The 144,179-nt window shown below is 39.5% G+C and overlaps 1 protein-coding gene across 2 annotated transcripts; it reads left to right on the top strand.

Moving 5' to 3' along the window:
* Positions 1-32,017: 32,017 nt before the first annotated feature.
* Positions 32,018-121,455, top strand: LOC146681667 (E3 ubiquitin-protein ligase Midline-1-like). Of its 2 annotated transcripts, none has more exons than XM_085448248.1 (10): positions 32,018-32,238; positions 78,413-79,206; positions 94,727-94,822; positions 103,349-103,456; positions 110,719-110,867; positions 111,788-111,915; positions 114,239-114,382; positions 118,654-118,815; positions 119,108-119,315; positions 119,932-121,455. In XM_085448248.1, exons 2-10 carry the CDS (start codon positions 78,481-78,483, stop codon positions 120,278-120,280), a joined length of 2,070 nt encoding a protein of 689 aa, XP_085304374.1. In that variant the 5' UTR covers positions 32,018-32,238; positions 78,413-78,480; the 3' UTR covers positions 120,281-121,455. The 2 variants fall into 2 exon arrangements, with proteins under 2 accessions (XP_085304374.1, XP_085304373.1); XM_085448247.1 differs by lacking the exon at positions 32,018-32,238 and adding an exon at positions 60,265-60,530.
* The last annotated feature ends 22,724 nt before the right edge of the window (positions 121,456-144,179 follow it).

The raw sequence follows: 144,179 nt of genomic DNA, 5'->3' as shown, positions 1-144,179 counted from the left end.
AACAGGTTCAAAAAATTATTACTTTTTAAAAATGTCAGTCTTTATGAATGTAGGGCTACAGGACTGTTGAAGCAGTTTACATTAACTTTAGCTAAGTGTATGTATGTGTCATGGTTTGTGGAGACAGACCGTGCGGAGATGTGTGTGGTGGACCCAGGTGCGAACACAAGTGAGGATACGGAATGAACTTAAACAAAAGCGAGCCTTTTATTGTGGCTGATGATCACGAAAGAAACAAACGAGAATGAGGGCAGCAGAAGAGTAATAACTAAACAGAAACCTAAACTGAACAAACTATGAAAGCTAACTATGGCAATGGCTGTGACTCTGCCCATGGCGAGAAAAACAGACGACCTGACGACGAACAAAGGAAGACTGAGGACTTAAATACACACATGAGGTGATCAGGGGAAGTGGAGACACATGAGAACACAGCTGACTAGAATGAAACATAATGACAATACAGGGGAGAGTAACACTAACTACAATGAACAAAGAACACCAGACTCTTCCAAAATAAAACAGGAAACATGTGAAGAAGACATGACAATACAAACTTGATAACATAAGACATGCAGTCAAAACAGCCTGGGAGGGTGAGGGAAACGTAAATACAGGGGAAGAAAATACAAGAGGAATCGAAATAGACAAATGAGCTTAGGTAATCTAATGAACTTGAAAATAAACCATAAACATCAAACATTACCTAAAACTTAAAACGCTGGGTCAAAGACCCAGGATCGTGACAGTATGTGTATGTGCAGAATTTGCCAAAAATTAAGAGGTATACAAAGACTGGACAAGGGTTGCTTAGGAATACATAAACTTAAAATACCATAAAATATATAAAGCTAAACCTTTGTTTTTTATCCTAATTCCATATGAAAACACTTTTGTCTACCAATTTCTGTATTTTGTATTTGATTTAAAAAAAAAGCACCACTCTCATTTAAACTACAGATGTCCTGGCATGCTGCCCTTTTAGCTTGAATTTATTTCAATATTCGCCTTGCTAGAGCAGTTGTGTGTGACAAAACAGCAGTTCTCATGCAATGCTGTGATGGACTTGCCCCGCTGGGTGAGCTAACAGGCCAGCCTTTCCCACGGGTGAGCACAAATGCAAACGCCTGTGTCTGTCCAGGTCGGGGCACAAAGGAGTAATAAGAAGCGGTATGAAAATGACAGATGACAGGGCGGGAGGAGAGGAAATGCGTGTCTGGAGTGTGGCAGTGATTGCTGAGAGGAAGTGAGAGGTTGGGGGGGGGGGGGGGATAAAACAAGGGATGAGAGGACAGGTGAAGAGAGGAGAAGTGATGGCATGGGCTATAATTACAAGATATAAGAACCTGGCTGTCACTTGTGCTCCTTTTTTATGTGGTGCTACGCTTCTCTGCTACACCGTCTCACTTCCCTTGTCTTCTCTTAAAATGCCTTCCAGTGTCTTCATCAGGCTTTCTACAGCTGCAAATTTTTGCAAATTGTCCACTTTTTTTGGTACTGTTCTCCTACTTTGACACATTCTGTTGTTCTCAGGCCGCACCGTGTTCAGAAATAACCATGTTATAATGCTAGTGAGCATAAAGAGACAGAGGTAACAAAGCCCAGTTAGCCGCACTTGTCAAATAACTGCATGGCTCGTGCTTATCTTAGCTTTGCGCCTCTATTTCTGCTACTTGACACCATCCTCCAGTGTCTTCCTCATTCACAACTGCCAATTCCTCCCACTCGCTGCGCCGAACATATCAAGAAATATCAAGTGCCACAAAACATTAAACATTCTGGCACATGAATGCTAAATTCACTGCTGGTTTCCAGGGGGAGTGCCTGCTTTTGCTTTACTTTGGTGGGGGGGGGGGGGGGGGGGGGGGCATTTTTATTGTCCCGCAGCCAGCCGGCCTAGTGTTTATGAAGTATGAGGAAATTGCACAAAAATGTAAATGCCTGCAGTAAAAAAAACTCCTGTATGTAACTGATTAATACGCAGAGGGAAGCATGGTTCAATTTTTTACGAGAGAAAATGAGTATGACAGAGAAGCGCAGAGTTGCCCGTGCCATTACACAGTGGGCATATTAATGTTTCATTGCCGAGCTGTTTGTCGTCTGTTCCCTGCTTTTTCCATCTTCTCTCCTCCATCTCCTCCGTCCTCCATGTATCCTTTTAATTTTCTTTTTCTTCAAATGCCTTCCCCCCACCACCACTTGCTTACTGAAGAGAAGAAAAGGATTCCTCATGAATTACTTAGCTGTAAAGGCATAGAAGCCAGAAAGGCTCGTAATCTAGTGCAGAGCTTTTTGGTCATGGCCTGTCTAACCATGGGGTTTCCAACTTTGGGATATGATCTCTTATACGATCCGTTTTTGTGTTATTTTGAGTTAAAATGTCCCTAGAACAACAATCTCGCCAGTTAATTAGGAATTGCCTTTTTCAGCTAAGAAACATCTCCAAACTGTGAACTTTGCTATCTAAATCTGAGTTAGAAATGGTTATTCATGCTTTTATTTCACCTCGCTTAGATTATTGTAACGGTGTTTTTCTTTGTTTGAGCAAAAGGAATCTTGACCGTCTCCAGTTAGTCCAGAATGCTGCTGCAGGGCTCTTAACTAAGACACGAAAAAGAGAGCACATTACACCAGTGTTACGTTCATTACACTGGCTTCCAGTACATTTCAGAATTCATTTTAAAATCTTGGTACTGACTTTAAAAACTTTGAATTGTGATGCCCCTGCCTACATTTCTGATCTTTTAGAACCCCACGCTCCCTCTCGCAGCCTGAGATCATCTAATCAAAGGCTGTTGGTAGTCCCACGAACTCGTTTTAAGACCAGAGGAGATAGATCTTTTAGAGCGGTGGCCCCCAGGTTGTGGAATGCTCTCCCTCCATCATTATGTTGCCTTGATTGTATTTATTCTTTTAAAAGCAGCTTAACAGTCATTTATTTAGATTTTTTTTGTTAAATTTGCTGTATGTTTGATTATTAATGTATTTTATGTATTTCTGTTTTTATATTACTGTGAAACACTTTATGGTTTTTATCCTGTGAAAAGTGCTATATAAATAAATTGATTTGATTTGATTTAAAATTGTTGCACAGCTACAGCTGTTCCAGCTACTAGTTTTATCGTCATCATACTTACATGGTATAGATATTCCAGACCTGCAGGATGAACCATAAGCACTTTTGTGGTCCCCGACTTTCTAATTAGAAACTGGATCAAGAATTACAGAAACAAGTGCTTATATTCCGAGCCAAATTAGGTTTATATAGCAAATCAAAAGCAAGACTGTGTAGGTGAGCGTGTCACAAGGTTTACAGCCTGTGACAATTCAGCAGTTAATGTTGGCTTACATGGTAGAAACAGGATGCCTCTGTCTGGCAGAACTTCAATGACTCCAGCATACATAGTCTCAGTAGTGTACAGAAAAGTTTATTGTCAAGCCAAACAGACTTTGAAACTGGGTGAGCGCTAAAAGCTAGAATATGCAGGGAATATTTTGATGTTGTTGCTCTTCTAGTGATGGCAATTTTTTGAAAAAGAGATTTGATTTAGGTCTGTCTTTTGGAGCAACTCTCAGACCAAACATTTTGGGAAGCAGTCTGGAAATATCCTTAACCTCAAAGGAAGAGGGTAAAAGACTAAAAACCGAAAAATCGTACTTTAGAACATGTTTTTGGACCTCAGAGGGTTAACCCAACAAATCATGAAAAATTAGGTTAAACTTTTTGTTCATGTCATTGCAGATTTCTGGCATTTTGTATAAATTAAGCATGTAACAATTAGATTTTTTTCTAACAAAAAAAGTGAAACTTAAGTTACACTTGTGTTTGTAAATGAACAGCCCCATGTTGTGTAGCTTTCTGGATTTTATTCTTATTGGGCTACATACTTATTTATTAGACAGGCTATACAGCACATAACATCAAAATTCACATTTTATGTAACTAAAGTGTTTAATTATGTGGGCTACAGAAAATGATTAAGTTATAGACTATAGTTATATGAAAAACGTGTATACTTACTGCATTTGAATCATTTAAATTATATGTAACCGCCCGCATATGCGATAACTTCAATTCAAATTCTTTAACTCTCACTCTCTTTTGCAACTTTGTACTTTTGTGTTACTCGCAGCAACAACTCCACCTCATTGTTAGTCCATTTAAAAAACTTGGTGCTTTTCCTCGACATTTTGCCGCAACGTCTCAAAGAGCTGGAAAGTAAATAAACGACAGACAGAAATGACACAGGTCGAATCGTCTTGTGTTTCACGCTTGCGCAGTACTGGAACGTAAGCGTTTTCGGCCGTTTCAATGTGGATGCACAACTCTGTGAAAGCGACTGAAAACGCTAGTGTGGACGCAGAGTGTTTTCAGACGCATACGCTGTTTTCAAATCTATCAGGGCTAGTGTGGACGTAGCCTGACACTGAAGAAGCCACTTGGATGATGATGAAACGTTGCTCCCGCTGAAAACGCTACGTCCAGATGAACAGAATCAACTTTTTGGTTTCTAAAACTATGATTGGTTTAGGATGTGGTGAAAATGCAACCTTTGTTAACTCTATGCCTCAGTGGTTAACCTGGTTGATGTCAAGAGGTTCATGCAATTCTTCCTGCACTTCAGAATAAGTCATGTAAGACAAAGTCATTTGGAAAACAGAGAAAGCTTTGCACAAAGATTTTTAGTTGCACTTTTCCCCTAAATATTCTTCTTCAGCACAGGTATTGTGATAGATGTCTCCTATATTTGGCTTAAAGAGAAAGAGCAAGGACAGTAGATGACAAAAGCCTTTGGCAGCAGATTCACAAGGACAAGGTCAGCCAATGTGAATATGAAACTCTGCAGTTACAAATCAGGTTGTTTTTGATCCATGGGCCTGCAGAAAAACTGAATTTGTAAGGAATAAATGAAACCAGCAAATTTCAGTGGTAGAAGACTAATGGTTAGGGTATTGTTTTTTTGACAGCAATGTTACAAAAGTCTCAGAATTAATGGCTTGACAGTAAAGCACTATGCACAGCACCAAATGAATTACAACTTTTGTGGACAGCTCTATTTGTCAGTAAGAAAAAAACAGAGTGAGCAGAAGGAGTTCTCTATATTTCAAGTATAGAAGCAAAATCAATCTACTGTGTATACAGGTATAGGAGTTATGTTGTCATCATCAAACACATCCACTGGCTTGATCGTACCTTTTAGCTTTTAGAGAAGCATCTAGGCTCACACAACTTGTGCTTTCTTTTAAAATGAGAAGCGTCCATCAGGTTTCCATGTGGGTTAGGGTTTAGGTTAGTAAGTTAAACTGGAAAGGCTTTTAACAAGGGAAAACAAGGGGAAGAGGTTTCGGTTTAAAGAACTAAATACCATTAATATCTAAAATAAAGTGCTAACCTCAGATAGGTTAGAGGTTAAAGATAAAATATTACCTGCAAACTAACCTGAACTGTACAGTTTAAGGGGAAATAATTGGATCTTTAAAGCTGATGGAGGGTCACATAGGTTTTATTTCCATGAACTTTCAAAATACTTCTTGCCATATATACGAGGACATTATTCTATAACTTGGATTACGATTGACAGCAATACCAGGGTTGATTTGAACATGTTGTCCTGCTGTTTCATTACCAAGTTTTCTAAAAAGAACCCAAAAGGCTTTAGATGATTTTCTTTTTCCATAAAAAAGTCAATTTTACCCATTTTAATCATCTGTGCTAACGTTTTGTGATTATTGGCCTACTTTCTCAGTTTTGCCTGCAGTAGTCCAGTTAAATTCCTGATGTCCTCAGTGAGTGGAAATATCCAGCATGTGGTTTGTGCAGGGCGTGTCCGCCCACAGCTGTGGCCTTTCACCACGTCAGAAATGACTGCATCAGCATACGGTTCTTTCCATTTCCCTGAGAGGGAGCAACTGCTTCATTGTTTTCACCATGACCATGGTAGTATAGTGCTGTTACTGTGAATATGTCAAGCATTTAGTCTGTCAGTTGCTGATGGAAATCCAAATATATCACTTGGTTGAGGTCTAGAGGCTAAAAAACACCAATTTCAAACTACATCTGTTATCAATTTGTGTCCAACACACGTTTTTTTTTAAAACCAGGACAGTGTGCTGTGTCATTCTCTGTTTAGAGTCAGCACAATGACTCAGAAAGAGTCTTTTGGACTCCACAGAATGTGTATTTTCCTGTAAAATAGCTTCTTTTCTGCATTGTTTCAAGCTTGTACTTAACAAAATGTCACATGCTGGGAAACCCACCCTGGACACAACTACTGTAAATGTTTTCCAGCACAGGGCAAACACATTGTAGACATGGATAGCATATTTTCCTGCATGCTTAATAATATATCACATCTTAATCAGGTGACAGTATGTAAGGGAGTTGAAGTAGGCTGGAACAATCTGGAATGGCGTTCTGACACTTTCAATTAATGAGTTATGAATTCATCAGCTCTTACAGGCAAATTTATACATAATAATAGCATGAACACACTCACTCAACAAATCAGCAAGTAAGGTCATCTGTTGGTCCCATCTGGACATTGCACACGTCACAATAAAGTTGCAGTTGCAGGATTTTTAGCTTTAAGCTATATTGCTATTTTAAAAATTTCACAATGCAGTGCTTCAAACACATAACATGTGCCTGTCACACAATCTTTCTTTGCTACCACAGTTACATTACAACAATACCCAAATTAATTAATTGGTGAATCTAAACAAATCTGTTGTTTGCTCTGCTCACAAAAACATTTTAGTTCTATTAATGATAATCAAAATTCTCAAAAGACTTAAAGGCTCAAGTCTGATAAATTATCATCACGTATGAACAGGATTTTAATTGTATTTGCATTGTTACTAGGCTACGTTTGTATTTGCTAAGAAACACAAACACATACAGTATAACTGAACAGTGTAGGGCTAATTTTAAGGTGAACAGCCATCATACACACAATACTGATAAAAGCAATGTAAAGTAAAAAAATTAAAAAATAAATAAAAAGGAGAAGGATGAAAATATTTTTGTCTTTGGTTGCTTAAAGGAGGACTGTGTGTGACACTTCTCCCAACTTTGTTGTAGAAATGTTAATGATGATTTACCATTAGGTCTTGACCAATCTTGTTTCGTGTTGCAAATACACGATAGTTATGAATAATTAATGCCATCTGTTATCTGGCAGCATGAAACGATTAATCACGCATTTGTCACAAGCAAGAAACATGATAGTTGGTAACCTCGAGGGGAAGAGAGACTCAAATCCTTTGCAGTAAAACTGGAAACGTGAACATTTGCCTTCAAAGTAAAAGTTGGGCCTTACCACAACTTGAGCATTACTTGTAGCTTTTATTTTGTGAACAGACTCTCTTTCTGGTTTATGTTGCACTATTCAAAGTTCCACTAATGCTTGGTCAGTAGTTTGCTAGCAGACAAATCAGCATCATTTTTGCTGCGCTATGAATTCTGGGGTTTGGTGGGTCATGAAGGACACACCCGACCCATCCTTAAAATCTGGGGAATCGGAGGACACATTTGTCAGCTGCATTTGAAGGAGTCTATGAATTAGGACAGCCTTTGTCGCGTTGCTATGACATAATCGGCCTACAAATGCAGCCTATGAATTTGGACATGCCCTCTGACTAGCATCAACAATTGCCAGTAACCAGTCGCAGAACAACTTTTTCCTAGCAACTGGAGGTTACTAGGGAATAGGGATGGGTACCGATAATGGCACCGGTTCTGACATAAACGGTAGTAACCAGACCGAAAAGCAGCGCACATTTCGGTGCTTTGTTTTGTTCCTGAGATGTCATACACTTTGAATTCTAGCCAATCATTTTACCTTTCCAAGGATAGTAGGCGGGCCCAGGTACGTACGTTCTTTTAGAGCAGAGCTACAGATTAAAAATGCCCAAGGCAAAGTGGTCAAAAGTCTGGCTTTACTTCACAGCAAAAGATGCAAACTCAGCAGCCTGCAACAAGTGCTTTAACCCTCTGGGGTCCAGGGTATAATTGGCCGTTTTTGACTACTTTGATTTTACCTCTATATTTCACCTTTAAAAACTGTTTATCTTGCCTTGTTTGGTATCATTATTTTCAGCACAACCTCAAATATCTGAAATTTGGCATACTATATTAGCACAAGTGATCAAAATCCAGACAAAAAATTCAAAATCCCAGTAGAAAAAATTTATATTTTTTACTATAAAACCCACAAACATATTTAACGAAGCATTTTCTTAATTTGAAATGCAAGTAGAAATTGTACATTTCTACAAAAGTTATGTGGTACTATTTACCTAAAAATGAAGCCAAGGCCTCAGGCGTTTTTTATATAGTAATTTAAATCTATTTACAGAACAATCAAGTGTGCTGCATCAAATAAGAAGGCACACAAATTATATTTTATCATAACTCTGGTTTTACATGGCCCATCGACACAATTCAAAAACTCCGCACTTTCGACCCAAGTTGAAATGGAGACTCTGAATCGCTGCATCTTGTAGCTGTGTTATCTTAAATTGGTCATATGATTTTGATGCGCCGGCGCGTCCATCAACCCCAGAGGGTTAAGGTGATACTGTGCAAAGGAGGTAACACCTCGAATCTAATGAAACACCTGGCGACGCATAGCCTTGTTTTTAAAAACCGAGAAATGCACCGTATTTGATAGCTTGCTGCAAGACCTCACACCGAGCACATCTATTGCGGGTGTGGTAAATCTCCATTAGCGAGTTAGCGCGGATCGCCCCGTGCGTGGGGCTGGACGGTGCTTATCATTTTGCAGGAAAAAAAGAGACTGCTAAAAAGCACCGTTTAAGCACCGGCACCGTTTCAAGAGTACCGATTTGGCACTGGTATCGGATAAAACCTAAACGATACCCATCCCTACTAGGGAACCACTTGGTGTCTAGGGAGCTTTAGGAACCAATTTCAGTCGATTAACATTTAATGCTAACTTTAGATTGCAAACACGTTCACAATGACTAGATTTACTTATTTATCTTTAATGGGTACTTCCGCTAGTTCTTAGCACCAAAGTATTTTACTTTATCCTTTTGATTTTGACTGTTCCACATCTCATAGCAGTCCATCCAGCTAGTCCATCCTAGTGTGGCTAAACTAATTTTCAGACAAGCAAACTTTGTGTCCCATGAGGAGCAGGCATGTCTTTTTACATCTTTTTTGTTCTTACTGATAGTCATGCCGACCTGTGTATTTATGGTATCGCAACCAAATTTGCTGTTAAAAATCTTCACTGAAATCATGATGTTTAAGAGTTATATCAGTGATACTGCTGCAAAGAACAGACATGTTAAATTTTGTGAAATTTTTCCTCATGTTTAGGACTCTACATGTACAGACAGAAGATTACTTTTGGAAAGTTGGAGCACACGAGGACCGTTTGGCGTTAGACTTGCCAGAAAGCTGCTTAAGACAGCCACAGGCTCCTGGAAATAGAGTGGAAAAAGTGACTAAGGTGGTGTGTATCTCTGTGTGCGTGTGTTCTTGCCCAAAAGAACCACAGATCTCAATGCCATTTTTGGATCAGCCACAAAAGGATTATATCCTCATGAACATCAGTGTCTGGTCTGATCACTGATAGATGGCTTCACTGAAAGATCTTGCCTTCAAGTCTTTTCATAATTTGTTTGTCATTCGTCTTTCAGAGACTGTTTTTTAACCAAATGGCTTAGTGTTGTGGGTCCACATGCTTAGGAGGAGCAGAGGTACGATACTGTGCTGGGTAATTCAACACATGTTTTGCTTCTTCACAAGGGCATCTGAACACAAGTTCCACGTCAAATAGGCCACCTTTTCTTTGTGGCGTGCACATGAAAACATGTCCTTGTGTTGGTGTTTCCTCTGTATCAGCAATGAAAACAGCTTGTGGTAATGTTGCGTGTTACCAGTAATGTCTGGAGAAACGAGTTCACGGAGCACCATCTGCCAAATACATTTACATATCAGGGACAACAAAATATAAGCTCATTAAATTCAACGCTTTTAGGACAGGCTTGCAAAATTTGCCCCTTGACTGACCTGCCATCCATATTTAAAGAGATGTTTTAGGTATTTTGAAATAAAATTGAATTAAAAAGTTACTAACGTGTTGTGTTAGAACCCCAATTGTCAACCAAAATGTGTGTATATTTGAAACACTCGTAAGATTAGAGCATGTGTTAGCTGTATCAAGCGGAAACAAAGACCAAATTGAGCTTTAAGATAAGATAAGATAAGATAACCTTTATTAGTCCCACACGTGGGAAATTTGTTTTGTCACAAAGCTACACATGTTAATATTTTATAGCAACAATGGACAGGATGGCTGCGTGCAATTTGGAAGTTGACATCCACAGTGACATATCACAAATTTAACATCTGACTGAACATTTTGAGCTCATTTAGGACAGGGCGCTTCTCTTTTTTTTGCAACAATTTCTGCTTTTGCCAGGCTCATTTACAGCTGTACCAACCTGACCAAAGAGCAGAACGATAAAGTTCACAGGTACCAAGAGTGGACCATTTGACAGTTACTAAAGAAAGAAAGCAACACAATTTTAAGTTAAATGGATATTGTTTGCTTTCAAATGTCCTCTGAATGTTTGGACTAGGTCAGAAATTATCATTTCAGCTGCTAAAAGATTAACAGCTCTGCCATTTAAAGACTGTACACAGCAGTGTGAACCACAAAGCATTAAAATAATTACCAGGGTTTTAATAGTTTTGCAATTTTCATTAGTTTTTATTTTTATTTAGTTTTGACTTCAGATTTTCAATTTTATATCAGTTTTAATTAGTTTTTACCAATTGTTTGCTAGTTTAGTTTAGTTTTTATTTTTTTGAAAATCCTTAGTTTCAGTTTAGTTTTGATTAGTTTCAGTTATAGTTTTAGTTGTGTTTGCAATAATTAAGTGTAACAAAATCCCAGTTTCATCATATCAGTCATGCTCTTCTGCTTATCCTTGGGTATGTTGCTATTCCAGCTACCATACTCTGCACCCTGGACAGGTCGCCTGTCTGTCGCAGTGCTAACACGCAGAGACAGACAACTCACATTCCCACCTATGGGTTCTTTAAATAAATAAATAAATAAATAAATAAATAAATAAATAAATAAAGGCAGATGAACAACCATTGATATCAGGCAACTATAAAATGTATATCTTGGCCCCAATGAGACTATTAACTCTTGCAGCACCGGGTGTTCGTAATTTTGGTTCAAGTGAATTGATAAACTTTTTGAAGACAATTGACTCACACAGTTATGTAGATATCCCCGTCCTGTTGGCATCACGCTGCCTTGCCTGGGGTTAGCTTCTGTTTTCTAGGGATGAGGGTTGAGTGTGCTCCCTTACCTTCTCAAGGTAAGCTAGGTTAGCCTTCTTGTGTGAGCTTTTCAAGTGCACTTTAAGGTTGTTGGGATTTTTTTCCCTTTAGAAATGTCCCTCATAATTTGTCTCTTTCCACTACAAGACACTTGCTTTATCCAAAACACAGTCATATTCAAAGTAATCCCAAATTGGAAGAAAATGAAGAATAACCAAAGAATAATTCAAAGCGATACAGAATCATTAACAACTTCACCACATTTTTCTAGTATGTGTTTACTTTTTACTTGTTTTCACATTGAAATACTCGCCAGCTTCATCAAAAGGAATACACACCCACACACACATATGTGTGCATATAGAGGACACATTACTTACATATTATTGTGTGTGTTATATGGTATTGAGAGGAATTTAGTTTTTCTTTCTCTCTGCTCTTACTATAGATTTCCTCCCTGGCTGCAATCCTCAACCACGCTTTATGAAGATGTTGGAGGGAGATAAATCAAAAGGGGAAAAATATGGAAAAAAATCAACTTGATGAATCCACAACATCCCTCATTTGTAAGTTATAATGTTTAAAACCATATGAAGCCACAGAGTAATGCTGTGATCAAACCGACATATAAACTGACTGCGTTAAAAAAAAAGTAATAACGGTAATCATTTTGATTGAGACCAGTGTGTCAGCTTCACGGGCTGGGGTTCTGAAAAACTACAAAGTGGAATCAGGCTGAAGTTTTTCCACCAAGCAACATAATGTCCTCAAGCAGAACTTGAAGAAAATTATTAAATAAGCAAATTAAGTAATATGATTTATGCATCACTGGAAGGAGTCAGGCTAGCATTTTGTGATTACAGTAAGAGTCATGTTTCCCAAAGTGTCACTGACGACATCCTAAAGCCTTCAACCTGCAGCAGATACAGGACGTGCTAATGTCCCTGTGCAGGAAGATGACCTTACTGTTGCTTTACTTGAACAAAATAGATTCAGATGGAGGACTTTCTAGTGTCAGACCTTTTTTTTGTTGGACATGTGTAAACTTTCCTAAAAACCAGACAAACAGATGGATCAGTGATCATGATGGCAAACAGAAGGTGAACCAGTTTGTTTGCATCAAACAAAGTTCTCAATGTTTCCCACAGATTTGGATTCTTTTTGTGAGGTGGGTGGGATGATTATCAATGTTCTTATATAACCAACAGACAGTTGATAGGATAGGTTCTAAAGAGTCGATCCAAGTGCAGGGTAAAATAGTCTCTTTGAAGATGAGCCTGGTACATGAACGGATCCAAAAGGGATCCAGACCGGATGAACTGGGAAGTAACCAGATGTGAATTGTATCTGGTCCTGATGCGTTCCAGATCCATTCCACCATGCAAGTGCATGCTAATCTGAGCCTCTGGTAGATTTGGGATGGGTCCTGTCTGGAGTCACTTTTCTATCTCGGGGAACTGTGTTGGTATGTGGAATTGTAGCCCAGGGTTTATATTGTTAACAAATATTTATGTGATGATGTGTTTCAGATCATTTTGTGGAGTAACAAATGCAATGTAATGTGGAGTGTAATGAATTACTTTCCTTGAAAAGTAACTAAGTAATGTAATTTATTACTTAAAAAAAAAGAACAAGTATTGTGTAATACAATGGTTTTTTGAGAACTGATGCCAACACTGCTAGTTATACACCAATTAGATGAAATACTGTATATGAAGGGACTGACCTGTTTTTTTTAAAAAGAAAAAAAATTATTTGATGTTTTGTTGAAGATGACTTCCCAGTTCATCCGCCCTGGATCCGTTCATGTACCAGGCTCATCTTGTCTTCCAAGAGACGAAGGTTTAGAAGTGTGAAATCCAGAACATCTAGACTCAACAACTCCTTCTTCCCCACTGCTATCAGACTCCTGAACAGCTGACCTACCTCAACTGCAATTTGCACATCAGGACAATCTGCACACTAAGTTCATTTTGCACATTAAGCTCCTTTGAACATCCTTTTACATTGACAACACTATACTTCACTTGTCTTCATTTACTTATTTTGTACTATCCTTATTTTTATCCTTATTTATCTTGTTCCTTCAACCCTACCTAACTTGGCATTTGTGTATGGACAGCAAAGGAAGAATATCATTGCACAGAGAAATGCAATTTTTTTGTACACATGACAATAAACACTTTGAATCCTTGAATGACTCGGTATGTTAGAGTGAGGTGAATAGTCAAAACAGGCAGTTCCGCTTCTTCTTCTTGGAGTTCTTCTCAAACATGACTTAGCTTGGGTACTGAGTTTATCCAGCTTGTATGTAAAGATGTCTTCTTTCTCTTAGATTTCTTGTAGAAACTCCTTGAGAGCCATCAAAATTTCCAGCTCTAAATCCTATTTGTCTTGCTTGACTTCCTTGATGTCTTGCTTTCCTTGCAGAGACTCCTGCAAAGACCCCACAGTTCCTCTGTTTTGTAGTAGATTTACAATGGTGGTACTTTATTCGCTCTGCTCCTGCATGACTTTAAGGTACAAAGCTTTGGCTATTTTCCCCTCTGGATCCAGTTCCTCTACCTTGAAATCATGACGGACCTTGTTGGAGCAGAACTGGGCTATAAACTCATTGATTTCAGAGTAGACTTTCTGTGTTTTGCTGCAGTTGTGACTGAGCTTCAAGGAGCTTCTGCTGGAGCTGCTCGATCTGCTCTTGTTGTTTACTGCATTGGACCTCAAAGTTAGCCTCTTTGTCAGACTTCAGGTCTGTATGAAGCTTCTGTGGCTTGGGTAGAAGACTCCACATGTTGCTCTGAAGTAGGGTGGCTGCTTTGTTCCTGGAGGGTCTTGATCACAACATCCCGTGTGGCAGTTGTTTGATCTTTGTCTGTAACAGTCAACACAGTAAAGTTTTTCTCTGTTTCAGATGTGGGCTTTTTCCACAAGCCTCTTCCATCTTTTTAATTTTGGTTGGTTTCTTGGAACAGACCAATTTACCTAATTTAAATGAAGTCTACCATTTATGTCAAAAAGAGAGGTCAAATATCTAGCCAGAAGCTTGCTGATATTGCTGCAATAGATAGCTGCTACTTGATAAGGTGCACATATACATATGGGGTGTATGTATACTTTTGTCCGCTTAGCACTCTGAAATGTCCTTCTAATGTTGGAGTGCTGGGCAGGAGTTAGGGTAAAGGTACAAACAATCTCGTCTAGTTTTCGCCCACTTTGTCTGTAATATATAATGTGTAATGATATCACAGTGAAATGCTTCTACTTGTGCAGGTTTTACACATTCGTTCAGTCCTCGATATACTTTAAGAAGTGGTTTTAAAAGGAAAAAAAAAGGTGTTTCTCCAGTGCAACAATGTGACAGAGCGCACTACATATTATCATTCATTTACAAAAGCATGCACATTTAGTGGTTTCACGCTCTCAGTGACAAAAACACAACCAAGCTTCTTTCATTCAGCTATTGCTTGTGTTGACACTTCTGGGTTCGGCCCTGTTGACTGTCTCGCAGTTCTCACCTGGTGGGAAAACAAGTCAAACAAACTATAAACAGCAAAGTGCTGTATACCCACTGAGCGAAACCTTTAAGATTGTTCGGTGTTTGAACTGCTCTCCAAATGAAAAGAAAAAAAAGGAAAGGTTTGAAAAGTCTTTAAGATTTCATGTGGCTTTTGAAAGCTTTTCATTCCCTTTCAATGCCTGATTTTTTTCCGATTCATCTGACATACCTTAATGCTTTCTAAGAGCCAGAGGCTGCATTGTTCAGAGGGCGTTTTTGGCAAAAGTAGAAATATAGACTTCTACATATGTAGAAATACAGTACGAGAATCAGAGAACATGAAATATATATAAAGAGAAGTGAGGACTGTGGTTTTGCCTTATTTGAAAAGCTCTCAACATGATCGCATTTGGGAATTTAGAAGCAGATGGTGAATCAAAAAATAGAAATGCTATTTCATTTTATCAGAGAACACAACACCTTTATGGATCTTGGATAGAGGAACAAGGGATCGGCTGTTTAGTGCAGCTCACAAAGCAAAGGAGCTGTTATTTGATATGTCATATTGAAAAGATTTTCTGTTGCTAAAAGGGAGCAGACGGAATAAAAATAACATAAATATTCTGCTTTTTAAAGAAAACGTCAAGAAATTTTAAAAAAGGAACTGAAAAGAAAAAAAGTCAGTGTACATGAGTAACCTCCCCATGTTGCGCTACAACATAACATGTGTGCTGTACGTTAAAATCAAGTAATGAGATTTGTAATTGAGGACACTCAAGACAAACGGAAAACAGATGTCGGTATACTGAGAGGTTTGGAGACCAATGATCCTCTCAACATGTTCCATGGGAAGTCATAAAGCAGAAAAAGCAGGGGGATAGTAAAGAAAAAAACTAGGACCAAACACAAATGAAACACAATTTACATGAACTACCGCCCACACAAATATATGAAAACATCAGTGATATTCTCTTCGCATTTGACCTTAAAACCTTTTCTCTTTGCTGCTGTGGGGAACGTCCTCCAGACACTGACCTTCACACGTTGGCTGCATGACCAGTGTATCCTTGAGCCGCGGATGGACGGTATGTGTGTGGGTGGAGACCTTTAGTTAAATTATGCTGCATAAATGAGCAGCCCAGATTTTTATTAACCCTTGTGGATTTATAAGATTTATCTGACTGTCTAAGGATTTTGATTAGAACTGCAGATTTCCAAGGAAATGTGCATGGATATATAGGATGTACATTTGAGACCTTGAGCTAAACAATTGTCTTTTATTCAACATAAATGGGAAATAATTAAACTACCATAGACTTGTGATGCATAAAGATTAACCTAGTAGCCCAGTTAAGGTTTTACAATTTCTGTCTGGCACTTACTGACTAAAGATGTGCAGTTGCCTTCTTTTTTCAAGTTCTTAAGACAACCTTGACCTGAATGACTGAGAATCCTACACAAATACTTACTGACCCTTCCAATAGCAAGGGCTATCCTAGAGTCTGTTAGTGGTCCTAGGCAAAAATTCATAGGAGGGCCACTCTAAACAGCATTGTTCTTCATTATTGGTTACAAACTGACACCAAAATCAATAGCCTTATAAAGGGTTACCCCAGAAATGGCAAAGACCATGTTTAATAATGCAAAAGACAAAGTTATGACTGTTAATACTGTTAAAGCTAGCTTTTACATTTTTTAGCTTGATAGCAAATGAGTACTACATTTAAGCACTAGATTTGCAGTCTTCTCCAGTGGATGTGATGTCACTTTTATCATTCAGTGCCATTCGTAAGGATGAGAATGGTGAGCTTAACAGGTCCTTTCAAGTCTGACTCCCAGCCACTGATTTTCAGTCATGGTCGGTCAAATCATGGCTAGCAAAGCTCAACACACCAGGCTACTCTTCTTACTAAGTTAGCAAATAGAAAATGTCAAGCAAACAAACAAAAAAGTAAGAAGAAATTACATCATTCAAGTATTTCTGTCACGATCGTGGGTCTTAGGACCCAGTGTTTTGAGTTTTAGTTCATCTTGATGTTTGTAGTATGTTAAGCTCATTAGGCGTCCTATGTTCATTTGCTTATTAGTTTCCCCTTGTGTTTCCAACCCATGTTAAGTCTCCCCTGCTCTTCATGCGTTTCATGTCTGTGTCTTACGTTGTCAAGTCTGTCTCATTATGTTTCCTGTTTTATTGTGAAGAGGTCTGGTGTTCTGTGTTCATCATGTTCAGTTTTAGAAGAAGAAGAAAGTGTGTACATTATTGTACTTTATTGAGCCCCGTGGGGAAATTGCTCTCTGCATTTAACCCATTCACTCAGTGAAGCAGTGGGCAGCCATTGGGCGCCCGGGGAGCAGTGTGTAGGGACGGTACCTTGCTCAGGGGTACCTCAGGGTAGCTGTTAAGGGGAATCGAACCCCCGACCTTCCGATCATGGGGCAACCACTCTACCTACTGAGCTATCCCTGTCCTATTTCACTCTCCCACTGTGACGTCATTATGTTCATGTGTGCCAGCTGTTTCCCCATGTGTTCCCACTTCCCTCATCATCCTGTGTGTATTTAGTCCGTGTGCTTTCAGTCATTTGTTGTCAGGTCGTCTGCTCATCCATGTCTCATCTCCAGGTACCCATGTCAGTTCACTATGGTTAAGGTTTTTCATGTTTTGTTATTAGTTCACCCAGTTTAGGTTATTGTTTAGTTTTCACCGATGCCCGATTATTTTTACCCTCGTTGCTAGCCTCAATAAACGGCTTGTTTTGTTTATCCACACTACGTTTTGGTCTGCGTTTGAGTCCTCCTCTGCAACACATACGGTCTGCCCCAGCCAGATCGTGACAGTTTCTCCCCACAGTTAAGTCTAGACTAGCAGCATTTAGTTATTCATCTTTATATTATGTTGCTTCCCCCCCCCCTTTTCTTTAAGCTAGTCATTAAGCTAGCATATGTATGTTATTAGCCAACCTGAATTTGAGTTAAATAATGTTTAAATATGAAAACAATGAACCATAAAAATGTTATGAATGAACATCTTTTTCATCACGCTTAATTTGATCCACATGTGATCTTAATGACAAGAGGATTAGATTCCCTGCTCTCCCATATGGAAAAGAAATAGTAAAAACTCGCATAAGATGTGGCCTACTTCATATAGTGAATCATATAAGGCTTATATGATTTACTCATGAAAGTGGCCACTTTCTCATTACTCTCATATATTGTTTTAGTAAGTATCCAAAACATACAAGTTTAATTTATATAATTTTTCAAGGGATCTTATATCTGTTTTCACTCTTGTATGCTTTTCATACAAGTTTCACACAAGACAGATACAAACGTTATAAGATTTATATATATATTTTCCATATGGGCTATCTCCTTGCAAATCTGCATCTAAGGTATTTGCTCCAACTTTGTCACACAGTTGGCAGTTTTGGTGGTAGACAGTGATAATACCCCCCAGGCCTGCTGGATTTAATAACTTGTCTGTTGGAAACCAAGCAACAGACTATTCATTTTTGTGTGTATGTGTGTGGTTTTTGGTATTTTGTTTTTTCAAATTGTATAATTGGCTTGCTTCCCTTGCATTTTGAATAGATACAAGTTTTATATGAGGTTTTCTTTATGGTACAACTAAAAAGACACCTCACAAAAATATAAATTCCCTTCAGTAGTGTGTATCCCCCAAGAGGTATTGGCGATGGCCTTGAAATGTCCTTTCTTTTCAAGCCTGTACTTGGAACAGATTGATAAAAGTATACTGTCTGACTTATGGAGTTCTTTGTCTAAAGTCTCCAATTAAAAGGTTCTAAATTACCCACCATTGTTATAATATACATTATAAAAAATTTTCTTTAGTCTAGGTCATGATTCCTGCTAATTAACCTCGTTACACTTTGAACTGTCCTATGGGACCCCGGAGCCATCTTACAAGCCACAGCCAGCCTGCTAATAACCCTCAGCTTTAGAGAGAAATCCCAAAGAGGAGCCAACGTTTTGGAAGCGGCATCATCGATTAAATGCTGACATTTGGAAAGAATAAGTAGACTCCCAATGACACACGAACAAAAAAAAAAAGCCCAAATAACATTGTGATCACAGTGTAGCACGGCGTGCTTTTGCGTGAAAGAGCACCTAGAAATGATTTCTCCTTGTCCGTGAAGCTCCATTATTTTTCTTCTCATGTTAAGACTCTTATGTGGCTTTCACTTATACAAACTTCTGAAAGAGAAGTTTTCTCAGAACTCTGCTCGCTGAGCTCTTTGTGTGCTATTTACCGTGTACCTAAAGTTTATGAATAATTACAGGAGAAAAGCCAGATTTGACTTTTATAAATGCAAATCAAGTTGGGGGGCCGCGAGGGGATTGTGCTGAGCCACTCAAATGAGGCGAGGGGAACAAAGAGCAACAAAGAGCAGAGGAGTCACCCATTTTATTAATTGTGTTGGTTTTAGCAGTTGCCCTTTAGAAAAGTCAGTTGGCTTAATTAAATTACTACGCACGCTTGGAGGAGGAAGCCATAGGAAATAGCCCCTTGTAAAATGGAGTGTTGCAAGCATTCAGTCCCTTATCTAATGAGAATGAGAGCCAAGAGGATGCTCAAAGGTCTTTATGTGTCCTCTGAGTCCTTCACTTACTGCTGTAATATCAGGATTTAGTTGAGAAAAGCAAAGTCTTTGGCGAAACTGCAGCACAGCTCCAATTTTCATGTGAAAGCAAGCGTCTAAGACATGCACACGAGTTTCAAAACAGCAGCTCATGGCAAACAAACACAGCAAGGGCTGATGGGAGCGACATTGCCAATGCTTTCAGCTCTGCCCGGCGCGCTCTCCTATATAGTGGCCTTTAAACCCTCCGGGCCCGTAAGTGTAAAGGCATGCTTTTTCCAGGTCAGCATGCTTGTTTGCTTCTCACAGCTGAGTCTCGTGGCCTGCTGTTAGCACAGCATGTATAGGATAATTAAAGGCGAGCCAAGGGGTCGAGGGAGTCAGCAAGAAGAAGCTGGCATGGAAGATGTTTCGACGAAGACATGCTCACCCCTTCCCCCCGACTGCACATGTTCTAATGCCCCCAGGCATTGCCAGAGGTCATGACGGCTTAGGGAAGCGGCATGTGCATATCCAGTAATATGGCCAGTAGAAAAAGCCACAGAAGACTGGGCACGCAGAGGCAGAATGGAAATGCCAGCTTCTGTTGTGGAGTTGCATTACATTGGTGGGAAGGAAAAATGAGGAGAGAGAGGAGCGATGCCAAAAACAGACAGGACATGGAGAGGTCGGGACACAATATAACCCCTGTTTCCATGCAGCCGAGGATTCCCTCAATCATATCTAGTCCATCTGCTTGGCGTAATTGGCAACAGTCAGTGCAAACTCACACAGTCATGAATCCTGTGAATGACATGGCCAACACATATCGACCAAAGTTAGTTCACAGATTTGGGAAAATACCATGACCACAACACAACCAAGCCAAAGGGTTAGCTTGATTATTTTAGCCAGTTATTTAGGGATTTGGTGCCCATTGTAAACTGGGATAAGTTCCAGTCTTTCATAACCTGAGAAGAGAAAGCGGATGAAAATAAACAGCCTATTGAATGACTCTGTACTTCACCATTTCAATCCACTGAAAGTAGAAGTACACAGCTAATTCTATTTTTAAAGCTTCACCTTCTGCATGTTGGCCATGACCTTAATGTGTTTTTTTAATGTGTTTTTTTATGTGGAAGTGATCAAATTTAGATAGAAGTGTGGAGTGCAAAGTTAGCAGCTAATGCTAGCAAGTGTGTTTAACAAAAGCATTTATTAAATTCTATTATTTCCTTTATATCAGTAGGAGACCATAGTATTAACTTACCCTTGAGCAATGTATTCCAAACAATGCCTACTATATGCGGCAATTAATTTTTTGGCATTTTTAAGAAAATTCTATTGTTGTTGTTTTTACTTTTGGAACCTAACACCATTTTACTGGTAAACTAGCGTCACCACTCTTATTTTAAAAGTTTGTTTACTGCTAACTAACATGGGCTACCTTTGACAGCTGCCAAGATTTCAGAGGGTGTTATTTCCCCCAGTACTGAATGGTAAACAGTTGGAAGTAGAAAAGTGCTTCTTACTACTAATAAGTCTCATTCATTTGATCGCACACACAATCATACAAGTGCAGTTTTCTATATACAAGTGGCTTGTCTAACAGACTGAAGAAGCCATAATGACAGAATGAAACCTGTGACTCCAGCTCTTACTGCGGTTTAATTTTTTTCTGCAGTTCATTTTAGACACATCACTACACAACTAGTTATTGCCATGAACATGTCAATAATTCTAAAAGATATAAAAATGTAATATACAGCAGTGTGCAAAAGTTTCAAATCCCGAATGCCTGGAAAGTGTCTGATTGGGAATTTCTTCATTTTTCAGCATGAGAATGATCCCAAAACCACTGCTTGGATATAGAAACACACAATGTAACACCAGCAGCCCTGGCTTGGCAGTTGTAGAAGCCCTGTTTTTACCTTATATGCTATATTTACATCTATGTTTGTACATGTTTCAATAAATTGCTGCTTATATTGCCCATTTTTCTAACAAAATATACAGAAATAATGGGTGGCTCTAGCCTTTTGCACAGTACTGTGATACAAATATTTTTTAATGTTAAGATTTTATGTAATGCAGTGAGTACTTATACACTAAAGTTACCAAAAATATTCAATTGATTCTGCTTAGAAAAGCCTCCAAATTGTGATGTGATATAAAAAAGGAAATAAAGCTTTCAGCATGGAAAAAAAAAAGAAAGCGTAGCCAGATTGTACTTTTACACGCAAATAGGTCATGAATGTTTTGTACATGGGCTAGAAGCAACCCAGTCTCTTAAATATCATCAAATTTGACTCATTTGTCCTTTAATATGATAATATGCTTACAGTGATTCCTCCCTCCAGACATTGCACTGTCTGCACTTTCTATCTTCCCTCAGCTATCATACCCTTTGACTCCTCTGATTCCTCTGCGTTATATAAGGAAAGTTCTCGTGGGACTGAGCGAGGAAGTGGGTAGTTGTTGTTGATTATGGACCCATCTGCCTGGTAGAGCATATTATGTAAAACATCCCTGTCTTTGTTCTGACAATTCTACAGGAAAAATGTGTTAACAAATATTTAATTTCCACTTAGACTTCCCTTTGTTGAAACGAGCAACCCCCCTCCTGAGTACGATGCTCTGATGGCTCTCCAGTCAGCCATGCTCTCAATCCCCAAATAGGAAAACAAACCTTGTTGTCACTGTTTCAGTCAAGACATTATGTGGAATATTTATGAAATGACTCAGAGAGTACAGTATGGCTTAGAACCCTGCATCTATGTATGCAGCAACAGTAAATAATTGGTATAATTTCATCATGCCCTGAAGGGAAAAAGAGGAATGTATGTCCTGTTTATTTGACTTTGTTATGCTGACAGAATTGTTTGCTTTTGCTGTAAGGAATTATAGAATTGTAGAAAATAAAATCTATTCACATTTTTTGATGCTGTAAGTTTACACTTAATCATCCACAGGTCCAAATAACTGGCAAATTACTCCAAGATTAAGCAGATGAAAAAACAGAAGGTTTTTCCTGGTAAAAGGGAGTTTTTCCTTCCCGCTGTTGCCAAGTGCATGCTCAAAAGGGGTCCTTTGATTGATTGTTTGGGTGTTCTCTCTATTGTTGCCGGGTCTTCATCTTACAATATAAAGAAAAACTGAGTTGAATTGAATCCCAAAACCAGTTTAAAAACAGAACAAACAGGAAATAAAACATCTCAGTGCATGGTGGCCAGCTTGATTCCCCCCCCCCGTAAATGTGAGCAACTTTTTGATGACACCACAAAAGGCTGTCTCACTTCTGAGATAAAGATGGAGCAGTGACCTGTTACCAACACTGTCGCTTTCTAATGCCAGCAATGTACCTTTGTGTGTGTGTGTGCCATTTCTGCTGTACAGATGGGCTAAGTGGGTCAACAGATGGTGCACGTGTGTTAGTGACTCCCTTCTGGTATTGAACTGACCTCCTGGCTGCATAGACTGAGCGGAAGGAAAGCTCCTCACGCCAATTTATAAGCAGCCCTGACCTGTTTGTTTCACATCCAGCCCATATACGGCACACATCTGGATGTACATGTGTCACTGAAACTGAAGTAAATTCCTCACATCAGCTCACTTTGGAACATATTGATCCAATTAATTATCCTCTTTGATGTGCTGTGGAGGTTATAAGCCAAGCTACAGCTGGATGAAGGTGGGCTATTAACTTTAGGCAGCCGAGGACTGAGCTGTAAAACTTGAGTAACTTGAAATTAGCACCTAACACATTATAATTAAACTTCAGTTACATTGCAGGGTCCTTTCAAGCTTCCCCTCACCTCGTAGCTGGCGGCACCCAGTGTGATGATGCTTCTGTTCCAACTGTTTTTATAACTCATTTCCACACTAGGTCAACTAAATCTGGCAACACATATTTTTTCTTCTTCCAGGTGCATATAAAACATTGGGCACAGTTTCTGGCTCATGTGTCCTAATAGGATGCACATAAAGCAGCATTGCAGAACAATATAAAAATAGTTTTATATTGCATAAACATTTTGGAAGGACCAGTGCCACCCGGTGCCCCCCTCCGGACACACCCCTGTATGCTTCCAGCAATGCAATACAGTGAATGCCATTTTGGTACTTTCGTATTTTTCTGGTGTGTGTGTGTGTGTGTGTGTGTGGGGGGGGGTTGTATCATACTGTATCATACTGGTATCAGCAAAGGGAATTATATATCATGTTCTTTCTGTTTCAGCACTAATACTAGCTCACATACATTTATTTGATCAGTACTTTTCACACTGTATGTGTAGGCTCTTTAAGCAGCTCCTCACTAATCTGGTCTCCATTCAGGTTTTTGGTAGGCGCTGCATCCCAGAAACTCCTTTTCTGCTTTTTTTTTATTTCATTAATTTTTTAGAGAGATTTAGCCCTGCAACAGACTGACAACTGGTCCAAGGAGAGGCTCCAACCCTCCCATGACCCTGATTTTGAGCAACGGAAGAAAATAGATCCATGGAGATCGATGGCAAAGATCAAGATGCGATTTAGTGATTGCTGGCATCTTTTGGCTCTAACAGTATTGAATTAAGCTAAACGTGATGCTTGAAGATCCTGAGCTGGTGATATATTATCTATTAAATGGCTTTTTAGAGCCAAATCTATGTTTCTACTTTACGGAATTATTCCAGCTTAATGCATTTCATTTTAATGAGGTGTGTTTAAGTTGTATTTCATCACTTTCACTGAATGCAGAGAGAAGCCTTTGGGGCAGCAGGCTGACCAAATAGAGTGTCTCAGGAGTGAGGGTTAAAACCTTGGAAATGAAGTAACATTTCTGCATTTGCCCCCATCTCAAAATCAAAATTTATTTTATATTAAAATGTTTTTTGGTTAAATCAGTGAAAAAAGTCAAGCTTTGGGTATTTTTGTAACATAAAACAGGCGACTAAAAATCCCCTATTATTTAATCATCAACAATTTTGGTGTTAAGAAGCTGTAAGCCACTTGTATGAGTTTTGAAACTTAAATGCCAGAACTATGGCGCTATTATTAGACTGTAAAAAAATAAATACTACATCATAGTTACAAGATGTTAATAATATTAAACCGTTAGGCTTCCGTGTTCACCATGAAGACATTGAATGCCCGATTTGTCTACTATAGCTAACCTGGTTAAGCAGGCGGTCCATGTACTGAAGATCAGTTTCTTTGTGTTTTTCCCACATTAATGTCTGCTCTTTGCACTGTCTTATAAAATACAGGCTGCATGTATTTCCCCCCTACTACTTCTAACCTTATCTAACTAACAGAGGCTTTAAAGTAGAACTGGGTGGGTCAATCCAAATATTGACAGTATGGATACCATCATTGGTATTGTTATTGGGATGATACTAGCTTGATAGGATCGATATTTTGTTTTAAGTTAGGTTTATAGGCCACTTTGAATTATATATTTTTAGAAAATGTAAAGCTATACCTCAAGCATGTGCTATGAAAAATAACTGAACCTTTTTGTGTTGACTGTCACATTTCTTTTATTTATTTAGAAGTTGACCCAAAGTGCTTTAGAGACAGACACATTTACATTCCAGGTCAGTTTTGTTGTTATTAACTAATTATTATGGCAATTAAAAATCAGTGACTTAGTGGGCATTAAAATGTGTTCAGAATGTGCAAATTGATGATGATTCATCTCACAGTGATCTCCCCAACATAAGCTGCCTTTATAGACTGAAAATATCAGAATCAGCATCGACAATACTGGCCCTGTATTTACCTGATATAGGATTGATACCAGAATTTGCAGTATCACACAGCACTACTAAAAAGTACAACATCTGGCTGTTGAATGGTCGGCTAACATTTTTGTTGAAGTGATGAAAAGTAAGACAAAACAGTTCTTTCATAATTTGTTCCACTGCAGAAAAGAAAGGATGAAAGCACTAAAAAATGTGCCAGAGTGTGGAACATATTATCAATGAACTTTAAGCTCAGGGGAAACATTAATACAGCTGCACCACATCCAAACACAACAGCTAAACAGCTTTGAAATGTATTTGAATCTCACGGGAGCCCTACAGTGTCTATTATTCCCTCAATGATCAGTACTGTAACGTTGTTTAAAGTGCACCAAAATAGCTTTGCAAAGAAATGTGCAGCAAGAGAGTTGTTCTATTAAGACACACACACACACACACACACACACACACACACACACACACACACACACACACACACACACACACACACACACAACAAAACACTGCTGCTCGTATTATGAGTAAGGTAATACACATAAAAATTAAAGAACATCTCTTGGGTGGAAGATTATCCTTCCACTTGCCTCGCAAGATAGAGCATCGCAAAATTATCTCCCTACGTGTCCATGAGACATAAGAGAGAGAAGATACAGACATAAAAATCTGCTTCACGTCCTCTGTAATCTTTATGGAGCATGAAATAGTCACTCAAAAGCATATTATTAATGTTCATGTTAATCTGTTGTTGTTGTTTTTTCATAATACTGAAACAGACGATGATTAGGCAAGTCTGTCATCATCTGCAGGACTTACACTCCCTTGTGGAGCTTGACTTAGCTGCTGATCATGTTATTAAGGGCCACTGGAAGAGCTTAGGTCATTTAAATCCTACCCACTGTCAGATGGGAGAGTTCAAATGACTGTCTTTACTCAATGCATGGGTAAAATTAATCTCTATAATTTCGCCATATGCCATTCCAGAGACATTTTTTTTCTGAGTGTATAATGACTGTAAGAAACTGTGTTTTCTTTCATAATACACCCATACTGAGCCTTCAGCTCGATGTTTAAATCTTACATTTCTTGTCATCACAAACATGTTATTGAGTGTGTGCCAGAAAAGCCAAAGAGTGGAGTGTTTTGAAGTTTTGACAGTTTTTAGCTTCAGATGTGTTGGGGTTTGGATTTGGGTTCATCTGTTGTCACTGCCTTTGCTGTGGCTACCAAAATAATCCAGACACTAAGTGAAGCTGAGGTGGTATAAACAACACAGCTGAGTGTGATAGCCTCAGACACCTGTCAGTCATGCAAACATGGCCAGAAACCCTTTCAGAACAACTGCTATTTTATAATCCGACTCAGGAAACCCCCCCAAAAACAAACATTAAATTTCATTCATTTTCAAAGATGCTTCAAATATTATGGCTTCATTTATTTTGTTGTCTTACTTTGGATAAAGCCTTGGACAAAAACCTACAAAATTACATACAACAAATTGCTGCAAAATGCATGAAATGTTGCACGTGGTATATCGTTCTTTTGAATCCTGTAAATGTTGATGTTGATATGAATGTTAACTAGAAAGATACTGTATTATTTTTCTAGCTAATATTAAGTATTAGCTTAATATTACCTAGATATTACGCCCTTTTACTTGTTTCTTTTTTGCCTATTTGTCACACTTGTTTCAGATCATCAAACAAATGTAAATATTTGACAAAGTTAATATAAGGAAATAAAAAATACAGTTTTAAAATGATGATTTAATTTCTTAATGTAAAAAGTTATCCAAACCTAACTCGCCCTGTGTGCCTGCTACATCTAATTGGTTTTGACACATTTGGCCACAAAAACTGTAATCAAGCATTTGACTATTAATAAGTAGCAAAGAGTCTTTCACACTGCAGTGGAGGAAATTTGGGCCACTCTTCTTTGCAGAATTGTTTTGATTCAGCCACGTTGGAGGCTTTTCGCGTTTGAACAGCCTGTTTAAGGTAATGCATCTTATTTAGATTTAAGTCCAGACTTTAATTTGGCCACTACAAATCCTTCATTTTCTTTGTTTTTTGAGCTGTTTAGAGGTGGTGTGTTTCAGATCATTGTCCTGCTGCATAACCTAAATGTGCTTGAGCTTCAGGAAATGGGTCAATTAATCATGACAAGTTGTCTAGGTCTTGAAGCAGCAAAGCAGTCCCAGAACATAACACTACCACCACCGTGTTTGACTGTTGGTATATATTTTTTAAATGAAATGCTGTGTTAGTTTGACTCAAACCATCCAAAAAGTTTTTTGTCTTTTCAGTCCACAATATTTTCCCAATAGTGTTGTGTAGCAAGATGTTTTTGTCAAATTTAAGATAAGTATTTGTGTTTATTTTGCTTTGTTCCTCGTCAGTTTACATCTCTTTAGTGATTTAGGCAATTTCTTGATTCAGCAGGCTGGGGTGTAGCTAGTAAAATCAAACTTTCTAAAAGTGGGGCTAATCAGGGTGGGCAGTTACCTGTTCAAATAGACCAAAGTAGTTTTAGAAAGGCTTCTCTTAAAAAATTAAATCATAATTTAAAAATGAGATTTTGTATTTACTCAGGTTATCTTTGTCTAATATATAAATTTGATGATCTGAAACATTTAACTGTGAAAATTATACATAAAAAAACCCAAACAAACTAAGAAATCATGATGAAGTAAAGATATACTTTACAGCTTATAATCTATACTAAACAGTACTGTAATATTTTTACAGTTCTCTGTAGGAATTCAATTCAATTCAATTCAATTTTATTTATATAGCGCCAAATCACAACATAAGTCGCCTCAAGGCGCTTCATAGATACAGAGAAAAAAACCCAACAATCATATGACCCCCCTATGAGCAAGCAGTTTGGAAACAGTGGGAAGGAAAAACTCCCTTTTAACAGGAAGAAACCTCCGGCAGAACCAGGCTCAGGGAGGGGCGGCCATCTGCTGCGACCGGTTGGGGTGAGAGAAGGAAGACAGGATAAAAGACATGCTGTGGAAGAGAGACAGAGGTTAATAACAGATATGATTCAATGCAGAGAGGTCTGTTAATACATAGTGAGTGAGAAAGGTGACTGGAAAGGAAAAACTCAATGCATCATGGGAATCCCCCGGCAGCCTATGTCTATTGCAGCATAACTAAGGGAGGATTCAGGGTCACCTGGTCCAGCCCTAACTATATGTTTTAGCAAAAAGGAAAGTTTTAAGCCTAATCTTAAAAGTAGAGATAGTGTCTGTCTCCCGAATCCAAACTGGAAGCTGGTTCCACAGAAGAGGGGCCTGAAAACTGAAGGCTCTCCCTCCCATTCTACTTCTAAATACTCTAGGAACAACAAGTAGGCCTGCAGAGCGAGAGCGAAGTGCTCTAATAGGGTGATATGGTACTACAAGGTCATTAAGATAAGATGGGGCCTGATTATTTAAGACCTTGTATGTGAGGAGCAGGATTTTGAATTCAATTCTGGATTTAACAGGAAGCCAATGAAGGGAAGCCAAAACAGGAGAAATATGCTCTCTCTTTCTAGTCCCTGTCAGTACTTTTGCTGCAGCATTTTGGATTAGCTGAAGGCTTTTCAGTGAGTTTTTTGGACATCCTGATAATAATGAATTACAGTAGTCCAGCCTGGAAGTAATAAATGCATGAACTAGTTTTTCAGCGTCACTCTGAGACAGGATATTTCTAATTTTAGAGATGTTGCGCAAATGGAAGAACGCAGTCTTACATATTTGTTTAATATGTGCATTGAAGGACATATCCTGGTCAAAAATGACTCCAAGGTTCCTCACAGCGTTACTGGAGGCCAAGGTAATGCCATCCAGAGTAAGAATCTGGTTAGATACCATATTTCTAGGCTTTTCAGGGTCGAGTACATTAACCTCAGTTTTATCTGAATTAAGAAGCAGAAAGTTAGCGGCCATCCAGGTCTTTATGTCTTTAAGACATTCCTGCAGTTTAACTAATTGGTGTGTGTTATCTGGCTTCATGGACAGATGGGTGGGTGTCATCTGCATAGCAGTGAAAATGTATGCTATGTCTTCTAATGATACTGCCTAAGGGAAGCATGTATAATGTAAACAGAATTGGTCCTAGCACTGAACCCTGTGGAACTCCATAATTAACCTCAGTGTGTGAAGAGGACTCTCCATTTACATGCACAAACTGGAGTCTATTAGATAGATATGATACAAACCACTGCAGTGCAGTACCTGTAATACCTACAGCATGTTCTAATCGCTCTAATAGGAGATTATGGTCGACAGTATCGAATGCTGCACTAAGGTCTAGCAGGACAAGCACAGAGATGAGTCCACTATCAGAGGCCATAAGAAGATCATTTGTAACCTTCACTAAAGCTGTTTTTGTGCTGTGATGAGCTCTGAAACCTGACTGAAACTCTTCAAATAAACCATTCCTCTGCAGATGATCTGTTAGCTGTTTGACAACTACTCTTTCAAGGATTTTTGATATGAAAGGAAGGTTGGAGATTGGCCTATAATTAGCTAAGACTGCTGGGTCTAGGAACACTGTAAAATAACAGCTTTCTGTTGTTAGATGTCATGGCCACCTTGTTCACCTGATCTGAACCCCATTGAGAACCTGTGGTCCATCATCAAATGTGAGATTTACAAGGAGGGAAAACAGTACACCTCTCTGAACAGTGTCTGGGAGGCTGTGGTTGCTGCTGCACGCAATGTTGATGGTGAACAGATCAAAACACTGACAGAATTCATGGATGGCAGGCTTTTGAGTGTCCTTGCATAGAAAGGTGGCTATATTGGTCACTGATTTGTTTTTGTTTTGTTTTTGAATGTCAGAAATGTATATTTGTGAATGTGGAGATGTTATATTGGTTTCACGGGTAAAAATAAATAATTGAAATGGGTATATATTTGTTTTTTGTTAAGTTGCCTAATAATTATGCACAGTAATAGTCACCTGCACACACAGATATCCCCCTAAAATAGCTAAAACTAAAAACAAACTAAAAACTACTTCCAAAAACATTCAGCTTTGATATTAATGAGTTTTTTGGGTTCATTGAGAACATGGTTGGTGTTCAATAATACAATTATTCCTGAAAAATACAACTTGCCTAATAATTCTGCACTCCCTGTAGTGACATGCAAAGCTAAAAACAAACAAATATGGATAACTTTGTTTGCTAATCTTAACAAAAGTATTACTAACAAAGGTCATTACTATAACATACATACAAGGTACAAACTCCTTGGCTACAAAATGAAGCCAAAGTTGTACACAGGGTTAACTTTAGTTGGGTTTTTTTGGCTACTCATCATTGTAAGTGATTTGATATTACCAGACCTCAACTCAGCCAACAGGACTCCACCCTGAGATTGTTCTCTCCATGGTGTTTGTGACTTTTGGATTCACCTGATAAATATCATGCTTCGTACTTCCACTTTAGTAAGTTAAACTCTTGAATGTTGTCATGGGTCACCTAGCATGAATAACTACATGTGTGCTGCACCCACTGTTAATTCACCTTGCTAACCAAGCTTACTGGCATTAGCTGATAGCTTAGCACTTGCTCATTAAAGTAGGGTCACTTCTGGCATAATGCAAATAGCCAAAATAACAATGTTGAGTTTAAAAAAATGCAAAGTTCAAAATCTGTTTATGAGTTTATGGAGGCTACGCCCTTCCATTATTCAGTCTGTGACAGATTCCAAGACCCAGCGCATTTTTTACTATTTATTTCAACCGTCTTATTTTTTAGTGTATACATGATAATATAATGAAAAATGGCTTACTTTGCATCCAAAATTCCATACTATGCATTATATACTCAATATCCATATACAATTTAACACAGCTTTGACTGAAGATCTGCAGTTAAAAAATGACATGTTACAATCAATGATACAGAGAGTTGTGCTGCCAGTAAGAGGTGTGTTTCCATGGTAACCCAACTTCATTTGAAATGAGCCGAGTGCTGATAAACAAAGTAGAATAAAAGTAGAATATGCCTGCAAATGTAAGTGGAAGCCATTTATTTGAAGGCAATTAGAATGAAACTACTGAAGCTGGATTTAAAAACATATTAATGGATTAGAACAATACCATACCTGGATCCTGTTGTCATGATCCTGTCCTTCCTATTAAAGTTAAATTCATCAAAGACTTTTTTCTCTGACAGGGGTACACATCAAATTTTAAAACTAGCAATCAACCAACTGTTGATATTACTTTTAAAGACTCCAGTGCTCATAGTTTATCTGTATTTTTTCAGTTGCAAAACAACTGCTGATCCTGCTGCGCTCTGCTGTCGTTCCCCCGGGTGGAAACTGTTAAAAGTTAAAAGCAACTCAAAGCTGTAGAAAACTGCAGACAGTTCTAAAAATTGAAGCAGTTTGCATCATCTCTTTAAAGAGGATGAAAAAAAAAGTGCAGTATGATCAGAAACAGAGTTGTAGGGGAAACTGGACACATGCCACTGAAAGAGATTTATCTGCATTTTCCAGAGGACATGCAGGTTTTAAAAAATAAATAAATAAAATCTTATGTTTAGGGCAAGCTTCCAGGAAAGGTGTGATAGAAGGGCCAAGATGCTGGATATCATCTCCTGCCTCTCCATCCATCTGCTGCGGATCAGACCCACAGAAGGCAGCCAGAAAGCTCAATGTTCCACGTAATGGAAGCATGAGTTTCCTAACCGCTGGACAAAGCACTTGCAGCGCTGATTTCCTCAGCTCGCTTCACGCTTGCCTGAGCCTGAACACATGTGGAACCCGAAGGCACGGGTTGGTGGTGGGGGTGGGGGGGCAAAACTGAACGGGAGGAGGAGAGGAGGGGAGATGCAAGAAAAGATCCAAAGTGTTTTGATTTGCGTCTATGCCGCGGTGTGTGGACGCATCAATCTGTCTCCTCTCTTTCTCACATTTCTTTCCCATCTCTCTAACTGACTGTCTCTCCTCCCCCCCACCACTACCAACACCACCCTCACTTTCTCTCCATCTCTCTCTCTTCAAGGTTACTCACTATTGTTGTCTCAGGCTGGAATCACTTCTCTTCTTTACTGTCGGACGACCATGTGAGGCTCTTGAACGTAAGTGCCTCTTTTGTTGCTTAATTCACTTTCTCCAGGACCAATCCTTTAGAGGCAATAGGTTTAGGGTCTTTTTCTTTCTTTCTTTCTTTTTCTTTTTTCTTTTTCTTTTTTTACCTCATAGCACATTCACAATAGGATGTCATACATCAGAGGGGTGGAGTGGGTCAAAATGGGGTGGGGGGCGGAGGTGGGGTGGTGGTGTTGGGGGCTTGATTCCTCCATGTGGTCTAAGCGTGGCAGTTGAATGCACGTGCATGCTGATGTTATTGTTTTAAAGTGGCATTTTTGATTTTTTTGGTTCCACTTTGGTTTGTGCCTGTTTGAGTAGCTTTGTATTGCCTGTGAACTTGACATGCTTTAGTGTAGCACTGATTTACTGCGAGTATTGCACTTATTTAGACAAGAATAAAAGGCAAGTATGAGAACACAAAAAAACCAAACTTAATAAAAATGTACCTGTTACAGAATTATTTGAATAAAAGATAACTGCTAATTAGGGATTTAAGTGGATTATTAACTTGTGTAATCCTATACAACAAAAAAATTTGATGAAAGTTGATAAAGACCATATTTTATTATTAGCTTATTAGCTGTACCCTGCATTTACCCAAAGAGGCCTTTGTTTATGTCATAATATCAGCCAATTTAGTCCCTTTTCTCCATGTATAAGAGCCAGTGGACAAATTGCTTGTTTGGACTCAATTATAATGGAAAACAATGTTCCACATTTGAACTGGATACCCTGTATGTATTATAATGCTAAATCTCCTGCTAGTCATTATAATAGGCTTAGTTTGTAGGCTTCGTTAGTCTCTCTTGGACTCTGGGTATTACAAGTTAAAATGTAGCTTCTGCTTTTGTTAAAAAAAAAAAAGAAGCCCATCAGAGTACATATAGCACCGAATGAATGAAAGTCTTTGCTTTTCAAGGAATTATTTAGATAGACAAGTCAAGCCAATGGGTCTTCTAGGCGCTAAATGTTGCTAATGCTAAATAATGTAAGCCATGATTGCAATGCAAAAGCAGTTATGTGTTCTATTGTGCTTGAACAGTTAGTTCCTTGGAATGCGAACCTTTCTTCAAGCAGATTCTTCTGTAATGCGTTCTCCCACCCCGATGTGCATCACACGTAGTCACCCTTCTGCAAAGATTAAAAAGTACAGTTCAACTTGAAACTGATAAGTAGTTCAGCTTCCCTCAGGTCTACATAAATTTGTGTAGACTTCAGCATTAAACAGCCTCTGATGTGTCACCGCAATGCAATGTGTCTGTAGGAAGGTGCAACAGAAAATTGATAATGAATAATACAAACAGTGCCCATACACAGCTATGAATTATAGACAGCTTTGCTAAGCTGAATGCTAAACACAGAAAACTGTAGTGAATGTGTGTTTACCTATGCTAATCTTTTGGTTGTATTTGTTATTGCCTGGTTTAGGCATTGGGGCTGAGTTGTTGGCACTGGGGTTAGGGTTGGGGTTTGAGGGTATGACTGCCTTTTTTTAAAGACCGGCATACAAACACACAGAGATGTTAACATTAAATAATGATGTAAAATGTATTCAGTTAGTAGGATTTCTCTGTGGGCGATTGAGCAAAGTGTATCTACAGTTTACTACATTGCGAGATAAATGGAATCTGTTTTAACTGTGGTCCAAAAACGACATTAGCAATTCAGTTATATTCTCAAGAATTATGTCTTTTGGGTGTTTTACATAATCTAAACATCTTCTGAGCTATAGTAGTAAACTGAAAGGCTGAAACCTTTCTTATAGACATTCTTTGACAATCACAAACATTAGAATTGCTGAGATGATTCCCCACAAGAGCAGCTATACTCTCTGTTCTTGAAGAATTGCATATTTTATTCAGTCAGAAGGCTCCAATGCTGCTCATCTTCTGTAGATGAGATTTTTGTGAGTTCTGCTAGTGTATTGACCTTTTACTTCAAGAAGGATGAAATGTGTCATTGTTCATTTCTAACTGAGCCAACAGCGTTCTGTGGCTATTACTGCTTTGGTTGTGGAAGTAGTTGTATTTCATAACATTCCTACTATCTCCCTCCCCCATTATAGATGCCATGCACTCAATTCCCTTATCAGTGCTGACATGGGGAGAGGGAGGTGCTGGTGAATGCAGCAGGATGTGACAGTTGCATACCTGGAGCTAGTAGCGCTGAAGTAAAATGAGGTGAAACCGTATGAGTTAAGTTTGGATACGTGACACAAACCTGGAGCAAACGTGTGACTTTCCTGGCTTGTCACAGTGAAGTGTACAAGTATTGGGAGAAAACCCAAGATGGCAAGTGAGTGAATTAAAAAGTAGAGGCATTTGCGTTTTTGCCATAGGTAAAATGAAACCAAAGATGAAAAAGTGCAGTTCTTCATTTGGACACTTCTGGGTAATTCTGAAAGTGTAAGAGGTCTCTCCATATTGCTAATTTCCACCTTCATGACAACTGGACTAGTAGTGAAATTTTTTTATTAGTCACCCATTTCGATTAAGGCTGAAAGTTTAAATTAGTATTGATTGGTGTCTTTGTGTTTTGACTGACAAGTAAATGCCAAAGCTTGTGAATTTAGCTAGTAGCTAATGTTGCACCTCCCCTAATTTGAATCACTGAACTAAACCATGCTTTTGGTATCAATGCCTTTTAGAACATTGTTTATGAAATTATGCAGTAAGGGATATGACTTTCTGTAAAACACAGCTGTGAGTGGTGAGTGGTGAATGAACCCCTAGAATTCTGTTTCTCTAAGACTTTAGTCACACAGACTTAGAGGCCAGCTAGCGAGCATCTAGCAAGAACCAGTGAGAGAATAATGAGAGAATAAAGTGTATTCTTTGACTGGTTGCGAGTGGTTACTACAGATTCTGGCAGCTGCTGTGAAACTGAGCGCTAAAGGCCTGTTCAAACAGTGCTTATAATAATAATAATAATAAATTTTATTTATGAGCGCCTTTCAAGTCACCCAAGGATGCTTTACAATAGGATAAAACACTTAGTAAAACAATAGCAGAATAAGAACAATAAAATAAAAGCACAAGATAAAATTAACAAACAGTGGATTCACAGTGAATATGCAGATTTGAACAGATGAGTTTTGAGTTGGGATTTAAACTGGGGGAGAGAACCAATATTTCTTATTTCGGGGGGCAGAGAGTTCCACAGCCTGGGAGCAGAGCAGCTGAAAGCTCTGCTTCCCATGGTGGTGAGGTGGAAGGAAGGTACAGTAAGCTGGATAGAAGAAGAAGAGGCCTATCAGATACCCATTGGTAAATGCTGGGTAATAGGGAAGAATGTGTTCTGTAGTTGGTTTCTAGAGATTGCTGGCAGTCGCTAGCATGGAATTGATGTCAAAGAGTTATGCAATGCTACACCAAAAGCCTCCATGCAATTGCACTGGTTAAAAATATTGAAATAATTTGGCTGTAGTTTATGTTGCACTCTTTCAAGTTTTGCAAGTGCTTGGAGTGTAAAGTTTGTATTTGCAGATATACAAACTGTGGGCAAGAACAGTAAACTGCTAGCAGCCAATCTCTCTTTGCAACGAATTTCAGTCAGCATCAGCCAGCAACCACTCACAGCCTGTCAGGGAATATACATTTGTGTCCCATGATTTGTCCAGTGCTTGCAATCAAAACCTTATAGCGTTACCAGATAACTTTCCTGGTTGCTAACCTTTCTACACGTTTCATTTTGGGCTGCAAAACACACACACAAAAAATCAATGCAAAAGAACACAAAACAATATGAGACCAGTCATAATGCTAAAGTTGAGGTTTAAAAGCTTGAATCTATGAACCAATGGGTGATATTTAGCTCTTGTATATATGTTTTCTGGAGGTTGTAACAGTCTGTTAATGCTAGCTATTCATTATTGCTATATTCCGCTACAGTTTCTGGTTTTTCTGTCAGAAACAGATTTTTTTTTACTATGAAAATATAAAATAAACAATTGAATATTACTTTAATGTGGCATGAAACTCTCTAAAATATTTCTCCTTTTGAAGTTTAATTTTGACACACTCTTTGCCATATTTGGAACCCAGCAGGGTCTCATGCTAGAAGGCCTTGGCATCAGCGACTGCCAGTGTGTCCAATCTTTTCATGCCCAGCCAAACCCCCCACATTCCAGCTATAAAATCCCATCCATCTTGGCATTCATGTTTCAGCTCCCCAACAGCAGAATACTGGCTCATAGCCACCTCCTTGTCTTACACTAAAGCTCAAGAAGATCAGTTTGAATAAAGAGAGAAGACAGAGGCTTGAGTTTGAGGAGAATTAGGAGGGAGGTTAAATGCAAGTAGAAGCTTTTTATTTGTAGTGGCCCCCTTTATTCACCCTGAGGATACGGGACAGGATGAAAGGATTGGTTTGTTCTATGGGTGACCAAACATGACACTTGAATGTTTATCTGCATAACGACAAAGCTAAGACGAGCCAAAGACACTTAGTAATGAGATGGACTGCGAATTACAGTCAAGTGTCCTGTTCTGTTCCGTCACTGTTTAACAGCTTTTGCTTGCCTGCAGCTTTGGCTGTGTTTGCTATTCTCATGTAATGGCTGGCTCAAATACAAGATGTATTGAGAGAGGATGAATCATAAAGTTTTACTATTGCTAAATAAGCTAGGAACCTTCTATAGATAGCATTATCTCTTTGAGAACATCCACAGAAAGCGACTTTAAACAATTGTTAACCTGGAAACCAGGGTTCGTATCCTGTTTGGGAACTTTATGTTTCACACTGTAATTTGCATTGATTTTTATGTACCATTTAGTTTCAGTTTAACTTGTTGTTTGGTTGGGTTTAGATTTACTGCTTGGTTACATTTACTGAAAAAAGTTGAAAAAAGAGATCTTCACAAAGCATTTGTTGGATCCATCTGCAAAACAGGTAATGCTTAAAAACTGGGGTACTAGCTGTAGTCAACCACTGTCTTCTCTGTTTCACTTCATCCCATTCATGTCACTATACCAGACCTGACCACTGTGGTTCTGCTGTTGTTGTCGCTGTTGTATTTTTAATGTAATTATCAAAAAATACGGCTTGCTGTGAGATCATTTGCAGGCTTGTCTGTATGTTGCACCAGTACAGTTTATGGATGCAACAGGGTGGAAAACATGGCATCAAGTTCACAGTGAGCATATTCGTTCTAATCAGCCAGTCACACGGCAGAAACCCAGTCCATTTAAGAATGTGGACATGGTCAAGCCAACCTGCTGAAGTTCATTCCGAGTACCAGAATCGGTAAAAAGGGCGATCTGAATGACTTTGAACTTTTGGTTCATGCTGCCAAACACACTGGTCGGAGTATTTCTAAAACTACTGGGATTTTCCAGCACAGCTACATCTAGGGTTTACAGATAACAGACCAAAAAAGACAGACACATTCAGTAAAAATGACTTGTTCATGGCAGAGTTCAGAGGAGAATGGTCAGACTACTTTGAGCTAATGCATGGAAGGTAACAGTAACTCAAATAACTATTTTGTGCAACCAAGGTATGCAGAAGAGCATCTCAGGTGCTACAGTAGCAGAAGACCACACCAGGAGCCACTCCTAGCTAAGAAAATGAATTTTTAATCATGTATTTGTATATTTACTTGTGTTCTTGGCCAGTCTCTCAGGCGTAAGCTTTATTGCATAGTTCTGTGCATCACTTTGTGCTTTTTCTGCTAATAAAAACATAACAAACAGGCACCAGGTGAGAATTCAACACATGTACTGCAATATATTGCAGTCAGGCTCTCAGGTATTCTGTATTGCTTTCACATAATTACAATAGTCTTAGCTTTCCTCAAGTAACACTGTCCCTGCACCCATTCTGATATGATTTCTTGTCCATTTTGTTTGTAGTACTTGCCTGCGTCCAGACAAGACAGTCACAGTGGACAGCCTGACAAACAAAAACTCTTTCTAGAAGCAATTCTGGCTTCTTGTCAGTGATTCTGAAACATCACTGCGCATTCCACAACTCCAGTTTTCAGTTCTCCTCAGGTTAAGAGGGGCAGGGATAGCTCAGTAGGTAGAGTGGTGGCCCCATGATCGGAAGGTCGGGGGTTCGACTCCACTGAACGGCTACCCTGAGGTACCCCTGAGCAAGGTACCGTCCCTACACACTGCTCCCCGGGCGCTGCACTGGTGGCTGCCCACTGCTTCACTGAGTGAATGGGTTAAATGCAGAGGGACTAACACGCACACTTTACTTTAAGAGCCTTGGTGTCATCCTAGACAGTTCACTTTCCTATAAATCTCACATCAATAATCTCACCCGTTCTGCCTACTTCCATCTACGTAACATTAACAGATTGCTTCCTTCTCTTTCCACCCAGTCTACGTCCATTCTTGTACATAGTCTTGTTACCTCCCGTATTGACTACTGCAATTCTCTTCTGCATGGTCACCCCCAAAAATCCCTCCATAAGCTTCAACTGGTTCAGAACTCTGCTGCTCGCATTATCACCAGAACCCCCTCCTACCAGCACATCACCCCTGTTCTTCAGGAACTTCAGTGGCTCCCTGTGAAATTCCGGATAATTTTCAAACTTCTTCTGCTCACCTTCAAGGCCATTCATAACCTCGCTCCTTCTTACCTTTCTGACCTGTTAACCACCACTTGTTCTGCCCGTTCACTTCGTTCTTCTTCTTCTATCCAGCTTACTGTACCTTCCTTCCGCCTCACCACCATGGGAAGCAGAGCTTTCAGCTGCTCTGCTCCCAGGCTGTGGAACTCTCTGCCCCCTGAAATAAGAAATATTGGTTCTCTCCCCCAGTTTAAATCCCAACTCAAAACTCATCTGTTCAAATCTGCATATCCACTGTGAATCCACTGTTTGTTCATTTTATCTTGTGCTTTTATTTTATTGTTCTTATTCTGCCATTGTTTTACTAGGTGTTTTATCCTATTGTAAAGTGTCCTTGGGTGACTTGAAAGGCGCTCATAAATAAAATTTATTATTATTATTATTATTATTATTCATCTCGCAATTATGCTGAAGTATTATCAAAATAAACTATAATTTCAATGTTCACCAGGACATGAAAAGTGCATGTACCAAGTCTTTGTGCCTGTGCAGTTTAGTATGCCATTGATTAGCACTGCAACACTGTGCGCATACTGCTGCCAGCATTAATTGGCTCTTTGATCAGCTGAAGCTCGGAGTCGGTGTCTGGACTACAAGTAGAAGGGGGTCGATGTGTCCTCATGGAGAATTCATAAACTTGCAGAGGGGTGCAGAAGTAGCCATTCTCCGAGCCTAAAAAGAGCAGCTGAACATTAAAGAAAAATATGGTCAGAAACAGGCAGTATTATCACTGTATCCTGATATCACATTGTGGATTTTGGTTAAAAGGTCCCCCAACTTTTAGGAGAGCCAGTATTCAACTGTAGAGTTCTGATTTGTAAGTAAAATAGTGAGAGAGCCAGTGTATATATTTCTCAGTGAAAACAAATATTTAAATATATTTAAATATTTATTTAAATTATTCATTACTCATTACTATAAATTCATTACTATGAATGAAGAATAACCCGTGGGTGGATGGAGATTACTGTCACAGTGCAATCTGAACATTGTGGTGTACCCGCCAATTCATTGTCAATACGACAACCAATAATGTAAGAATAACAAAGGATTACACTGTCCAAACACAAAACCCATTCCAGAGACTTGCGACTCAGATTTCATTTTGTTTGGTCTGCATTAGGGGAAAACCAGAATAGGAATGTGACTAGTCAACAGTATCACAGTCATGTAGGAGCCAAGCTATGTTGGAAAAATGCAGCAGAACGAAAGAAAAAGTTTGCTCTAGTTCAACATCCCTTCCCTGCACTGGAAAGGTCTCTCAAATTGTATTGTATTGGCTAATACACTGTACAATACATTAATGCATTTGTGCATCTTTACACCCTTGAAAACAAACACATTTTAACACTGTTTAAACTACCAATGCCCGCAAATTATCAGGATGGTCTTTTTTTATGTGGGGGTGTCTTTCTCTGCTGGATGCTGATGTGGGACCAGTTTGTGACACCAGTGTTCTTTGCTCCAAAAAGGAGCTGTGTCAAGTAGTACTCCCTATGCAGCCTAATTTCGTCTTTACAGGTTCATCCGTGTCACACAGTGCTGAGAATTTCTTGGATATTAATTCACCTTATTATGATTTGCATTCATTAGCATGGCATACATGAATGCAAAAAGAATTATGGTGCATGTTTTCCTGAAATAAATTCAGTGAGGTTTATAAGTAATATTTAGAACTGTATTTTAGTGGGTCCTATCGATATGTAGGGTCTTCACCTTACAATATAAAGCATCTTGAGGGTACCGTTGTTGTGATTTGGTGCCTTGCAAGTGATTAAAAAGATGCCTAGATATCAGCGTAATATTGGTATCTGCTGATATCGACCCTTTTAACTGATATTGTGATTTTGACCTGTTAGTAGGGATGGGTACCGGTGTCCGGTGCCATGATGGCACCGGTTCTGACATAAACGGTAGTAACCAGACCGAAAAGCAGCGCACATTTCGGTGCTTTATTTCGGTGCTTTTTTTTCCTGAGCTGTGATACACTTCTAGCCAATCATTTTACGTTTCCGAGGATAGTAGGCGGGTCCAGGTACGTACGTTCTTTTAGAGCAGAGCTACAGATTAAAATGCCCAAGGCAAAGCGGTCAAAAGTCTGGCTGTACTTCACAGCAAAATATGCAAACTCAGCAGCCTGCAACAAGTGCTTTAAGCTGATACTGTGATACTGTCAAAGGAGGTAACACCTCAAATCCGATGAAACACCTGGCGACGCATAGCGTTTTTTTAAAAAGCCGAGAAATGCGCCGTATTTGATAGCTTGCTGCGAGACCTCACACCGAGCACATCTACTGCGGGTGGGTTGCCTGTTATCGGACCCGGAGTTAGCAACATCCCCCAAAAACCCGAAGAGGAGAGTCCTGGCCCCTAGCCCTGCCAGTGTAGTGATGTAGTGATGACGGATGATGATGGCAGCAGCAGCCGTTCTTCTCTGCGTGAGTAGCTTAATGTTGTTCGGGTGCAATTTACGTTGGGTAGGCTAACCACGTTATTACATTAATGCATGTAAGGTGAACTAGCAAACATCATCATAGCTACATGCGGCTGTCTTCTTGTTTGATGGCAGATACTCCCTTCACCCTGGCCAAAAAGGCTAAAATGACCAAAGAAAAAGAGGGAAACAGCTAAACATGAGAGGTTTTTGGACAAAGTTTGTGTTTTTTCCATTGTTTAAGCACTGCTTCCAGCCAAGAGTGATACCATATATGCCCCACAGCTGAAGAAAAGGCTAACATTGTTATCTTTTTACAAAAAACCAGCTGAACATGAGAGGTTTTTGGACCAATTTTGTGTTCTCCATTCTTTAAGCACCGGTTTGAGCACCGTTTAAGCACCGGCACCGTTTCAAAAGTACCGATTTGGCACCGGTATCGGATAAAACCTAAACGATACCCATCCCTACCTGTTAGCATATAATGTTAAAATAAAGAAAATACTTTTTTTTGTTTTTTTAAGAAAATGACCTCCCTGATTCAAATATCCAAAAAAAAAAAAAAAAAAAAAAAGACAAGACAATAAACAGAACAAAATAACACTTTTTATATCCCCAGAAATTGCCACTGATCTTGTGGAAATACTAGCCCGTATTTAAGCTCGTAATAGACCTTTGAGTGTTGCCTGACAGTAAGAAGGTCTTGGCTGCAACCTTTTCTCTGGGTCCTCCACCTTCCTTCCACAGTCCAGAGACATGCAGTTAGTGATTAATCGAAATTGCCCAAAGGTGTGATTTTGAATGTGAAGGCTTGTTCTGTGTGTTAGCCTCGTGACTGCTTATCCAATATACCTGTCCAAGGTGTAATTGAATATTTTAATGGTTTCCTTTTTCCTGTCCAAAGTGTACCCAGCTCTTCACATAATCTCAGCTGGGATAAGCTACAGACCCCAAACCTAGTTGGACAACAATTAAAGAAAGCAGATTGATATGTAAAGTTCTCACTTTTAAAAAAATCTGTGTGACAATTAGGTGTTTTCTACCAACAATCAAGAGCCACAAACAAAAAAGTTGGCACCACCATGGGATGAAAAATTTGATGGGCCCACTTACATCAGTGGCTACTGGGAGGGGCTACCAGTGATCGCAAGACACAAACCACAACTTTTGTCAACAATCCTACATAATGATCTCCAACCAATAATGGAAACATGTCCTGGTTCTCAGGAACAAGACAATAAACAGGGATGAACAAATTCAGCTTTGAATGACTCCATTCCCCTCACCACCCAACCAATCACAACAGATGGAGCCCCTCCCCGACCCTTGTTCTGAAAGAGGTTTGTTCCTGTTAAAAGTTTTTTTTCTTGCCCCTGTCACCAAGTGCTTGCTCACGGGGATCGTCTGACCGTCGTAGTTTTCTGTATTATTGTCCTTACTTTGCAATATGAACCACCTTGAGATGACTTTTGTTGTGATTTGGTGCTACAAAACTGAATTTAATTTTTGTGAGGTACTCAATCTATAAGTCGATTTGTATTAATGGGAGGTGATGCTTCTTCCAAGCAAGAGTCAAACACTTGAAAAAAACACTTTCTTTTAGCGTCACAGCTGAGAATGGATTTCTTTTGTGCAAACAGATAACATGAACTGAGATATACAAAACTGTGCATTCCAAGGGATGCAGTGCTGCTATTGGCTTATAGATTGGCATGTTTGGGTGAGTTTTTTGGATAGTGGCAACAAAACACACACACACACACACACATAAGTAGTCCCACAGTGTCTCTCTGTAAGCTTTGGAAAAGTGCTGCGGGTGGTTTATTGATTAAACCTCTGAGGTCAGTGTGTATGTGCTGGTGTGAGTTCGTGAGATTGGCCCTGCGTGTCTGTGGCTGGCACTATTTATCTCTGCTGATGTTAGAAGAATAGAGACAAGGTGTTGGCCCAGCCTGAGGGGACAGCTCCAGCACGATAGAGAAACAAGACACGTAGAGAGGGCAGGCAACCATGTTGGAAGCAAATGTCATTCGCTTTAAGAAGCATCGTCCCCTGGGATGCACCTGCATGCGCAAACAAAAACCTCCCGTTTATCTCCCTGTCTGAATAATGCATTCGAAGTGACTTAAATAGGTGGGTCTGTCTCTGTCCAGCTTCCCCATAAACAGCTGAAAAGCAAAGGGACCAAAGTCACGTTCCTATTTTATGTGGACAGGTTTTTGGTTCATTGATTTACTTTTACAATCTAAAAAAATCGAAATATTCCTTATGTGTCTAAGCGAATCCCTCAAACACAGAACTGGAATAGGCTATAGTCTCTGATAATTCTGCAATTCCTTATCCATTAGGCAGATGATCAACTGTGATTCCCCCTTAAAGCAGCAGTAGAAGATTATATATTACTCATTTGCAAGAAAATATGTTTGGTTACTTTCCTTTTGGCAGTAGAAGGTGGGGCATAATGTGCACATATGTGTCTGCATTTCCACGAGTAATAGAGTAAATAAGTACCTGCAGCAGTTTACAATGCCTTGCTATTGCACCAATCATCATTCATCAAAAGACCGAGAGATGAAATGGCAACACAAATAAAGTAAAATCCATCTCTCTTTATTGGAACTCCATATTGTTATTGTTGCACTCTGCTGGAGCAACTTTGGAGAATTAACTGTTCAAAATCTCTCTTATTTATCTTATTCTGGCCCTCGCTGTCAACCATTGGACATGTGAAACAAGCAAACATTAGCTCCTCTCGCTTTAGGGTAACTTTCTGATTGGTTGAGCCTCAAAAAGAAGGTTTGGGGAGCAAGTGGTGTCTTTGCACCAGACAGGGAGTATTTAGAGCAGCCTGAAGGCTGAACTTTAAGCTTTAGGCTCACGAGCATCACCTCATTATTTGAACCCCCCACCATCATGTCAGTTCCACTTTAATACCAATTCAAAATTTATTCACAAGCAAACACGATTAACAAATGTTGTATACTTCTCTTTAAATTTTAAAAGGCAGAACAAACTTGTGTGTTTACATTTTGATCACATATCGTGCCTTGAAGCTGTAAACATTGTCAAAAATATATTTAGGATTTATTAAAGCCCAGACGACTTAATTAATAATTCAGCCCATTAATGATCCAACTGAGAGCATCATTTATTCCATTCATAATTAATCACTGTCTCATACTGCCATGCTGCCATCACATTGTTTAAGGCCCCCCCACCTTCCTTCATACAAAATGCATGCTCTTTGATTAATGTTCCAGCTTTCGATTCCTCTCACTGACTCTATTTCATAGTCATCTGCATCCCCAGCTAGCATCTTGGATTCTTTTTATTGCCATAGAAGATGTGTACTTTTTTATGCGGTATGAGCAAAGCGAGTTGTTCCCGATGTGTGTGCGCGCGCAAATGTGTGCTCTTCCTGTCACAGGCGATGGCAGTCCCATAAATCAGAGTATTTTCTCACTGTTGGGTGGACTATAGTACATTAACTATTGCATTACATTAACTACCACACACACATGAACACACACACACATGTAATCACAGAGCAGCATTGCACTGCAGGGTACAAGAGCAAAGGGAGGTTGGAGAGCCTGACTTTCACTTATAACTTATTCATGCTTCACGCAGTCATTCGGCACACCTGTGAAAAAGTCCATTTTTTTCACAGTGGGAATGCTCAGCTAAAGAAGCCTTTGACTTTAAAATGACAACTTGCTCCTCAATCATCTCCACATAGAATTTCCTATGACCTCTGTTAGGTCTTCAAATGATGGGAGCTGCAATTTTTTATTTCTTTATTTTTAACCCAAAGTAAGGTGTGCACTTCTGTTCTCACAGTCGGTATCAGTGCTCCAGCTGGTGTGATGTCATAGTTGGCTGATTGAATCATTGGCCAGTCTGGAGAGAGTCATCTTACATGATATGCAGTTACACTTTCAATCTGTCCATCATGTTTTTATTATTTTTTTTGCAGTTTTCTTTAACTTTACTCCAAGTAGTTTTTATTCCAGTTGAGGTTTCCTAATTAATGCATCTATGAACTTTGTCTGGGTAGTTTCTGTAAAGTTACAAATGTTTTTATAAAACTTAACAGATGCAGTTTGCAGCATTTAATAACCCTTTACAGCATACTTCATAATTTCCATCCAAGTAATACAATACTTGTTTTAAAGAATTTATAAGTAGACAATAATATACACAGTGGTTCCATCTGAAATCACCAGTCAGTCACATGATCACATGTCATGGAAGTAGTAACCAATCAAAACCATCTGTTAGATTGATAATGTCAAACTCATTTTACATCAGGGGCCACATGCAACCCATCGTAAGTGGGCCAAACCACTGAAACCACCCTTTCTGTCACTGTGAAGATATTTAACTACACTTTTAAATTCCTGAGATATCTTAATATAAGAAAAAAGAAGTGCAGCTTTAACAGCATTTCTGAGTCTTTCCACATATCCAAGAAATGCTGCTGTGGAAAATGAAATAAATCTGTTAGCATGAATAAATAAATGTGTAAAATTACAGAAAAAAAGTTCTGGTAGCGCCCCGGTAATTACTAAACTGAACATTTTTGTTAATTGTTTTTTTATTTATTTTATTTTTTTTACTGTGGACCCAGTGGGAAAATTCACAATGCAGGAACACCAGCAACACTTAAGGGAAGATGAACAACTTTAGTAATTGACCAACGCGTTTCGGCTTCTTTCTTTGACAGATTTCTGTGAAAAGTAGAGCTCCATAATCTTGTGATGCATATTCCTTTTGCAAGATGGAAAAAGGCTATCCTAATAGTTCACAGGTTGTATAATCCAATATATTTAATATTTAGTAAATGTACCTAAAGTAAATATACTCATGAAATGACTCTTTTTTGAATCATATGCATGTTATTCCTGCAGCTGTTGATAGTTTTATTTAATTACATTGCTCAGTGCTTGATCTACAGGGTGGGCCATTTATATGGATACACCGTAATAAAATGGGAGTGGTTGGTGATATTAAAGTCCTGTTTGTGGCACATTAGTATATGTGAGGGTGCAAACTCCTCAAGATAGGTGGTGACCATGGTGGCCATTTAGAAGTCGGCCATCTTGGATACAACTTTTATTTTTTCAATAGGAAGAGGGCCATGTGATACATCAAACTTATTGGTAATGTCACAAGAAAAACAATGGTGTGCTTGGTTTCAACGTAACTTTATTCTTTCATGAGTTATTTACAAGTTTCTGACCACTTATAAAATGTGTTCGGTGTGCTGCCCATTGTGTTGGATTGTCAATGCAACCCTCTTCTCCCACTCTTCACACACTGATAGCAACACTACAGGAGAAATGTCAGCACAGGCATCCAGTATCCGTAGTTTCAGGTGCTGCACATCTTCTAGACGGCAATGGTGGTAAAGCTTAGCCTTGGTTTATTATTTACTTCTTAGTACTACCTCCAGATGTGGTAATTTCTGGCCCCATCTGGATGCCACTGAGATAAATGTGGAGTCCAAAACCGGTAGGTGGTCTGTCTATCTTTTATATACAGTCTATGCTTAAAAGGCAATTAGGGCTGTTTCATCAGTTATGTTGGACCCTGAGTGTTGATCTGAATTGCCAGGGGCTTTTATTGAACAACAGTATTTGACTGTTGAAATCTTTTTCATAAATATCACATTTGATAATCACCAACAAATACAAAATATAGCATATATTAAAATGTACCAGGGTTATAAACATGTAATTGCTACTGTCTCATGTCATCTATGGTAGCATAAAAAATGTATAAAATGTTATCAACACTAGCAATTTACCAGCTGTACTCTCAGTGCTTATGAGGCACTGACATTTGCTGTACTTTATCATCCAAGTTTGTAAAGACCGTCATTTACTGTAGAATGTGCGGTTCATGAATTATACAATGAGGCAAGGACGAATGGTGAGCTGAATGGGTGCGACATGCAAGTAGAGCATTATCGACGGATGTGGTAATGTACTAATTAGAGGGTTACACGGGGGCATAATTAGGATTTTAGTTTGAAAAGCTCCGTGGTATTCAGCTGTGCTTGACAGGACAATAAAGGGAAAACACGCCGACCTTCCTCTCGGCCACAAACGGCAAATATCTTAAACTGGATTTCGTTTGTAGCCTGGGCTGAAAGGAAGGAGGAGTGAAGAGAATTTTTATGCCTCATCACACCCTCATCACACCCTCATTCAAGATGGCAGACACACTCTGCGGTACTCTTGCCCCCGTGTGAGAATTTTAATAGATAATGCAGCGATGCCTGAACAGAGAAACAAACTTGGTTGTGCGTGACAGCGACCGCCCGAGAGCCGGCTAATGCTCACCAAGTGGTGCAGAATATCCAGTGACCTATTATGTGTAGCTGATGCTTTTTCCTCTTTAAACCTTCCCAAGTTGCATCTTGATCTAATAAAACTGGATTGGTATTAGTAATAGGAATATAAAAAAGAAAGGCAGAATGATCTGATCTTTTTTGCTCTTTGCTACTTAAAAAAAAGCAGGATGTTACTGACCCTTAAGCTGATTCATGAATCAATAACAAATGGCTTAAAGATAGCCCCGTTTTATGGAGGTCTTCCACACAGTTTTCAGTGTCTCGGTTTATGAGAGCCTGGTCAAAAAACTGTCCAACTTTATTACGTTTGACAGAGTATTAATGCTGGATTGAGCCTTTAGGCAGGTCAGAGAAATACGCCTTAGCATCAGTGGTGCTGGGTATCATTTAAAATTTACTGATGTGAAAATGATGCTTATATTATGAAGCTCCCTGACTTCTTTTTTTTTTTATACAGGCCTTTATTCTGTGACTAGCATTATAAATTGAAATGACTTCCATTTGCTGATGATACGAGGTGCAGGCGAAAGCTCCGGTAAAGCCGAAGCTTTTTGACTTTGAGCTAAAATGATTTTGTCTTATATGCCAAGACAGATTTTCTTTTTTGCCCAGGCACAATGCATGCAGCACAGCCAGCTGTAACAAATAATGAAGTTGTGGTAGCCTGCTGGTAATAAGCAGCTCTTATTTATTCAAACTGTTGAACTGAAATGCTGAACAAAGACAAGACCGTTGGAGGCTATGAACCAAACCAGTGGTTTCGTTTTTTAGTTTTGTGGCTAAACTCCTAAAACGCTGTCAATCTTTTGTTCAAAATAAACATTTTTGACCTTTATTATTGTTATTATTATTGTTTTAAAGATACAGACATTTCTTGTCTTAGTCTTTTTTTGGTGAAATTATGTGATGTCATAGCGTGCCAGCTGGTACTGCAATGGGTTGAAGGCAAGCATCGGGGACGGGAGTCCTTCAGTGACAGTTTGAGGCCACACTGGGTCCGCTGACAGCTAATGATGATGCTGCCTGACACCCATATGTATGCATGTGTGCGAGTACACTTATGTGCACATGTCTATGTTTATCCCCGTTTGCCCGTGTGCAATACGGGTGCACATTCGTGTGCAGGCTTTTGGGGCATTTATGCTTGCACGCTTCTCTGTGCATAGGGGCATGTTTGCATTAGCCCAGATGATGTTCCAGTGGTGACAGAATGACCTTGAGCTCTAGCTGTTGGGTAATGTGCCAGATTTAGACAATGGATCTAGAAGAGAGGATGTTTAGTACCCCACATGAATAATGTGGAAAAGAACTGCTCTGAGTCTTATTTAACTGTAACCCTGTTTTTAATCACATCCAATGCCATGTCACGCTTGAAAGGAAATGTTCACAACTGCTCATGGTTCAGAGTTTGTTACTCAGCCTGACCTCGGTTGTCTCATTCTTTTTTTGTTCAGAACACACAAACAGCGGGGAATCAAAATATTGTTGTATGTCAGGCTTGAGTTCATCCAGTTCACGTACACAAATAGACGTGAGTGCAGACTCACCTCTGATTCTGTGCTATCTGCTGATTCATGTTGTAAATGTGCAACATTCAGTATTCTTCTTGTTTCTCAAATCGCATATGTCCATATGTACTCTTGCTATTTTGAGTGAATGGGTACATTCATGTACATGCAGTGACATATGGGTATGTAAGTATAGTATGTAGACTGAGCACACATTTTTAGGAAGACCTGTTCAACTGCTTGTCAGCACCAATGTTTAATCAGCAACTGTTTAAGTTCAAACTGACCATCAGAAAGGGAAAGAAAAGCTGGTTTAAGGGACTTTGAAAGTGGAAGGATATTTGGGCCTAGTTGGGCTGGTCTGAGTACAGGGTGGGCCATTTATATGGATACACCGTAATAACAATGGTTGGTGGGAGTGGTTGCTGATATTAAAGCCCTGTTTGTGGCATGTTAGTATATGTGAGGGGGCAAACTCCTCAAGATGGGTGGTGACCATGGTGGCCATTTAGAAGTCGGCCATCTTGGATACAACTTTTGTTTTTTCAATAGGAAGAGGGCCATGTGACACATCAAACTTATTGGTAATGGCACAAGAAAAACAATGGTGTGCTTGGTTTCAACATAACTTTATTCTTTCACGAGTTATTTACAAGTTTCTCTTTGTTCACAGCCATTGACATGTTGAAGAGGTTAACACATGAGGAGCGGATCGAAATTGTGTTGATATCTGGCGGTAACCGGGTCATTGCAGCAGATTTCAATGCAAGACACCCTACGAGACCACCCATCTCCCATGCTACAGTTAGCAAACTGCTTGCTAAGTTTCGTGAAACTGGTTCAGTGTTGGATTTGCCAAAATGTGGACGCAAGAAAAATGTCACTAATGAAGAAACATCAGTGGCTGTCCTAGCTTCATTCAGCAAGAGCCCAAAGCGTAGCACTCGCCACATGTCACTGGAGAGTGGCATTAGTCGAACATCCCTTCTGCGGATATTAGCTACTCACAAATGGCACCCTTACAAAGTAACTATTAAGTCTAATATACCCTAGGTAAGCTATTGTACTTTTTCCATCTGTGCAGTCTGCAATTCTGTTGAAGAAAGATGCTGAATCTATTTAATTATTCTTGAAAAATAATTGAGTTCTGTGCATTTTTTTCCCCACACTGCATCAAATTAAAGTTGATTACGTCGATTAAGCATCATGAGGTGGAGGGTGGGGGGTTCCCTATTTTTAATTTTTTTTTGCTGGGAGTTTTAGAACACTATTAGTTAGGTTGCTTACTCTTTAAAATACCAGAATAGGGAGGATGGTGTAGGTTTAAGTTTATTAGATTGATCAGTATTGCTGAACTATGAAATATTTTTACATACAGGTATAACAGAATAGCTTTAGTGTTTGTTTTTTTGTAACTTGAGTATGAACTTATACAAAAAGCAGCAAGATATTAAAAAAACATTTTTATTGATTAAAAAACACACTATATCGGATTCACATCAGTATCGGCAGATATCCAAATTTATGATATCGGTATCGGACATAAAAAAGTGGTAACGTGCCATCTCTAGTTTGGTGTGGTATATGGGGTACAACGATAGTGGGTCCATTCTTCATCAATGGAAACCTCAAGGCCACTGGATATTTGAAATTGCTACATGATGATGTGTTTCCCTCTTTGTGCACTGAAGCTGGCACGTTCCCTGAGTTTTTCCAGCAAGATGGTGCACCACCACATTATGGGTGCCAGGTCCGAGCATTCTTAAATGAACAGTTTCCTGGAAAGTGGATTGGTCATCGTGGGCCAGTAGAATGCCCCCCAAGGTCTCCCGATCTGACCCCCTTAGACTTTTATCTTTGGGGTCATCTGAAGACAATTGTCTATGGTGTGAAGATACGAGATGTGCAGCACCTGAAACTACACAGCAAAATCTCCAGTGTTAAATTAACACTAGAGAGTGTCTATATGGGTCCACACCTCTGAGTGTTAAATACAACACTGTTGAGTGTTAAATTAACACTTTTGACAGTGTTATATGTTTAAAAGTAACCTAGTCAGTTTTGAAGATTAACAATGGCTGAACAGAGAAACAAACTTGGTTGTGCGTGACAGCGACCGCCCAAGAGCCGGCTAATGCTCACGTTCCCAGTGCTGATTTTCTAACACTGGAAAATAACTCAAAATGTTAGGAATATTCCAGTGTTAGAAAATCAGCACTGCTCAGTGTTAGCCATTGTTAATCTTCAAAACTGACTAGGTTACTTTTAAACATATAACACTCTCAAAAGTGTTAATTTAACACTCAACAGTGTTGTATTTAACACTCAGAAGTGTGGACCCATATAGACACTCTCTACTGTTAATGTAACACTGGAGATTTTGCTGTGTACGGATACTGGATGCCTGTGCTGGCATTTCTCCTGCGGTGCTGCTATCAGTGTGTGAAGAATGGGAGAAGAGGGTTGCATTGACAATCCAACACAATGGGCTGCACATTGAACACATTTTATAAGTGTATTTCAGAAAATGTTGATCTTCTGGACTTTTTCCACACAACCAAAATCTCTAGGGTTTACGGAGAATGGTCTGAAAAAGAGACACTATCCAATGAGCAGCACTTCTCTGGGGAAAATGCCGTCTTGATGCCAAAGGTCAGGGGAGAATGGCCAGACTGCATTGAGGTGATAAGAAGGCAACAGTAACTTGTTACAACCCAGGTATGCAGAAGAGCATCTGTAAATGGTTCACAAGATATCATACCTTTAAGCAGAAGAGCACACCAGGAGCCACATGTCAGTGAAGAACAGAAAAAAGAGGCTACAAGTCACACTGTCTCACTAAATTTGGAATATAGATGGTTAGAACCCTGGTCTGATGACTCTCAGATGGTATGGTCAGAGTCTGGCATGCATAACATGAAAGTGTGGAGCCACCTTATGTCAGTGGTTCAGGCTGGTGGTGGTGATGTCATGGCGTGGAGGATATTTTCTTGGAATAAAACCTTCACCATCTGAACATCCTCTAACACATAGGTGTCAAACTCTGGCCCGTGGGCCAAATTTGGCCCGCAGCCTAATTACATTTGGCCCGTGAAGCCATACCAAATTACTATTAGAGCTGGCCTACTGGTATTATACAGCTAATATATATATTGTTTAGTATTAAGCTTTGCTTGTTCCATATTTTTACAGTTTTTCATACAGTTTTTCAGCAAAACGTGTTTGAGTCCATAAGAAAAGATTCATTCTTATATCTGGAGGAATAAATATATTTCAATAAATATTAACGTTAGCCCGCGACTTTGTTCCAGTTTTGAATTTTTGCCCACTGTGTATTTGAGTTTGACACCCCTGCTCTAACAGGTTACCTGAATAACATTGCTGTTCCAGTAGAAGAGCATAGGATAACAGCAGTTTTAGCTAGCCATTGCATAGCAACCTATCACTGAGTTTGGTCACTAGCTAGCAGCAGCGTTTCATTGAAATACCAGGTGTAGGGTCAAATTAGTTAAAACTAAGACAACTCACTGTCTTCGATTAGAGACAAACTCACATAATATGCAATATAATTTATTTTAAAATAGTGTGCACTACATGGAGTGTACTAACAGAGCAAATTGAGGCCCCACATCTGATTTGTTTGTTATTGGAACTACTCTTTGCTGACACAGAAAGGTTACTCTTGATCTATAGTCATTTTCTGAGAAAAGAGAGACTTTGCACTTAGTGTTTATCATGTTGATTTCTTTATCTCCTGCACTACCCCCCCCCCCCCCCTTCTTTATCTCTTAATCTGTCTGTCTTGCCTCTTGTCCCTTCCTAATGTCTGTTTTTCGAGGCTTTTCTGTGTATTAGTTTTTCGCAGATTAGATCACTTTATTTACTGAGGTCACTTGACAGAGACAGATAGCTTCCAGGCTCCACAAGAGTATCTCCCAAAACACACAAAGGAGCACAACCAAAATGCAACTTCATTCCTACTTTACACCCTCTTAAATCCCAAACTGCACTTCAAAGCAGACAATGTCTCAGCTGGTACCAGCTGTATGTCTTCGACTTCCTGATTAAAACCAGTCCTCTGCTGACCGCATGTGAACTTGCTCTTAAAAAAAGGGCCAAAGGTCAGCTTGAGGGGAAATCTGTTTGGCATTTTCCAAAAGGGCTTTTACTGCAACTACAAAGATGGCCCCGTGTTTTCTTTTGGTCTTATACAAGAAGGTCTGCAATTGAGAGCAAACATAAGAAGGCCTATACAGAATATCTCCCAAGCTTCACATGAGTCATACAGTAAATACTGTTAAAGATAACAATCAGTGAAGAGGGGAGGTTTTAAGATGCTCTCCATCCAAGTCGTAAAAGTGCCTCTGGAAGATAATATGCAGATGGATCTGATGTTTTTTTTAGCACGGATTGGTGGGTTTGAAAGGATTTGCATTGTTGGATACTCTACAGAATTTGTCTTTTTGCATATCGTTCACCCAGGATGTTGACCAGGGTCTATTTAAATACCTTGAAGTGCACACGTGAGGTAAATCCTACAAATCCCAGGCTACCCATGGCGTTGCTGCCCTCTGCAAAGGTCTTGGTCATAACCCTGTCGTCTTTTATCCCTGTAATGGTCCGAGAGAGGAGACAGACCCCTCTGCATTCCGCTCATTCCTGGTAGTTAAAAGTAAAGCCTCTTTAAATTCTGAGCGGAGGCCAACCTTTCCCAAATTGAGAGTCGTCATGGGACACTTGAAAATGAAAAGGCAATATTACAGACCCTATATTTTACCAAAAGATGGAGCAGCCTTCATAAAGCAGACGATAAAAATCAAGCTTGGAAATATTGCTTTGGGTTTCCATAGAAAATCTTTTACCGTCACTAACTTTATTATCTGTCTCATGTTTTCTTACAGCTGATGATAAAAAAAAAAAAAGCTCTCTGGGTACAAACAAAACCGCAGCCTTGAATACAAACAGAGTCAAACTTTCTCGGTCTCTCTGGTTTGTGAATACATCTGTGTTTCTATGTGTGTGTCAAAACATCTCCACGGAAATGACATTTCTGAACAGAATGGAAAATTGTGTGTTTTTACTAAAAAAAAAAAAAGAAGAAAAAAATATTTTTCTTTTATTTCTTGCTTTAAAAGTTATAAAATGAAGCCATTATTATTCTAATACTCAGCACCCTTTTGTCTTTTTCCACAATGACATTTGAAGCACAATCACAATACCACCAGGGGCATCACAGGGATATATAGTTCAAAGTGAAAAACAGTCACGCTGCTTTACAGCACACACACAAAGCTTTAGCTACTGTTTGTGTGCTGAGAGACTTGAATGAAGAGTCCTCGTGTTCATGTTTTAATTCCAAAGAGTGCTGTTGGATAACTTCCAAGGGGGGAAAAAAAGTAACAGACGACCTGTCAATGCAACACAATACAGTATCCATGTCTACAGTGTTGCATCAGTGGAATAAAACATTTTGAGTCTGTGTACGCTCAAAGACAAAACTTTGTTTCAAAGGAAAGCAAACTCTCACTTTAGTGGTACAGAAAACTGAATAAATGGTAAGTTCAAAAGTAGGCAGCAATTTTTAAAGAAATAGGTAAAAGCTGTTCACGCAAAACAATAGAACAAAATATAGTCAGATGGCAAAATAGACTGGTGATTAACATCAATCAAATGAATAATGGCAATTTGAATAGTAGGGATGGTGTTACGGGCTCTGCTGAGACAGCGTCTGTGTGGGATATCCTGGATGGATGGAAGAGAAGTCCCACTGATCTTTTCAGCAATTCTCACCACTCTCTGTAGCGACTTCTTCTCTGGGACCCTGGAGCTGCCAAACCAGATGGAGGTACAGCTGGTCAGCACGATCTCGACAGTGACACGGTAGAAAGTGGAGAGGATGGGAGGGCAAAGGTATGCTCTCCTCATCCAGGAGCAGGAAGTACAGACACTGCTGAGTCCATTTAACTACTGATCCTGTATAAAATGATCAGTCCAGGCTGTCAGTTATCTCTACCCCCAAAAGCTTGATGCTTTTGACTACCTCCACAGCACTTGTTCTCAAGTACAAGTGTGGAATGACTGGGCTGTTTTTTCCTGAAGTCGATGATAATCTCCTTGCTCCTCTTAATGTTCAGTGTTCAGGAACAGACTATTAACACTGCACCATTCCACCAATCGCTTCACCTCCTCTCTATAGGACAGGTCATTGCTGTTCCTAATGAGACCTACCACTGTTGTTTCATCTGCATACTTGATGATGTGATTAGAAGCAGATGCGGCACTGCAGTCATATGTCAGCAGCGTGAACAGCAGTGGGCTCGGAACAGAGCCCTGAGGCGAGCTGATGGAGCTGGAGATGCTGTTTCCCACTCTTACTGACTGAGGTCTGTTGGTGAGGAAGTCCAGCAGCCAGTTACACATGGGGGTCCAGATACCCTTGGGTGTTGGTTTGTTGACCATCTGCTGACCGTATTGAATGCTGAGCTGAAGTCAACAAGAAGCATTCATACATGACTTCTCCTCCACAAGTGCCAAGCTCCGGTGGAAAGCAGAGGAAATGGCATCCCCTGTAGACAGTTGAGCTTGGTTCATTCTGTACTTTTAGTTTTTCATGTACTTCCTGTATCATCCATAGTTTCTCACTGGCCTTAGTGGGGATGTTCTTTATGACACAGAGGTCCTCTGTGCATTTATGGATGTAGGCAGATACAGATGTAGCATACTCCTGCACATTAGTGTGCTGATTATCAGTGGCAGCAGCTCAGAACATGTCTGCGTGGATTCAAAGCAGTTCTGTTAGACTTCCATTAATCCCTCAGACCAAACTTACCTTCCTCACAAAGAGTTTTTCTCTGATCAGTAGGGACCTATATGCAGGTATTAGCATCACAAAGATATGGTCTGATGAATTTACTGCTTGAGAACTGGTCGATGTTCGTAATTCCAACAGGAACTGGCGATCGTACACAAGTTTACTGACGTTATGCTGATTGTGAAAAACTGCAGTTCCTTAAATGACCAATGGGGTCTGACTCTGAAAATATGTCAATCCTCAAATGTTAAAAGGCCCAACTTTAGAGCAGAAACAGAGTTTTGTGTTATTTATGCTTCAGCAGGAAATCTACATCAGGAGCGGAAACTCCTTTTAACCCTACACCGTAACCTTATATGTAACCTGACGTGCACCTCCTGAGAAATGTAACTACACGCTGGGTCGATGCAGCCGGCAGTGACTTGAGTGGCGTGGAAGGTTATGGTGTAGGACTAAAAGGAGTTTCAGGTTACGACGTAAGTTAGGACCCAGATTTTCCATAGAAGTCCCAATCAAGCTTAAACGTCTACTTAAGAATACAGCTTTGGTATGTGTATAGCTAGTTTCCTCAGTGGTACCAGCAGGATACTTTTGTAACTAGCTATCTTAAAATGTATAAGTTCTTATAGTTTTCATTATTAGGTGGGCTTTTTAAGAATTTTGCTACAATTACATCACACTGTAATTGTATCACACTCTATCACACTAAGCAGCACTAACCAGCAGAAAGAAATTCGATTAATGTGTTTGTATGTTACTTAGCATAGCTGACTATGCTTGCCATCTCTGTGAAGCTAATATCTGAGACTTAAAAAAGGCACTCCTGAAACTCCAACCTTTAGCGAGACATATTTTCCAATTTCACCAGTCAACTCATGTTTATTCTTAGTTCTTAGATCGTAGGGTCATATTTTTCCTTTGACATTTCTTTTTCTTTTACTAACTGCATGTGCTTTTACTTTTCCTTCTTCACATAGCGAGGGAACACTTCACATCTTGCCGGCCTGGTAAAGAGTGTTCAGAAAGTGAGTGGTCTTGCTCTCTTGCCGGCAACTGACCCGAGATGGAAACTCTTTCCTTGTCCTTTTCCAAAAGAACATTCTTTAGCAGCAGCCTCACCTCGACTGATCCCACTCCAACCGCCAGAAATACACACCAGAATCCTGCAACTGCAACACACACACACACACACACACACACACACACACACACACACACACACACACACACACACTGAGCATACACATACACTTTAGTCAACTTAGTCTAGGGTTTGGAATATGAAAATGTTCCCTGATGTTTAAAAAATTCACTAAGCATGCCATACTTTCCCACTTTAAGTGTATTTTACCACTTTGGCTCTAAATGACCTTATAAGAACTCCAAAAATACATTATCTAATAGGAATCTGTTAAACGCGCCAGTGAAACGAAATGCCAAGCATTGACAGTTTTAGGCATGCTGTTTGGGACTTAGCAGACCCAAACAAACAGGTTTATCTGGCATATTCAACATATTTTCACGCCAAACCATACAAGCATGCAAGATAGAGTTAAACCGACAATCCACTGCAAGAGCAGGAACCATGTTCTACACTCAAAAACTAGAGGAGTCACTTCTCTAGGGCAAAAATGTTAGGGATTATTTCAGATAAGCTAGCAATGAGCTGCTTGCTATCAAGTTTTTTTTTAAACATAAACTGTAGACTTCTCAAAAATGGTTTTGATTCAGACTTTCTGCCATTTCTCACACATAATCGCTTTCTCAAAATGAACTGTCCACTGCGTTTCAGACAGGTAGGCTTTCCAAGCAGCTGAAGATTCTGGATCAAAGATTGCAGTAATGACAGGCCAACGTGGGCTGCGTGTGCGACTGACTTGCATCTCGGAGATTAATTTAAGCTGCTTTCCTTGTGGGCTGTGTTAAAAAAAAAGGGAAAAAAAAAAGGAGGAGATTGTTTTTATGGGGAGCAGCCAAAACAGCTGAGGTTTCAAGGTGGAGGGAGAGAGGGAGTGACATCGGGACATTGGGGAGGCATTTAAATAAATTACAGAGGGTGAATTTGTGCTGAGGACGTGTCAGGGGTGGACAGATGGAAGGTAATACACAGGTGTCTCATGTGTAGTGGATTTTACTCATCTCCAATACAAAGAGAACTTCATTTGACAAATATTTAACATATTTGTTGAAGTGTTCTTACTTTGAACTGCTGTTGATGGCATTCGCCTTTAGTACAGCTTCCACTATGCTTGTTGTTCTCCTAGTAAATAACAAATCATGGTCACGGCATTTATACTAATCTGTGGTTTTAAGCTCCCTAGCATAAACAATGTTCTTCCTCACTAACTGCTATTAACTGTAGCACAGCTGGTATAAATTAAAGTTAAATGTCAAATTCAACTTGTGTCTTTACCACAACATATTGTCAGTATGTAATATGTAATAAGAGATTTCCTCATCTTCTTGCTGCACTTGTATTTCAAGCAATTCAGTTTTATGTAACTTTTATTCAACAAAAGTCAGACACACATATTATTATTTTGAAGTGAATAATGTAAAACTTGTAGGCCCATACGTCAACACAAATCCCTATCCTGATGAGGACACACATCAGGTCTTTCTTTCAGTACTGGCACCAGCGTAACCGATCAATACAGTGATTCGTCTTTAGAAACATGCACAGTTAGAAAATGGAGCCTTAAATCCTGACAGCTCAACACGTGATTTGTGGAACAGTTTAAGTTCGGGCTCTGGATTCTTGGCTTCCTTCGTGTTAGCATGCTACCTGTGCAGATGCATTTGAAGAACTGACTTTGCATTGCAAATCTCCAAACAAATTAGCTATAATCAGAAATGTAATCTTAGCAATGTTTTTTACAACAGTTTTTATGTCCTCCATTATGCTTAACTACCAAACAATACCTGAAACTATGAAAGGGTTGTGATGCCTTTAAAGCAAAAGTTAATGTTGCAACAGTAAAAAGTGCTATGCAAACTGAAAACTACTTTACTACCACTTTACTAGCAGTTGGCAAGTGTTTGCAGACAAGTAGGCATCTTCAGACAAACTATGGACAACTGTGGCAATCTGAAGTTTGGTTCACCAGGCACTGTAAACAAACAAGCTTAGCAAACAATTTCACCTACCAACCTCCAGCAACCATTTGCCAACTACTTGCGAAATATAGATTTTCTCCAGTGACAAGAGGCTATTGGGCGGTCACTGATGGACTCTAAACCTGGATGACTCAGACTGCAGGGTTCCAGCTGCCTACAGCAAACACTCAGGAAGTTTTTTTTTCTATACCAAATGGTGGTTGGCAGCCAGTTGCCAACTGGGGCGACAATCTCGGCCTGAGTGACTGGGGTGTAAATATAAGCTAGCTCAATTAACAAGCTGCATAATCTGTATGTGCTGGAAGCACTAACTGGTGCAAAGCTATGGGCTAATATGGTGCTGCACTTTAATATACCAAGAATAGACCTGAAAGTTCTTGGACAATCTGTGCCACATAAGCAAGCCATATCTGTCATGATTAAAAGTATTATAGTTATCATCTATGCCAATCAAAACAGCCCTACCTCTAACTTTTAGCCTTAAAAATATCCAACAGGAGAAGTTATGAAAAAAATGTGTCTACTATAAGGCTGTTACGAAAGGGGAAAGTATCCATAAACACCCCAAATGCTTCATGTATCTGTAAGCGTGTATTTTAATGCTATGAAATTGGGCATTTTAACATGAGAGCCTGTGGGGACTTTGTCTTTTCTAGCATTTCAGGCTCAAGTAACCACTCTTGGAGCTGCTGTTACTGGCTTCATTTTTCACTCCCGGAGGTTTGGCCATTTAGAGGGCACTTGAAGTGACTGAGAGATGCAGTAAATATTTGCAAGACGAAAACATAAACCCAGCAAAATAATCTGGAGTCTGGCTTTTTATTTGTTCAATTATTGCATCTGAGACTAAGCAATTATTTGAAAATCCACTCTTGAGAACTACGGGATGTTTTTTTTTGTGCTCATCACACTTGGAATATGAATTTGCATGCAAAACATATTACTGCAAGGATAAGTAGACATGCACACCCAATGTCTGTTTGTATGACTGCAAGGACACTTGCACACACAGCGGGCCCTGACTCCACCCCCCAGCAATTCAGTGATTGGCCTACTTTGAGACAGAGCAGCTCGCTGGCAGATTTGAATACAGGGAAACAGAAAGGGAGGAATGGACAGAGGAGGAGGGGATAAAGAGAGGGGGGCGGTACACTACTTTGTCCCGTCTCTCTCTCTCTCTCTCTTTCTCTGTGCCGGGTCAGGATGGAAAGGCTTACACAGGCAGGGGAGGAAACATGTCATGAGAGGTGATGACACAGCCACGGAGATGCAGCTACATCCTCTCTGAGTCCCAAGTTTGCTGCTTGCTGTTGCTTTTGCCACTGCCGCCGCCGCTGCTGTTTCTGCATCCCACAGAGGAGAGAGAGAGCCAAAGATAGCTGACATTCCCTCCCCCCCACTCCCACTTCTCTCTCTCTTCCTCTCTTTTTCACTTTTGTTTGTGGATGATGGGATTTTAATCATGTGGAAGGTAAGGAACAGGAAGAAGAGAGGGGAGTTTGATTTGTATTTTATTTTTTTTTGTATGTGTGTGTGCTTACTGTAAGGAGGTGTGGGAGGTGTGGGCTGTCTCAGAGGGAGTTCTTCTTAGAGTAGTTTACTTAAGTCTCCCAGTCCCTGGGGGATTCCCGCATGCTTTCACCCTCCATCTCAGATCAGACTGTATTCTCAGTGGAAATAAGGAGTGGAAGCATTCAGTGCCAGCATTGCTGGAATGATAATGACAGAGCGGTGGCTTCAGGACTGAGCCAGCGAGTAGTGTGGAGCCAGCGAGTAGTGTGGAGCCAGTCTGTATGGTGGTTGAAAAGAAACTTGTGAAGAAACAGTTGCTAGACAGACATTTATAGCGAGGAGTTCTGAAGAACTTCAGCTTTTAATTTGGGCTCGTGGTCCTCCCTGAAGTGTGGCAGCTTCCACAGACACGAGCAAATCAGCTGATCCCACTTTAAGAGGTCGACAGGTATTAGCTGTAAAACTTTGGCAGCTTACCAAAAAAGTCTGTGTGTGGGCATTGTTACGTAGCATGTGAGTCTGGCTTTTTGTGACCCAAATTCAAAGAGCCACTGGATATTTTGGTGGTTGCTTGAAGCGCCGGCACACATAAAGGAGACAGGAGACAGTGCCTTGAAGGATGGTTAAAAGTGCACTCGTACTTGAGTACTTGAGTGTGTAAGAGCAGCTTCAGAGGTCCCAAATGTTTTGTCTGCTTTCCACTAAAGTGTGCAGGGAGTTTGACAGCATTAATTTGAAAGTGGAGATGTTTATCTGTACTGTCCTCCCCAATTCCTTCCTCCTCTATTGAAAGTCCTGTATGTGCAGATAGGATAAAACACCTTCGTATACAGGTTAGCTGCACTACATGCTCTACACGTTGTTCACATCCGCACAAGTCGCTCATTCTGTGTTTTTAAGCCTCCCAGAGGTCAAGTTATTGAATTTCTCTGTGCTGAGCCGTGTTAAGTACACATCAGTGCATGTGTGTGAGAGCGTGCATGCATCTTGTGCGTGCTGAATCATGTGGGTGACAGCTGGATAACACGGGCTCAGGTCTGCGAGTGCTTTTTCTCACCTGCGGTGGCTCAGCGAGATCAAGGAAATCCAGGTTTCTATGTTTGATCTGCGAGACAGTGGAGAACTTGAGGAAGGGGAGGTCACTGTAGCCTAACTTGAGGCCTTAAGTAAGCAATCAAATGCATTAAATAGAACTAGGTGCTGCTCACTTTTAGTGATAGTTTATGTTGAAGTTGGAAATGGCTTTAACCTCATGAGGTCTGATGTAAAGTAACCCTAACCCCTAACCATATAGTCTTCATAAAATAGAACTTTTTGGTGGGGAAAAAAGTAAATAGTTTATGATTGCTATGATTTATAAACCCACGTATTTTGATACGTACAGGTCAAAGTTTGGTCACCAGCAGATTACCACAGTTGTCCATAGTTTGTTTGGAAGATGCCAACTTGTCTGAAAACACTTGTAAAATAGTTTTCGGCTTGTGTAGCACTTTTCACAGAGACTGTTCACCATTGTCTATGGAAGTCATATGGAAGTGAAATTATCCAATCCATCCAAATATAGCAGTACTTATGTGCTCACCATAAGTTGCCATATACAAAGTCTGCATTGACATGAATAGACTAGGCAAAACAAAAAGACCCTCTCTGTACTTGGTCCTTAGCTGTCACTTTGCCGACCAATATAGCAACAATAGCATTGTTACGGTTTCTTTTCCTGTTTCCCCCCGACATGTTTCATTGAGACATTGTCAGCCTGGACAGGCTTGACTGAAGCATCTTAGGTTTCAAACCCCCCTTTCTCTCCCGTGAATGAAGACTGAGCGTGGGAACTATGTAGACAAATATAGCAAATGCTGTTTTTTTTTTTTTTCATTTGTTTTCCTTCTTGGAGCACATCTGTCAGTTTATGTAAACTTGACTCAGGGATAAGGTGCACTCTTAAACTTTGAGCGTTGCTGATGTAAAACGGATGGTTTGGTTTCTTTGAAGAAGAGTTGTGTGAGGTATTTATAGACAGTGTAGCCTCTAGTTTTGAGAAGCAGGAAGCATTAATGGACTGCAAGCTAAGCAACGTGCTGCTATTGACAGGGTTGGAAGCCAAATATATTGTAATCCGAGACCCACAGATGAAGAAAATGTAGGGTAAGTTGTGTCACTGTTTTACCTCGCTGTATGGCAGTCCTTTCTGATGAGGTACTGAGGCCAACCTCTTCAGAAACACCCTTGACAAAAAATAACTTACTTTTTCTTCCAGAACACTGGTTGCTGATCAACTACAGCTTTGACTTTAGTATTCTCACAACATACTCTCACTTCCAGCTCAACAGTCATTTTTAATCACAAACCCCATCTCCTCTTAAAATTTTATTGTTGTCTTCTCCTGAGGTAGTTAGGGCCTCAAGTTAGGAAACATGTTTTGTTTTTTTTAAACTATTTTACTTTTGTTTTAGACTTTACCTTTTCTGAAGCTGTTTGGTTACATAATTTTTCCACTCGTAGCCTAACCACTCTGGAGCCCAAAGTCAGTGTTTGACATCAGAGTTCGTCAAAGTTCCTCAAATTTAACATTTTTGGCTGTTTCCATGTTGTTTTCTTTTACTTAGCCTGAAGTTAGCATATTTGGACAAGAGAGTAATGTGCTCAATTATCAACTAATGTTTGCAAGCGTGGTTAGCCAGCTGTATCCATAAACTGTTGAGTGCAATGCACAGACAGATACTGTATCTGGTAATTACTGCAAGTGTCAGACTAATCAATATCACCAAAACTCAAGACCGCTGTACTTTGCATGTGTCTTCACTAGGAGTCGTAACACTAAGTCCATTTGAATCTGTTAAAAAGTCTAACCAATCATGGCACCAGTTGATGAGGATCTCTAAAATCCTTGAATGATCGGAGTCTAAGGTAAAGCACTACAAAAGTACAATTAGGATATTGATTTTGGTGGTTAGGTTGCTGTTATTTTGTTAGTGCTAAAATAGGCTTTGCTAGCAACAGTGTATAAAGCAGCACACTACTTAGTTTCTCCAAAGTGGGGGCATGCTGCAGGTACAGGTACCGATTATGGAAAAGCACTTCATATGACCTAGCTTCAAAGAAAGTGCAATAACGCTTTGATCAGAAGAAAAAATAGTATTCCAGAAAAACTTTGGTGGCTAATGCCGTGACAAGCAGACAGCAGTGCTACTCCCTAAATATTCTGTTATCTCACAAGCATGTAGTATCCATGATAAAACGGGGAGGTAGAACTCCTGAGAGTCTTATCTGCCCGTAATTGGTTAATTTGATCTTCAAAGCGTCAGCAGTTGCCTACTTCAGACGCTCGAGGGGTGAACTGCTAATTGCTATCTAAACACGCTTCAAAAGGGACAAGACATACTGGATTCCTTTCTCTCTCTCTCTCATTCTCGCTCTATTTCCACTCCAGATCAGTTCATTTTATCCACCCCAGTGCGTTCTTTAATCACCCACTGGATAAGATGAGAGTGCAATGTTGCTATGGAAACATCAGAAACGGTGACAATGAGCACAATCGGTTCAGTGAGAGTTGGCAGCTTGTGCAGTCCTGTGGAGAGGATAAGTGGTTCCTCAAACTTTTTATTTTAAAGTTGTCAGGAGCCTCAACAGTGTGCTGCAGTGTGGTATTAGACAAGTTTCAAAATTTTAACTATATAAATATGAAATTGACAATGCTTGTACGACTATCAGGCTATTACACAGTTTGTTCTACTTAATGGAGTCTGAAGTGTAGCCTTTTTGTCTGATCTGCAGTCGAAATAATTCATGTTTATACTAAAAGGTTGAGTGGAGGATTATACCACGGTGCAGTGACCCAGCACTGCAAATAACTTTCCACTAATGTGGCAATATGGTCAGTAAAACCTGTGATACTGAATCTTTCTGAACAGAAACACAGAGAAATGGAAGAAGAAAAATGAAAATAAATAAATAAATAATTGAAGTCGAACTCTTCTTCAACATCTAAATCCTTGTCTCGTTCGCTAAATGTAAATGACAGTTTTGCTTCTCTGACTAAATTAATGAGTGGCCACACATTCTGCATGATGCTTCCCCGCTGAACAAGTAGTTGTTGTATTGCCTGGTGAATTTGGAAATCATAACTAAAAAATATACTGATAAGAGTCTGTAGTATGGAGCAGAGTGATGTTAGTGTGGTCAAATTTATGATAAAAACAGCCTGAAATTTTACGGATAAAATCTAAAGATTTAATCTAGCATCCTTAAACAAATCAGTTCAATTTCTGTAAGTCTCTTTGCACATTGTTAATGGCATTTTTTTTGCTTTTTGGGTCATTTGATTCCACATATTATCAGCTAAGAACCTTTGACTATTTCACCATGAAATAATAAAAACACAAAACCTAAACTAAATCCATAGACTGTAAAAGATGGACATAGCCTGAGAAACATTTTGTCATGTTTCTCAGGTCTTTGTCTGAATTTCTACGAACATTATTGCTAAGGATTGTCTTATTGCATTGGAGTCACACTGGGTTAAATATGTACACTTGGGTTTTAAGGGGTATTTATTATTTTCTTCATTTTTTTGGGTTGTATGGAAGCCCCAAACGCAATTTCATTGTTCTTGACAATGACAATAAATAAATAAATACTAAATACTAAATAGCCATGTGACTACACTCACTGATATTGTCACCTATGGATTTCTAATTATTCCAGCATCATAGTTGTTGCCATCTTGGCTTTCTGGAACCAGAAGTTATCACATTAATAGCGAATGCTAAGCAGTTAGATTAGCAAGCTTTAAAGATAACTACTAATCAGTGCTAAGTAACATATTGAATATGCTACACCAAAATTCAAGCAGACTTTCTGGTTTAGCAACATAGAAAACAATGTAGTTTGTCACATCATTGTATTCAAAATGCTAAGTGTGTTCAGAAGTCCAGTTCAGCGACTTAGGTTAGCAGGAGGTAAAGCTAGCAGGCAGCAATCAGGTACAGTTGCCTTTGTTGGCACACAATGATTTCTGCCATGCATTAAAAATCTGAATGCCCTGAGTTAACCTCTCCCAAGTTCTAAATGCTGCTTTCAGTCTTTGTAAACTTTGTAAACATTTTCTGTTTAAAATTTTTTTCTTAAAATGTCTTTATAATTTTGTCACTTCAACTGGCATCCATCAACTCACTCTTAGGTATGCATTAGAGTCTTGGTAGGTTGGAGTCTTTGTCTTATGTGGGCAGCATGAATTAACTTTTGGAGCCATCCTCAAGTAGGTCATACTTTCTCAGAGTATTAAAAAGAAACAAAAATGAAGATCCCAAAGATCAGCACTGCTTTTAAATTGTTTATGTAACATGACGTTTCAGTTTTACTAATGGAAGGCAAAATCAGTGATCCTCTCAGCATGCTGCCTGAAAAAACACCCCTTCACAGGTGTCAGGTTGGGGTGTTCGGTTCTGAAAAAACATTGCGGACATTTGATACGCATCAAGGGACTTACTCAATCAGCTGCGGCTCGGCAGATGTGTTTGGAATATCCATCATTCTTGAGGTCTTGGATAGGTTGAATACCATCATGCTTTTTGACATTCCTAACCTTCTAGTTCAACATAAACACAGATGACTTGAAGCCTTGTATTAAAAATCTAGTATAATTGTTAGCATATTCCACATCTCTGGTGTCATGACACAAGGTGCCCTGTGGAACAGGGTCATTTAGGCATTTCAGGCAGGTTAAACTGAATTTATATAGAAGTAATCAGCTTTTTCTTGAAGAAGCAGACGTCCAAGGTGACTGCTTGACAACAACTTAACAAATTCTCAACAAGATGAAATCCTAATTTCCAACAAGTTAAAAATCTTCAAACACAAAAGAAAATCTGAGTTTTTCCACAGAGAGATCTGTGCACAACTATAAGATATTCATTGTTTTATGTAGGAAAGCCTTAATAACATGTAAATATAACTCGATAAGAAGGATATTTTGCATCTGTAATCTTAATTGCCCTGAATAGTTCCCGAAAACAAGATCTTTTTGCATGCTACACTGCATGAGTCATGCAAATGCTGCATGAGTGGTGTTTATCCCACTAGTGCTCTGTTCATGCATGCAAACACTCGCTTACCTAATCTTTACCAGCTCTCTGGGGCCATTTTCACATCGAAAACATTTCATTATCCAATCAAAGTTGCTATGATAATTTAGCACTTCAGGGCATAACCACAGTTTAATCACTTTCATCTCCACTAGGGGATCCGAAGCACACATTTTGAGGCAGCATTAAGGCATTATAGAATAATTGTGCTTATGGAAGAAGACATTAACTAAACCTGTAGTGTCTGGAAATGCAGCATATGAGGGTTCAGTGAGTGCTCTCTTTTCTGCAGTCAGTCTTATGTCAAATAGCCAACTGAGGATCTTACTGTACAGTTTGAAAAGTGAACCAGAAGTAACGTTGAAGTGCATCAGCTTTTAAGGATGGGACAGTAAATGGCACTTAACTGAACTGTTGCTGCGGTGAATTCTATTACAGTGTGAATTCAAGCTAGTGTGATGTGTGATTATCAAAAGGTGTCAGAAAAGTGTGACATTTTGTTTCCAGCTAAGTGTAGGGTGTTTTTTTCTACCCCAATTCAAAAAGATGACTATTACACTCTCAGCTCTGTATTTTTGCTCTTGGACTCTACTAAAGTCACATTCCGTGATTCAAAGTTCAAAATGACGCTTGTTCATGTATGATGAGCCTTGGCGCAGTCATCCACTTCATCTCTGAGTGTTTTAGCTGCCTTTCCCTTTCCTTTAAGCCAACTTTCTTCTAATTGGCAGACCACATTAGCGATAACCCCTGTGACATCATTTAGAGTTGAGAGTAGAAAAAATCAAAAACAAAGTGGTTAGAGCTGCTGATTACACATGCTTATTGTTGAACCTTTGGCCACAGAGCCTAAAACAGCGCTAACTGTTTAGGCACACAGTGAGGATTTTGCGATTAATTTTCCATAAAATGTTTTACATTTGTTTATTGCATGAATTTATGGGCAATATGTTGAGATCACCAGGTTTTAAAAGTTATATAGGATATAGAAATCCTTTACTAATAGATGATAAAGGCACCTTTGCATGTTTGCATGCGGTGGGAGAGTACAGATCATTCACCCTGACAAAAACTGTCCTTGACAACAGCAGCTTTTGAGTTGTTAACATAATCTCCGCCCCCCTACCGTCCTCCATTTTCACATGCGCCACTGTACCCAATCTGGGTCACACAAGTGAGATCCCAGACAGACCCTGCCACACACGCACCGGCTCACACACGCACCCACACCACATTCACAAATGTCACCCTTTATTATAATCACTAATAGCCTCTGCATCCCAGACTATCACCAGCCAATCCTGTTAGGTGTGACTGACCGCTTCGAAACATGAAAGGCCGGGATTGGTCACAGCCAGTATTGTAGGAAGCTGGTTAGGGATCAGCATGGCAGGGTATCTGGAATCAGACAAAAGCTTTGAGTATGTGCGTGCGTGTGGCAACTGCTACTGTTGGTAACTTGTTAAATATCCAGTCTCATACTGTAGTGAACATGAAGGAGAAGTTAGGGAGGTAGAAGGAAGGAAGGAAAGGAAATGGGAAAAATATTTTGAGTTCTAATCCTCCCTTGAACACTCAAAAAGCTTTTTTTACATTTAGCGAACTGATTTGTTTGGACTTCGTTAGCTTCAACTCTGGGCATGTTCCTCACCCAACTTTTTTGTCCTCTGTCCTATTTGGACTCATGACAACTACACCTGTGAGCAAGGCTGTTGAATATATAAAATTAATTTCCTTGGACTTCAAGATTTATTACATACAAGACGAGCCAGAAGGCTAATAGTGCAGGAAAACATTGTAGAAAAATGCTGGATGCAGGAAGATACTATGTAACATGATGATGTATCAGCTCAACAATTCTCAGTTAACAGAATTTACATTTTAATTTGTAAGTTTATTATAAAATGCTACTTTTTACAGTTTTGTCATGGTGAAAGTCACGGACACTGCAACATACTTTAGTAACTGAGCACAGTATTGAGGCATGTATTCTGATATAAAGTATGAACATAATGCAACACTTGTAGCACAACTAAATATTTTAGCTAATGTAATAATTTGGACCTGGAATTCCAGAGCTTCCCGGATGTGACCGTTAATTATTGATGGCCAAGTACAATGAAATTGTATATTAAGTAGAACGTTTAAACAAAAAGAGGAAGTTCAAAACATTTACTTAGATTTTACATTTAATAAAAAATCTGTGTAATTTAAAACATTTGGTTGTGCACAGTTAATATTAATCTCCTCTGACCTTAGCAAGGAGAGAAAGCCCCCGAAAAGGCTCCTTGTTCTCAACAACCGCACGAGGTTGAGGGTTAATCTCTCTAGCTCTCCAGCCCTCCTATGAAACCAGATTATAGGATTTGCAATTCAGGGAAAAACATAAACATTTGAGGGATCATTAAAATTCTTTGACATATTGGTGTATGTGAGGTGTCAAATGGTTTAGATGTTGGCAAAAAAGCGAAGCCAAGTAGAGGTTGCACTGAAGAGCTCACAAAAATGTAAATAATTTATTCAGCTTTTTTATAAAAATGTGAATAATTGAGAGCTGCTTCTTTTTCTCTCTCTGTCCCAGTTGCTAAAGTAGGCGATGTTTGTGGGCAGTTTAGGCAAAATGGTACCTGACAATCCAACGCGGACAGGTTCTGGTCACCTTTACCCTGAGCGCATTTTGAATCTATTACAGATTCAATTTCCATTTTGAAGTTTGAGCAGGAAAAGACTTTGCGGCGTGTAAAATGTAACATTAAAAAGGCTGACAGCCAGATATCGTCATGTTTTGGCTCGGCTTCTGATGCTTTGCCCTCTTTCGCTCGGTTCTAACATTTCGCTGTGTGTTTGCTATTTTCTGCCTCTCTGAGTTAAGAGCAAATTGGAACAGCGAGATCATAAAGTGACACACACATGCAGTGTGTATGCTTATTATGTGAGCCAGGTCAATGGGGATGACCTACTTCTCAGTTCTGCTCCATGCGCTGCCACAATCGCACACGTCAAATCACCAAATGGACCCTGCACCCAAATGTGAGGTTTTTTTCATAGCTTTTTTGGGTGCTTATTGCCGAGTAATTTCTTTTATGCAATTTACTCAAAGCTATCTGGTAATGGAATCTCTCTACACTTCCACGTGGAAGTGTCGCTCATTTCAGTTGAGTTTTTCGGGTTTTTGTGCAGTTGAAGAATTCATTGTGCTGAAAAAAAATCTGAAAAAGCAATGCAATCAAATTTCCCTGAAGCAACATTTTAAGAGAACAAATGATCACGAATTAAGTTTTATTACAAAAACATATAAAACATATCAGTGTTTAGACCTGCAGTTAGCAACAATTATCATCTTCATTATGAGTGTCTCAGTACATTATGTAAAAGTGCAGCGCTCAGTCTTTCCCTTTAAATCGAACACAGAATCTCTCTCTCACTCATCTGGGGATTTTTTTTGTCTGCATCATTCTCTTGTTGAATCAGTTTTTAGAAAATGGAGAGAAAAGAAAGAGGTCCTATGAAAATTTTAACAGTTCAAACTACAAGGGGAAAGGAAAGCGGCAACCTTCGTGGACCTGACGTTAATGAAAGATTTAGAAGTCGAATGCAGACTAATGGGGGGAGCCGGGCCCAAATATAAACAGGAAGGGAGATCAAAAGTTAAAATTTGTTATTTTCAGATACATTTGTATGTGGCGTGAGTGAGCATTTGTCTAAATATGAACTCATTTCTAAAAAGTACTTTAACCTCTAACCCAACCCTGTCTGTCTCAACAAACACTCGTTGCTACACACACCAAATCTTTGGTAGTCTCTTTAAATACTTAGGGTTTGGTTTAGGATGAGGGTTAAAGTAGATTAGCTAGAGTACTTAGAAATCACAGGGATAAAAGTTGGGTTTGATTTAACCCTCACTGAATAAGTGAACGCTGAAATAACGGCCAGTTGCAAAAGGTTATGTGTTGGCATTCATGGATCAGAGACCATATGAAAGTTACTTTTCTTTTTCAAAATAAAACAGCAGGCATTTCAGCGAGGCATCGGGGCAATGACATTTGTGCCCGCTCAAAATAGAAATGCAGCATTTTGGGCTTGTGTCATGATGTAACATGAGATGAGTAGAGACAGAAACAGAAACGGAGGAAGACTGAGATAAACAAATGTCAATCTGATCCTTCTGAGCCTATCATATCTATTGAATATTATATTGCCATTTCTGAGGAAAAGGTCACTGAGAGAGTTTCACTGAATGTTATTACAGTTTGTGCTTTCTGACTGAATTTTTCGTGGTTAAAGCAATGAAATTAAACTGCCTCCTTATTTGCCTTGAGATTTGTACACTCTCAAAATCCTCTTCGTGGGAACATTCGTTGATTTTACATGACGAGCCTTTTCACGATGCAGTAAAATTGGTATCATTACATTAGCAATGTATCTGAAAGAGCAGGATCTATTGTTGAAATGCTTCCTTGTTAATGAGTTAAAAAAATCATTTTGCAGGCTCCCCTACATGTAACAGTCAGCAGCTTCAATAACCGCATCCTCTTTGAGGAATGGTTGAAAATACAAAAATGTAAGACAGTAGCTATTTTACAGACAGAAGCAGGGATGCACTGATTGCAAGCACCAACAAACAGCCAGTAAACAGTCAGTAAACAATAGATCTTAATCAATGTTATAACTGCTTAAATAGCAGTTTAAAAAGGTCTTTTAGCTTTTGAGGGTACTAAACATTTGAGCTGAGCTAACACCACGTACAGTACATAGTGTTCACTGGCAGTAGTAATTATTAATTAGTAAGTATTAGTAAGTAGTAGTAAGTAAGTATTGCATAATGGCTGGTTGAGACTACACCTAAACTAGCAAAGTTTCATGACATAATGATGATTATTGCTAGCAATTTTGTTTGCACTAATGCTAAACCTATAATAGCTGTATAGTTTGGTTGAAAACAGTTTCCTATTGAAATATGACTCACCTGTAAACAGGCACCTTTAAAAAGTGAAAACATCATTCAAGCTTATTAAAGACTATATAGTATCATGCTAATAGCTAACACTGTATGACCAAGGCAAACGATTAAAGTATCGTGTAACGTGTACAATGGCATTATTACTCATTACACAGCAGGATAGAGCTGCTAACATAAGCTAAAATTCAAAACATCATGAATCTGGTTTTTTTGCACAACCTTAAATAGTTAAATAATGAATAACAATTGCAGATTGTTCCAAGCAGATAGATGAATATAGACAGAGAAAAACTGATTATTTTAATGAAACGCGACATTTAGAACTTCTTTGAAAGCAGCTGTTACAGAACATTTCGATAAACTAGATAAATATGTTGTGAACATTTTTAGTCTACACACAAAATTGTTAAGCATTTTAATGAAAGATGAAGAACAAAAATATAATGACCCTTCTCCTTTTTTTATACATAGACTTCTATAAATTAGATAGATGTCATTTTGGATGAGGCACTATCCAGCATCCCATAAAAATATAGCTGCAAGTAATGTTAGGGACAACAGTTCCTGTTCAGAATGAAACATTTTCTTCACATGCTGAAGCTGCAGAGAAACAGAGGAGAAATGACTGCGGAGGAGTCTTCCACCGCTCATTCAGCTTTGTATTGCCCCCCACTGAACGCTATTGGTACTGACATTTCAGTGGTTCCAGCACAGCAGACGAGTCTTTCACACATAGTGGCAGCTCTGACAGTCATGGGGCACAAAGTGATGGTGGGAAAAATAAACAACTCTGATTCCATCAAGTTTTTCCTCCACTCTCAATGGCCTTTCTCCCCCCTCTCTCTCTTGCTTTCTCTTCTTTGCCTCCAGTTTTTTGAAAGTACTTCTTTACATCCCCTTTCCACTCGTTCTTCTTCTGTTTTGTGCTCTGTCACCTCAAAACATGGTTCAACAGTGTCACCTATGGTGTGTTGAGAGGCATTTCATCTTGTCTCACCTGCCAATTTGGATTTGTGTAACTATGCATGTCTATATGTAAGCGCAGATTTAGATTTGTGTGTGTTCTTTTGTCAGACTGAGGGTTTTTTTTCTCTTCATCCTTTCGTGCCTCCAGGTTTCCTCCCTCCCCTTTCAAACCTGTCAGAGCTTCGTCAATGTCTAACTTTTTTTTGGCTTTGTCAGGAAGTTATTTTTTCCTGCATCTACCTTCTCTACTTTGTTTGTTAGTTGGCTGACAGCTGTGTGCTGGAATGGAGTGCATAAAAAATAGTCCTTAGACTGGTCCAATTGATATTTAGTTCATTTATGCACTTTTATTACCTTCAAACAGACAACACTCATGCATTAGATTTCTTTTGTTTTAATGGTTATGCTTTGTATTAACCTCATTGTGATAAGTCTAGAGAGTCTGATTAACAAAAGGAAGCATGCTCCAGAAGGAGTGGAACTGTTTTACACTTCAAGAATACCTGAGAATTAAATAGAACTTTTTTTAATGTAATATTGGATGATTGTGGTCTTTTTCAGTGAGCTATTTAATCTAGTTCATCTTTTAATTAACAACAGTCGATCAATAGTCCTCTGCTATCAGTGTGGAACAAGTGGAACATAATGAACCAGTTAGAGGACATCCGATTGGCCGAGCTCACACATTTTTTAATATTAACTTCATCAACGTGGTTGGATTGTCACATTTTTTGACATCTTTTAAAAACAAATGCAAGCCTCAAACTAATTTAAAGGATAAATGTTTGCAAGTTTGCCAGCTAATCTTAGCCAGTTTGTGCCGGCCCTTTTTTCTGTCAGCTTGAGTCACGTTGAGATGTTTGTTACTGATAGAAAAAGGGGAAATTATTAAACATGTGCAGAAAGATTGTACAAACACATTAGCTTTAAATGCCCAGTCGCTTATTATTGAAAACTCATTACAGATATTAATAAATAGGGCAAATATAATTTGCTGCCCTATAGGAATACTTTAAAAAAATCACCTGATACACAATGCTATATGGTTTTATATTTTAGTATCTTATAAACTGATGATTACTAGATTGCATAAAAGTGCACTGAACAGTAAAAAAGCTGATGTTTCAGTAAATAGTTATCATTCACTTTAGCTAATGAGGCTCTACTAGAACCACTTGCATCATTCATTCCCCTCACAACTGCCATGGTTGGTCATTTTGACCCTGTCCTGCAACAATAGCAGAAATCCAAAGAAATCACCTTGAAGGAGGGAAGATGTGTCATCTAATTTTTCTAATTATAAGTAGGATTTAACAAAATATGTTTTTAGGATTAAGTTTTAAGGGTTTCATTAGTTTTATTGAAATAACATATGTAACATATTAGATATTAGAATCCATAGATAAACAAATAAACAAAGGGTATTATAAACATATCTAAATTATTTTATTATTATAGTAGAACATTATAAAAAAAGTTAAAAAAAAGATGTTTGGCTAATGCATCATATCTAATTAAGCTAAAATAAAGAGGATACCAGATTTAACAGGTTACAATGACCTCTTTTCAGTCTTACCAGCAAGTTAAGTTAGCTTAACTTAGCTTAGTCTTCCAACTGTTAGGCTAATGGTGTACAGCTATTCAAGGGCTTGTTTTTTTGGCTTTAAATGACAACATATGCATTTAGTTCAAGTTCTAGAGTTTGTCTAGAAAATTTTCGGCATCTTTAGCCACAAGCTAGTTGCTAACTTAGTATGGCTACTATTGGTTGCATGCCAGGTAAAAGTAGGATTTAAGAAGATTTTTTGTTGTCACAAAAAACTTTACACACCTGACAGGAGTTAAAATACAGAGATTGATGATAACTCTTCCCTACACAAGTCGCAGCCTCTTGTTGTAAAAAATCATAAAAAAAGTTGAAAGATTTGGGTTTGTCCCAATCTTACATTGCTTGCATTTAGGTAGGAGTAAATTTGGAGCTCTTCTGCCATGATCTTACATTTGGAGAAGTCTGTGTGTTAAGTTTGTGTTTACATACATGACCGCAGATGCATACTGTCAAATACTTGGGCTAAATAAGATTACATCTCACCCTACTACATAAACTTTGCTCCCTCATGTTGAAACTGCTCATTTAGTGATTATTTAGCTTCAGAGCTGCTGTAAGCTAACATCCAACGATGCTGTTATGAAAAGGCAATTCGACCAAAAGAATAACAGTATACGCTAACCCTTTCAACCCTCCAAGTTTTATTTGACAGTCGGAAAGCTCGGGTCTCACTGACAGATTAGTTGCCATTATAAGCACCTCAGAGAGGCTCTTAGATGTTTCAGAGTAGGTGTTTTGTGCTAATGAGTATGTATCACTGTGTGTGCACATGCTGCGATGCCAGTGTAGATGAGTGTGTCTCTCTGAGTGTTTGTTTTTAACAGTCCAAGCAAACACATACCCATTCCGTTTCATTTAAAGCATGCGATTGCCAAATCACTCCCATCTCCCACATTCAATTACTTGCATTTTCCTCTGTATATCCTTCCATATTTGCTTGATTCCAGCATTTGGCGTTTCCCTTCTGATATAAATGTAAGAGATCAAGGGCTTGCTTGGTAATACGTCTATGTACACAGTTCCCCCCATCCCATCTCTTTCACCAGCTCATCAGGTCTCACAGTAAATATCTGATCTCAAATATCACAGGTACTAAAAGTGGTGGTTGGACTGTGCTGAGCTCATATGAGGACAGTTTATCTGCAGCACTTGTTTTTTTGTTTTTTTCCCCAGAGGATGAGAGGAAGCCATGCATAAAGATAGATTAGAGAATGAAGAGGAGATATTCAGAGTGCAGCAGTCCACTCACACGAGTTTTAATCTCAGTAAACAGTGACATCTGCTGAAAGGGCCGCACCATGGAGATAAGAGCGGATTTCTTTCCTGCATTTCATTTCATTCCTTGCATTTTTCTTTTGTGTGTGTGTGTGTGTGTCACTGTCGTTATTATGCTTAAAGTGTGTAGAAATTGGAGCATGGTTTATAACATCAATTTACGTACTCATTATAATCAAATGCATTCATACTCAAAATCATTTATTTTTCAAATCTCATTGTTTTCAGAATTATCTGTGTGCTAATCTGACATTTTCTTTCTTTCTTTTTTCTTTTTTTGTGCTGTGACACATTTCCTGAAACTGGCAAAGATCCTTTTAGCCCTAAGGGTTGGTTTCACTTTTATTTCACTTCTAAAATAGGGATTTTTTTTCATTGACATTTTCAGCTACAGTAAAATCCAATTTATCTTCTTAAAATTAACCAAAAGTGTATTAAAAGGCCTAGGGCTATGAGTTCAGAAATGAAGAAAGCATGCACTGTTGAATTTTTAACTTGGAGGCAAAGTCTCAGAGGTAACTTGTCTTTATTAGAACTGACTGGAAACAGAGCCACACTTATTTATTAGCTTACTTGAGCACTTTTAGTTATATTAATTAGCAGGCAGCTCCCCTTTAATGCTTTCCAACATAATCAGGAATTTATAAAACAGTAAATCTTGCTACATTTTGTTGTTTTGTGTTTCTAAATTTGAGTTGAGTTTGAGCCTCTTCTACATTTTCTTCCTGAGTCTCTTGGAGACATGTTGACAGCACGGAGGTTCACGTGGAAATCCAGAGTCAGCGGCTCTGCAGGAGAAATGAATTGGCATGTGTTCTAATTAGCAACTGACTCCAGATGTGGCAGATGGAGCCACAGCTGTAGTCAATGTTAAAACAAGACTCCCATTTCAACTCGAGTGGTAAAGGTGCATCAAAGTTGAATTTATATGATTTGAGCAAAAGTAAGCTTGAAATAGCTTGAAATGAATGTACGGACGCCTCAAAAGACATAAAAACCCATTAAAAATATCATCAAGCTTCATCAAATTTCATTTCATTTCTTTCCTTTCTTTAATGTAAACCAGGTGAGAAGAACAATCTATAGTCATTTCTTTGAAGCATTATTACTTCCGCCAAAGAGGTTATGTCGAGTTTGTGTGCGAGCCTCATTCAGTCTGTGAACACAGTAGTTTCGGATGAGTTCTGAAACTTTCAGTGTAGCTAGTTAAAACATTTGTCGGCTACCCTTATCTGATCTTGCAGTGCTTCTTGCTAGAACATGATGTTCTAGATGACTTGGAACACTAATTATTTTGTCTCACTCAGAGCATGCTGGGAAAATTATACCCCTTCTAGTGCATAGCTAAAAGAAAGATAGTAATGTTACAGAAGGTGCTAGCACAAAATGTACTCTGTGTGTTTATCATGCATCAGGCAATTAAATATTATTTGAGAAAACATGAGTGGGATCAGCCTTCTGTAGCCAAAATGAGTAGAGCACAAACATATATCCCATAATCCCACCCATTTAAGAGCAAGTTGGAAAAAAAAGACGTCTTCAACCTGCTCTTAGACTTTTGTTAAGGCCTTTTCTGTCACTTGTCTTTTCGGGGCTTCCATGCTGTACTATCTGTACAGTGACTTAATGGTAAAGAACGAGGGATAAAGCGAACCTCACTGCCACTATTGCACACTAGTTACATAAAGTATCTGATTAGTGAGAAGTTGCATTACTGGCTTGTGGCTCAGTAGTTTTAAGTCCAGCCTGACAGATGCTTCTTGACGGCAGCAGCTGCTGCTGATGGTGTGTAATCTTGTTAATCCAAGCATAGGGAAACCTATAGCGTACTGCGGTCAACAACAATGAGAATCACAAAAGGGCACAAAGTGGGTCAACAGCACATCTGCAATGTGGCTGCTATAAAGACCATGAGATATTTGTTAGAGCAACTATATGTTTGACTTTCAGCCTACAGAATGGTCTTTACGTTTTCTGTTAGTACAATTGAAATGTATATATAAAGCACCAAATCAGTAATACACAACAGAAAACCCCAACAATCAGGCCATATAAATATGGCCTCATATAAATAAGCACTTGGTGTCAGTGGGAAGGAAAAATCCCATTTTAACAGGAAGAAACCTCCAAACTGACTAGCAACATTCTCCTCAGCTTGTTTTTTGATACTAATGCACCTTTTTCTAACTTAGACTGTCTTGAATCTTGCTAATAGGCTCCCAGCTATTTTCACTTTCAAGATTAAGCTTGAGATTTTTTTTAATTTTTGATAAAGGATATCATTAGGGCTGGGTCAGATGACCCAGAACCATGATGAAGAACCTCCCATCAAGCACTGAGCATCTCTCCTGTAGTTTTGCCTTGTCTTTTATTTGTCGCCTTGCTGTGTTCTTCTTTTCGGTCTTCTTTTTAACCTCATTGCTCCGTAGATGGCTGTCTGTTCCTCATCAAAGTGAGTTCTTCCTTCCCACCATCACCACATTTTTGCTCATAGAGAACTGTCTAATAAATGAGGTTTTCTCTCTAATGTTGAAGGGTATGTAGCTTACAAAATAAAGATCCTTGAGGCCACTGTCGCAGGCAGTATATAAACAATTTGGAATTTATAGACCCCTGTGCCTCCTTTCTACTTAATACTGTGGACAAAAGTAGAAGCTCCACAGCCAAATTATCGTCAGGTGTTGATTTTAAACTTCTAAATGCTTATTGGTGGAACATGCTGAACCATGCTAATTAATCTGTTTGCTTAATCTTATTTTCAGTCTTCAGTCAGACGTAGAAAACCCGGTACTTTAAGTCAACTCAGTGGTCTGCTCCATTGAGATATAAGCCCTCCAAAGAAAGCGCAGAGAAGTAAGCTGTTTCACACCATTTAATCACAAATCCCCCTGCTTTCTTTTCCTTTCTCCCTCTCTCTGCTCGCCTCCATCTATTTCTCTGGCCTCCAGACAGCTGAGTGGCTCTTCTGGATTTCGCTGACACTGCGCCTGGTCCCGCCTGGCCTTTTTTAATCAGGATGGACACTCTGGAGTCAGAGCTAACTTGTCCAATTTGCCTGGAGCTCTTTGAAGACCCACTGCTGCTCCCCTGTGCCCATAGCCTGTGCTTCGGCTGCGCCCACCGCATCCTCGTCTCCCACTGCACCACCAACGAATCAGTTCAGAGTATCGGCGCCTTCCAGTGCCCCACCTGTAGATATGTCATTTCCCTGAGTCCAGAGCGTGGACTAGAAGGACTTAAGAGAAACGTGACCTTGCAGAATATTATTGATAGAGTTCAACGGGCCTCATCTTCAGCCGGGCTCCCCCTGCCACTGTCGTTGCCTGCCCCTCACAGTGGGCCCAACTCTCCCGGCGAGGAAGGTAGCAACCGGTTGGCCCTGGTCCCCCTCAGCGCTGCCATGTCCAGCCCGAGCACACCTCCGGAGCCGGTCCAGTGCCAGTTCTGCGAGCAGGACCCGCCACAGGACGCTGTTAAGACATGCGTAACGTGTGAGGTGTCGTACTGCGACGAATGCCTCAGAGCGACGCACCCCAACAAGAAGCCGTTCACCGGCCACCGGCTCATCGAGCCTATGCCGGACTGCCACCTCAGAGGGCTCCAGTGCCTGGAGCACGAGGAGGAAAAGGTGAACATGTACTGTGTCACTGACGACCAGCTCATCTGCTCACTCTGCAAGTTAGTGGGACGTCACAGGGACCACCAGGTGGCAGCACTGAGCGACCGCTATGAAAAACTCAAGGTAAGCACAGAAATGGATTTTTTTCTCACCCTTCTTATGTTTGCTTAATTGATTTTAATGAAGTTATTTCACATTTGAAATCTTCTAAAAATCCCCATTTTCTAATTAAAACCTGCAAGATCCGTCACATTCTAATGACAGATAAGCTTATACTTTCTTTGTTCTTTATCTTATACCCATATAATGAATATTAAACTTTAATTTTACTCTGCTCAAAAGTGTGAAATTTTCTATTATCCTTATCCAGGTATCTCACTCGATTATCATGTGAGATTATCATGTGCTGACTTATTATCTCTGCTGAATAATTAAGCAATTAGCATAATCACTGCGCCATGCCACTGTGCCAGGAGGGCGTTCAGAAGCAAGCACACAGAGCGAATATGGGGAGTGTCATTAGTGACGAGGCATGGTGTCTTTAATGAGGTTGCAGGTTAACGAGCACCAATTGCCTGCTGGGTGTAGGTGTGCTTAATTGAGCATGGCTATTACAATGTGCTGGTAATGGAGATGGAGGCAGTGTGTGTCTGTGCGTGTGTGTGTCTTACAGCAAAGATCATGCAGAAGTAAATGTTACCTTGGATGTCCACCAGATGGTTTCTTCTATTAATCTGCCTTTGACTAATATAAGCACTTTGCTGGAGAGTGTCTCCAGTGACTTAGGATTACATTTGCATAATGTTGGAGTTTTTTAATGGCTTCTATAAAAGGGAAGGGAGACAAAAAAGGGAAAAAATAGGTCAAAGTAGAAATGGCCAAGGTATAGCGACTTCAGTCCAAAGCCAAGCTTTCATAGTACAAAGCAAAATCCAGAAACTAGGAGTATGCAGTTACCTCCATTTACAAAGCTGAATTAATGAATGCAAGACGCATCACTAGTCTCCACATCACACCCCTGATGATGTAAGTTCACTTTTACCTCACGTTTGTGGTCCTACTAGGCTGCTAGTAATCTGATTTTAGATCAGCACAGAGAAAGTTTTCTCTGGCAAACGGCCTTCTATGTCACACAATGAACACATCACTTCTTCTGTTCAGTTAGAGTAAGCAGGTCAACAGGTCAACAGTTTGCAACAACACTTTCTGTTTTCGAATGCGTCTTTGTCTTCAGTTAAAGTTGAAAATTAGACATTATTTAAGTTATGTAAAACAGTATATAGGCACATACAGATACACTATCACTATTTCAGCTTAGCTTTGTTGAATCATAACCAGTGTTGGAGTCTTTACTCAAAACAAGTAACAGATTACACATTACTCAGTACTTTTCATCTAAGTAAAATGAATGGAAATAAATTGTCTCATACTTACAAGTTAGGAATATCAACCATAGGCTACAGTTCTGCACACAACTCAAATGACTGTCTGAATGAGACACATATACAATCTTTCCTTTAGCATGTACGTATGTAATGTGCCAAGAACACAAAGCAAAGTTGAAAACAAACTCAAAGAGACTTTAAAGGGATCGCCATGGTAATTCTACTTTACAAATAGGGAATGGAGGCTACAACGTCACTGCCTCTGTTACCTGTTGAACTTCAGACTCTGGCTGTTGGGCTGGGGCCAGCATGCGATTAACTTTGTCTTCATTCTGTGCTCTTGACTAGCTTTGTGTTAGCATGTTTTTGTGTAGAGGGTTGCAAAAGAACTGAGATTGTGTTAGCGGTGCTTGTTTCTGTCCTGGACTAATCATGAGCTTGTCCCTTTGTGCTATCAAAGAAAAAAACTGTTTCTATCACCACATTTTCCTCCTCCTGCACATGAACTGAAATTAGCTGATTATAGCACAAATGGGTCTGTGAGATATCCCATTAATAATGTTTTTCCATGATCAACATTGACCAGTCACATTTTTGTGATGTCATAGCTTTGAAATATGGAGGAAAGTGTCTTGGGTTGTATAAAACTCTCTTCCAGAAAAAATTAGTCATGTTAAAAGAAAACAAAAACACTGCTGTATAGTTGTTTAGAAGTCGGAATTAGCTATAGAGCACAGGGCTGTAAACATGTTTTTCTGCTTTAAAGTTGGGCATTTTAAGATGCTAATCTACTGGGACTGACTCGCTTTTGGAGGCAGCCTCAAGCAGCAGCTGGAGGAACTGACTTTTTTGTGCTATTTCTGTGTTCCTCTTGGTATCGACCCCAATCATCATGATCCCTACTGGTGCATCCTAAGTATACCCATTTATGCATCTACTGTAGGTTGCAGCTGTGTCACCTCTAATGTCCAGCACAAGCGCATTCACTTAGGTCAAGCCTGATGATTTGAATAAAGACAACGTTTGAGCTTTTACGCTGATAAGTCCACACAAGCATACGTGCAACAGGGAGAATAGAGATTCCCCACCACCGCACCAAAGCAGCAGGCAGGGAAATACATGTAACTTTTCCAAAGTGTCATTTAACCAGGGGACATTTTTTGGCCACGTACCACCCACACACACACACACACACACACACACACACACACACACACACACACACACACACACACACACACACACACACACACAGATAGTGTTTATTCAGCCTTGCTAAGCACCCCTAAATATAATGTCAAGAGTGAGCGTGGTTCTCCTTTTACAAGGGCTTTGAAATATGTGTTGGTAGTTGGTAATATGTCCTTGGAGAAAGGGCATGCAGTGATATAATCAGAGAAATTGAACCTAACTAAAATCAGTGATTATGATTACATATGTGTGCACCCAATAAAAATGCCTACAAACATTCCCTCCTGCCTTTCTGTTTATCATTGTTTTGTTTTAGAACCAGCTTTGCCTCCAGTGATGGGCTTGATGTTCTTTGTCATTAGATTTAATGTGGGTGCCTCTACCGCCTCATGTTGCCTGTTTCAGCAAATTTAGGCAGAGAAGAAAAATTAGCAGGAAGGCTACAGGTTAGTGCATCATCTAATTATCATGATTTTCTTTCTCCCCGCTCTCCCGCCATTCAACCAGAGAGAAATAGCACAGGTCAGCACACCCTGCAGTTATTATACAAACTAATTATCGCCTATACCACAAAACAAAAACACAACCCCCCCCCCCAAAACAAAACAACTGGATGGCACTCGTGTCTCCTACTTGCGCAGAGGTTTTTAAATACTGCCTGTGTAAGCCAAGAAAGTGTGCAAGACAAATTGTTTAGACCAAGCAAACCATGTCATACTTTGAATCCGCGTGAGCAATACTACTGCAGCTCATGTGCATTCCCAAGTTTCAAGCGTTTCTTAACAGTTATGTGAGAGGATACACGTCTAAAACCAAATGAGGGATTTCTGTCACATGTTCCAACTTTGTTATTCAGTCATTTCCCCCCCAAACGTCTTGACATTTACTTCTGACAGGGCTCGTTGGTTAAATGAAGTTCTTGTTGAAATATATAGTCCTCCTGCTGTTTGACATCACTCAGAGTACCTTGTGAGGACACTGACAACAGATGGGAAAACAAAGCATATGTGACTGCTTCATTAACTTGTGAGCGCGCTCGCTCGATTTTTCTCGCACACTTACACAAAAGGAAACATACACACGAAGGCACTAACGTCTACACACACACGGACACACACAGTTTATACACACAGGCATTTCAACGGGCTCTCCATAATCTACTGAAATATTTAAAAGAAAGGAAAACTTCATAAGAATATTAAAATGCAAATTTAAAACAGAACACTTTAAAAGCCAAAGACGGGGAAAAAAGTAAAAGACAAAGAAAATAACATAATAAAATATGAACCAGTTGAATGAATGAGCAGGTAAGATTAAATCTGAATTTATTAAATAAGTACAAGGTCCATATTAAGTAAAAGCAGTAGAAAAAAGTCATTAGCTTGGCTTTAAACATAGCTCGAGTTGGGGCAGCTCTAGGCCCCAAATGCAGCTGAATCACAACTGTGCACTGGTTTAAAGTCAGTTTGTTGGATTTGGTTTGAACCAGTCCTTGCAGGTCTGAGAGATGTGTCTGCTTTTTGTTTTTTTATTCTGCAATCCAGGTCCTGAAGTTCAGTGCTGTATTACACAAGAAGCCAGAACAAATTGGTTTAATGTGTTCTCTCTTCTTGGTGTGTAGGCAGTATTCTAGTGGCAGCTTTTTAAATGAATTGGGAGGCCAGTAGGAAGGACATTTCTATCCAAGCAAAAACAAAACAAAACATTTTTGCTATCTATAAGTCATAATTTCAGGTAATTTGGTGGTATCTTACATTTTCAACATTGTAAATCACATTTCAGAGAAGATGACATGAAATTTTGAGTTACATATTGTATTTCAAGTTAACCATGTGCTTTGCAACATAACTTTGAAAGTTTATTTTAAAAATCACCAAAGTGCTTGCTCATACGGGGTCATATGACTGTTGGGCTTTTCTCTGTATGTATTATTGTAGGGTCTGCCTTACAATATAAAGCGCCTTGAGGTGACTGTTTTTATGATTTGGAGCTGTAGAAATAAAATTGATTTGAATTGATTATTTTACCATGTTTTGTGTTAGCTGTCATATAGCTAACATTTGCTCTGTGTTAGCAAGCTACTATTATTAGCTATACATAATGTTATAAGCCACCACTGAGCTGATGCCATGTACTTTTGGCTACATCTACTCACTCTTTTATATTTAATGGGGTGTGCCAGTATAATGCAGCTTCATGATATTAGCTTTTTTGTGTTTTGTTTTGTTTTGGTAGCAAGTTGAAATGAACTGTCTTTGCACTTTGTCTCAATGAAATGGTGAAGGGTATGCAATTAAAAAAATGAAAGAACTAATTTCAGTCATCTCTTTTGAGCTGTTGTGAAGAAATTGCATTTTTGCGTGCCTAGATGGTGAGAACATCAAATTTGCAATCACTTTACAAACTGATAAATTGACTGTTTGTTACTGAGGTGAAAATTCCAGGGTTTTTTCTTCAAAAAAGTAGAAAAGAACATTAACACAACAGCATTTCTGATCATTCATAAACACGACTTTAAGTCCAGGATAAAAAAAAAAAGCCCATTGAGCTGAATATTATACATTATCCTTCAAGTTAAAGACGGATTATTGCTAATCACATTAAAAGCCACACTTTATTTTTCAGACCACTGGCTTGTTTTGCTGTCTTCAGTAAGAGTGAGGCTTAAAATATATCTCTGCCTCAGGATAAGTTCTGATTCAAGGCACCACACATGTCACGTCACTTAACTTTAATTCATTTCTGTAAGCTATTACTTTTTCTCTAATCTGTGCATGGCAGCATTTTGTGAAACAATGCATTAAAACCAGACAGCATATAGTCATAAATAAATAAAAGCAATGCTGAGCTATGATTATGCAACACAAGTACATTTAGACACAGACTGTCCTCAGATTTTATGAGCATTGTACAGTATACAGTGAATGTGTTGTGCTTTAAAAAGGCAGGTTGCGTGGTAAACAGAAACAGGGTAGGAAGTAAATTGAGGTCTAACAGAATTACCAAGTAAAGTGCAATGCAATATTAATGGTGAAAAACGCATTTGATATTTAATTTATAAAGACAGAAAACTTTGGGGAGACTTCTTAGACGAGGAGGTCCAGCACGTAGCCTCACTTTGTCAGGTAGTTCCAATAGCTTAAAGCCAAAATGCTCAATCTGTTACAGGTCACCCAATTTTCTTTAGATATGATTTTTCACTTTTTTTTCTTTCATTATAAAGTCTGACAACTTGGAACTGTTTTGGTCATATTTTCTGGAACATTTCATTCATATCACTTTTTGCCCTGATCTGCTGGAGTTTGAGATATCCCCACTCCACAGGGGGTGCGGGGGAGAATATCAGATGATTGGAATAGTTTCCTTTTTTTCCAGTGGCAGTGGTGGTGCTGTGTGTCTGATAAGAGCCATGGAGGTTATTGTGGGAACACCCATCCTTTTTCGGAGATAAAATTACCCCCGTCACAGAGGAGGCAGCTGGGAATAGCTTTTAAAGTCCTTGGCTCTGGGTCTGAGGAGAAAGAACCTTGAGGATAAAAGATGGCAGCTGCTCTTTGTGTGTGTAATTTCAAATCACAGGTTGGTTCTGTTTTGTTGTAATCCACTTTGGTTAGTCAGCTGCCCTTTAGTGTTAAAAAATACGTGGGGCTGTCAAGTACAAACACATTAAAACATGAGCAGACACAAAAGCTTCTGAACCATAACCTTGGTGATAAGCATGACATTTAGCTCCATGTCTTCCAGCCACCTCATTCATCTTTTATATCATTAAAAAAATACTTATTCCCTTACATGCTTTGACAGTCCATCCTATCGTCCTGACCTTTTTTCTTCCTTTTTTTAAATGCAACCTTGACTTTGGCAAACAATCTTTAAAGTGGATCATAAAACAGCAATAAAAAGCTAAATTAAAAATACATATGCTGACAGCCAAAAGCATACAGTGTGTCAGTACAATTTGACATCACACCCTCCACTGGTGCTGCCGCTGGGTGTGATCAAAAGCTCAACAAGCTTGAAACTTTCAAACAGAGAGAGTGAACACTGCTTCTTCCCTCTGACCACACAGCAGTGATGCCAGAGTGTAGAGGACACTCTGCATCACTTTACTGATGCAGCAAGATGAAAAGTAAACCCATTGGCAATGTTTTTTAGGGGGCAACTGGCTATTCTTTAATATGCCAGTCATATTTATCACCTACAATATTATGGTATAGAGTCACTTAAATCTTCAACAGCTGATCTTCTTGGACTTCTTGAGGAAGGATCATGTTTGCAAGTAAGCAAGAGTCAGTTAGTTGGTAAATCATCTTTCTCAGCTACACCCCCCCCCCCCAAACCCCCCCCCCCCCAAAAAAAAACCCCCACAAAAAAAACCACAAAAAAACATCAACAACATCCTGACAAAAAGTGTAAGGAGCATTACCAAAAAAGAATTTCAACAATGTCCTACTTTCTAAACATTCATTCAGTCACATACACACAGCACAGTCACAACATAGTTTGACAAACATAAAATAGTGTTTCTGTCCTAGCAAGGTGATTCTGAAAAAACTATTACCTGCAAACATGGCATATCTGTGTGCAGTGTGTCCTTAAAAAAACAAGGAAATTGAACATGTAGAGGTAAAGAAAGAATCTGTTCCAGATGAACAGTATTTTAATGTCATGTTCTTAAGAAATCAACTAAAAATCCAACAAAGACCTGACTTGGGACCTGAGAGATGCATCTGGCCCTTCAGTTTATGTTCTATTGTTCGTCAAAAATTGTCTAGGTGGAAAAGTGTCTACGAAGAAGGGAAACAAAGAGAAAAGGCTGTAGATATACCAAATTTTGTAAGGAAGTAGACTAAAAATGAAGTGATTAATCCAAATTTGTTTCTTGACTCAAGTCAGGTCAGGTACGACAGTGTCTACAGCCATCTGTAAAGCATGGTTGAGGCTCTGTCATGGTTTGGGGATACATTTCAGCCAGTGATGTTGCGGACTATGTGGATCCAAATTCATGGAAATATGAAACAGAAACGTACCATCAGATTTTGATCCATCATCCAGTACCATCTGGAAGAATCTGATTGGCAACGGCTTCATTTTCCAGCATGACAATGATCCCAAACACTCCACCAATGCAGTAAAAGTGTACCTGGATAGAAAAGCCACTCTTTCAGTCTTGATCTCCCCAGAGCCTGGACCTCGACATTTTGGATATTTGCTGCTCTGGTTCTGGTCATATCAAAGTCTGGTATGTTTGAGGTGAAAGCACGATGTTAGCATTTGTATTGTTGCCCTTGTAAAGTTGAAATAGTGACATTATTATTATACTTTGCTTATTTGTGGTTAGCATAAATAGACTGCTGTGTTTGTGCATTGGGCTCTTTGTCTTCGGAACTGGTTACTAGCATTTCCTGTTGTTTAGTGCTTTTGAGTCATTTTGCCCTCGAAAGATCTGCCTGCTGCTGTTAGATGGAGTATTGATGTAGCTACTTAGAAGATAAAAAGATAAATCCTAAACTAGAGTCTGCATTTCAAACCAAGGATGTTATAAGATGCTTGGTATCCCATGCGCTCATATACAGATATGAGATTCTCTCTTTAACTGTAATAAATAAAAGCCACTCTGTGAAAATTTACAGTGCATTGTGTAGCACTCGCAGACAACTTTTACTTCCTGTACTCAATGTTCTCCTCGCTCTGGGCTTTTTTGTTTCTCTCTCTCTCTCTCTCTCTCACACACACTTTTTCAATTTCTTCTACAACAATGCTCCTTTCATGCTGTGTTTTCTTTTTGCTCTGCTGTGCTTTGCTTCATAATCAGTGCCCTTTTCCTGTAGCAGTCATCTGTGCTTCTCTCAGATTGATAAAAAAAGACAAACAATTTGTTCCCAATTTATAACTTAGCTCACTAGTGGAAACCAACCAATACACAACGCCTACTTCATTGATGATATGAGATAAATACATTATAGATGTGTGTAGGGACAGGTAGACAGACTATAAAGCAGAGCAGTAAACAAGCATGGGCTCTTTTAAAGTTCCCGTTTCCTCTTCCTGCTTCCTCTTTAATGTCTGTCTTGCTGTTTAACTGTCTGCCTTTGTTCTTCCTCATCTTTTCCTCACAGTCTCTCTCCTCATCTGCATGACTGAGGTTTCTCTGATCTCTCTAACTCATGAACCAGGAAGAGAATGGAGATGAATCCTCAGAGCACAATCCTGCTCAATGTCACAGTAAATCTTAGAAAAGACGTAGGTCCTCTGAAGTTTTGACTTCATTTGCTTACCATTTCCTATCTGTGAGTGAGCGAGCATGTGTGATCCGCTCGCATACATTCTTAGCTTATCAGCACTGCTCCAGGTTGATTTGTTTCATTCACAGCATGCATCTACAGCCATTTTTGAACACATGAACAGTGCATACACTGATAACAAGTGTGATGCTTGTTATATAGAGACATGTAACCTTTTTTGAAGCCATCACAAAGATGTTAGGTGATGAAAGAGATGAAAAATTTGCTTCGGTTTCAAAGAGTGGATTCTTTTAGGGCGATTTAAGAAGAACCTAAGAGAAGTTCTGAGCATGCTGCAGCAGAACACCTTCTTACTAATTAAAAACAGATGCCATTGAGTGAATAAGCTTTTCTTTGAAATATAAAAACCTCACAAAAACTGTTTTGAACTCTCATGGCTGTTAGGCTGAAGCACTTGAAACTTCTTGGCTACATTTAGGCACTAAAAGTTTTTTCGTTACTCTTAGGTACTGAAAAGTACTTAGTTCAGTTTATCCATTTAAAACTACTTGGTTAGATTTGGGCATAAGAAAGTTACAGTTAGGTTTAGATACTGAAAACGCCTTGATAGGTTTAGGTACTGAATGTTTCTTGGTTGGGTTTGGGTACTGAAATTTACTTAGTTGGGTTTAGGGACTGACAACTACTTGGTTAGATTCAGGTACTGAAAAGTACTTGTTTAGTTTTAGGCACTGGAAATTTCTTGCTTAGGTGTGGGTACTAAAGAAAAGACCATAGTTTGGCAAAAAAAAAATATTCTTTTTCACAACATTTGAAAAATAATGACTTAAACCCAGCTTACTAACACCGTGAGCCTGTGCATCCGGGCACAGGGGCCAAATATACCTTCATTCCAAAAGCCCCAATCCGGTGATTTTGCCAAAACAGCTTTAATTGAGGCCCTGGGAATGAGAACAGGCTTGAATTATGCGTCTTCTGATGGAACTGCTCTTCATTCACTTCGCCTACTTACTCAGTTTGAGCCAAGTCTCAAGTCTCTACACAAAAGCCTGAATCAAACCGCCTCTACAGAACAGGTTAAGACTGCTCCTCTATCGCTGACCTCTGGATGTTTACATAAATCCTAGGTGGGTTGTGGGAGTAAACTAACAAGCTTTCTGAAAGTGTGGAAACCAAGTGGACTGAGAAGTCCATACCTTGATATTTTTAGGCTGCATGGTGATGCACAATCCATTTCTTGATATTTTCTATGAAAGAAACATGGGAGATGTCACAAAGTACTGGAAATCAACTACAGTTTTACTGGGTAATCTGTTTTCACTCTGTTGGGCATGGCTCATTGGTGTTACAGTGGAGTAGTATCAGTGTCTGATCCACAGTCAGTGTGTTCTCTGCAGCAGATGGCAATGAACAACCAGCTAAAAGAAATCATTATTGGTGTACAACAAGTATTTGTAGCATTTTGTAGCATTTTTATAATTTTACCTCCCATTAAACAGCCATATCAAACAAGGAAGTGAGAAAAAACACTTTGACATGACATTTTTTATATGCAACACATTTTTTGGTACTGCCTCACTCGGTTAGCTCAGTTTTTACCGGCAACTTGTGTTTCAGTGGGACGAAAAACAAAAATTACTCTTTTGTCTGATGGCTTTGTAAAGAACTGTATCTTTCTTAGTGCGTCCTTTCTGCAAATAAATTAACCCGGTCAGCTGTTTCAAATATTCAGTTTTTTTTGGGTTTTTTTTTGCCTGTCCCATTTGGTTCTTTAGCCATCAGAATTGTTGTCTGAAGACCAACAAGGATACCCAATGGATTTATTTTGCCAAATGGATCATCGTGGCATTGCCGTATTGGTCCATTTGATCGACCTTTGTTTTTATTATTTATTATATTTTATTTTCAGATGTTACAGATGGGACAGACATGAGTGAGGGATAGGAAAGGGAGAGAGAAAGAGGAAGGAAAAGAAAAACGGAAGGGGAGAGGGACAGTGAGAAAGGGGGGGAGAAAAAAAAATCTCCTGGATCACCTGTTGAGAGAGAAAGAAGAGAAAACAAGCAAAAAAAACACAAAGCAACATACTAAACACAACACCATCGCATTAATCTAGCTAAGTGTAAACAGCAGTAAATACTAAATATTCAATGTTGTTGTGCAGCACGCAGGACAGACAGCGCACAATGTGCTTTGAAGTACAGTGGGGCAAAAAAGTATTTAGTCAGCCACCGATTGTGCAAGTTCCCCCACCTAAAATGATGACAGAGGTCAGTAATTTGCACCAGAGGTACACTTCAACTGTGAGAGACAGAATGTGAAAAAAAAATCCATGAATCCACATGGTAGGATTTGTAAAGAATTTATTCGTAAATCAGGGTGGAAAATAAGTATTTGGTCAATAACAAAAATACAACTCAATACTTTGTAACATAACCTTTGTTGGCAATAACAGAGGTCAAACGTTTACTATAGGTCTTTACCAGGTTTGCACACACAGTAGCTGGTATTTTGGCCCATTCCTCCATGCAGATCGTCTCGAGAGCAGTGATGTTTTGGGGCTGTCGCCGAGCAACACGGACTTTCAACTCCCGCCACAGATTTTCTATGGGGTTGAGGTCTGGAGACTGGCTAGGCCACTCCAGGACTTTCAAATGCTTCTTACGGAGCCACTCCTTTGTTGCCCGGGCGGTGTGTTTTGGATCATTGTCATGTTGGAAGACCCAGCCTCGTTTCATCTTCAAAGTTCTCACTGATGGAAGGAGGTTTTGGCTCAAAATCTCACGATACATGGCCCCATTCATTCTGTCCTTAACACGGATCAGTCGTCCTGTCCCCTTGGCAGAAAAACAGCCCTATAGCATGATGTTTCCACCCCCATGCTTCACAGTAGGTATGGTGTTCTTGGGATGCAACTCAGTATCCTTCTTCCTCCAAACACGACGAGTTGAGTTTATACCAAAAAGTTCTACTTTGGTTTCATCTGACCACATGACATTCTCCCAATCCTCTGCTGTATCATCCATGTGCTCTCTGGCAAACTTCAGACGGGCCTGGACATGCACTGGCTTCAGCAGCGGAACATGTCTGGCACTGCGGGATTTGATTCCCTGCCGTTGTAGTGTGTTACTGATGGTGACCTTTGTTACTTTGGTCCCAGCTCTCTGCAGGTCATTCACCAGGTCCCCCCGTGTGGTTCTGGGATCTTTGCTCACCGTTCTCATGATCATTTTGACCCCACGGGATGAGATCTTGCGTGGAGCCCCAGATCGAGGGAGATTATCAGTGGTCTTGTATGTCTTCCATTTTCTGATGATCGCTCCCACAGTTGATTTTTTCACACCAAGCTGCTTGCCTATTGTAGATTCACTCTTCCCAGTCTGGTGCAGGTCTACAATACTTTTCCTGGTGTCCTTCGAAAGCTCTTTGGTCTTGGCCATGGCGGCGTTTGGAGTGTGACTGTTTGAGGCTGTGGACAGGTGTCTTTTATACAGATGATGAGTTCAAACAGGTGCCATTCATACAGGTAACGAGTGGGGGACAGAAAAGCTTCTTACAGAAGACGTTACAGGTCTGTGAGAGCCAGAGATTTTCCTTGTTTGAGGTGACCAAATACTTATTTTCCACCCTAATTTACAAATAAATTCTTTACAAATCCTACCATGTGAATTCATGGATTTTTTTTTTCACATTCTGTCTCTCACAGTTGACGTGTACCTCTGGTGCAAATTACTGACCTCTGTCATCATTTTAAGTGGGGGAACTTGCACAATCGGTGGCTGACTAAATACTTTTTTGCCCTACTGTAGCAGCCAAGAAAGGTGTAATTTAAGTCTACGAGCAGTGAACACGCATGTGCATACCTGTGTGGATCAGCGCGCTTGTTTTCAAATGGTTTCCACATGTAATGGTCTGCAAGAGGATGTAGTGAGCCATAGCCCCGTCCCCCAGGGCATGAAGCAGGCATGGAGGAGATCCAGGCCCCAGACATCCAGAGGCCTCAGAGTGCGAGAGCCCAAGGAGGACCACCGGAGGGGCATCCGTGCCACCCTCATGGGAAGGGCTGAGGATCCCCAGACGAGACGTCACCCAGTAGCCACTGAGTAGAAGCTAGAGGGGGCTGCACCGGCGTGCCCACCGGCTCTGCCAGCAGCCAGCTGTGCCAGAGTGAACCGAGCCGCAGGCCCAGAGGCCGGAGACCCGAGGGCCCCCCGCACCCCGGAGGAGGCCTGACCGAGCAACAGGCGCCAAGCCCCGCCAAGTAGCCACCGGGAGTGAGCTGGTACATACCTGAGCGCCCAGCCCCGGACACCAAGAACCACCAATGCGCCGACCCCTGAGGGCATCAGTCACCGGCAGGGAGTGTGGTGAGGGGAGATAGGCCTTGGAGGGCCTGGGAGTTCCCAGAGAGGTGGAGTCTAAGACCCGACCTGACATATAGACACAGACAAACAGGCACATGACACAAACATGCATTCCCACCCTCATGCAAACATATACAAACACTCAGCACTCACCCAACGTAAGGACAAATATTCAGTTTTACTATTAAGTTTTACCTCCAAACTTCAAAATACTGGCACATTTTTAAATAAAGAAATGCTATAATGCAACATAAATCTGTGATAAAATAAAAACAAGTAAAATATCATGATAATAATAAAACTATAGTCACACACTCTGAATTAATAACTAAGTTTTAAATTTTTGTGTCAGTCTTTGTCTTTGTGTCAGGACAAAAACCACTTAGTAAAGGAGGACGGAGAAGGAAAAAGGTAGTCTAAGATCACTGTAGCATTCAAGCAATAAAATTTTTTTAGTACATGTAAGTGTTCCACATTTTTATAAACTGTATATTTCACATCTGCAGTGTCAAATGTGAAAGTATCCATCATTTTTTATTTAATCATTTTGCATCCATGTTAAGATAATCTAAATCCTGCGGCTCGCTATGTATAATAAAACTCAACAAATCAAAAAGGCTTAGCCAAGGTGATTCAGAGCAGATTAATTTCACACAGAGACTTTTCTGTTTTTTTGGAGGGATGCAGGGTAAAAATCTTGCTTGGACCGGCAGCAGAAAAAGAGGACAGGCAGACAAAGAGAAAGAGAGATGGTAGGATAAACCGGCAGGATGACTGACAGGTGACCTGACAGGGCTAGCAATCCCCAGAGATAAACGCCACTTGGCAAAATGGATGCTGTCGATGTGGAGTCCAAATAAAACAGCAAACAAACACTCAAAGGTTATGTTAACATGAACAGGAACGTAGCCATAAACAGAGGCACGGAAAACTTAACATAATTTTCGTTGCTCCTTTTCCCTTTTGTGCGTGTTTGTGTACTTCATGAACTTTACCTTTCCTACATTACACTGGGGTGTGGAAACACATTTCAACTGCATCTGAGGGAGCTGCTGACTTATTGTTGTTTCTCTTGTCCTCATCTCCATCCTTTCAGAGCTCATTTTTTTAGAGGGATAATGATGACAGCGCCATATTTTTGTTCAAAGAGTCCTTTATGCCTTGTTTGGTTTTTGTGTGTCATCGCCGTATTAAGGCCATCCATTTAAGCCGAGTACAGTAGTGTACACATGCTTGCACACGCAAATCTCTATCACTATTTACCGTGGTTGTTTATACAATATTCCCTCTTGGTAGTGCCTTTTTAATCCTTATTGTAGCATCAGAACTGCCTTTGTTTACACTGCAGCTATAAAAAAAATGGGGGGGGGGGGTTAAAGGTCGAGCAAATACAAATGTTGTTTCACAGCAGCTTCACTTGTGAAGGCGAGTAAGTAGCAGCTGTAAAGAAAGCAAAAGATTCACTTCTTGTGCGTTAGGACAAGTGTGCTGCCTGTCACGGCCTTGCTGCTCCAGCGAACTTGCACACCTTTTTTGTTTTTGGAGACATGGAAATCTCAGAGTTCACCAAGTCTGGGGTGAAATTCATCTGGAAAACAGTTTTGAATGGGCAAGAGGAGATGTGGCATCAGAGCAGCTTAAGCACGCTTGGTTTGGCAATAATATGACGGTCTTAGAAGTAGAGACAGCTTGTGCCCAGGCAGATGAAAAGCAACAGAGAGAGGAGGAAAAAAAGGGGGGGAAGGGGAATGGATGGGGGGGGGAGCAGGGAGGAGCATTAAGGGACAGCACTGACGTGCTGTCACCTGTTTGCCGGTTCGTTAGCCGGGAGCGCTGCTGCATGCTCTCATAGGGAAAGCTTTTGATGCCTAATTTGCCGCTTGGCCGGGTTTGCGCATGGCTCGGTGCTCAGTGGAGTGGCTGTCCCAGTCACATCCTCTCGTAGAGTAGGCTTCTCTGTCAGAGGCTCGGACTCGGACGGGGCAGTATGAGGAGGCAGTACAGAGACGAGGGGTATCACCCGCGCTCAGAGGTACATGGTCACCAAACGCACCTGTTTAAAAAGACAGTTGATAACGCCGGAGCTCCTGGGGACGCTTGCGCAGAAGGAGAGATGATAGAAAATCGTTGCTTCTCTTTGCTGTTATTTTGTGGACTTGAACTGAGGAATCAAACTGTTTTTTTTTAAAATTTCTTGTGTTTTCCAGACGCAGCTCTTTTCCACTTGCTTTAGAACTTTTTCTGTTGTTGCCGTTGTTCTGATATTCTTACATCCCCTCTGGCTTCCATGAGAAAACTAAAAGGGAAAGCGGTTCTTTTTGCATTTTTATCTTCCTTGTATTGACAGCTCTTTCTCCACTTTGATTTCTTTACATTCACGTCAGAGACTGTTTTTTTTTTTTTTTTTACTTGTCTCTCAGTTTCTCCGTTGTCTCTTTTGTGTTATTGTTTTCTGCAGCAAGCTCTGGATTCCAACCTGAGTAATCTGATCAAGAGGAACAACGAGCTGGAGTCTCTTATGGGAAAACTGATTCAAACTTGTCAGCATGTAGAGGTGAGTCCCACGTTGCCCTTTATGGTTAGCTGTATGTTGGAATTTATTAAATGAATGGATAATATAATATTTTACTACTTAAGACTTAACTGTAGCATCTCCTGTGTAACCTGTACAGTATAGTTACTCAACATTGTTTATTAACCCTTAGCTTAGCATGTAGCAAGAGTTGACAACAAAACATACAGTAAATGACTGAATATGACTATCATGTTGTAAACCTAATATAATATTTATTTTTTTGTTTTAGTTTTTTTATATTTGTCATTTTTCCTTGATTACTCACTCAAACTGTTGTGCTGTTTTATTTGTGTTTTGTATTTTGTAATGCCACTGCAAAAACCTTTTTTTTCTTTATGTATTCGTGAGACTGTTAATGGATATCATTTTAAAAAGTGAAGATGTAAACATAGCAGACTTTGGCAAAAAAAATTTTATTTACATTGATTTGTTTTTTAAACCTGCTTTTATTCATTCACATTTACTGGTCTAATATATGTTTTTATCTGCCCAGAAACAAGGGAAAAACATGACAAGTGACAGTGTAGATTTATTTACATTAAAAACAAATACGAGTAAAGCAAAGTTTACTCAAGAAAATCAGATTTTTCATTATTCGTCAGGTTATTTTGGAGGCGTCATCGTAGACTCAGGGAGTGTGGCCAGCATATTAGTTTTTTTTTTTTTTACAACATTCAAAGTTTCAGTGATTAATACATTATGAATATTACGCTCCTAAAGTATATATTTTTAATGAAACTGCTTCTAAAATGTATCTAGCATCTACATTAACTGCAGAGCTCTGTTTAATTTCACATAAATATTCTTAATAATAACAGAGAACGTTCGAAAATCTGATCTTACATAGGATGCAGACAAAAATAAACGTACACAAACAAACATAGCGTCTTTAGCATCTTTTAAGGGTTACATATAAATATATAAAAATACAAATATATGTAACATCTGCAACATCTTTCAGCCTCCATGCACTAAAAAAACTGTTTTCGAAATTGAAATGTTGAAATTTCCCAAAAGCTTTGAGTGCAGAAACAGGCAAGTGCAAATCATCAGGTTTCAGTCTAACACGTTTATTTTTGGGATAACAACCAATTGTGCGAATGTCTGCATGCATTTAACTCGAGTGAAGGCAATTCTGTGCTAAGCCTGCCTGTTCATGTTCCACTAGCCCACTAAGAAGCTTTAAATAAAGTGATGCCACAGGCAGTGGTTGAAAGGCAGTGACATCTTAGTTTAGAAATAACGGAGAACAGCCTGCATGCGTGGCAAGGTCTTTGCATGCTGCAAGGAAAGAGGATTATGATTTATTAACATTTAAGCGCTGTATACATTTTTTTTTCGAGCATGTTTTCATGTTTCCCATCACACAGATATGCTTCCTCTGAGCTTTAAGCTCAGGGGGAAACTGTGACGAGGCAAGAATTTCAAACAGGAGAAAGAAAAACTTTGATCCTTTTCTGATGAATAAATGATGAACATGAAAAGGGCAAACAAACCCACTTGACCTATTTCTCCCCAGTGCATTATGACACATGCAGTGGAGTTTCGCAACATAATCTATATAACCTCTGAGGTGTACACTGAGAGCACGTCAGGTCAAGCTGCACAGGGTCGAACTGGACTAGAAAAAGTTCCAAGCAAAAAACCAATAACGATCATGGGCTAAAAAGTACATCAAATACAAATACAACTTACGTGAACTCAGGAAACTGAGCTGTCTGATATGCTTGGCATGAATATGTCAGGGCTTAACCTTCCTCTCGTGTTAGCTTTCTGTTATCATCTCTTATGTTAGCGGGTCGGTTTTGACCCGTGAATTAAATCAGCTATAAAATATACTAAAAACAATAAGTTATCATCCAATTTGTTTCTCATCTCTTGGTTACCTTGTTAGGCTTCCTTATCCATGAAAATGTTGGTTTTAATACTTTTGGCGTGGGCCTCTGGGTCTTTTTTTGTCACTATACCCCTCGATTTCAATTAAAAAAAAATTGTAAAATTAACCTCAAGAGAATCATATTAATAAATAAAAGGTTTCTGTGTTACCTGAGTATTACTGAGGGGTATAGGACACATCTCTTAAATAAATCTGTTTTATTGATTTTTTTCATTTTAAGATTAATAACTAAAATGACATCGATGGTGTTACGGGTCAATTTCGACCCATAGACATTTACATCAAGAAAAGACAAAAAAAGTTTTTTTTTTCAGCAGTAGACCTTTAATATAAACTGAAAAAAAGAAAAAGTCCTCTCCTCCTTTGTTTTGGTTATAGCCGTGGGTAATTGTGGGCTTTTTATCACTTCCCAATGATACAGCTTCACCTCAGTTTCCTTTGTGAAGTTCTTGTCCGAGGTCATATCTGGTAAAAAATAAAATAAAATAAAATATCACAGCTGATATTGTGATCTTGCAGTCCAGTGGTCATATGGAGGACCACACATTTTCATTGTTTCTTCTCAGGGGTGCCACTCGCAGCTTTGACTGTGAAAATCTGTACATTCCAGGCATAGTTGGTTTTTGCATCACAGGCTTCCCAGATTTTTCTGCCGTTTTTCCCTTGCTTACTGGGTATATATTGCCGGAAGGGGCATTTTCCTCAAAAAGTGGACAAGACATTCATCCACTGTCACTGGCCCTGGGATGAACATCAGTGGAAGAAGCTGCACCCATCTCTCCCAGACATCCCTGATGGGAGCAAGCTTGTCAGACCTCGGTCTGGTCTCTCTGTTGTCAAATCTGAGGACTCTTGAATCAAAATGATATCAAATGTGTGAAGTGACATCGTTGCCCAGAAAATGTTTCTGCCTGTCGATGCATCCCATAGACGATCAGTGGCCTCATTGCAGCATCTGTACACTCCAGCAAGAACAATGAAAGCATCCAGGTATTCCTCATCATGTCGCCATGGACTTTTTTTCCTTCAAGGTTTATCATAGTAATGATGATTCTTTCTAGTGACAATGGCATAAATATCTCAAAACATCTCTTGATGTCACTGACTTTGGTCAGAGCAAACCTTGTGATTCCAGGGGTCATTTTGATGACATTTGCAGCAGCTGCCCTGCCATGTACATCATGAGGTACTGAGCTCCAAAAGATCTTACCATTTTTGGACTTGAATCTTTCAGCAGGAGTAGCTTCAGCACCAGCGACCTCCACCTCTGATCAGATGTGTCTGTGTCTTCTGGATGATAGTCCACATTGTCTTCCTCCTTAGAAACCTGCCCATCTGAATCGCTATGCTGCTCTGTGTCCTCTCCTTCATTTTCACCAAAAATATGATCCAGAACTTAGCTCACTGTGAATCTTCTTCTCATTTTTTGTATGCTGCAAATTGTAAATGTGCACTCTGGAAGTCAAATGGCCACTCAAATAGTGAATTCACCTCACATGCCCGTGTTTATTTTGTTTTGTTTTTGTGCAGGTATACTGCAAAAAACATGCAAAATAAGAATCCCCTAAAGCTCATATGATTAGGAGAGGCGCTTGCTGTAAGTGTTTTAGCTGACAGTGCACTTATGATTTCAGTTTTGGCTTTAATTATTGCTTTATACTCATAATATTATACCTGGGTCGAAACCGATCCTAACAACACAAAGGTCATAATTTCAACTAGGGCATTTTATAATTTAGTGAAAATAATTTTTTTTATTTTATTTTGTAGAAATAGAGGTTCCTGACAAAGTCAAAAAGCCTTGATACAATAAACAAATGTATGTGATTTTTTTATGTATTTGAAATTTAAAATGGGTCGGTGCCGACCCTAACACGAGAGGAGGGTTAAAAATAAATAAATAAATAGATAAAAAAAGAGATGGTTACTCAGCTTTGGTTGGCGTGCTGTTGATGGAGCTTTCTGAATTTTTCACATCACATTAAGCCTCTCCCAAAGCCTCACTAAAGATGGCTGCTGAGAATCTCTCAGACACTTAATGTTGGCGAAAGATCAAGCAAATGGCAACCTTCCTTAACGAGTCATGTTTGAAAAAATAAAATAAAAAAATAAAAACAAAGAAGAAAAAATGACTGCACACCCGGTTCCTCTGAGTCACCATCTGCTGTGGTTCAGCTGTGGCCACAGTTTCATTTAACGCTCCCACACCAAATTACGCACGCATTCTTTTTCGGCTGGCATCGTGACACATTTTTTTCTTTTTCAAAGAATCTAGTGCCAAACAACATTTGGACCCTTCTATGCTGGTTTTTTTTCTTTTGCAAAAATGGGGCCCAGTTATAATTTCGTGAAGGTACAATGAGTTTCAATGCAATAAATACTCAAAGAGGGATCGTTTTAGGCAGTTAATTGGTTTGTTTATTTAAATGAAAGGAAGGAAATTATCCCATTAAAAAAAGAAAAAGAACACAAGAAAATGAAAAAGGATTAGCACTTTTGCAGTTTTGTTTTAAAGCCAGAGAGAGAAGGAAAGCATTACCTCTGATGCGTGTCAGGGAATATAGGCCCTTCAAGACCAACTTCACCCCCCCCCCAGAAAGTTTGTTTGATGCACATTTTACAAAGTTTGGATATCCTCCAGGCTTGAATCATTTGTGTGCATGCATGTGTGTTTCTGTGGTTAAATGAATCACTTAATGTCCCTCTCAGGCTATAATCTGTCATACTGATCATATGCTCCAGAGGGTTCTGCCCACAGTCATTAGATGCTTCACATCTTTACACAGCACATCATGTACTTTGGTCACAAATTGTGTGTGGGTGTCTGTGTGGCTGTGTACGTGACAGTGTGTCTGCGCCACTCCCTTGTTACTGCTGTTTATATTATGACATCCATTTACTAACAGGTTAACTATGTTCAAGGGTACAGAAAGTATTCTTTTCCTTACTTGAAAATAAGCTTTCTTTGTCGAACTATGAAAGTGGATTTGAAGCAGGAAACTAGCTGATAAGATATTGTAATTATGCACTGCTTCCTGAGGGATTGGTAACCACTGCTAGAAATGCACTAGAATTGGTAGAGTTGGTTATGGTGCCAGACACCACAGGAAGTCATTAACAGTCGATGTTAAAAAGTAAGACAGTCGACAGCTGTGTTAACCAGTGTGGTTGTGTGGTACACCAACACAGGCCACATACAATCAATCGTTTTTTTAAGATGAGAGCAATCCCTTAAGCTTGCAACGTAAAAGCTAAAAGGTAAAAGCATCAAGTGCTGATGCAAGCACTGCTAACGTTAGCTTACACATAACTCAATAACTAATTTATTGTAAGAAAGTGACACAAAAACAAAGTGGTAGTTGAAGAATGTGAGGAACAATTGACAATACAGATGCTGTGAAACCTCGTCCTTTAGACCATGCTCAACTTTGATTATTTTTTGATGTGGGATTTATGGTTACACGTTGGTGGCTATCTTGGGTAGTGCAGATAGAGCGATTGTGAGTAATCATCTTATACACTAAGGCCAAAAGTCCATGTGGACTACCAGTGCAGAACCATGCTTGTCAGTTATGGGTTACCTTACCTTTAGACTAGCCTTTCAGTCTGATTATTCTGAATGAGCCATAGATAGTTCATAAATACATGTATTTGCACTTATAGAAGTGTAATTACTGGTTTAGTCAATGGTACTGTCTACATAGTGCAGGGGTGGGGGAACTCCAGGCTTCAAGGGCCGGTGTCCTGCAGGTTTTAGATCTCACCCTGGGTCAACACACCTCAATCAAACGATTAGTTCATTACCAGGCCTCTGGAGAGTTCAAGACATGTTGAGGAGGTAATTTAGCAATTTAACTCAGCTGTGTTGGATCAAGGACACATCTAAAACCTGCAGGACACCGGCCCTTGAGGCCTGGATTTCCCCCACCCCTGACATAGAGCATATAGGTGACAGCAAAGGTGACACCCACCTGCTATTGGTTAATACATTGGAACATTAGATGTGCTATCCTCACATGGGCATGTTCAGACAGCACATAGACTAAGTTGAACAGAGAGGGCACAGAGGGCATACTGGCTAGCATCCAGGATGTGTCAGACCTTTGCATTCTCAAATGTCTGTTGTGTAAATCCCGAAAAAGTTCAGGGCTAAAGTGCATCTGTGAAAAGAGCTTAAGATTACTTTTGTGTCTGTGCCATCTTATTGAGAGATAAGCATAGAGGGGTATATCACCTTAAATCCACAGTGACACCTTCAGATGTCACCTTCTACAGTCACGTAATGTCCGAGAAAGCAAGTTAGAGCTTTCTGGTAAACTAAAGAGACAAAGTAATGCCAGAAAATTCTGAGGCTTTTGTTCCAACTTCATTTTAGGCTGTTTCAATCAGTTTTTGGAAGCCATTCCTAAAACATCAAAACATTAATCAGTGCCAGAAGTTAAATAAATGCGGCTAGAGATGAAAAGAGCTGCCTTCCAAGGAACAGATTAGCCTCAGCATGTGCTCTTTTGGTTTATATTAAGAAAGGCTTCAACCCAAAATACCTTATATCTGCATAAGTATACTAAGTGGTGTACAAAATGCCACTCAGAGATAACATATACAGTAAACTGTTAAAAATGTCAGGCTTCACCAGAGCTGTCACAGTGATGTTGATGAAACCAATTAACAGTGTTGAAAAGACAGTTGCAGAGGCATTGCTATAGAGCAGAGCTTAGGCATTCAGCTCGGCATGTCTAACATAAGCACTGAGATGTAATCCAGGTGGAAAATTGTTTCTGTTGGCAAAATGATCCCAGAAAATCACATAAATGCTGTTTAGGAAGGGACGCTGAGGATATTGTGGAAGTCTACTCCAACCTCGTTTGGCTCTGTGGAGGAAAAGCAAATGAGCCCCTATGATGTCATTATTAAAACACCTGTCAGCATTGATGTGTGCTTGTAAGAGTGTATGTTTGCATGAATAACTGTGCAGTCTTTCTTCAGCTCAGTAACGCTCACAGCAGACTTCCCTTTCATTGCTCCCAGTGCTATCGCTCTGCTGCAGCAAGAAAACACTTTACAAGGTGCTGAAAGGGCCGCTAGGAAATGACCACAATGAGAAATTACACATTATGTTTGGACCTGCACTCTCATAATTGGACTTGAACAACTTTTATAGCCTGCTCAGACTATACAGGTTCCAACTGCAAAGTGAATCAATTGCCTCACAGAATGGACCCTCATGGCAGAACCACCTTGAAAGCGGTCAGCTGCACTTTTTCAGACACCTTCCAGCTAGACTAAATCATTTTTATTAAAGTTAACTGCCATCAGTGGGATTTGAGGCACACAGATGTTTCAGTCCATAGACTGAAATTAGGCTGATTATGCTCCTTTTATAATACTGCTGCTCACTTAGGATATTACTAGGCTCTACACTGGAATTCAATATTGTGAATTCCATAATATATACCTACAATGATTGTAGGTATATATGTCTGTAAAAGAATAATTTGACTGTTTAGATGTAATCACCTTTATATTCCATTCCCCTTAAATGCTACATGACAGCATCTGTAAAAATAAAGTTACTGCATATTTTTGTTTGTCATGAATAATAAGTAATCTTGACTAGTTAGCTTCTTTAGCAAGTTAACTAGTCAAGAATAATAAGTATTCTTGACTAGTTAGCTTCTTTAGCAAGCTAACTAACCTAGGTTAGCTACAATAGATAGAACGCCTGTTTAGTAAAATTAGTGGAAGAGCATGGCATATTATTTGTCAGATAATTGCATTAAAAATGATTCAAAAGGCACCAACATCTCAAACACAGTTTGAAGATTTAGATCTTTGATTTGAATTAGCTGAACCGATGATTAGCAAAGAGTTAGCCATCCAGTTTGTAGCTAGCCAACCTGCCTCTAAAAGCTGCCTCACTTCTAATAATGGATAACTAGTTATGAGTTAGGAAGTAGAGTTTTTATGAAGGGGAAAATAAGACCAAAAATACTTTAGTTTATCAGCCTGTGAACATGTTTATCTCTGCTGTGAATTGGGCATTTTGCTATAGATATCTACATGTCCGTGACAGTTCACAAATGCCCTTTGTTGAATTTGAAAAGCAACTTCTGTTATTGAAGTTGCTCAGTGAGTCAGATTTTCCACAAGATCTATTTGTACATCGCTTCACCTTTTTATGTACTTGTTTAATATATAAAACAGCAAAAACATAAACCTACTGTACATTTCTTTCACATTCAGAATTCTCACACTCATATAAAAAGGCAAATATATATACACTGTACCGTGTATAACAGCTCATTTCATTACCCTTGCACAGCATATTGCTGAGAGTCATGTGTGCTTTCTAACAGACATAGTGCTTCCCGCTTACTTTCCTTATCACTCAGCCCTCTAGCCAGCAGGAGGCAAAATAGCTGAATATGCCCTATCTTCGTCAAGTGTTTGCTTCCAGACAGGAGGGCTGGCTGATGGATGAAAATAACACCCTGTCCCTCAGTGGACATGATGTGGAATCACTAAACATACATCCCTCTATATACCCCATCCACACCTTTCATCAGTCGCTTTGTTTGTCTAATACTCGCCATGAATTGGTTTCTCAGGTGAACGCGTCCCGCCAGGAGGGCAAGCTCTTGGAGGAGTGTGACGTCCTGATTGACATTATTCAGCAGAGGAGGCAGATCATCGGGAACAAGATCAAAGAGGGGAAGGTGAGGTGAACGCTATGGGCCGAAATCTGTGCCATCAGAAACTGAATTTGAATAAGTTAAATCTGAATTTGAATTGCTCGGATTGAATCTGAATTGTAACTTGAATAAATGCTTTTAAAAACTGAATATGAATTAGCCTAATTTGAAATTCAATTTATTGGTTTGAAAATGATCATCACTAAACTGAAATTGAATTTTATAGTTTGAAAATGAATTCATTTGCTTTGAAACAGTATTTTATCCATTAAAAATTTAGTTCTCGAATAATTTCGGATTCACTTCTCAACATTCAGTTTCAGTTCTACAATTCAATTTCAGTTCCAAAATTCAGTTTTTTGGGACTTACATCCGGTTCCGGTTCAAGAGTAATCAAGCGCAGATTAAATAGAACTACGTTTTACTAGTGGACCGAAAGTGTTACTGATGGGAATCTACAGCGTCTTGAGCTGAATTAAGACTTCAGAAGTCATTCGTCATGTCGAATGACCAGCGGATAAACTCTCAGGTTGGTAATAAATGTATTACATGTATAAGAACAAGCGTCATGTTAACAAATGATAGCCGTACAGTAACTTTTATGCTTATCGTAGCTGTTAGCTAAAAACACTAATTTAGCGTAGTTTCCCCTGAATTCAGCTTTGACAAACAAATATGATCGACTGTTTCTAGTAGAATTCCAAAGTTGTCATCTTGTACCCTCTCAGAGCCCTGTATGCTTGCAGAGACTCCTACAGTAGGGAAACATGCAAAACGGTGTCCAAACCTTTGTATTTTAGCTTTATTTATGTCTCACACAGCATCCCAACTCTTTAGCTAACTTAATAACGTTAGCTAAAGTGAATAGTTAGTCTAATTCATTAGTGCAGCATTGCTGGATCACATCTGTTTGAAGTGATATAATATGATATACAACTATCACTGAAACAGCAAACTTTGTAAATAAACAAACAACACTTCTCAGTTTCTAAACATTTGGCCAGAGCTGTAGATTACACTATCAGTGCTTGTTCACTCTTGACAAGAATTACATTTCTAAATTTACTTTGTGCATTTACAGGTAAACAATATCTAATATTTTATCTAAATGACTGCTTTGTCTTTGAAAAGGTGAAGAGCCTGAGGCCGGTGACAGTCCAGTTCTACTCCAAGTACACCCTTAAGGTGGCTCACAGGACAAGGCCACATTCCTGTCCTGCCAGAAGAGAAGAGACACTTCAGAGTCTTCATGCAGTTCAACCACACCTGTCATATTTCGTATGACAGGGGTCTCAAACTCCAGTCCTCGAGAGCTGGTGTCATGCAACTTATCCATGTGTCCCTGGTGCAACACACCTGAATACAATTAGTAGGTCATTAGCAAGAGTATAGAACTTGACTGCATGCTGAGGTGGCAACCCCTAACCCTACTCAAGTAAATTTAAGTAAATGTATGTATTTGGAAACATATACTTCTAAAAATACTTTTATTGCACCATGTTCATTCACTCATGAGCTGCTGTAACATGAATCAAATGGCTGAATTGCCAACTCAGCATGCAGTCAAGTTCTATAGTCTTCCTAATGACCTACTAGGTGTGTTGCAACAGGGACACATGGAAAAGTTGCAGGACAGCGTTTGAGACCCCTGCCGTATGGTGTTCATGCAGTTTTCTACCCCACAGTTAAAGCATGTCTGACTGTCTGTTCAGCATATGCAAAAATATATGATGAGTTTAAGCATGTGATGACAAAGGTCTTCCATTATGGTGTTTGTCATCACATGTCACAGACATCTGGATGATCATTTGGAATAAACAAGAAACTAAAAACTTGTTACTTCATCTTTTACCTTTATTGTTATTATTGTTCTTATTTTACATTGTTAGGCATTAGGTTTATTTGTAGTAGTCCTTTCCAACTTCTTTCCCTCTTCCATGTTACTGTGTCAGCATCTATTCGGGGTTGGGAGTGGAACAGAAAGTAAGGAAATCCAAAGTTCCATTAAAACCAGGAGAGGTTCTTATATTTCAGAAGAAGGGATTAATTCAAAAGAAATGACCTCAATGCCATATTTTATTTAGGAACCCTAGAGAGCACTTTGCAAAATAACACATTCTTATAATTTCACCCTCAGATGAGCCTAGCTACGACTGTCAGGGAAGGTGATGTAGGTACAGAGCATGTGAGAGTGGTTAAGTTAATGTCTCTTGTCTAGATGAAGGCACAAGAGGGATCAATGGCAAGGCGTAGAAATTCAGTATCTTCAGTCTTCAGTGGACACTCCATTTCTGGCACAAAACACCTGTACAAGATGGTTGATTTAGGAGGTGATCCGACGACTTCAGCCTGTCAAACATAGCAATGGAGCAGTATGTTTAAAAAAAAAAAAAAACAAACTAATTAAGCATGCACTCAGTACCCTAAGAATTATTATGGTAGTTAAACACAGTGATAGTCACATACAGTGGGGCAAAAAAGTATTTAGTCAGCCACCGATTGTGCAAGTTCCCCCACTTAAAATGATGACAGAGGTCAGTAATTTGCACCAGAGGTACACTTCAACTGTGAGAGACAGAATGTGAAAAAAAAAATCCATGAATTCACATGGTAGGATTTGTAAAGAATTTATTCGTAAATTAGGGTGGAAAATAAGTATTTGGTCACCTCAAACAAGGAAAATCTCTGGCTCTCACAGACCTGTAACGTCTTCTGTAAGAAGCTTTTCTGTCCCCCACTCGTTACCTGTATGAATGGCACCTGTTTGAACTCATCATCTGTATAAAAGACACCTGTCCACAGCCTCAAACAGTCAGACTCCAAACTCCGCCATGGCCAAGACCAAAGAGCTTTCGAAGGACACCAGGAAAAGTATTGTAGACCTGCACCAGACTGGGAAGAGTGAATCTACAATAGGCAAGCAGCTTGGTGTGAAAAAATCAACTGTGGGAGCGATCATCAGAAAATGGAAGACATACAAGACCACTGATAATCTCCCTCGATCTGGGGCTCCATGCAAGATCTCATCCCGTGGGTTCAAAATGATCATGAGAACGGTGAGCAAAGATCCCAGAACCACACGGGGGGACCTGGTGAATGACCTGCAGAGAGCTGGGACCAAAGTAACAAAGGTCACCATCAGTAACACACTACAACGGCAGGGAATCAAATCCCGCAGTGCCAGACGTGTTCCGCTGCTGAAGTCAGTGCATGTCCAGGCCTGTCTGAAGTTTGCCAGAGAGCACATGGATGATACAGCAGAGGATTGGGAGAATGTCATGTGGTCAGATGAAACCAAAGTAGAACTTTTTGGTATAAACTCAACTCGTCGTGTTTGGAGGAAGACGAATACTGAGTTGCATCCCAAGAACACCATACCTACTGTGAAGCATGGGGGTGGAAACATCATGCTATGGGGCTGTTTTTCTGCCAAGGGGACAGGACGACTGATCCGTGTTAAGGACAGAATGAATGGGGCCATGTATCGTGAGATTTTGAGCCAAAACCTCCTTCCATCAGTGAGAACTTTGAAGATGAAACGAGGCTGGGTCTTCCAACATGACAATGATCCAAAACACACCGCCCGGGCAACAAAGGAGTGGCTCCGTAAGAAGCATTTGAAAGTCCTGGAGTGGCCTAGCCAGTCTCCAGACCTCAACCCCATAGAAAATCTGTGGCGGGAGTTGAAAGTCCGTGTTGCTCGGCGACAGCCCCAAAACATCACTGCTCTCGAGACGATCTGCATGGAGGAATGGGCCAAAATACCAGCTACTGTGTGTGCAAACTTGGTAAAGACCTATAGTAAACGTTTGACCTCTGTTATTGCCAACAAAGGTTATGTTACAAAGTATTGAGTTGTATTTTTGTTATTGACCAAATACTTATTTTCCACCCTGATTTACGAATAAATTCTTTACAAATCCTACCATGTGGATTCATGGATTTTTTTTTTTCACATTCTGTCTCTCACAGTTGAAGTGTACCTCTGGTGCAAATTACTGACCTCTGTCATCATTTTAGGTGGGGGAACTTGCACAATCGGTGGCTGACTAAATACTTTTTTGCCCCACTGTATCATATCACTTCAAACAGAGGTGATCCAGTAATGCTGCACTAATGAATTAGACTAACTATTCACTTTAGCGTTTTTAGCTAACAGCTACAATAAGCATAAAAGTTACTGTACGGCTATCATTTGTTAACATGACGCTTGTTCTTATACATGTAATACATTTATTACCAACCTGAGAGTTTATCCGCTGGTCATTCGACATGACGAATGACTTCTGAAGTCTTAATTCAGCTCAAGACGCTGTAGATTCCCATCAGTAACACTTTCGGTCCGCTAGTAAAACGTAGTTCTATTTAATCTGCGCTTGATTACTCTTGAACCGGAACCGGATGTAAGTCCCAAAAAACTGAATTTTGGAACTGAAATTGAATTGTAGAACTGAAACTGAATGGTGATAAGTGAATCCGAAATTATTCGAGAGCTAAATTTTTAAAGGATTAAATACTGTTTCAAAGCAAATGAATTCATTTTCAAACTATAAAATTCAATTTCAGTTTAGTGATGATCATTTTCAAACCAATAAATTGAATTTCAAATTAGGCTAATTCATATTCAGTTTTTAAAAGCATTTATTCAAGTTACAATTCAGATTCAATCCGAGCAATTCAAATTCAGATTTAACTTATTCAAATTCAGTTTCTGATGGCACAGATTTTGGCCCATAGAACGCTCAGAGGGGCGAGGACTGTGACACCATTTGTTTGCTATAAATGCTGTATTTATAACAAGCTTTGCCTACATATTCTCTCAATCTTTCTTACAACTTTCATTTAATATTAAAATGCTGCTTCAGTCCATCTATCAACTGCTCAAGCACACATAATAATCCTCCGAGAGTGAACATTGTCTGCAGCTGTAATAACCTGTGAAACAAATGGATTCCCTCATTCATGCTGTGTGTTTAATATCTACATGACACCTAACTACAATTTAGAGCTTGTGTTTTGCTAGAGTTGATTGACTTATAAGGCCAAGCTTTTATTAATCCCAATTTAAACTCTCTGATATCAATTTAAGATATCATCAGACCTCATTTTCTAATCAACACAATGCGTCATCACAGTTGCTTGACCTGATCCTTACTCTTCCAACAGACGGTAAACCCTTCAACACATATTCAACAGAAGGGAAAAACAGACAGACTGCCCAAAAGCAGATCCCAGAGCATATGGGACGGCACTCTTTCTCGTACTCTAAACACAGATGATTTCTTTAAGCTCCGTCTAATGAGACTTGGAATGCACTAGGGATGTTTTTTTTTTTTTTTTTTACCATGTAATCTAGGCTTTCAGCTGTTAGGATTGTGCAGCAAATAGAGAAATGGATACAGATGGATGGATCATTGTTTATAGACCAACAGAATTCTTACAAATTGATTTTGGGTGTTTGTGTTAGCTCATACTCAAAAACAACTCAACACTGTCTTTTCTGAGACAAAGTTTCTGTAGTAATAATGACTAGCAATTGATTGAAATTTTCAGTGCCCTTAAATCAGGATTACAGTATCTTGGGTTCTTTGCAAGCCAAGCTGCTGATGAAATGTCCTTTGACCTCAATGTAACCACTGACCTAAATCTGTCTCCTGAAATCTTTGCTGACAGGGAAAGAAAATGAAACCGAGGAGCAAACGAGGCCATCTAAAATCCCAGATTTCCATTTAGCAGAATCACTGACAGCTCTGAAAAAGTTAAGATTAGCTGGGGCATGAGAAGATTAGCTGATACTGAAAGAAAACATTTTGCCAAGCACCCTGTGTGCTCTTTATTTACTCTTCTCTTGTTAAGATGGAGCTTCTGAGGACTTCATCTTAACAAGAAAAAATGTTTTGTTTTGTTTTTTTTATATGCAACAATTTATTTTTGATGGTAGCTCTAGTGCGGCAATAAGACCTATACACCCATATCTCCAACCACAGAAAACAAGAGGCATGTTGTTACATTAGTTTGGTGGGTTGCAAAGCATCTTGCAGATGAGCAACAAGGTAGGTAGGGTAAAGTGACTCAAATAATGAACACGATTTCAGATTTCCCTACCAGAATGAATGCCCTTAAAATGATTCATATGAATAATTGAATTCATACATTTTTATTGGCATACACAAGATAAACCATGGACGTAGCTTCCAAGCTGGAAAAATAAAGTCAGTGCAGAAGTGTCTTAAACCAGCGGTCCCCAATCCCCCAGACGGGTACCAGTCCATGAGTCGTTTGGTACCGGGCCGTGAGAGTTGAGGCTTGGGTGTGAAATTCATGGTTCTCAGTAATTTTAGCATTATTTTTTTTATTGTTTTTATCGCTAACTCAGTTTCCCTGGGTCGTTTTCCGTGTGTTATGAATAAATCTTCTTTTTTTTGGTACCTGTACTGGTTTTATTTTGTTGTATTTATCCGCAACACCTTAAAGGCTGGTCCGTGAAAATATTGTAGGACATAAACCCGTCCGTGGTACAAAAAAGGTTGGGGACTGCTGTCTTAAACCACCATTCTATTCGAAGGCCACCAGATAGCCAGTATCTGCTTGCAAAAAGCCTTTCTATAGTCGTTCTATAGAAGTCTATGGGAAAGCAAATGAGCCCCTATGACACCTATAAACGCTATCCTGCTAAGTTGATGGGTCAGTCACTAATTTTATGTCATACTGAATAAAATAAAAAGTCTATTTCAAACGTCTTGTTTTCCTTTTTTCAAAATAGCGGATAAATGTGCTCAATGCCTAATGACTTTTCAATCTCGTTGTCAAGTCTGTTTCATCAAGGCTTCAAAACAGAATTTAAGAAACCAACCAATCATGGGTAGCTATGTCCAAAACATTACCTTGAAGTGTCAGGTGCAAAAAGAATATGGAAAAAGAGACAAGTAAAGTGAAAGTTAAACTAAATGTCCTGTGATTTTATTTATGGATGATGGGTATGTTCATGCCCTTTGTTAACCTTCTGTGATGTTAATACCAGTAGAAGAAAACGTGCAGAATTTGATGACTACCTACATTAGTCAACCGTGGATTTGACCTTTTCATGTATGAGTGACTTCAAAATGTTAACATCCATCTTCTTGCGCCCATAAAAGCCCATATTTCTGGGACGTTTTGTGCCATCAGCTCTGATTATGTTATCAGCCAAAATGATTCACAACACCTTAACTTGCATAAGCACTATTTCATCCATTCCGATTCATCCTGATAGTCTTTTCTGTGACTTTCTCTTTCACACTTTCTAGGCACAGAGGCTTCGGAAGCTCGCCCAACAGATCTCCAACTGCAAGCAATGCATAGAGAGGTCCACAGCCCTCATAACACAGGCCGATCAAACGCTGAAAGAAACCGATCATGCTCGCTTTCTGCAGACAGCAAAGAGCATCAATGAGAGGTCAGACAGCCCACACACTGACCGCATGCCTTAATTATTCAGCTCAGCATGTTAAAATCTAGCTTAAGGGAGAGGTTAAAGACTGCAACCACACAAATGGTGAGAAACAGTTTGAAAACTTTGTGTACATAACTTCGCCAACAGCCAAAACAAGTAGAGTGGGATTTCATCTTCTATTTAGCATAATCTTATTCCATTCCCTGCTTAAGCTCTCTGACTAATTGATTTGGCAATTGAGAACAAAACCTGCTCTCCAATATGTGCATCCTCAGGAGAAACAAAAGGGGTGATATAAAAAAGAAATCATTATCCTTTAGTCCTTCATACAAAAGCAGTGTTTCAATCAGAATCTAATCTGCACAGCTTCACTAATTAGGAAGATGATTTTCTTTAGATTGGGAGTTTGTGTTTTTATTTAGCAACTGTTGAGGTGTTAATTCTGTATATGGATGTTATGTACAATGCTTTGCAAAATGCTAAAAATGCTTGTCACTGTATTGCTAACACTTGTGATGTTGACATGACATTTTTTTTCAAGTCCAGTTAAAATCTATTTTGGGGTGGTCTACCCTTCAAAAACACCCCTAACACATACATATACAATTACAAAATAGCTTAAACTGACTAGTTCATATGTAAAGTGCATTACAAGTATCTGGCAGGGATAGCTCAGTAGGTAAAGTGGTCGCCCCATGATCGGAAGGTCGGCGGTTCGAATCCACTTAACGGCTACCCTGAGGTACCCCTGAGCAAGGTACCGTCCCTACACACTGCTCCCCGGGCGCCTGCTTAGTGGGCTGCCCACTGCTTCACTGAGTGAATGGGTCAAATGCAGAGAAAAACAAGTAATTTCCCCATGGGGATCAATAAAGTATCCATTATTATTATTATTATTATTATTATTACTGGTCCTGATATAGGGTTTCCATGGCTACTGCATCAACCCAAGTGCTGATCCCTGAGATACACCTGACTGACACCTTCGACACATTTGCCCTGGACTTTACTAGAGAGAAGAAGCTGTTGGAGAATCTGGATTACCTCACTGGTAAAAATCATAGCCTGACTGTGTTTGGGTGATGTGCTATGTTACCAACTAATGCTAACAAGCTTGGCAGGCATTCAATGTACTATACCAGGGGTGCCCAATCCCAGTCCTCGAGAGCTACCGTCCTGCAGCTTTTAGATGCATCCTTGTTCCCACACACCCGAATCAAATGAATGGCTTGTTATCTGGCCTTTGCCAAACACGATGGCATGCTGAAGAGGTAATCAAACCATTTGATTCAGCTGTGTTGGAGTAGGGATGCATCTAAAAGCTGCAGGATAGTAGCTCTCGAGGACTGGGATTGGGCAGCCCTGTACTATACAGATCACTGCTAATTAGTGCCAAGTAGCATTCAAATAAAATGCTAGAACACTGGTTAGTAGACTATGGGCCAGCTTTACTAATGTGTTTCGTTAGTGCAGAGTGGGTATTGGAGGAAGAAAAATATACTGTTGGTAAGTAAGTAAGTAAAATTTGTTTCTATAGCGCTTTTTGCTGATGACCTTAGAGCTCGGGAAGAGGAATGCGGTTTCAGCAGGTCAGAAATGTACTGGGGAGCTTGACCATGTAGGGCCCTAAAGGTTAAATTAAAATTTTAAGTATTTACAAAGAGAGGACAGTGACAGGGTGGCATGTATAAAGTGGGAATATCTGCAACTAACTGTGTTGGATATATATTTCTCAAAACACAAAATATAGTGAGAAGCGTAAAAAGCATTTGTTAATGTTCGTGACACAAAATTTACATTTAGGGATATGTTTCCAAGGAGTTTAGAGATTGTGCTATTTTGCCTATTCAACTAAATCTGACCCCATAAGCCTAGATACAATTCAGGTGGGTGACTCCAAAAGGGAGTAATTTGGCATTAAGACGCAAAGTGTCTTTTGTATCAGGCTGTAAAGATGATTATTCTGCTGTAAAGTTCAGCCTTTTGGAAGTTTTTGCATTTGAAGATAGCCTCAAGTGGCCATTCAAGGAACTGCAGGCTTTATTTTTACCCAGAAACCCAGAACTTTCTGCTTGGGAAACCTTTATGTTTAACCTCCATTTTTCATCAAATGGACGTCTGCTGATTATAATTCAATTCAGTTCAATTCAGTTTTATTTATACCGTGCTAAATCACAACAACAGAGGTGGAAGACAGGACAGATTATACTGATTAACCAGAAACTAATTTTCAAAATGCGTAGTGACAATCACTGAGAACTGCTGTTCATGTTCATCCTCATTATCATCATCTTTTGATGGCTTCTTTCTTTGAATCCATGACCTAATGTATAGTCTTAATCTATAGTGTAGCCCTTTGATTACACGATTCAGTTTCTCATGGACTGTGAAACTCAAATATTGTCTCCAATTAAGATTATATTCATGCTTTAATTTAGGATTTAAAAAAAATCTTTTGATGTCTCGGTTTTCTTCAAGCATTGCATTTGAACAGACCCCAGCCTATTAACTCTAAAATTAATTTTCAACATTAATTTCCGATGTCCTATTTGCAAGGCCCCATCAAAATGTCACTGCATGAATTATGGAGCTTGGTGGGGACAAAAACGAGGTAGTGTAGTGGGTTTTGAAGGTCTGTGAAAGTGGCTGGCTCGTATTTATTCTCTGTGATGCATGAGGGCTTCGCTGGAGGGCCTTTTCACTAAGTGAATCAGTCTGAATCACTCCACTATGTGCAGCCACTCATGACAGAAGGCTCGGGAGAGGGAGCGAGTGACAGACAGAGAAAGAGATAGGAAGTGGCTTTACAATCAATTTAAGCTGTGCCTTTATATCTTTATTTCTTTACCTCGGTCCATTCTGTTTCTATCTCTTTCTACCGAGAGGCTTCATGCACTGAATACAAGAGTGATTCATTGTATTTATTTCTCTGTGGAACAAAAACAGTTATAACATAATGAAGTTTTCCAATGAATCAATGCATGAGTGGAAGAGAGCCAATCTAACATCTCTGGTTATGTAACGACTCGCATTTGTTACTCCTAAAAAGGGCTGTTACATTTACTGTTCCCGCTGTTAATGCGATCTGCTTTTTATCTGAATTGTTTATTATTTTGCTGCTGCCTTCCTTTTAATGCTCAGCGTACCACTCTATTAGAAAGAGCATCCTCAGTCCTATGTGTAATGAAGCTTGTAGACTCATAAATCGAAGCAAATGAACACGTACAAGGTTAATCAAGGCTACCGTTGTAACAGCTGACAACCTTTGAGTGTGTCATCACTTTGGAATATCGCTAATGTAATTTGCAATTTTATCCAAACACAATCTAAAATTAGAGCCTGAGACGATGATTTTTTTTCTTCAATCATTGCAGCTCCAAGTGCTCCGTGCATAAGGGAAGAACTGTGCACGGCGTCCTATGACACAATCACTGCCCACTGGACGTCAGATGATGAATTCACTGTGACGTCCTATGAGCTCCAGTATGCTATTTTCACCGGACAGTCCAACATTGCCAGTAAGTATGAAATGAATGCTGAAATCAGATAAGAACTAAATGGTTTTTCAAATCTTGAAAGCACAAGAATGAATAAATACATGAAGATATAACCCAGCTCAGATAACCAATCTACAAAGTTTATTTTAGTAGTTATTTTTAAGGTCCCAGCTACAATAAAGAAAATAAGAGGTTATGGGGGTGAATTCATTAGCATTAGCAAAATAAAAAAGAAAGTTGAAAGATGGTGAGTCGTTTGTAGGGAAGAGCTTTTTGAACTGCATAACAAAAAACTTCCCAGGGGGAAGGAGAGAGGTTGAAGCGGCCCATTGAGCACCACATTCAGGGTCTTAAAGCACCTTAATGGCTTCCATTAAGTAATTAAGGTACAACTCCACTTCCCAAGTATCCAATTAATGTAATTTGTGGGAAAAAAAGCAATCCTTTTAGCAGTACTAACTTGGTAAATGTGAATGCAAACAGATTGATGTAATTTCCATCTGTCACGCTGAATTGTGAATAAACATTCACATATCCTTTAAGAAGATCAAAACTTGTCTAAGAATCATGTTATGTTTGAATGCTGACTCTTTTATTGTAGTTTAATTTTACTCATCATCAGAGTAATCCAGTGACAGCTGTCTATATGCACGGGTGCACTACAGACATCAGGGATGACTGTAATGAGGGCCACGAGCTTTAGTTCTTGACCAAGCCATTAAAGTTATTATAAAAGTGTTGATAGACTTGTAACTTCTTTAGATTTTCTTCTCCTCTCCATGCACCTTGAAAGTAGACAAAGTAATGCCAGAAAGCCCTATTCTGCCCCATACCAATGTCAATTGGGCCTTCTAAATGCATCCACCTTGAAACATCCAAAACCAAGCCCTAACCCTAATTCTAGACAAGTCATCTCACCTCATCCGAGGGCACATCGAGTCATTCCCAAACCAGCTGAAAGATATATCCTCTCCAGTGAGTTCTGGGTCTGCCCCAGGACCTCTTCCTGGCAGGACATACCTGAAACACCTCACCTAAGAGGCATCCAGGAGGCATCCTCGTCAGACCTAAGATCAACTCTGTACATTTATGCTGCCCTACTACTGGCCACTAGCTCCCCTTAGGCAGATGGGAGTTGAAGTGCTTTTCTAAGATAGCGTTGGAGTGGAAGTGGAAGTTCCTGAAGTGAAGCCTCTGGCCTTTATGCTACTATCACCCTGATGTTGTCACACATCAAATGACTGTAGCTTGTGAAGGATGAAAGAGGGATAAGATTTGACAATAGCAAATCCAGAATGCATGAAGAGCACTCAGTAAAAGATTAGACTTCACTGGAAACGCAGAGTTCTTACACTGAAACATGTGAAACATTTAGGTTTAAGTGGCATCGAAGGAGTGAGATGTGTCAGGAGGGATGACAGCTGGGAAACGAATCAGCATCCTTGACATACGCTAAGTGACACAATGTCTCGTAGAGCAACAACAGACAGGCAGTATATGCCGACATACTCACTCTTGCTCAAATACACACAAGCCCTAGACAATCATGAGCACACTCAAGTGAGCAACAACTACAAGGAAGAAAATGGGGTCAGGGCATCTGAAGGCGAGATCCCCTGCTCCCTTTCAATCAAACCGCCTTTTCTCTGTCTTTCATCTGTTCTTTTTGAAATCCTTTCTAACATTCAAACAGAATTACATAACAGTAAAAGTACCTTTTTCCATTTCTTTTCTTGGTTCCCATGCTTTGTTTCCCTCCTTTTCACTCAGCTCCTGATACTTTTGGGTTACACCCTTCCTTTATTTTTTTCCTTCCCATCTATGTAAGGTTACACCTTTGCCATTGCCTTGTCATTACTTCACAGATTAAAGAGTATTTAAAAATGACAGCCATTAAACTGATTTGACACTTCATTTCTTCTCTTGCTTTCACATTTCTGTCTCTTTCCATTCAAGAAGACAGCATGATTTTTCTCACCTCTTGTTATCAGGTCAGGTAAAGTCAGAGGTGTTGCTTTTGGCATTCAAGTCATGTGCAAGAAGTTTCCCCCCTGTGGAAATTGAGTTGTATCACTATGCAGGAAGTAGAAGTATTGTAATTTTATGGAATGGAACAGTGAAAACATTATCCTTCTAATTGTTCTGTACAGCCTTCTGAATCTAATTTCCAGTGGGAAATACATGACAAGATCATGCACAAACTGCTTTTTAGTCTTAGAGGTCTTTTAGCCTGTTGTAGTGTCAGTAGCTTCCTCAGTAGGTAAATAATAACTGCATGGTGGCATACACTAATATTGCCTTTAGTCTTTAGCATCATGGATTTAATAATTTTCAGGATTCAGGATTTTCAGTTAACTACATTTCATTGTTTCTTTTTCCTCCAAAGGAATTTAAATTGCATTCAAAAACAAAGTACACACAAATACATGTATAACGTATTAGCCTAAACTGATAACTAATGAATTTAGGTGCCTGTCTACTTTCATTATGATTATTCATTTACTAAGCACATTATTGTCAATATAAATAATTCAGAATATTGAAAGTAGCTTTACTAGACCATATTATATTATTAACAGATCATACTTTTATGCTAAGCTAGCTTTGTTAGCCTGACTTTAGATGCTTTTTCTTCCATAATCAATGAATTATATGTTACATAACAAACTATCATCTATAATCACCTTGACAAGATATGTTTTTGTGTTAGCTAAAGTTAGTCATCAGGGCTATCTCACTGTCTACCTATCATTTCTGAAAGAATTAAGCTAGCATATGTGAGTTTACAATATACTGCGGAGCCCCACAAGGGACATTAGAGAAAAAAAAATGAAAATGAACTTTTGCGAGATCTCAAGTTACTTTTTACCGCAAACCTTTAGTGAGATCTTCCAAAATAGGTTGCATCCCTTCGGAGGCCGCCAGCTTGAAGCTGACCGGGAGGTCCAGGCACAATGTACTGGGAGTGGGTGTTCTCGTCAGCTCTAGTGGGCCTCGACCTCCTGGTCAGGTTTGAGCTGGTGGGTAACAGACATTTCCGAAAACCTCGGAGCACTTTTGCAAGTGTTAAATGTCTTGATAAACCGAGCAGATATTTGAAGTTTACACAGCTACATTCTCGCCTGAAAATATCTTGAAAGCGTATTTTGTGACCCAGATAGAGTAATAGCTGCCACCATTGTTGGAAACTGGAATTGGCTGGGCCACATTATGAATTCTGGGATAGATTGGGCCACGAAGGATACACCCGACCCATCCATCAAATTCGGGGAAATGAAGGATGCATTTGGAGCAGCCTTCGAATTGGGACAGCCGTCAAATGCGGCCTCTGAAGGATGCGGCCTATTTTGCGTGATCTCGCAAAAGTTTTGTGAGATCTCACAAAAGTTCATCTTCATTTTTTTTTTCCAATGTCCCTTGTAGGGCTCCATAATATACAGGTTAGTTTTAGGCCTGTGCTGCAAATTATCTTTACAAAACTGCAGAAATGCTTCCATTTCATTTCGTAAATGAATATGACTCTTCATTTCCTCTCTTGCTTTAACATTTTAAAAGGTAAAACAAATATTTAAACGACTTTGTGTTCAGTGTCAGTGCCGATGATATTTTTGTCTGTTTAGAGGTCTTTGTTAGAATGTGGCATAACAGTTTATGTGACAGTGACATTAAAATTGTGGGTGCTCATTATTTAAAAAAAAAAAAACATACACACACCCAAAACACTAGTTTCCATCTATGGATGGATAACAACGAGCAGTGGCAACTTCCTGATCAGCAGGCAAACAAAGACATGAAATGGAGGGAAAATGTACACCCACATATACACACATATGCCTTAGGAGGTTGTGCAGCAGCTCTAAAGTGCCATTAAATAAAAAGCACATACCAAAGACACACAAACACACATAGCAGAGGGAGCACAGTGCAGCTATGAAGTCAACGAGGTGTGAATAGTTTCCTCATGTGCCTTTTCACACCCTCTCACCTGTTTCCACTGGCATGGGGTTGCACACAACCAGTTATTTTGTTCACCGTCCTTTCACACAGTGATGCATTATTCTTCCAGGGAACTCTTAAGTAAATAGTTTTTCTGTTATTTGTGAGTTATTTTAAGGAGAAATGCCTGCAGTTATATGAATTCTTCAGCACTTCAGTTTCATTTTCATTCTAGACTTTGTCCTATAGAGTCGCATAATGCAAAAAATAAATACAATGAATTATAATTTAAGTGAATTAACTGTCTATTTACTAAATCTGACATGACTTTTTTGTTTTTTTTCCTCCACTCTCAGGTCTCTGTAACTCCTTGGAAAGCTGGATGATTGTTCCCAACATCAAGCAGAACCACTACACAGTGCACGGTCTGCAGAGTGGCACCAAGTATATCTTTGTTGTGAAGGCTATTAACCAAGCGGGGAGCAGGAGCAGTGAACCAGGGACTTTAAAGACAAACAGTAAGATAATAAAGACTGAAATAGTCCTGAGTCTTTTTTTTCCTGTCTGTAAACACACAGCCCCTAATTACTATTTATTTGGTGGACTGCTAAATATTTGCCATAGGTGGTAAGTAGGTCAAGGAGAGAAATTACATATGCTAGAAAAGTCTTCACTATAATCTCTTACTGGTAACTACATGGTCCTTATGGTCAAGTTGGTAAGAACTCAGGTATACTCTGTCTTTTCCTAGCAAATTATGGGAACCATTTGTAAATCAACTCTTCTATTTATCTTGTTTACTACGAACAGGCCAGCCGTTCAAGCTTGATCCTAAATCTGCTCACAAGAAGCTGAAAGTGTCTCACGACAACCTGACAGTGGAGCGAGATGAAACCACATCCAAGAAAGGCCACAGCCAAGAGCGGTTCGCCAGCCAGAGCAGCTACGGTGTTGTGGGAAATGTCTATATTGACAGTGGGCGTCACTACTGGGAAGCTCTCATTGGAGGAAGCACATGGTGAGAGCTACACATTTTAAGTAATAATTTATGGATTCTGTTTGAGGATAACATCTATCCATCTATGCATTTCTGTCCACTTATTCAAAGTTAGGTTGTGGGGCTAAGCAGACTTTTCCCCACCAACCTTCCTTCTTTCTCCTGAGGTATCCTCCTATGTCAGATGACAAATGTAATCCCTCTATTGTATTCTGGATCAGCCTTTGGGGTTCCTCCCAACCGAGCATGACCAGAGAACCTCTAAAAGGAAAGCTCCATCCTATTTAGATGCTTGGACCACCTCAGTTTGTTGCTTTCTGCATAAAGGAGGAGCAGGTCCTTAGAGATGTCTGAGATCCTCAGCCTGTTGCTAAAGATGCGTGTAGACACACTACGCAGGTAGCTGTATCCGCAATCCCAACTTTTCAGTCATGGAAACAAATGAAGGATGGAACCTAGATTGATGTTGAAATTGAAAGCGTTGCCTCATTTCACAATTACTTCTGACAGTTCACCACTTCATCTGCTTATACCACCAAATTCACTTATGAACAGAATACTGAGATACTCAACTAAGCAAATACTGATGGTCTTTGGTTTCCAAATAATGATAACAGAAATTTTATCTCCTTCCAAGGTATGCTGTAGGCATAGCCTATAAGTCAGCCCCCAAGCACGAATGGATCGGCAAGAACTCAGCGTCTTGGGTGCTCTGCCGCTGCAACAACTCCTGGGTGGTTCGTCACAACAGCAAGGAGCTAGCGATCGAGCCGTCACCCCACCTGCGACGCGTTGGGGTCCTGCTGGATTACGATTCCGGATACCTGAGCTTCTATGATGCTGTAGGCTCCCAGCACCTACACACATTTCATGTCTCTTTCATCCAACCCGTGTGTCCTGTGTTCAACGTGTGGAACAAGTGTCTAACCATTCTTACTGGTCTACCGATCCCTGACCATCTAGAGGGACTGGAACCAAACAACTGAAGGCTACACAGAGACAAAAATAAATCAACCCAAATTTAGTATCTTAAAGCTGCACTGGGCAAGAGATGTGAAAGTACTCATCTTTGGATAGAGAACAGAAGAGGGATCTATCCTCTTTAATTCAATCAGCTCTGCTCTATTTACCCAACATAAATTCTCCTCATATGCACTTTTGTACCCAGAGGCAATGCCATCTCTATCAGAAGCTAGCAAGCACACTGTCCTAATAAAAAGCCAGACTTGCAAATGTCTGATTTATTCCTCCTTTACAAGCTGGCTTCCTTTGATACATGCCATAACACCCTATTTGTCTTGGGCTAAATGTCTATGTGAGTATCACGGCAACTTCACTTTCTCAGACAGCAACAGAACTTGCTAGCATTTGTGCAAAGTTAGCTAGCGCAGCTTTACTGTGCAAAAAAGACGTATTGCATGACGTGTTGCTTTGTCAAAGCTTCTCAAAAAGATTTTCTGTCTATTATTAAAATTTGCTCAATCAAATCTGACTCTGGTTAGAAAAGTCTACTCTAAGGCACTTTGGGCTATGGTGAGCATATTTGTACCATGGTAACTAGGATACAAGCCACAATCAATTATTATTTTCCTCTCTACCTGCCTTTTTTAGATTATTTTCTTAGATATTGCATTTTGAAATTCCCTCAAACTGCACACATAAACACAAAAAGTATACTTTCATCCGTCAGGGTTGTTGGAAAGAGCAGAATTACAGATGTATATTTTGTAAAGTAATTTCACCCCTCTTATCTTTTCCTTGCTCATTAAAAAGGAACCAAAGTAGCCATTGCTGTTCATATAAATTTTACGCTACGAGAATAAATGGAGACTTATTTTTAAAATGTGACAGAGAAGAAAATAGCATTATGGTCAATATTAAATGCAGCGTTCCCTTAAATATAGACTTTGTCTTTGCACATTGTTCATACTTTATTCATGCTTTTTGTAGCTTAACATTCAAATGGATTCTGGTGCAATTAACGTGTATTCATATTGGGAAAGTGTTGTGTTGGACTTATTGTGTTCAGTTTGTTTTTGGCAGTCATACAAGTCCTGTCATTATTATTTTATGTGGTACATAATATGTGAATTGTGTTACAGTTGTAGACACAGGTTATTATTGGAGATTATGTGTGAAATGGACACACAGCAAAATCTCCAGTGTTAAATTAACACTGGAGAGTGTCTATATGGGTCCACACCTCTGAGTGTTAAATACAACACTGTTGAGTGTTAAATTAACACTTTTGACAGTGTTATATGTTTAAAAGTAACCTAGTCAGTTTTGAAGATTAACAATGGCTAACACTGAGCAGTGCTGATTTTCTAACACTGAAATATTTCTAACATTTTGAGTTATTTTCCAGTGTTAGAAAATCAGCACTGCTCAGTGTTAGCCATTGTTAATCTTCCAAACTGACTAGGTTACTTTTAAACATATAACACTGTCAAAAGTGTTAATTTAACACTCAACAGTGTTGTATTTAACACTCAGAGGTGTGGACCCATATAGACACTCTCCAGTGTTAATTTAACACTGGAGATTTTGCTGTGCATTTGGGTGTACTTTTTTTCTTTTCTTTTCTTCTTTTTTCTGCTAATTGAGCATATGGATATTTAGTGGGACACATCTGTGCCACAATACCGTTACACCAAAACCAGGGTGTTCTCATCTCTACATACTGCTTTACATGTTCTTTTTACACTTCAGGTCATCAAACCTATATTCAGACTGTCTATAAAAAGATACTTTATTAAGTCAACCACCCACGCACAGGGGGGCTGTCCCCAGACGTGTTGCACAATGACGAAGTCAGTAGGGTAAACTCACCTCACTCAGTCACCGGGTCCTATTTGTTTTTTTGTTTTTTTCCTTAATTTCTCCAATTTAAATGGATAAAATTAGCCAACGTGAGTTTTAGCTGTTGATACATAAATAGTCCAAATCTGTATAAGAAAACCTCCCAGAAGAAACACAATCGAGTACAGTATGTGCTCTGTAATTTAGGTTAGAGTCCACTGAATAATTGTTAAGCATTACAAAATTGTAAATGTAAAGATTTGGTTGTATATCTTGACGGACGTTGGTTCAAAACACAATACATAGGACAAATGAGCTTCAATTCTGTGTTTATTGGCGATAGATTGAACTCTGTGTTTCATTGTAAATGATGCAAATATTGTGTTTAATTTAATGTTTCCATTTGAACTTTGTATGAGGCTATGATGTTATCTGTTCAGTCTCTGTGGATATTTTTACGGGAAAATAATACAGTACGAGAGCTTGCGTCACTACTGTCTGAGCTAAGTCTGTACGAGAGTGAAAAATAAACATTGTTCCTTTTCACATTAAAGTGTGCTCTTTTGTTTTTCTCCAGTTAAGTAATATGGCGCTGGTGTGAGAATGTCAAGAGTCGATCTCATAAAATATCCAGGAGAAATGCCAGGAGCCATTTCTGGTGAAAAATAAAGATCGCATATTGAGAAAATTCAGGCGGTCCCAAATTCAATAAGTTTAGACTGTGACATTTTGGTTTTGAATAAAGTTACTGGTGCCCTTCGGGCAGGTGTTGCACTCGGTGCTGTAAGCAAGAATCAGTCATTTAAAGCTGCTGTAATCAATATTCTTACATCAGCATTGTACTTCACTGCTATTTCACTCTATAGGAACAGATGCTGCACAGGGACTTGACAGCGTGGGCTTTTTCTGTCACGCCATGAATCATTCAAAAAATGTTCTAACGTCAAGCACTTCAGAAGGTTCAGACTTCAGCCTGCTGAGTTCACTCTAGTTTACACATTTCCCGTAGAAGAGGAAGCTGTCAAGTTTATCACGTGAACTTCCCGCGGACATCGGGGGCTCTTCCTGATTTTTCCAGGAGCAATTGTTCTAAGACGCCAGGGGTTCAGTGGGGCTTCACTGCTAGACTGTTATAGTGTAGCATTAGTTGAAACTCTGTGTGTCGTTCACACGGTTAAGTGGCATGAGCTCGCCAAATTAATTTACCCAGCGCTCCACTGAGCAAACAACAAAAGGGACACAAAGACAATTTTTCAGGTCACCAAATGGCAGAGTCACGCATGTGCGTGTGAGTGTATGTTTGTAATTCACAGCTAGGATGGCTCTTTGCCTGTTTTCATAAAATTCACCATGACTAAAAAACAAGCTGGAAATATGGGTTGTGGTATTGTAACTATGTATCTTAAGCCTTATTTTTGAGATTTAATAATGTGTCACTATAGGCAGCTCTGAGTTTTTTTGTTTACCAACAGTTCTTAATTTTTTATTACATTTTATTTGTCTTTTTTTTTTTTTAGGAAAAATTGTATTGCAGGGTCTTTACTTTACTACATAAAGCACCTTGAGGTGACTGTTGTTGTGGTTTGTTGCTATATAAATAAAACTGAATTGAACTGAAATGTTACTCTCACTTGTGGAGGCACACAGCAGGTAGGTAAGATAATTGAATTTTATTCCAAGCTTACATGGATCATGAAAAGCACTCCAGGTAAGCTGAATGTCCAAAAACAATTTGAAAGAAACCAAACTCTGAACGCCAGCAGGGAGAATGTAACAACAGTGAGAATACTCAACAGGAAGCCAAATGTACCCAAGCAAAAAGGATAGTATACCACAGGGTGGGGAAGAAACAAAGCACAACGCCATGAGCCATATAAGGAACTAGCTTCTAAATTTCAAAATAAAAGAGGAAACAATCTGAAGGAGGGACAACAAACCAGCTGGCTGTGGCAGATGGCTGCTTCTCATTGCGCCTGGTTCTACTGGAGGTTTCTTCCTGTTAAAAGGGAGTTTTTCCTTTCCACTTTTTGCCAAGTGCTTGCTCATGGTAATTCCATCTATTTCTATTGATAAATAGCTCTAGTCAATATCGATTAATAATTTTATGCAAAGGGGTGCAAAATTAGTAAGAAGATATTTTCTTGATATTCTATGTGGAGGTCTATTCTAAATGTTTTTGCCAACATAGGCTAACTGATTCATTATTTCTGTATTAATAAAACTACTTTTTATTTTCAGCAAAATCAAAATTTTTAAATTCTGACCCCAGCTTTTAATTTTATACAATCTGAGCAAAGTCCAAAAGCGCTTACCCATCCTCTGGCGTTGCCATACAAGAGTTTGTGTGACATTTTAAACAATCAATGCGGCAACTTAATGTGTCTTGGGATTTTCCTGCTTGCCTCAAATGTACCTCAAAAGGTTGAGTCCCAATTTTATTAACCTTTGTCAAGGGAAGGTTTTGCCGAGCTCGTGTTGTTTTTCTCCACAGCCTCGGTTCGTGATGTCGCACTGTATTAACACATGACAACTAGTGTGAACTAGTGTACTTAAACAGCTCAGGCCTTTTCTTTGCTGCCTGTTGGGGACCTTGATGATACTTTAGCAAGACAAGGAAACTGTTGCTCATTCATTCCCTCCCCCCCTGTGGGAAGTTGAACCACTGACCTTCCTTCACAAGACCACTTCACTGTCCTTTAGGCAAACACTGTCCCATTTTTGCACATGCCATCAGGCCAGAGTCGGTTCAGTGGGTTGCTTTTTGTGCACTGCAGCTGTACTTGTCTGGTGAGTCCAGAGGCCTTGCAGTCCCATGAGGATCTTTTTTCTCATGGCTACACCACAACACAGAGACAAAAAGACACAGCCTATGTCTTCCCTGGGGAGCTGTACATGTACTCTATGGGCTTTTGCCATCCTAATATACAAGGAGGTGTGTGTGTGTGTGTGTGTGTGTGTGTGTGTGTGTGTGTGTAGTGGGCATGCAGTGGTGGCTGCTTGCTGCTGATAATCTGGCATTTTAAGCAAATAGGCAACTGCAGAATTCCAAGATGAGCAATACCAGCAACTCCCTCAGGAGTGGGTGTACAAAATGAGAGAGCATTTCTTACAGAGGCACAGCAGCAACAAAGACAAAACAAACCCAAGTCTAACAACAGCATTAGTGACTTCACATCATTCTGATTTGTAACATGTTAAAATGGCTTTTAATACACCAGCTCTGTGCAGAAGAAATTCTAATACACTTCACACTTAAATTTAAAAAAAGAAAGGTACAATAGCTTTCCTTTTTTCTTAATGTCTAACTGCTAATGTAGGTCTTTGGCTTGGCTGTACAGAAGCTTTGTTCTCTGTGCAGTCTTGCAAACAGGGCTCTTACTTGTAATGACCAGCAGATGTCACTGCTAGGATTGAAGAAAATAAACACACAAGTACCTCCACAGAAATGGCACTTCATTATTGACAGTAATGGCAACCATGCAGATGAATTCCTGTGTACTTAGACCTGGTGTATATGTGTTTTGTGTGCGTGTGTCAGACACAAGGACATAAAGATGTTTACTCACACAGCTTCCCTTTTTGGGGATTTAGTTTATGGGTAAAGACTTAGTTTCCAGGTGAGTTTTCAGGAAATGAATATATGAGTGCAGTGTAGTAAAGTCTTGCAAACATGAGTGTGTGTGAGTCATTACTGGCATTAAAGAAAAAGGTATTCTCGATCAGGGCGATTGATTGATTGGCATTTATAATAATGTATAAGGAATTCATGCGTATGAAGTTGAGGTATTTCATATACAGTGAGACCTCTGGTCCAGCTGTGGAAAACAAACCAAAAAAATAATACATCTTCTCACTGATTTAGACTTCATTAAACATAAATGAGGAAATCAAAAAATGAAATGAAGTTCCTGTATGCATGAGCAAGTAACTTGTGTGGCTCTCCACCAGGTCACTCTGTGACTCCAAACCACTGTTTAATCCTCACAAGTCATAGTATCACCATTAGAAGCTGTAGGTGTCTATGTTTGCGTATGGACAGACAAACTGCGTCATGAGGCTTGACTGCAGGCATAATGTCGTAGCAGCGGTCTGACTGTGCAATCGATATGCAATCACCAGCCTATCGGTCATTTTCTTATTCCCAAAAATGGATTCATTTGGGAGGCTTAATGTGTTTGTGTTAACATTTTCCACTCCAGCCCTAGCTTAGCAAAACCGTTCCCAAATACCTGCCGCTGACCACAGAGACAAAGTGTTGATCTTCAGGTCTTGTGGAACTCTTGACTAATCTTTGACTCATCTCTGAATAAACTGCCTTTCTACACTTCAAAATACCAAATAGCCCTTTTCCACTCTGTTCAGTTGGACTCAACTATGTTTTTAGAGTTTTCTGTTAGGAGTTAGTACCTCGTACCAGACACTTTTTAGTAACTGCTTGAAAATATTTTAAAACAGACTGCATGCCACCGATTGGCTAGTCAATGATGTCACTCAACGAGTCATTTGAAACGTGTTTTTGAAAACCAGCAATGAGGGAAATGGGTACACAAAAACCAACACTGTGGTCCAGAGTAGAGTCAAGTTAACTCGAGCTCAGTAGGGCTAGTGGAAAAAAGGCTAGTGCCCTTGAAATACAATTTAAAAAAAAGTTTACCTCCCTCAAATCAGAAGACGTTCAAAATGTGATAATACAGGTAGAGATCCATCCATTCGCTTCCTCTTATCCTTTTCAGGGTCGCGGGGGGCGCTGGAGCCTATCCCAGCTGTCATAGGGCGAGAGGCAGGGTACACCCTGGACAGGTAGCCAGTCTGTCGCAGGGCCAACACACAGGTACAGACAACCATTCGCACTCACATTCATTCGAACATTCACACCTAGTGACAATTTGGATTATCCAATTAACCTATCCCCACAAGCTGCATGTCTTTGGACGGTGGGAGGAAGCCGGAGTACCTGGAGGGAACCCACGCAAACACGGGGAGAACATGCAAACTCCACACAGAAAGACCCCGGCCTGGTGTTGGAATTGAACTCAGGACCTTCTTGCTGTGCGGCAACAGTGCTAACCACCGTGCAACCGTGCTGCCCCAGGTAGAGATCCAATACACATATAGATGCAAAACAGGTGCCCGGATTCATTTTTCACCAACTGGAGACCTTTGTTTTTAAAAAACGTAGCTCAACCTGCACTCACTTCCTTTTTTTAAATTAACGCACCTTAGATTTTTACATCTGGGTGGTCCTAACTTCATTCAGGAATAAACACTAGCATGCAGCTATGGTCATTCTTCGACGAAAAGACAAACGAGGACTGATGCAATAGTCTGGCATAGAGTCCTAAGATGAATGTCATTCAGGTCAGTCAGTGGCAGCACTTTCTGAGACTTGAGATCTCTAAATGACTAGAGACCATAAAAGTGAACAAAATCATGTGTCTGTCAGTGAGATACCCCATCCCTGCCAAATCTAGAGATGCCACAGTGTGATTTGATTTGCTTTTTATTCTAAAGTGATCATTCCACTGGTAATGTGTTATTATACATTACCTGCTAAATAAACACTATTTGTGAGAAATAACACGCACTCTGACAAAATAATTGCTAGTTTTGATGTTAAAATTATAATTATTGTGGACAACTTATTAGCTTCTGTGGCTAACAGGTTCCCGGTCAATCATTAGCAGAGAGGTGAAGAGAGATGTGGGCAGCTGCAAACCCTGCTGGCTCTGATTGTTTCTCACAGCAAATGGAAGGCCCACTCTTTTTTTTTTCTTTACAGCAGAGATTTGCAACAAAAGGCAGTCAACCATATCTTTTGATGTGCTGCTGCCTATGTTTTCCACCTACCGGTTGAGCTTCTTAATGACCACCAAAGCTGGAGACTCTGAGAATCCAGGAATTGGCCGACATCCCGAAGACCAGACTGTTGGCAATGGAGACTGTGCTTTCGGGCTTGGTTTACGCCTAGAATGAGGCTCTGCACTTGGCTTAAGTACATCTGGGAGGGTGCTGCAAGGCTTTTGGCTGCTAGTTGGGTCTCACCTGTAAGGAGGTAGGGTAGCTACAAGGAGCCAAAGGCTGTCCAGCTAAGCATGTCTACTGATGGCCTCAAAAAAATCCTCTAAAAGCACAGAACTCATTGCCTGGCTTTATTAAAAGCTGGTGTTAGAAAACCCCTAAAAAGCAGGCTACTCCATTTCCTAAGCCTGCAATTAGCCCTTCTACTCTCATTACTAATTGCAGGCTAGCAGTTGTGGAATTTGGAGGTAGCAGGCTTTTCATCTTGTCAGCATTGCTAAACCTTGTTGCAGATCAATGCAATTACTCTAAGAACAAATTTCTCTTTCCCTTTTCCACAAAGTTCATGACTTAATAGCAACTCTATCTTCTTTAAAAAAAAAAACCCCAAAACATCTCTGTGGCTTACTCATTATTCACACAAGCTTTGGTCTCATTCCTAAGCCTCCTGAAGGGACAGCAGACAGGAGGGTCATTAATGAGAATCAAATCCAGCTCAGCATCTTATTAGGGCTCCTATTACCAGCCGCCACCTGACGAACAATATTCAAATGTACCCTCGCTTGCCAAAACCCGCTTTTTAAATCTTTTTGGAACAGAAACCCTAATTTCTATTTCAATGCATTTGGTTTTAATCTGAGACCTGTTATGTATGCCCTAGCTTAGCATTCTAATCTTACTGCGTTGGAAAAGGGTGGGTTTTTTTTTAAAATTATTATTATTTTGTGATGAACAATCTAATCTATTGATCAGGCAGGGCCATTGGCAACAGAAAAGAGTGACTGGTTTAAAAAATAATAGGGTTTTGGAAAGTTTTAGCAAGGAAGCTGAACACAGTCATCAAGCCCCAAATATTAAGATAAAAAAAAAAGAGAATTAGTAGTGTGATCTTTATGACTGTAATTTTGACTACAAGAAATCACACTCTCTCATGGTTGATCATAATGCCTCTTTATCACGGTTTCTAAATAAACATATCTTTACCCTGGGTTTTTCTTGCCTCTCATTTCCCTTCATCCTCTGAACTCTCCTTTCTCTTGGTACTGACAATCTGTCTTTCTCAGCGCTTCTTCTTTTCCTGGGATTCTTTCCTTTAAAACTTCTCTCTCCCACCTTCACTCACTCAGTCTCTCTTCAATAGTCTTGCAATTTCATCCAGACAGCCAGTCAAGAATCCAATTAGTTTGCACCTCTCAATCATAAAATCTTCAGTTGGGTTGAAACAAACTTGGACAGACATGCTTTTACCGCCTCGCTGCCTAATTAAGAGACGATAATTTATTGCACTCCAAATGGGGAAGGGCTTTTGTGCACTCAAGTAATTGGCAGAAAAAAATAAGGTAGACAAGAGAGGGAAGCAACCAAGCAACAAGAAATGATAAAGGCATGAATTAAAAAGGTAGCAGACACTGGCCGCGTGTTAGTTTCAGCCATTTCTGTTCATTTCTCTTTCGAATAAGGCCAAATTAAGTGGCAGGCATTTGCAAAAGAAGTCCCAGCGGGGCGATGTGCAACAGAAGTTGGCTCAGAGCTAGAATGTGTCTCATCTGGTTTTAAAATGCCGGAGAGCAACACATCAACTTTTATTTTTATCGGAAAAGTACTAGAGGGAGTACCGGACCCGGGAAAGTAGAAGAATAAACAAGGCTGCACTTCCTTGTGTGTACTGTATGTGCTTGAGTGACAGCATTTCTCATATGTGAGTAGACTTTGGTGTTACTAAATGTAGTAGTAAAAGTTCAGATAGCATTAACCCTCGGTTCCTCATAACGGCCACTGCTCGGTTGGCATGTTTGTACTACTATATGTGTATAAATGCAGTTTTATTGCTCATTATACACTCAACAAAAATATAAACGCAACACCTTTGTTACTGCTCCCATTACCCATGGGATGGACGTAGAGACCTAAAATTCATTCCAGATACACAATATAACCATCCCTCCCAAACAGTGGTCACAAATCAGTCCAAATGTGTGGTAGTGGGCACATCTGCTATATTGAGATAATCCATCCCACCTCACAGGTGTGCCACATCAGGATGCTGAGCTGACATCATGAGTAGTGCACAGGTGTACCTCAGACTGCCCACAACAAAAGGCCACCCTGGAATGTGCAGTTTTGTCTCACAGCAAAATGCCACAGATGCCACAAGCAATGAGGGAGCGTGCAATTGGCATGCTGACAGCAGGAATGTCAACCAGATCTGTCGCCCGTGCATTGAATGTTCATTTCTCAACCATAAGCCGTCTCCACAGGCGTTTCAGAGAATATGGCAGCACATCCAACCGGCCTCACAACCGCAGACCTCGTGTAACCACACCAGCCCAGGACCTCCACATCCAGCAGGTTCACCTCCAAGATCGTCTGAGACCAGCCACCCAGACAGCTGCTGGAACAATTGGTTTGCACAACCAAACAATTTCTGCACAAACTGTCAGAAACCGTCTCAGGGACGCTCAACTGCATGCCCGTCGTCCTCATCGGGGTCTTGACCTGACTCCAGCTCGTCGCCGTAACAGACTTGTGTGGGCAAATGCTCACATTCGATGGCGTCTGGCACGTTGGAGAGGTGTGCGCTTCACGGATGAATCATGGTTCACATTGTTCAGGGCAGATGGCAGCTGAGAATGTCCCAGTTCTTGCATGGCCAGCATACTCACCGGACATGTCACCCATTGAGCATGTTCGGGATGTGCTTGACCGGCGTATACGACAGCGTGTACCAGTTCCCACGAATATCCAACAACCTCGCACAGCCATTGACGTGGAGTGGACCAACATTCCACAGGCCACAATTGACAATCTGATAGACTCCATGCGAAGACGATGTGTTGCACTGCATGAGGCAAATGGTGGTCACACCAGATACTGACCGGTTCTGGGTCCCCAGACCCCCAATAGCGCAAAAAACTGCACATTCCAGGGTGGCCTTTTGTTGTGGGCAGTCTGAGGTACACCTGTGCACTACTCATGATGTCAGATCAGCATCCTGATGTGGCACAGCTGTGAGGTGGGATGGATTATCTCAATATAGCAGATGTGCCCACTACCACACATTTGGACTGATTTGTGACCACTGTTTGGGAGGGATGGTTATATTGTGTATCTGGAATGAATTTTAGGTCTCTACGTCCATCCCATGGGGAATGGGAGCAGTAACAAAGGTGTTGCGTTTATATTTTTGTTGAGTGTATTTTAACAGATTTAACATATTAAATAAAAAGAACACTTGACAATAAATCAGGAGTAGAGAAAATGTATAAAAACGTATATTTTATGTTTTTACCCCAAGCCACCTTTAAAAGCTCTGTCTGCCATTACTGCCATCACTGTTTAGCTCATAATGGTGGCTGTTTAACTTTGGAGGAGGCTGTAAAAATATAAATAATAATAAAAATAAATATCCGTACTATGTTGTTTGTCATTTGAAATTAGCAGGAATTTGTCTTAAGGAATTTGTAACTATTAACTTGGTGATGACTTTTGACCTCTGTATGACGACTTCAGGCACTGATTTGTCTGACTTGTACTGTGAGTGACTTACAGTCAAGGGTAAATTCAGTACCACTGCAGATAAAAAAAAGTCTTGAGAAGTTGTCGTTTCCCCCAAAACGCAACTTCTGACAATCCCCAGTACCCTTAACGACGAGTTTTGACACCTCAGTATGTATCAGTAAACACATGGTTTTGACGACCATTAAAACAGATTTGGGGTCTTTCCAAGGGTAAATGCATGGGTAGAGACTACCCTCACTAACTTCTGAAGCAAACCCAGTCAAGCAGGCTTGAAGTATAACAGAAACTGCTCAGTTCAGTAAGAGTTTCAAGGTTTACTCCTGCTCAGGCTTTCAGGGGCTGAGGTACAATAGCTGAGGTACAATAGCGATGGCACTCTAAGGTTAGGCTGAAAACGTGTGCAGGTCAATCATTTTGTTGGAGAATAGACAATTAAAAGTTTCCAGAAGTCACAGAGAATGAATGAAGAGTCAAAACATTAAACAATCAGACAGATGAATTTGAATAGGTCAAATGATAATACTCAACGTGTGTGCCGTGGCATGTGTTGTGTGTACCCAAAGGAATCTCTGTAAAAGTCCTAACAACAATATGAAGGCAAAGACCTGGTGTGTGTGTCAGTTAGAAAGTTTCCCCCTCATTTCAAAGACTTGGAAGAATACTTTTTAAGGTGAAAAATCACATTCTGATAGCATACTCTTAGACTTAGGGTTACAGTGTCATTGCTGATGACTGACCACAGGGTTAAAGCTCTTGTGGTCAACCAAGAAAAAGATTTTCTAGTCCATAAAGCATAATGGCCTGCCCTGACCTGGGAAGTGCAACGTTTTTTTGATAAATCTACCTATTATAATTTGTGTGAGGGATATTTTGAAGTTGATCACATTTATTGAGGTAGGAAGTCTGAAAGAGTCATAAGCACAATGACCTGAGTTTTGCCTCTACGAACTACATCAAGGACAGGTTGTCTGATTGGTGATAGTGGAGAGGTTCACCTTATCTGGTAGCAGCTAAACAGAGAAGTCTGGAGAATGATGAATTTCAGAATTGAGTGACCATACCTGCTGTAATGTGTACACATTTCTCTTTTCTCCTTGATATTGAGAAATGTAATAAATGTGTTTGTGTTATACATCTTTTTGTCTTCAGAAAGATGACATTTCTTCATAAGGGTAAACCTTTCCTCCTCTTTATTTCCAAAACATTTTGCACACGCACATCCGATCACAAAGTTCAGATTCTCATAATCAGATGTAATTATCACAGTACATTATTACAAGTTCTAAAATGGGACCATTAGGTCATAAAAGGATCATATTATACTGTAATTTGACTATGTTAAAGCTTGAGGGTTTTGAACAATATTAGTTGTTGATTAGTACCCTCTTTCAGTCCTTTCAGGCCCACCATATGCAATTAAAATATTTAAATTTGATCTTTTAAAAAAATGCTCTCCGAATTCTTTGCAATTGGGGAACAAACTGATAGACATGAAAAACTACTGACATTATTTTCTAAATAAACACTTTTTGCTTGTCTCAAATTCTAATACTGGTTAAGTGTTTGATGCTAGTGTTTGGTTCATCAAAGATGATGACTCCGACCTCACACGTTTAATAGGAAAATTGTGCAAATGTGGGCATAGATATATCCAAAAGGTATCATGCTTTAAAAGCACCAAATCTTCCATTTCACATTCAGTTCAACCCACTTCATTTTTATTTATATAGCACCAAATCACAGTCTCCTCAAGGCCCTTTACATTGAAAGGTAAAGACATTACAATAATAGAGACAAAACCTCAAAAATCACTCTTCTATGAAGAAGAGCCAGAGATGAATAATGAGTAATGACTAAATGTAGAGTGGTTCATAAACACATACACTGAAAAGAGATGGGTGAAGATAAAGGAAGATAAGGCAAGTCATTAACCGCAGTTCCAAGTCAAGGTTAGTTTAAGCTGTGTCAGAATTGATCGAAAACCTGTTAAACTTATGTACCAACCTATGAGGAAGAGCCTAAAGTTCCTGTTCCTGATGGCGGCTCTAATAATTACTCAACCTCCATAAACTCCCGTGTTAAAATAGCTAACTTTATAGCAGGAATATTTAGAGCCTGGGGCAAAAACTAGGTTGGATTCTGTAGGTAATTGACCTTTTCTGTCTGCTAGGTGTCACTTCTTGGTTTGATCTGTAGTGCTGAAGTTCTTTGGCTGCTAACTGCATTAAATTTGGCCATGTCAGTACAGCATGCTGTGAAGTTAATTATGCTAGCTGGCTGTTCAAGAAGCCTATACTCCAGTTTTGGTGAGATAAATTTTAGTAGTTCATTATGATGTTGCTTAGCACTAATTAGCTGGTATCTATACCTGTGAAGACCATCTAACTATCAATCTATCAATGCTAGAAACCGGGTGTGCTAGCATCGATGACTAATGACTTAGCACTCCACCTCTTCTGTCTCTTCTGTCCAAACATTGGAAACTTCTGGCTCCAAAAAGAAAACTTTTGAATGTTGAGGCTTCACAGCCAAATGGATCAAATCACAGTACTACAATTTATGGTTCGACTTACTCTGAGGCTAAAAAAGGCCACAAGATGACAACATTGAGGCTGCTGCTGTTGTTGCAGACCCAGTTCTTCTCTACACACTGCAGATTTAAAGCCACTTTGAATGTGCACATCACCAATAAATAAAATTAAATCAGTAACATCTGTATTATAGATAATCTGAAACAAGCCCCATCTTTCTTTCAGAGATGCTAAAAACATTATACAGCGGTTGTTCAGGTTGAGTACTACTTCTTGTGACGGGTAATATGAACCTTGCACGTACAATCATTGACGGGGAATGAATAAGAGCATTGAAAAGACCTCATTAGGTCTGAAATGTAACTGCTATGTGAGAGTGCATGAAGGAGAGAAAAGTGAGGATGAGAAGCAGGGAAAATATGATAACAGAAAAAATAAAAAGGTGAATTTGATGAATTTGTGCAGGAAACGCAAAAAAAGGAGCATCGCGTATGCGTGAGATTAGGTGTATTTGTGTGTGAAGGTGAGAGGAAGATGCACGTTTGTATATGGATGCGTGTGTACGTGCGTGGGTGTGTTTGTGCGCTGGCTCGTGGCACCGTTTGTTCTTGCCTGAGTGCATTTGCCAAGAGAAGAGAACGGATATGACAGGCCTGTCTGTTGTCTCCGCAGAATAATTGCTTATGGATTACCTGAGGCGAGTCCCACTGGAGATACTTAGAAATGACACTCCCAGGTGACTCGGTGAATCATGTTCATATCCGGTCTGAGCGAGGGTTTGATTTTTGCTCTGCCTCCTGTGTGCACATCCTTGTGTGCCATCCTTTGTATCTGTATATGTTGTCCGTAATCATTTACAGATCCAAGGGGGATACATTGTCTCTTTCATCTAACTGACTCACAAAGAAATAATCTTGTGACGTCAGGGATGTTCATTGCACACACATACAAACTTAGCCTGAACACAGATACACCGAGACCCTGAAGTCTATCATCCATGATTCAGCTCAATTCCGTGAGGTCGCAGATGACAAACTAAAACCAGGAACATTTTTGTGCAACTTGACATCCTATCCAGATGGATTGTGTGCTGCAAACAATTTAATATAGCTGGCTTTTCCACAAAGTGTGTAGCATCAGTGATTTGAGAGGCCGAAATTTGCACAGAGGCCTCAGAGGATGGCTGCAATTACATATATTTCAGGTGTAATAACTGCTGTGTTGTTCTCAAGGGGCCCTGAATTTCTAGCTCAAACCATGTGAATGTGAGGGTGTAAGTGTTTACTGGGCAATTAGAATAAATCTTTTCATGTCTGCCTATTCAAAGCACGTGGTTGTGCTTGCTTGACAAATATACCCGACAGAGCTATAATGTGCACCAATAAAATTCATAACACCAAACACTAGCTATTGTTTGTGTTAGGAATACTTATCAAATACACAGCAATGAACACAAAATTAACAATGCTTACTGACTCAAGAATGCAGACATAAAAGCCCTAGTACCTGACCGGTAATATTTTTTTGCTTGTCAGGTGGTTTAACAAAACACATTTCATGTACAGTGTTAGTTTTGCATTTTCCTCATAAATTCAACTGTAGAGGGAAACAAATTGTGTTTTCGCAGCAGGCTCCTAGCAGCAAAATGCCTAAAGATGCAATTTTAAATTGGTGCTCTTCTAAGTTACCTGGTATGTGTAGACAATGCTGCTTCATCCCTTGAGGTGGTGCTTTTTTATAAAATAATGCTTGAATGATTCAAAGGTTGGTGTTCAGTGGCTTAAAACATAAAAAAGAAAAAAAAAACAGCCAATGTCCAAAGAAACACTTGGAAACACTTGAGTATAGCATTAAATCAGTTAAACTTCTCAGATATTGGTCTGGTTACTTAAATAGCAGAGGAGGTTGTTAATCAGTTTCAGCTGCTTTGGTGTTAATATAATTAACAAGTTCACTGAAGGGTCAACAATGAGAGAACTACTAAAAAAGAAATGGTTCTACAGCTGGAGGCCACTGACATTCTTCCCTCCTCATCTTTTCTGACTGTTTTTTCACTAGTTTTGCATTTGGCTAGAGTCAGTGTCACTACTAGTAGCATGATGCGATACCTGGACCCTACAGAGGTTGCACAGGTAGTCCACTTCCTCCAGAATGGCACATCTATATGTGTTCTTACCACAAGTTTCCTGTGTCTGCCAGCACAGTTTCAAGAGCGTGGAGGATATTTCAAGGGACAGGCAGTAACTGTAGAGAGCTGGACAGGGCTTTGTTTCTGATCAGACAATGAGAACTGGACTTTATGACTGTGGCCTACGGGCAGGGCATCCTCTGATGGGCCCTGTGCTCACTGCATGAGCGCAGCTTACCCTGTGCACATGTGACAGATGTACACGGGTCTAAAAAACATGGAGGATGTTATATTGCCTGTGTACATCATTCAGCATGACCGGTTTGGTGATGGGAGGGTGATGGTCTGAGGAAGCTTATCCATGGAGGGACGCGAAGACCTTTACAGGCTATGCAATGGCACAGCCTGTTAGGTATCAGGACAAAATAAAAACTAAATAAAAAATAAGGTCTTGCTCTAAAATAAACAAGAAAAAGAAAGAAAAAGGACAGGTGCCTCAAGACTTTTGCACATTACTGCACATGTATAAGCTAAACAGGGAGATTGTTCTACTGAAGGTATGGATATTGTGGTGAAGCTTTGTTACTTGTCTCTGCTGCGACAGACTGTCATTTATGTCATTTACGTTAAACAGAAGGGAATAGTGTGAAAATATAGGTAGCAATTTTCTCAGTTGACAAGCTTGCTTTCTGTCTTACAGCAAATTAGGATTTCAAAGAGTGACAGTTACCTCCATCAACAATTGCTCCCCAGGAGGGTTTTCAATATCCCCATGTGCAGAGTACAGAGAAGTCTTTGCGCTGATTCAAATAAAACATTTTTGCAGTAATGACTAAAAAAAAAGTTATTCCACTTGCTATGAAAGTAGAGAATGGAGTTCTCTTTTTGCTGGAACATTTATTGATTTGATAGTGAAATATGTCCTTTTGCAAATGCCTTCCTCATAATTGACTGGATTTATATAACCTCAGCTGCAAGGTGAGATAGGAAAGTGAATGACAATGTGTAATTCTCAGTGAGGTTGTCCCAGAATTGTATTAAACACCATCCCTCATTTATTTGAAGGTACTTTGAAGAAAAATCCAGGACTTTCTTGGCACGTACGACTGTTTTAAAAAACTGAAAGAGCTGAACCTGGGCAACAAATGAGAGGTGATAAATGTTAGGCAACAAATGTTTTTATTGTCAAATAAAAAGCCAAGGCGCTTTGGCAGAAATCCCTGTTTCAGGACAGAAAGTGGTTCCAAAATACCAGCGAACACTTACAAAAATAGATAAATAAATAAAAACTAATCAAAAAGGTACTGTACAGGTCTTAAAGTGGACCTATTATGCTTTTACTGTCACACTTTGAGGTAATAATTAAGTGTAGACCCAGCTGTCAACGGTGTAGGAGGAGGAACAGCAGTTGCAAAAATACTATGGCATTTCCAAAGAGTCAGTCCACACACACACACACACACACACACACACACACACACACACCTGGGAGAGGGATGACAAGGCACAAGGGGACTCAATCGAGACAATAAAGAGGGTAGGGAAAGGAACAAAGGAGGGGAGTGAAAATAAGAGTAATGTGAGAAACTAACCTTCAAAATGAAATATAAATTCACAGAACACAGTAAGGTGAACATATGCAAGCAAAGCAAGGACAGTGGACATACTTGGACAAGGATTGCAATAGTACATTCATACATTGTATTTAAACTATTTTGGATGGTTAATTAAATGCGGCCAAAGTTTCTAACAGTCAGGTCAACATATCTGATATAAATCCATGTGAGTCAACAGCTCAGAGTGCTCTAAACACGTTGTGTTTTATGGTTTTTTTATGCTCTTGGCTCTGTATGATGTCACTGATAGTCGACATTCCTAATATGATCACCATAAGTATAGAGTCTGGATTTAGCTTCCATGTCAGAAAAAGGAAGCCAGTCCAAAGTTGCCTTAACCTGCATTTTATCAGAAGACCACCAGATGGCCACAGTTATGGTAAAAAAAAAAGGCTTCCGACCCCATCAGAGTCTACAGAAAAATGACTTTCTGTTTTGACACTCACTTTGATTCATATTGAGCCCTGCAAGGGACATTGGAGAAAAAAAAAAAAAAGGAAGATTCTGAAAACGTTTTTCGAGATGTCGAGTTGCTTTTGCGACTCGACATAGCAATGGAAAACACTCACCCATGGGAAAGATTCATAGGTTTTTATTTTGACAGTGTAAAGGAAGTGTAAGGGGACAGAGTCATAGCAAGATGTGCCTGGCAGTCTTGGTTGAATTCATTGACAACAAGCTGCAGTACAGCTTCACAAGTACGGATGGAAATATGATAAATGCAGGAAGAAAAAACAGTCTTCCTCACGATCTCGCAACCCTTTTGCAGGATCTTGCAAAAGTACATGTAATTTTTTCTCCAATGTCCCTTGTGAGGCTCTGTAATTTTTTTGGTCTTGGTCATGTTTTAAATTTGAGGATTATCTACAGTCAGCCAGACCTGCCCCTTTTCTGCAACCAAGATGCTGACAGTAAAAATGTGCATTTTGAGGTTTCAGAAACCATTGAGTGATGTCATGATAGCTAGTCCCATCTTTTATGAACTATGGTCCTCTCAGGCAAGTTCAAACCTTCTGTTTGAGAGAGGTAGCCAGTTAGAAGACAGAGGGGTTAAAGTGAAGGGGTAAGGAAGCTACAAGTACTTGTTTCAGGCTGTGAATGAACTCATGGGTGGCACTGATGTGAAGTATGAAATTCGTAAAGATTATTTTGAACTGTAATCATGCAAAAGAGCCTCGGTAGAGTCTAATAGATATAATGTCAACTTTAAAATTAGCATAAACATCTCCTTTAAATTCATCAGTTACCTACAAATGATCTTTGTCGCTGAAATTAAGGCCACATGATTCACTTACGTTTCCACAGAATCACCACAGATAAAACCAGAAAGTTGCTGCTGCAGTGTTCACTTCATACCGATGGGTGCCTTTACACCGGAGGGGGCTTGTTTTTGAGAAGGGTATTTGATAGAGTTTCAGTTTCACTGAGAACCTGTGAGCAGTGAAAGGTATAGGTAACATTCAATTACATACCTCTATACACACAGCATGTATTGAACCGTGGTGGGCCTGAAGTAGATGAGGGGTGACAGGGATAAGCTGAAAATTCAGTGGTCCTTGTATTTTCACTGTGGCACTGAATCACACTGTGGCTCATGCAGTGGTCTGTGCCAACTGGGTAAAACAGATATATAAATGAGGCCTAAAACTTCTGAGGCTGACTTGAAGTTTGAAAATACTATCAATATTTAATTAAGGTTTAAAAAGGCTTTTAAACTTTTTTTTCAGTGAATACCGGAAAAAAAAACAAAGGTATATTTTCTCTTTTTTTTTTTTTTACCAAGGCTCCCCAAAGCACTCGACTGACCTATAAAGAATCAATATTTTGAAAGTACAGCAGTAGAGCTAATCCAGGATTAAAGCAATGCAAAGATACCTGTTCTGAATAGCTGATTTACAAGAAATACTCATATTTTGATAGTCTGCAGGAACCAAAATATCATTCTTTTCTCAAAATACAGGAAATATCCAAAGTATATATTTTCATTTTACTTATTTCATTTGTTTTATTCTCTTTTGGTTTATACATACTTAGTTGGTGGTATTTCATTAAATGCTGTTGTCTAAAAACGAGTTTTTCCTCTTTATTCTTGCGAAATCTCAGAAATCTCAGAATGTCATATATCTCTACTTCAGAAGAACTTGCATACATCAGATTTTCCAGTTTTATTCTTGTCTTGCCTTCTGAAGATTTCTATGGAGGGTTTTGTTCATATATCATTCAGAAAAAAAGTCCTTTTTCCTGACTGTTGATAGCATTTTCTGATTTTTGAACTCAGTCAAAATGTTTGTTTGTTGACTTGCCAGAGTCAAGTGTTCTTACATGTCTTTCCCCCCCCTATTGTTATGATTTTTTGCTCTGCAAGAGCCATGGTAATACCTTGGCATTAACACTTTTTACCTGCATTTCTTTACCTAAAATGTTTGAGAAGTGTCGGGTAAAGTTTTGAGTGAAACTGTTTTATAATGTTACCCTATAGTCATATATGGTGTAAAATTGTGGAACAGTTTAAGTGTGAAATGTCAGCCATGTCCAAACAGAACTCAGTTAAAATATATATATATAAAGGTTATTTTCCCAATGTACTGGAATTTAGATGGCTCTTAATCACAGGGTGTATGTAAAAATGGAGATTGTTGTTTTGGTTTGTGAAGTTTATATTGTTTTATGTGCAGACTGTGTGTGTGTCCTCACACTCAAGCAGTCATGGCAGATGGCTGCCCCTCCCTGAGTCTGGCTCTGCTGGAGGTTTCTTCCTGCTAAAATGGAGTGTTTCCTTCCCACTGTTGTCAAATACTTGCTAATAGGGGATCGTCTGATTGTTGGGGTTTTCTCTATATTATTGTAGTCTTTACCATATAAAATCTCCTTGAGTCAAGTTTTGTATTGAATTGCAATATATGCCATATAAATAAAATTGAACTGAGTTAGTATGGAGTTCTATGCAGTTATAAATTCTTAAATACTTTTTAGGGGGGGGAATTAAGTAAGCGTATACTTCATCCTACTCCTTGTTGAGCATGTAAATTGTGCGGTAGAGTTATTCATGGAAAATAAATGCTTTTAGAATATTTTTTAATATATATTTTTACATGTTACAAAACAAAACAATCAATCAAACTCTCAAAGTAACCATTATGTTGTACTGAGACATAAAACTATACATTTATATCTTAAATATCTATATGTGTAAGTGTTGCAAACATAAAACATCACTATCTGCAGTGTGACTATAATTTGCCTTTAAACTAGCATTTACTGAGGTACAGCTTTTGCCAAAGTACTTGGCATGTACTTCCCAAGCATCTCGGTGAATTTGCCACAGTACTTTGCTTTTCTCTTCCTTCTGTCCCTCCATGTAATCCCGTACTCCAAGATGTCAAGATCATGCCTCTCTGAAGGCCACACCATCTGTAGCTGGAGTCCTTGCTCTTGTAGTTTTTTTTTTTTTTTTTTTAGTCCTGTTGTCATGGTACAGAATGTATTTGGGACTCATCAGAAGCCCAGATGGTATTTGATGTTGGATAAGATTCTAAACCTTGAGTGCCTAAAACCTTTGGCTAATACTGCTGGTAAAAGGGTATGCTGCTAAAGCAGGCAATGCTTGTCGAGATGTGTCACCGCCTCTATAATTAACACACACAAAGCTGACAAAATTCAACGCGTGGTTCTCCATAAAGCAGCATTTTCTTTGACAGTTGAACATTCAATCACCCATCCATTAAGGATTAATGACTAAAAAACAGACTGAGAAACACGAATAGAGGGAAAAACAGTAAGCAAATTTAAGAGTAGAAAGTCTGGGTCAGCTAATGGAACTGAGTGCAGTTCATGTGGTTGAACAGAAGAGGGCGATACACACACTGTAATGGAGCTTTTTCAGACTGCGGCTTTGGGGAAAAATCTACTGTCCTACCCTCTGCAACACTGAAACTGTGTATGTGTGTGTATGTGTGTGTCTGCACATATCCGTACATGTGTGTATGTGTCATAGTACTAAGCTTCAACCCTCTCCATCACGCTGAGAGCTGGAAGCTGCTGCGTGACATTCACAAACAATGGCCACGCAAGACAATGCAAACAAGATGCCTGGGATCATTTCCCTGTCCCCGTGTGCAACAGCTTGCAAAGCTTATGCTTCCTCCACCCTCACTCCTTCCAGCTCCAGCATAAGACATCGCCCAAGGTGTGGATTTATGTAACCACACAGATCCCTTTCCAACCATCTTTTACCCAAATCATCCCACATTCAAAGCACCTTTATATCTCAGCCCCCAATCAGATGTGTTAACGCTACAGCTTGGAAGAGCAATCACGGGCTTTTGGAAAGCCCTGCAATTATTTCAGGGCGATTTGAAGCCGACTGCGCTTCGCAGTGCTGCATAAACATCCTACGGGTGATGTTTTGAGTCAAACATCCATTTGGCTTAGTAATTTTATGGGTCAAACGCACACCAGGGGAAGGACATAAATACCGAGGCAACACCTTGAATTGTAAGGTTCCCTGGGCATCCTCTAAACATTTCATGCATGTATGCATGTGGGTGCTTGTGTGTGCTGATGTGTTAACGTATTTGTATCAACAAGCAATCTGCCCAGCAAACTTCTGAAATATTGCCAGAAAGGATTATTCTGGGAAAAAAGGTGAGTTGCAGTTTCACTCAGGTGACTCACAGTGTATTTGGAGGTAAAAGAACATATGGGAGGGTTATCTGTAGTGATAGTATAATTCTGAGGAGGAACTGCAGCTGAGAGTGAGATGGACAGTGTTGTAGTGGAGGTCTTCTGGTTCATTTCCACAGAGCTGTGAGGAAATCTGTGCTGACAGTACAACAGCTAACTGGCGGGTTTGAATAATCGCCCCTAACTATAATTAGATTTGCTCTGTCACTGATCATGACAGCAGAATTCTGGGCCTTTATTTACATGTACACTTTAAGCAACTCGATCACAAATGGTAATCAGACTGTCTAGCTTTAATCGCACTGCTGCTGCCCAACACACCCACAATAAGTGAATGTGAATATGAACCTCCCACTGTTAAAGAATGATAAAAATGCTCTTTCAACAAAAACCTCCTACACCACACTTACACGTCTTTAAATAGCTGCAGCTAACACAGAATCCCTGCTACAATGGTCCTTTTAGCATTGCTCACACACTGCCATGTTTACGTCGGCGCTTTCTGAACTTTTTATGTTGTTTTATGGGTGAAAAATAAAAAATTCCCCCCTTTCATCTTCAAAGTTTTTATTTGTGCCTAATTGTTATTCTACCCTCAGGTAGAATAACAATTAATTAAAATTAACCCCAATGTGAAATTTCTAGAAATGGTAATTTTCTGAATGGCCACTAGAGGTTGCCTCCTTTTGCAAGTCAATCCCGATAGACCCTGATGGGAAAAAGTAAAACAAAGCAATTTACTTTTTATTTATATATCAACAAATTAAAAGAGCAGTCAGCTCAAGGGGCTTTATATTTTAAGTTAAAGACCCTACAATTATAGAGAGAATAGCCCAACAATCAGATGTTCCCTTATGAACAAACACATAGCAACAGTGGGAGGGAAAAACTCCCTTTTAACAGGAAGAAACCTGTTAACGGGGAGAGGCAGCCATCTGCTGTGACCGGTTGGGTCTAAAGATACAGCTGTCAATTTGCATTGTGGAATTGGATTTCTCCACACTGTCTATGGTGTTAATGTCTTTTGGAGCAATTATCTGACATATAATATGGTTGGGTGTTCAGTTACCAGTAGTCCATCAAGAAAGTCTAAATGCTACTTGAAATTCACTCGCCAAAACTGAAGCATAAAGGTGTCTATATAATAATGTTGGTCCAGGATCAACACTGTGAGGAAAAAATTGTTATATTATGTTATATTGTGATACAATATTACAAATATATTATCAAGTTAGGTTGCTGTTATCTAAATTAAGGTTACTCCCCTAATGCTATTAAAAACTTTCTCTAGCAAAACAAGATAGCTTCTTGGCTAATGCTAAATGAATGTTAAGCTAATGTCATTGGTCAGTCTTGACGTTGATGCTGAACATTATTAAGGTGATGAAGAAATGACATCAACACGGGGATATCGAATGGTGTGTAATTGTTCATATGTTAGTTAGCACTAGATTTGTTTATCTGTGTGTTCCATCCATTCAGTCTATCAAGCCACCTTGCTAATCAAGCTTGCTAGCATTAGCACGTCTATATTTGGTAACTTCGGGTCACTTCCCAAGAGTCTCCATGGCAACACCCACAATAGTAT

Source organism: Copadichromis virginalis, linkage group LG23, assembly GCF_057382275.1.
Source record: "Copadichromis virginalis isolate Kocher_CV1m ecotype Utaka linkage group LG23, C_Virginalis_male_GT1.1, whole genome shotgun sequence".
Lineage (NCBI taxonomy): Eukaryota > Metazoa > Chordata > Actinopteri > Cichliformes > Cichlidae > Copadichromis > Copadichromis virginalis.
This window is presented reverse-complemented; position numbering and strand designations above follow the sequence as displayed.

What these genes read in the sequence shown, in the direction of transcription:
- LOC146681667 (XM_085448248.1), top strand. Translation starts at nt 78,481, where the DNA reads ATGGACACTCTGGAGTCAGAGCTAACTTGTCCAATTTGCCTGGAGCTC. An exon ending in ACCGCTATGAAAAACTCAAG is followed by an intron (nt 79,207 to 94,726) that starts GTAAGCACAGAA and finishes TGTTTTCTGCAG; the next exon opens with CAAGCTCTGGATTCCAACCT. An exon ending in GCAAAGAGCATCAATGAGAG is followed by an intron (nt 110,868 to 111,787) that starts GTCAGACAGCCC and finishes GTCCTGATATAG; the next exon opens with GGTTTCCATGGCTACTGCAT.